Here is a 144,179-nt window from a genome sequence, read left to right as displayed (position 1 = left end):
AGAAAGCCAGGTTTAGAAGGGCTCTCAAAAGCTTTCCATTCTGTATTTTCATGAGGAGGGGGGAGACCAAGAAAACTAGTTTATCTGGAACTTTACACCTGAGATAAATTATGATTATTTTTAAATGTCCTTGAAAACTTTAAAGATTAAAATGGATGCCAGTGCAGTGGAGTAATAAGATCCTGGACTTAAGAGTCAAACAAGTTCTAAGTTTTAATCCTGGTTTGCTCATCTCCATGCTGGTCAATTTATCTTGTCTCCTCAGCCCAAGTTTTTAATGTATAAAATGCAGATATTAATATCTACATTTGTAGCATTGTTGTGAACATAAAATTCATTCATTTTTTTATTTGGTTACTTTTACTTAACTATTACATGCAAGCATTTTCTTATGATGGCTGATGACTATGTCTCAGTTATAGTCATCAAAGAGCTCATAGTTCAACTGAAGAAGTCAGATTTAAAACTGAAGGTCCCCTACCACCCATTCTGTAATAATTAAACCCATAATTTTCAACCTGTCATATGGGCTCCCAGAATACAAACTATATTTCCCAGCCTCCCTTGCAGCCAGGTTTGAACATATGACTAAGTTCTGGCCAATAGGATATTAGCAGAAGAGGTCTGAACAATTTTCTTGTTATGTATTTATAGAGAAAAGTCATGCCCCTCCCTTTCCTTCTTTCTTCCATCACACTTCTTGGAAGATAGTCATGGTATGGAGCCATGATGTGGATGAGGGACAACCTTAAGGATTATAAAGCAACAGGGTATGAGGAGCCTGGGTTTCTCAGTAACTTCAATGAGCAGAATCACCATACCAATGTTTGATGACCCATCCCCAAAACGGTATCTGAGAGGGAAATACACCTCTGTCTTGTTTAATCCAGTCATTTAGAGTCTCTGTTAAATGCAGCTGTAGTTTAGGAGTAGAGATTTCATCCAGAGGTCAGTGGGAGTCAATGATAGGTTTTTTATGAAAGTAATTTGGTCAGATTTCCATTTTTGAGTGTTTGCTTCTGGCGCAGTGTACAGAATTGATGATGGAGAATCACAAGATAGGAAGACAGGAGAAGATTTAGGATATATCTTCTTTAACTGGGGGGAGAGATTATGGTAGAAGTAGTGGATATGGAAAGAAGCAGGAAGACCTAAGAGATAATAGATCTCTAGAAATCTAAATCTAATTAGGTATAGAAGAAAGCATGAGTGACAACTCAGAGAAGAGACCCAGGGTTTTTGCTTATACAACTGGCATAGTGGTGGTATCATTCACTGATATAAAGAACACAGAATGTAAAGAATTAATTTATTTATTGCACTTGGTACATAATAGGTGATGAATAACTGTAGCTATAATTTGTGAATTTTCTATTTCTTCTTGCTACACTTTATGGATTTTATAGACAAAATGTTGACTCTATCATCCTAGGTATTTAAAATATCCAATAGGGTCATTCAAGACCACAACTGGAATTCTATCAGTGGTATACCATTGGTAACATATCATTGCCATGCCATACCATTGTAAAAACCAATGTCCCAGAAGTAGATAAGAACTTCTAGAGCCTATTTGCAGCATAGATTTTTAAGAACTGTGAAGGTTCTTGGATTTTCCCTACTTACAAATTAACAAGTTAGCCGGCCAGAGTTTCATGAATGCTGGCAAGACATGAGACACCAGAGTCAGAGACAAAGTCTTTGTAACTCTCAACAACAGCAGTAGCCAGAGTATCTCCATTTCCTTACATTAGTTTCCTGAGTCTCAATTCCCCCCAGGATGCTGTGCAGAGGCCAAGTCAGGCGCCACCTGCACATGCAGTGGGTTGCATTAGAGGACAAAAACTTTAAGCTTTAGAAACCTGAACCTTTTATAAGGGACCATAAGCAAGCATGCATTTTGCTCTAGAGAGAGGTATTTTATGTTTCCCATGGCTATATGTTTTCAATAGAAATATCCTTTAATATATAGATAAGAGTAAAAGGGGTCAGTGTTTCACTTGCAAGATTTGTAAAGATGCAAGAGGCCCATGGAAAATTGTCTCCTGATATTAAGAAGGTACTAAGACCTATCTTTGGATCCTACTCAATAAGATTACAAAATCTTACAATAGGATATATGTGCCTTTCCTTGAGTACTTTGCCCCATATTGCATTCCAAAAACTTACTGTTTATATTGAACAGTTTGGCATTTCATTAATTAAATTTGTCTAACATTTATTGAAAGCACTTTGGGCAAGACCTCATCCTCAGTATTTTCGTGTATACAATGATGAATAAGATATGGTTTGTACCCTCTATCTGCTCATAATCTAGTGGAGGACACAGGCATCTATGACCCAAAGACAGACTGTATAATGAAGGTAGAGAAAATTATGTGACAATAGAAGAGAGAAACAATTGATCTCAAATTAAAGAAGGCAGAACGTGAGATGGAAAAAGAATGGATATATCTTAAAGGGATGGATGGATGGATGGGTTGGTGTGGGACAGTAGGGAATGAAATATGGGTTTAAAGTTGATCACTCTGGCAACAATATAAGAGATAGTTTAGATAGGAGAAAACTAGAGACAATGAGGTATCTCTAACTCTTGTCCCAGGGAAAGTCCTAGCGACAATTTTGATTAATGCAGTTTCAGTGTCAGTAAAAGGAAAGGGATTGACTGAAGAGGTAGGAGAAAGAATTGTGCCTCACTGTGTTGTTGAAGATGACAAAAAGGAAACAAATGAAAATAATCTAGGTCAGATTAATTAAATTAAAATCTCCCTGGTTTGGCAGCTGCTTCTGTGTGAGTCCATGACCTAACTTGAGCATTCTATGTCTTCCTTCTTCCCTGGGCCCAGTGTTTGGTTTAGAGGTGAGTTTGTGATGCAAGTCAGTCTACTATTCTCAAATCAAGAACTTTGACTCAAACTGTTAGAAACAGAATTTCTCTTTGTGCCGGCCACGGAGATGTTAAGATGTAACACTGGGGCCCTGAGTGGTCCCACAAAGAGAAAGCAGGCAGGGAGGAAAGGCATCTGGAAAAAAACCCCAAGATTAAGAGGTGAAGAAAGATGGTAACATAACATGAGACCTGCAAGCTTACCCATGCTGCAAATGAGAAACTGCTGAAGTTCTCAGCCTTGAGATCCAATTCCCCTTGTTTGAGTCATGTTTCTTCCATTCGAAATTGAAAACACTTCAAGTGAATCAAGACTGCCTCGCTTGAAATGCACTGAATTTTAGTTTGTCCAACAGAGATGCTCTAGAAAGTGATGCTTCAGTGAGTACAAGGTTGGATTGTATTAAATCTGAAGTCCCTTCCAATTCCAAGTGTCTATGGTAGGCAGAATTTTCCAGGAACATGCAGGAAAGTGGGAATGCATTTCCATTAATACTACATCTATGGAACAGAGCTTTTGAAGCACCTTTGCATTCCCTACAGTATATTTAAATACAGCAAAAGCTATTCCATAGAATGTGTATAAATGCTTCTCTGCACTCTCTTAGTTATATAACAGAATGAAAGGATAATGTTTAAGAAAAAAAGCAACAATAATGATAAAACATCAACATAATGCAATGAGGAATGTCATCAGCCCCTTTTATATACACATCAATCGTGGCAGAACCAGAAATGGATATACAGCCTTGTTCAGAAGTGTCTCACAGAATTGCTTTAGAACACTGAGCCATAAAGCTCATAGCTTAACGAGTTGGTAACATTTTGCAGATTTGCTTACAACACATTGCTTTCCAGACTGTGTCAACAGACTCCAACAGTTCTTGCCAACACACTCATCCTAAACAATTACATTAAGATCCATAAGGCCGTGTTTACAGCTCTGAGAAGCAAATGCATTGTTAATGGGCCATAAACTATCCTCTGACTCAATGGTTTGGTTTTTTGAAATTTGTGTAATAGTCAACGGAAAATTTCCAACATCTACTTGGCACGGAAGTGGAATTAGCTTCAGGGATATAAAACTGAATGCTGAGAAGCATCCCTTCTACACATTTCTGATCTGATGTGCTTTTTATATAGAATAAAACAATTTACACAAAATTTTGAAGGAAGAGCATTGTCATAGTTTAGAATAGTTTTATATGTTACAACAAAAAGTAAATAATCATGACGAACCGTAAAAAAGTCCTATGTGTACAATATCCTTAATTTTCTTTCAAATAGCTTTTCAAATCTCTTGGGAAATAGCTGCATCAGTGCGTCCCAAATAGCCTGTGAACAGACATTCTCTGTAGCTTCATGCTTATCACGCCTCTTATTATCGGTTTTCTGGTTGCCAAAAACCCAGTTGTTTCAAACTACTGTTTTTATCTCCCTATAAAACTCTGTGACTGCCTCTCCTACCTGTGTTCCATCTTCTTATCTTCTTTGCCGCTTTCTATTCTCTCTATGTTTCTGCTTCATTCTCTCCTTGCTCCAGGCCTCCTTCTTGTTTAGGCTAATGTCTCTCAGTTCCTTCTTTCCAGATGGTTCCACTTTCTCTTGCTGATAATTTCCATTCATCTCAATGCATTTTTTAAATTAACCAAATCGTGCTTTGCAAGCTTTACTCCCTGTGTAATTTTGTTTTTTCAGTCCCAGGTTTCTTCTCGTCTTTGGAATCTTTCAATGATTCAATCATGTGACACTTGTATATTTGTATATTTATATATTACATTTATATATATTAATCTGCAACTTTGAGCAAGGAGTGATTCTAGGTACTGTACAAATACCAAGATATCTGGGTTCAGACATCCAGGAGTTTGTTCTCTCCAAGAGAAGCCATGTCACAAAAATATCCTTGGCATAATGTTGTTGGGTCTCTTAGCTGATGAGTGTGCAATGCAGGGGAAAAACTTTTGTCTCTCTCCCCTTAGGAGCCCATCAGAAGTTTAGGAGAAGGAAGGGAAAATAGTCTTTGATCTTTTTTATGCAGTGTGTTCTGAGTGTAAAATAGTGATGGAGATGACGTGGCATTGAAGGCTGTGAGACTGAGAAAGCAGCTTCAGTGCCAGCCTTCACAGCCTGGTCCTTGGCAAACTGCTTGTCCTAAGACTGATAAAAAGGGAATAATAGCAATAGTTAATATCTTTTCTCCATTTGCTACCTTTTAGGCACTATTCCAAGCATGCTGCCAGTATTACCTCATTTATACAACAACTTTTAAAGGTAAGACCGATTAATTTCCTCCACTTGATGGATTAGGACATCAAGGCATAAAAGGCTAAGTAACTTTTTCAGAGTGATGCAGTCTATAAGCAGTGGGTTCTGATTTCAAATCCAGCCAATCTGGTTCTAGAACTCACATTCTCACCCACAAAATCAAATGATAGGACACAGGGAATCCCTTGCATCCTCCATCCTCTCCTTTATCTTGCATCCTCTATCCTATCCTACCACAATGTCACCTTCTCAAGAAGCCTACATCAATTAACCCACTTAAAATTCCAGCAGTCCTGACCACCAAAATTTTTGATTCCCTACTCTGACCCTTTAGGATCCCGAATGAATCATTCACACTCTGGGCGCCTCAAGCCACAACCTTCTCATTGGAAGCTTCCTCTGGGCTGATCCTGAGTAGGTTACAGTCAATGTCTTTACAAGAGCCCCAGGTCTCCATGACACCTGGCTTGTAGAGTCTTGTGATACTTGTGATATTAGACTATAAACGTATTTTGTCTGTCTCTGTAGGAACCCTGTGAATCTGCTGCTGGCATTAGTTAGATCAGACTGTTGAACCAGTGGTTAATCTTTATGTGCAAATGACACAATGTAAGCTTCATAAAAGGGTGGGTGACCTATGATAAAAACTCAGCTGTCCTATTTTCATGTTCAGATATACAATCAATCTCTGTTCTGGGTTGATCTTTATAACTTTGTAATGAAAACATTACACCTGATCCCTCATATGGAAATAGCATTTACCTAAAAGCAAGAAATCCTGACCTTGGATGGGAAGATGCTAGTATTTTTATAGTATGTGTGCTATTTATAGAATTGTTATAGTAGGAAAATTACTGCACTGGGAGTCAATTCCCGAGTTCTATAATAACTTTAATGCCAAAGAATTCTGTGACCATGGACAAGTCATTTTTCTTATGTGAGGTTCAGACTTCTCTTCTATAAATTTGAGTAACTCGGCTAAATGATATCTAAGCTCCTTACCAATTCTCAAATTTTCTGATCCTCTGAAATGCTTAGAGAAACTAAAATTCAGAGGTCCTGATAATCATGTAGGGTTTGAATATTCATGCAACTGTGGGTGAATTATAAGTAAGGTGACTATACATTCTTCTCTGCCTCAGATAGTTCCAATTTGCAATATCTCTGCATAATTATTAACAGCACCCCCTATTTCAGATCTTATTATCATTATTGTTCTTCATTAACTTTTACCTCATGCTAATTTACATCTTTAAAGTTTGAAAGTTAATTTCTATTGTCGTTCTTTTTTTTTCCATTTGATTGAGAGAGAATTGACATACAGCTCTGTGTAAGTTTAAGGTGGTACAGCATAATGACTTGACATGCATATATTGTGAAATGATTACCACAATCAATTTAGTTAACATCCATCAGCTCATATCGTCACAAACATTTTTTCCTTGTGAGGAGAACTCTTAAGATCTACTGTCTTAGCAACTCTCAAATATACCATATAGCAGTGTTAACTATAGTCATCATGTTGTATATTACATCACCAGAACTTATTTGTCTTATAACTGGAAGCTTGTACCTTTTGATTACTTTCATCCAATTCACCCATCCCCTACCCTCCACCTCTGGCAATCACAAGTCTGACCTCTTTTTCTATGAGTTTGGTGGTTATGGTTTTTTTAGGTTCCATATGTAAGTGAGATCATACAGTATTTGTCTTTCTCTGTCTGACTTATTTCACTTTGCATAATGCCCTAATCTAATTTGCATAATGGAAATAATCTAAGGTTATTTGCATGTCTTGGCTATTGTGAATAATGCTACGGTAAACATAGGAGTGCAGATATCTCTTCAACATAGTGATTTCATTTCCTTCAGATATATGCCCAGGAGTAGAATTGCTGGATCATATGGTAGTTCTATTTTAAATTTTTTGAGAAGCTTCCAAACTGTTTTCCATAGTAGCTATACCAATTTACACTCCCACCAATGGTGCACAAGAATTCCTTTTTCTCCACATCTTCACCAGCATTTGTTATTTCTTGTCTTTTTGATGACAATCATTCTAACAGATGTGAGGTGATATCTCACTGAGGTTTTGTGTTGCATTTTCTAATTATTAATGAAGTTGATCCACCTTTCATGTACCTGTTGGCCATTTGAATATCTCCTTTGGAAAATTGTCTATTCAGATTCTTTGCCCACTTTTAAATTGGATTATTTGGTTTTTTGCTATTGAGTTGTATGGGTTCTTTATATATTTTGGATACTAATTTCTTATCAGATATATGATTTGCAATTGTTTTTTCCCATTCTGTAGGTTGCTTTTTCATTCTGTTGATTGTTTCTTCAGATGCATATTCACTTTCTAATCCATTAAAAGTAATATGGGTTGCATTTTCTTTGTTACATTTTCTCTTATTATTACTGCTCATATTCTTATATTTTGATACTGGTTTCATTTTTTATCCCCCTCCTCCTAATGGGATCATAATGTGCCTGTTAATTTTTTTCACTTAATGATACATCATGGACATCCCATCAAATCAATGACTATAGTTCTAATTTATTTGTGTGCATGTGTATTCACAGTCTTACATAGCATGTTTTTATTTTTATAGAATTGATCCCCAGATATAGATCAATGAGTCAAAGCATATGTAGGTTTTTAATTTTAATGTATATGTTATTATTTTACTTTCCCAAAAGTCATTAAAACTCACATTCTTATAAGCATTGTATGAGAGCTACAGTGCTTTTTGAAACTGGTCTTCTTTACTAACAGTAGTAATGAGTATCAGGCATAAACAATTGAAAGAGCCACTGGCGTCATCCTCAAATTCAGATTCAGGTGAACTCTTGTCTTCTAATGAAAGTGATCAGAAAACCTGCTTATAAATTCCCTTTTCTCAATACCTATGAACTCATGAGGGGGCTAAGACTCTCCTAGTTTTGGTGCCCTCTGTCTACTATAAGCCCAGGAGTACAGTCTCCTCGGGGGATTGGTTCCAGGACCCCCATGGATACCAATATCCATGGATGCTCAAACCCCTTAGTTGGCCCTCTGTATCCATGAAAGTGGAACTCATGGATATGTAATACAGACTTCTATAAGCTCTTCATTTCTGTCTTCACTCATATCTGCCTAGGAATGTGGCTTTAGCTCAATAACCAAGACAGAGAATCAAAGAGCACATGAATAAAACCTGTAAAACTGAGAATTTATATGACTCAGTCCTAAAATAGTACCCAATTTACACATTTCCTCTTCCTCTCCTGCAATAAATTTAAAAAGTAGCCCCATTCTTTATTCATGGCTTTCAGAGTATATTAAAGAGAACATAATTCATGATCAATCCTGGTAACATTTTATACCTCTTTTCTCTCTTTTATCTCCTTTCCTGCTCTGAGGAACCCCACGTTCTTCATATTTCATCATTCCCCAAAATGTTTCACCAAATTCTCCCTTTATCTTCAATCTTCCTCAGTTCCCATTCCCTCTGCTTCCTTTTCTTTCTCTCAGTTTTTAATTTTGAAGATTATGTTAACTTTTTTGCCAAGCTTTTCCCTTCTCCCTACCTATAATCATTACTTACCCTTATTTAATGTTTAGTATGTTTCAGAGCATATTCTACAAACTTTACTATATTAACCCATTTAATTCTAAAGCAACACTATAGGATAAATTCCATGATAATCCCTAGTTTAAAGGTATAGAGAGGTTAGGTAAATTACCTAAGTCCCCACAGCTAGCAAGCGATAGATCCAGACTCTAACCCAGGGAGTCTGACAGTAGAGCCCAAGCAATTAACCAATCTGTTCTGCTGCTTCCTTAGCCCAGTCCTTTTCTCTGAAGGTTCATCACAAAATAGAAGATTCACTTTGGTGATTCAGAAAAGAGGGGATGTTAATAAATGTGATCCTGTCACGGTCACATAAATAGCTTAAGTAGATGTGGATGAGATGTTATTTGGTTTCCAGTGGTAGCCAGATATAGATAACATTATATTTCTTTCAGCATGATTGACTATATTGCTAGCCTCGTATTCAAAATTCATTAAATTTGATCTCTACATTGAAAGAACCTAGGATTTCAAAGGACAAATTCTATGGTCCTAACACTCAAAGAAATTGCAGTGTAGGGGGTTAAAAGATTAATACCTTTGAAATAATTAAAGGACAATAAGATGTATTACATAAGCTTTTTCTAACTCTCCAATTATTCCTCAGTATAATTCATGAACTTTTTCTCTTCCAGGCTTATTATATCCCATAATTTGGTGATCTTAGCCATTCTTATATTTCCAACATTACTAAAATGTGATTACTGAGGAATTCACATTCTCCTTTCACTTACATTTAAGCTATTGACAAAAAATTTTAATTGCCACTTAAGATCTCCCTTGGGTGTCTGCAAGCATGTATAGAAAACATACCTTAAAAGGGCAATACATGCATATACCAGTAGTCCTGTAGATACATTCTCTTGTTTAAGAATATAACTCAAAAGAAAGAGATGAGAATTCTAATTATTAAACACTAGTTTTGTGTTTTTATTCATTTTTTCCCAAGTAAACCAACTCAGTGTTTGCGTTTCTTATTAATATAATAGTTATTTAACTTGAAACCTGACATATAAAAGAAGTTGGTAAGTATAGAAGCTAAATAGGTGTTAAGCATTGTTATACCATAAATAAAATGGAAAAGATAAGTTTTAAAAACTTCGGACAACCAGAAACCTCAAAAATATTACCACTGTGATATGAAACCAGAATAAGAATTTTCTGAAGCATCATACCTAAGTATCTGTTGGATGTGGTATGAAACTAAGATAAGAAGAAGAGAAGTGTTAGCATAGTTGCATCAAGAACAGAATGACAATGGGACAGTAGGAACAAACCAATGAGGATGGACAACAGACAAGTAGTATAAAGTAACACTGTTTGCACTGGCCATTCAAAGAGCCAAATGCAGGAACTGACATGCTGTGTTCCAGGGGCAATTTGAAGGAAAGGAGGCCTTTGAAAACAATACAAACAGAACATTACATATTCTGAAAATGAATTCTATATAGATTGTTACTTTGATCATTAATGGTCAAGCATGGTCATAGAAGGATTTAGGTGGATGATATAATGAGTCAATTTTCCTTATCTATTGTCCAGTCACTCTGTATGTGGAAGACAACAGGCAAGAGATACTCTAGGCCAAAAAAAAGTATCACTATTTATATGCTGTGGACTCTGAAAGAGTTGTACGATAAGTTTGGGAGAAGCAAACTTACACTTGCCAAAGCTATTTTTGGCAAGTATAATGTCAGTCCCCAGGCTAAGGTTTCACAAGTTTCTGTGAACAGTTTTTACCCACTTTAATGGATCCTTTAATTTGAGAAATGGGAGAGATAATTGAGAACAAGACATAATTTCTTCATTTTTTATAATTATATATGATTATTAAAAATTATAAAGATATCAATTATTTCTTATTATGATCAATTGGTACAATACACATAAAAACTATTAACAAATTGTTAATTTTTCAAAAATTTTTTTTGAGGAAGATTAGCCCTGAGCTAACATCCACCACCAATCCTCCTCTTTTTGCTGAGGAAGATTGGCTCTGAACTAATAACTGTGCCCATCTTCCTCTGTTTTATATGTGGGATGCCTGTCACAGCATGACTTGAGAAGAGGTGAGTATGTCCATGCCCAGGATCTGAACCAGGGAACCCTGGCCGCTGAAGCAGAGTGCATGAACTTAACTGCTATGCCACTGGGCTGCCCCCAAAATATTATTATCAAACAATTATTACTTCTCAGTCTCTCCCTCCAAGTATATTTCCCACCTCCTATTATGTACTGTATATTTCATTTCTATTTTTATTTTGTCTTTGTTATTGGCCATTTCATCTTCTTTTGATAAGAATTCCTTGAGTTTTCTATAAGTGGGATAATCCACCTTTCTTTTCGCCTCCAGGGTGAAAGAATGACCTAGATCTAACCCTGTCAATAAATTCCATGCCTCTGGCTACTATGATTGTTTGAGGATAGGCAATGTGACCAAAAGCAAAACTAATCAAAACAATGGAAGTTTGCCTTAAACTTTTGCTAGAGTGACTGGGAGAAGGATTCGTTAAATTTGAATCTGGGGAGATGAAGGGCTGAAGCTTCGGAAGTCACCATACTACCACCATCCAGGGACTGCATATTTTGGATGGAAGTCAACATAAATGAAGCAAAGCCAAAAGTAAAGAGAGAACCTAGGTGATAGTAGATATCTGAGGCCCCTGAATCAAGGTCCATTATTAGACTGTTCGGGCACATTAACTGATAACTTCCTTTTGTTTATGCCGGTTTTGACTATGTGTTTTCCTACTTGTGACTGAGGATCTCTCTCTCTCTTTCTTACTCATATAGTCTAGACAAGAGAACTCCCCTTTGTCCATCCTCTATAATTATGAGTCATTTAGTGACAGGATTTATAAGAATATGCAAACCAAAAATATAGAAAAATATCTTTTCTGGCATTTTTCCAAGTGGAAAGCTCTAGAAATTCTGATATTCCCATACAAATATTCAATATAGTAAGTGGTCCAGATATCAAAAGTGATTAGAAGAGAATATATTGGCTTTTTAAAGTTATTTATTGTCATATTCTTTGCTTCAATTGAAATGTTCAAACAGTTATGATTTACATGAATCAATGTCATTCAGTTATATTAAGAAGTAGGGCAAAAATTAACAATATAAAATTTTGAAATACTCTAGTATTAACTTCTGATGTACCTTTAAACTGTCAGATATATAAAGTTTACTCTGATAAAACAGAAATGTATTTGATATATTATTGGTATATTTGTGCATGGCTGTATAAACTGAGACCATTGTCAAGAACAAGTCAAATTCAAATTACTGCTGCGTTTTTAGCTTATTTCTTTTGGAATCCTAGCAGCAAACGGTAGGAGTAGATCACAGCTGGAGTTTGTTGGGAAAACAGGCATAACAGACTTGAATTGTGACAGATGGAAGATGAGGTGAGTTAAGGACAGGGAAAGAGGCTGAAGAGTGATAGCTAACTTTAGAAATGTTCAGAACCTCAAGGGCAAGATTCAAGGCAAGAGAGACATAAAATCGAGAGACTGAGGTTTCTGGTCCCCTGGAACAGACTGCTTCCTGCGGCAGCTCTTCAGTACTCTGGATAGCTCCCAAGGCTCATAAGTTCTTGAACTATAGCCAGGGCTTTTTTCCCTACACTCCAAGCAGCCCACGGGCTTTTTCCCTTCAAGCAAAATTTTCTGACTATTCAAGTGATGTTACTACTTTTGCTAAATTCAGTTTCTATGGTCTGGGGATAAATTTCCAAAACTTTCCAACTTGGCATCAAATCAAAGACTCATGTATTTGTGCCTTAGTCCTCTGTGTGTAGCATCAACAAGAATTATCCAGCAACTATTGTTTCACATACCTGAAAAGATAAGGATGTACAAGAATATTCATTGGAAGATTATTTGAAATGTCAAAATGCCAGAAACAAGTTGTATATTCATCTATAGGGGAATAAATCAATGAATTGTAGTATATCTATATAAAGAAACTGTATCTAGTAAAGAACACAACAGAGACACACCAACATAGGATAATTCTCAAGATATACTATTAAGATAATTTTTAAATATGGAAGACTTAAAGTAGAAGTATGTTGTATATTCTTGTGAGCACTATATTTACATCTATAGAAAAAGTAGATTAAATATGCTTGTATATACAAAAAATATTCCTAGAAGCTTACCAAAAACATTGGTAATAGACTCTAGGAAGAAGATCTATGGAATTGTTTGAATTTTTACCATGTGCATATGTATTTTTTCAATAAAAATGCTGTTTATAAGTTTATTTTATTTCTTTTTACTTTTTCTTTAAAGATTTTTTCCTTTTTATCCCCAAAGCCCCCCGATACACAGCTGTGTATTTTTAGTTGCAAGTCCATCTAGTTGTGGCATGTGGGATGCTGCCTCAGTGTGGCCTGATGGACAGTGCCATGTCCGCACCTAGGATTCGAACCAGGGGAACCCTGGGCCACTGAAGCAAGTGCACAAACTTAACCACTCGGCCACAGGGCAGGCCCCTATAAGTTTATTTTTTAAAGTAAATTTTTTTTTAAGGAAGATTAGCCCTGAGCTAACATCTGCCACCAATCCTCCTCTTTTTTGCTGAGGAAGACTAGCCTCCACTAACATCAGTAGATCTCTTCCTCTACTTTATATGTGGGATACCTGCCACAGCATGGCTTGACTAGCAGTGCATAGGTCCCACTCGGGATCCAAACTTGTGAACCCCAGGCCGCTGAAGCAGAACGTGCGAATTTAACCACTGTGCCACCAGGCCGGCCCCAAAAGTAAAATTAAAGGAATAAATAGCTATGGCCCTCACCATCATGCTCCTTCACATTTATGTAGATTTAAGCTACTCCCACTAATAGACCTAGCAGCTCCCATAAGCCTAACCCATAGAGCAAAGTTTCCTGTGGCATGCCACTATTTTTCAGTTCCTTTCTCTAAAACCTAAAACAGGTTGACTCACAGACAACAGAGCAAATATTCAATTATTGGGAAGTCCAATTCTGAACGTTCAAAATGCTGTTTGTGAGTCTTCAACGTGATTAAAGGAACAGTCTCTAGCTGTTCCCGTGAACTTTCAGAGAAGCAATAATGTGTGAACAAAAGTCACAGAAATTTGTTCCAGAACAGATCGCTCTCTGCTTAGCACGGTTAAGAACTTCCTTCCATAGAAAACAGCTGCCAACAATTTCTCAGAATTTCATCCCACTCCAGAGCACATAATGACTGCAGAGTAAATCAGTGTCTCAGAAACCTAAAACATTCTGAAAAAGTACGTCTCATCTGTGGCCTGAAGTGGAGAGGTGGAAGGGGCCTTAGATCATGTACCTATAACCAAGAAAAGTCATTTTATCTTTAAGCATCACTTATAATAAAGAGAGGCAATTCCTACCTAAGAGGCCTTTTAATTACAATAAGATACATGTGAGAAGTGCTCTTCAGATTTCCGTTTAAAAACAAGTTGTGAGCGGCAAAACCTCTTATTTACAGAAAATTCAAATTTAAAAGGGAGGAATTTACTGGTCTACTGTGAAAAGCAAGCAAAGATTTCTATTTCTGGTCATATATGTGGGGAAAATTACGATTTGCTCAATAGAGAAATACAAAGATAAATTTCCAGTTACTAAAGTCTGGGAGCGGAGATTCTAATGGAAGAATCTAGTCAAGAAGTGGAAGACAGACTCAGATAAAAGCCATATTAAAATATTAAAACCAGCCATGGAAAGACATACGGCAATATGCTAATAGTATTTATCTCTGGTGGGACCGTGTTTTAGCTATACTTCAGTAGATCATATATATACTTCTTTATATTTTCTAGGATTTCTACCATAATCATGCATTACATTTAGGAAAAAAAATTAAACGTCTCTTGTTAAAGGCTATGAGTGTCCAAAATGATTTATTTATATAATTTAGTCGTGAATAAAACAGAACTCATGAATATAATATGCACTAAAAATCATAATAAATATACCTGAGATTACTTTTTTCCCTTTGATTTTAAACAAGAGCACACATTTAAATTAAACTCTGTAATAGGTATCGCTACTTAGCTTTCAGGTTACAGAACAGCCACACTTTTCTATAAAGACTTGCCCCCAATGATCACTTACTCTCTCCTCTTAGTTCCCATAATTCTTGTTAGCTTTACCAACCATTTAGTATTTTACACTGGCTTTTATTATACCTGTTTGTGTGTGTGTGTGTGTATGTGTGTGTGTGTAGTCTTTCCAACTATACGACATGCTCCCTGAGGATAAGGATCAAACATTATAGGTCTATGTGGCACCTAAATGACCACCTAAGACTTTGATCATTGTAAAATGTTAATTAAATATTCACTGATTTATAACATAACCTAATTAATTGATAAATTATATAATATAGAGTTAACTGACCTAACAATATAAGGTTAATATGACATCGACAAGAACTTTTTGACTACTTTATTGAATAAAATAAATGTCACACCTCCCTTGTCCCTCTGAAGATGTTGTTGGAAAGCTGTATAAGCTGGAGGGCACACTAGGGCTTATTTCTCTGCACTAAAACACCAGACATTTAAATTCAACAGTGTAACAGGTGCACCCACTTAGCCCGAGGATCGTATGAAATTTCTTTCTCAACCTTCTCAGGTGGATGAATAGCAGCCTTTGGTGTGTCAGAATCGTCCGACTTTTCTATAACTTATTCCTTAGGTGTGTTAGTCACCTCTGTCTGTTTGTAGTGGTTCCTTGAGGAACTAATGATAGAATGATCTATATCCATCTTTCCTCCCTTCCTTTTGCGTTCAAAAATAAAAGTATCCAAATGTTATCAAAGACCAGATCCTCTCTATCTGGGCTTTCTATCCCAACCTTTTCAGAAACCAGTTCTTTTAAGTACCTCTTCTCTTTAATCATTCTGCCATTGCCTCCTTCTCTTTGAACTTCAAACATGCATAGATCTTCCCTTTTTTGAAAAATGATTTGACCTTGCTAATCAGGGCCCTAACTTGGTGCATTAATTCAAAACCTTTTTTTGCTTAAATTTCTTTACTCTCTGTTCTCCATTTCGATACCATTTACTCGTTATCTCCATTTTGTCTGCAAAGTCACTGAACACAGATGTACAGGCTGTAGTTTATACAATGGTACCCCAGAAATGTTCAGGGCACAACCAGCACAAATGCATGTGGTGGTCTTGTTGACCTCACTCCGCTTGCCTTTGTTTCCCCTTTACCTTCTCCCCACCCTTGGCACATTTCAAATTATACTGCGTGTAGTTCCCAGGTTAATTTTTCTAAAGTATCACTCAAAAATTTCTTGAGTAATCTACACATAATTCGAAATGTATTATGATGTACATCCGAAAATAAACAAATAAAAAAGAATTCTTGGATAGGATGAGGTCTAAATGCCTAACTCTGGTTTTCAGTGCTCACCAACTGTCTTTCCCACTTTCTTCCTGCTTTTACACAGAGAGCTTTCACTCCGGCCACATCCCATCTCCCCCACAGACTTTGCACATTCTCATCACCTCACCATTTAGCATATGCCATCCCCATGCTTAGAACATTCTACCCCCATCTCCACCTATGTAATTCCTATACATCCTTCATAGTCCAGTTTAAATCTTACGGCTCTATAAAGCTTTAATGACTACCTGAACTTACACGAATTTCTCCATCTCTGATTCCCATGCTATTTATTACTATTGACATGGATATATTGACTTTTCAGTATATTTATTTATGAATGTGTATATGCTCTCTCTTTCCATTTGCTTTAATCCCCTAGAAGTCAGAGACCAGATATTACAACTCTTTTTATATTCTAAATTATACAGGACAACATTTTACATATAGTGGTATACTAAGTAAAGGTTGATAACATGATATCATGATTTTCAGTAATCGGTAGGTTTTTATTAACTATGCCTACCATGTTACAATCTTATTTCGGCATTTTGTCATAAGGATAGATTCGTTTATTCCACAGGGTAGGTTTCTTGTCTTGTTCTCCGAGTGTATATGTGTGTGCGTTGGGGTGTGTGTGTGCTGAGACACACATGCTCATATTTCAAGTTACATAGTTACGCCAACATATCCAAAGCTGGTATTCAGGAGATGTTAGTAGCTGTGTTACTACTCTTATTACAACAATGATAAAAAATAAGTTGGAAATACGCTTCATGTAAATCCTTCTCCTGGAGAATTACACTGCACATCAAGTTTTCCTCAGTAAAGAAGCAGTTTGGGATCTATAAATTATATTAGTTAAATAAAATCACTGTGTTTCAAAGAACTCATTTCAGAAGTTCTTTCCTCAAATGTTAGTATTTTCCAAGGAAATTTCTTCAATAACTTATGAAGAAGTTGTAATTGAGTGGGAAAATAAGACATGCCACTATTCAAAAAGAGTAAGAGAGATATTTGTAATTATTTGGTGGAAAGAAAGGGAAATCCATGAATCCATATCTGTCAGCCTATAAGTTTTTCTTTCAAATGAAATTAAATTTTAAAAATACCATTCTAATTTAGTTAGAAAAATCATATAAACAGAATATTCTGTAAACTTCATAAACTGTTGCCCAAGAAATTGATAGATTGTGAATCCTGGAACTGTACTGGATTCATAAACCTGGGGCTAAAAAATCAAAGGCAAGAAGTTATTACCTTAATTTGACACCCAAATATCAGTTTCTTCTTTCAACAAAAAGGGGCAACAGAAAACTGCAGAACAAAATCCATTAAGTCAGATAAAGCTACTAAAGTCTTGCAAGTTTCAGAATGAAGATGCTGCTCTAGCCAACAGAGGGCAGAGTGAAGAGGTTTTGGCTACAGTGTAACTTCCTCAAGTGCTTGTTATTAAAACACATGGTGATAGGAGGATATATGTTTTGGGCTTAACTCATTATAACAATTTTTCAGCAGAATTTAAATTATCTTGTGCCAAGTAACTGCATTTTTGGAGAACTATAAAATGGTTTAGTGGAAAAATCACAAGATTTTTGAGTTAGACATTCTTGGATAGCTCTGCTACAAATCAGATATGTGACCTTGAGCAAGTTACCTCTTCTTTCTGAGTCTCAGTTCTCTCTTCTATAAAACTGAAGATAACACACTCTCTTTCAGCACACATAGGGTTACAAAAAAATAGTTTTTCTCTTTGCCCCTTTCTTTCTCTTTTTTCTTTCTTCCTCCTTTTCTATGGCCCAAAGGCACACCATGATACTGAAATGCTTTATGAGTTACCAAAGAAAAAATTAACAGATTTTGTATTTTTATATCCATCAAGTGCTTTTACTATATCCTAATTATTATAAATTAATTTTAGAAGGTTCTAGCTATGTTGACATCAATTAAAAAGGAATATTTATCTAATTAGATTACTTTCTTTTCTAGTCAACATAGAAAAATAAAGATTTATATTCACATTAAAATAGATTTCAAAGAAGTTTGAAACCAGGTAATAACATAGGCAAAGAGAAAAACACAATGCAATCAGAAAAGGTAACATAGAGATGAAAAACTTTGTGAACACAACTAATATATGGTCTTCACAGTTTAAAAAATATTTTATTTATTCAGTGAATGAAGTTTCTGAATGTCCACTATGTTTCAGTCTTTATGCCAGGTGCTAGAGATAAAAAGATAAATAATACCTGGGCCATTTACCTCAAGAATCTTATAGATTAATAAAGAATTGACATGCAAGTAAACAATTCCTTTTTAAAGTTCAACCTCAATAACTTAAAAATTTGCAAGGTACCACGGAATAAGCAGGATGATTAACTTTATCTGGGGATGAGAAGGCAGGTGCTGCACAGAAGCTTACTAAATACTGTCCACAATGATCCTTTAAAGCTGGTCGGGAAGTCCTGCATCATGCTCATTTCAGAAATGAGGAAACTACCAGAGTTCAATGACTTGGACAAAGCTTAATCCAGGCCTCAAAATCAAGCGTAACAACTCTTAAATCAGTGCTCTTTTCAGGATGATCAAATACTCAGTTGATCTATCTGAACTATACTCCTTCCATTTACAGTAGAGTTTTAAAATAATTTTCCATCCAACAATGTCAAGAGGCTGCAATAGCCTACTCTTGGATTTATTAAGGAGGAAGATGATAGAATTGTCACATATAATGCCAACAAAACATTATAAGTGAGTTCACCATCCTGGAATGAATGTTTGCCTTATCTCAACTTCATGTAGGAAGTTCTGCCAAAGAAATAGGATTATGGAATATTTAACTGCTATATTCTTTAGCAATGCAGTCTTGGTGAAGGCATAATGGCTAGGTAGAATATATGGTCTAGGGATGCCCCCTCAACAAAAGAGCAATTTAAAATACTTATGGTTTCAAATGTATTGAATTGAGTATTATTCTTGAGCCTGTAGTGAGCTTTTTCTTAATACAGAAGTCCTGTTATTCTCCTTTAACCGATAACTGGATATGAACGTTGGCCGTCCAAGTACAGCAATACCCCATGGAGTCTCACAAGCACTCCGTTTAAAGTAAAAACTTAATGTGAGTTTTTAGCAAACTAGTAGCATTTTTTCCCACCTCAGAAATACTGTTTGGTGAAACAAATTTAAAACCTAAGGTGCTATATAGTTTTTCCAATATTTAATAGAGGTGCTTCATTCCCCACGAATTTTTCTTTCTGTTATATGAACATCATTTCCATTCTCTTTCTATTTGAATTATTCTTACAAGAAGGCATGGGGAACAAAAATAAAATAAGAATGTGGTGCATTTATGACATTTCTTAGGATAGGATATTCTAACATCCCTACACTTGAAACAGAATTTTTGATTTTTTTCTAAATGTAAGTTATGATTATTAAAGTTGAATTTATGAGCCACAACAGTTTTCTAAAAAAAACAATATGGATGTTTGGATGGTGTTTCTTACTTTTTGCAGCTGCCCTAACATAGATGATGTATGCCTTCCTTCAGGTTATAGTTTATAACTCAACTTACAATTCGTCTTCATAGTCAAAGACAGAAAAGAGAGATCAGTATGGGGATACTTGCTTCCTTTGGCAATTCTCTTGAAATACAAAATTCTTATGTGGCCAATGTATAGGCTCAGAGGCCCATATGAGTACCATAATGAGATATGCAATTGCAAAGATTCCATTTATCAATTAGAATATGTTATATGTTCACATGAATCCCTTCTTTTCTTCTACCATTGACTTTTTCTCTTTTCATATAATAAAAATTCTTCAATAATTTATTACACTATTATGAGTTTATTCATATTCATATTTTATCCTCTTAAATATATGCCCCTATTTTTATCAAATATTTTAAACTTTGAGAACATAGATAATACTTTTATACCATGGGCATTTATGTTTACAATTAAAGGCAATACTGGAAAATACAATCATTGTCATAAGTATATATATATATCCCAATTAAGAAGAAAAGCAGAAGCACAGATTTTCATGACATTTACCATCTAAGTGTCTGTTTACAAAGCCAGCTTCAGGAAATGGTTACCATCCATATCAGTGTCCTTCTGCCTGCCTTGGGAAACGCGCACATAAAAGTGTTGACAGGAGTGATAACCTCTCCCCCACCCCAGCCCTTCCACATTGTCTCTTTCACTCTCCTTGGGACTTCAGGTGCTGGCAGCAGCAGCAACGCCACTTCTACATGTGGAATAGGAATAAACATTATTAATGGATGAAGCCTCAAATTCTCTTCTCTTCCTTCTTCTACTTTCTTAAGAGCAAAAGGTTCCTGTTTGCCAAGCTATTTCTAGAAGTCTCTTGGAGGAAAAAGGGAATATTCAGAGAAAATGCAAGAAGCCAGACAGGCTAAGTGGAAGCAGTTAATAAATAATTGAGTGAGATGTGAGGGAGAAGAGACACAAAAACCTATGACTGTCAGAGAAAGATTTTGTGGTTAGAAACAGACAGAGAAAGAGCATCAACTCTCGTCTTGTGAGAGATGTTGGTAGAAAGCAGTGATAGGAAGAGGTATTTTAAAGATTATGTGTTAACAATGCTCTTCTCCCTCTAGAGTTTCCTCTCAAGTAATGTTTATCAAACACATTGCTGATATTAGAACAGTTCTTCAATGTGCAGGACTGCCCCACACATTGCAGGATGTTTAGCATCTCTGGTCCCACTCACAAAATGCCAGAAATGCTCCTTTGTCATCACGATAACCCAAAACATTTCGGCAAATTTGCAAATGTCTCCAAAGAGACTCAGCTGCTAACGATTCAGAAATACAGCTCTGGAAATGGAGTGTGTGTGTGTTTGTGTATGTGTGTGTATACACACACACACACTATATATAAACATACATATATATTCTAATTACATTTGTGTAATATAACTCTCATATGTATTTTGGGCACCTGGATAGAAGACATATGGTTTTATATGAATAAGAGAGTAGACTTTAAAATAAAAAGAAGGAAAATGTGTTTCTAAGGGCAAATAAATGATGTTAAAGGAAAAACAGGAAAAATCAAGAAAGGAAGGCAACATTTCTTGATTGCCTGCAATGCAATATAATTTACCTAAAATTGTAAGATGGTTCAGTGTCAGGACCAGTATCTAAACCCAGGTTGGTATTATTCCAAAACCCATGATTTGTTGTGTGTTGATAGGAGGATGGTGAGGTGGTAAAATAAACAAAATTAAAGAATACTGTAGAAAATATAAGTACAAATTAAAAAATTTTTTTTTCTCCAGGTTCAAACAGCATCCAAACCTCATATGAATCATCCTCCCACTCCGAGTGTAGTAATGTCATGTATCATGCCCTCTATCAGTAGACATGGGGAGATTTTGAAGATAAAAGCCCAGAAATTAAACTTGAACGTTCTCAAAAAATCTCACTGTAAACTAATCGTATTATCAGCAAAAGAGACAGTTTAGAAAAGATGACCAGAAAAGACAAGTCTACATCCTAAGGAATAAGCTTGATTTCTTGACTTTCTTGGGCTAGGAACCAAAAGCATTAGCAGAAATGTGTTATTATTATAAATTCAACCAAAAATTTGCATATTATTCATTTTAGTATTGCTTAAGAAAGAGATGCTTATTGATATTAACTTCTGAGTATTAAGTGAAACCCATCACCTTGCTTAGAACAATCTTCAGATGAAAGAGTTCTGAGAGTGACTTGACTCCATTCTTTAACTTTCCCATCTGACAAGGAGAAAATCCAAGCCCTGGCAGGAACACCCAGAGCATGTCTCCTGCCAAGCCTCCAACATGGCACATTCATGCTTCCCAGCCTACTGGACTGAAGTGGCCAAAACAACAGAGGAAGCAGCCAGCCTGGTGGCGTAGTGGTTAAGTATACATGCTCTGCTTTGGCAGCCCTGGGCTCTCTGGTTTGGATCCCAGGGGCAGACCTGACCACCACTCATCAAGCCATGCTGTGGCAGTGTCCCATATACAAAGTTGAAGAATATTGGCACAGATGTTAGCTCAGTGACAATCTTCCTGAAGCAAAAAAGAGGAAGATTGGCAATAGATTTAGCTCAGGGCCACTTTTCCTCATACACTCAAAACATAACAGTGGCAACAGGCACTGTGGCTTCTATGAGCTCTTTAACATTACAAAGGAAATTTAAACGAATTCCTAAAGACTCAGGATAATTATCACAAAAAGACTTCATACATCAGGCTGACATAGATTCCCACTGGAGGTCTGGGCTATCACCAGTGCCTCATTCCTTCTCCTGGCATCTCCCTACAGTCGCAGAGTTTAAGGATAGACTTCACCAGGGACATTTCCATATGCAGTAGTTTTTAAGGGCAAGATGCAATTTTCTGACATCTCATTGATGCCAATATGACTAGCCTGGCTTTCTTTGGCTCAGCAATCTGGTATAAGTCTACTGAGTTAAATAAGATGCAGAGGATTCAGCTATATAAGATTGTTATCCTTTCCATTGTAAGCCTCACAGATTCAATGGACCAAAAAAGATGGAATCTTTCATTTAAGCATTATCTTGGAAATTCATTTCAATTACTAAGACTGAAGAAATACTCTGAAAACAAAGAATCAGGTGTGTCAAGAAAAGTCCTTTGTTTATTCTCTAAAAATTTCCAAATGGCAGATGATAGTGATGGAAGTAATAACACTGGCAAAATAGTCCTTTCTGTTAGTAAGAAACGACTTTGCTCTGTCTCAAAATCCCTTTATACCTTAATTATATATAAGTATGACTCTGTGTGTGTGTGTGAGATGTGTATGATAAAGCTTATTCCAATGGCTTTTGGCCCATCTTTTTATATTGCAAAAATGGTCTTTAGTTTTACAGACTTTAGTTTTAGAGACATGATTCACTTAAGTAACCAAAACAGGAAATGTATCTGATAGAATGTCAGATTTGCTCCCTTTAATTGATTATATTGATTATGTTAACCAGACAATAGATAAATCTTTTTTATGCCATATAATCACAGTTTCTGTGATAGCTACTGAGGAAAAACTGACTCACTTGTGAATAGTTCTTTCTCTAGGCATAATTTTTAAAGAAGCCTCAAGAGTTGGTTTTCCTTTGATTAGTAAACTCAACACTCAAACCTCCAAACAGTAGGTAGAGGTCAAAGGGCTAAGATGCAGGCAACAGCATCCTTTAGAGAACACTTGATGAGGTCAGAAGGATTTCAACAAAGAACCTGAGATTTTCACACCTTTTTATCACTTACCTTAGTCCACATAGAAGGCGCAAGATAAAAATAAAGTGGTTGTTAAGAGAGAAGTTTCTATTTTAAATGACTTTAGAAAGTTTCTGGCTTCGTATAGTGGGACTGTGAATAACAAAACAGCACAGTTCTCAAATATGCATCAGAGCACAGGCTCACGCCAAACAATTCATCAAGCCTTCCTTGGTTACGAAACCTGGCTTTTAGGCTCTTATTTAAGTATTTCATTTGGCTGATCAATGGTCTTTTTATTCTTTATTAAAGTGTCCCTTTGAAACAAAGATCATCTCGTCAAAATATATCCTAAATTACCCATGAAGACAACATCTTTTGTGGCAGTGACCAGATGAAAAATATTTCCCAAAGAACAGTTCACACTGTATAAATGATTCTTGAAATCCATCATGAAGTTAGAAGTCAATTTCTAGTCACTTGAGAAGCCCTGAAATAGGTCACTGCTGTAAGCTTCCTCACCTGTCATGTTATAGTAGCATAGAGCACATAGTCATGTTGTTAATGGTTTTAATAAGCAAAAGAAATGTCAGCAGCAATATTGCAATCAGCCTGGGACACCACAGATTAACATGGTCATGTTCATCATTTAATATTTATTAAGTATCTAATGAATACTTGGCTCTAAAATAAGCGCTATGGAGGTTTTAGAGAATACAAAATTAATATTATTATTGCTCTCTGGAAATTCTGCTACCTGAAAAGACCCAATACAAATAAACAGTATCCGATAAGATTATGTAGTGCACCCTTGATTCAGCCAAGATAGTAAAGTGATACAAATAATGAAAAATTGCAGTGACCTAATCATAAAGAGAAGAAGAAAGGACCTTAGAAATGATCTGGTTTAATTCCTCTCATTTTACAGATTAATAAACTGATGTTCAGAATGTTAATGACTCGCCTCATCATGCTCAATTGGAGGCTCATTCTTGATCGGGTTCTCATGATCTAAATGAGGTTCTGCAGATGAGGCATCTCGGGTTAGTTTTCTTGAGGATGACTCCTCTAAATCTTTGGTTATTGGTAGGTCTGTGAATTTGCTCCTACACACACACACAACATAAAATGCTGAAAGAGAGATGGAATAACCATGATAGACACTCCCATATAAAAAAAAGAAAGGAATGGTAGGCACAGAGCAGTCAGTGTTTCATTGCAATTCTGAACTCCTACTGGACAAGTATTGTCAGTTAGTTGATTACGGCATGAGCTGGCTCCCAAGAAATGATTCTCTGAAGCTTTTGGCTCCCCTCTCTGAATCATCCTTCCTTTTTCATAAGAAATTATTCTTTTTGTAGCTGGGTAGCTTTTCCAGCCTGTTTCCTGCCCATAGAAAATTGGGGCACTTGCAATAGAGGCTTACACTGTCAAAAGGGTCATCACTAATGATGAATTTTGACTATTAAAGCAAAGCTGTCAAGAAATGGAAAGACATCAGACAGGGTAGGACATTTAATGGGTGTGGAGCAAAAGAATTAAATTTGACCATTTCCGTTTAAAAAAGGAGCATAAACTTACAATAGTATGAGGACCATGGCCATGACTTCTTGGAATGTCATTCAAAGTAAATTAACTCGAAAGACAAAAATAATTCTTTTTTAAAACCTAATCTCTTTTCTCAAGAAAATTGAAGCTATTATGAAAAATGCTTTAGTTTTTTGTGTTTTTAACCATGGAAATCTATAATGAGTAGAGATAAATGTTCAACATATAATAATCATCTCTTTAAAACATAGAAAAAAATCACACTACCGATTTTTTCCTTCTAACTGCCTGTAAGATTTCATTACCAATATCCAATCAACAGAGAACTTAATAAGGACAAAAGCTAAATGAATACATGGTTAACATAAAGGTTTTCCTGGAGAAGCTAAACTCCTGCCTGACTTGGAGGGGGAAACTATTGAGGAAGACAAGGTGGCAATTTCTAGTAGATGGAATACAAAAGTAGATAGCACTAACAAATGCCCTCTCCCCTGAAGTTTTGTGGCCTTTTCACTTGTCCCTAGAGACTGAGGACACAAGAAGAATTAAAATGTCTTTGACACGATCTATGAATTTTCTATTTTTCCTTCCTTTTATATTCATAACCTAATGACTTTTATAATTAGTCTGTGAATGCCTTACTTACTAATAAATTTTAAACTTATGTGAAAGGATTCATTTGGGTGGTATATAATCTTTATTTTTAAGGAGCAATTTATCAACTTAAGCTAATTAAACTCATAGTTGTCATGCTTCCTATGCTTCTTGGAATTCAAATTAAGAATTTGATATCACATTTTTAATAGGTAACGAACGTTTTGTGACATTTGTTTCTTCTAATTAGTCTATTAAAAATTGTAAAAGAATTGCATGTTGATTGAAGAATTCTCTTTGCTCTAACAGAATTAATTAACTTTGACCATTATTTCAACTAGCCAATGATTTTTTAGCTCAAAAAGTCACATCAAAAATTATCTCTCAGGGCCAGTACAGTCATGTAGTGGTTAAGTTTGCATGCTCCATTTTAGAGACCCTGGGTTTGTGGGTTTGGATCCTGGGCACAGACCTACACACTGCTCAAAAAGCCATGCTGTGGTGGCATGCCACACAAAATAGAGAAAGATCGACACAGATGTTAACTCAGGGTCAATCTTCCTCATCAAAAAATAGCTATTCCATTCTCTTGTTACTTTTAATTTTTCATTGCTGGAGTCAAATCTTGATGTATTATCCATCTAGTAGCTAGACACAATTGAGACACACACACAAAAACACACGATATATATATCAAACTATGCTCTCAGGACAAGCTGTTGAACATATGCAATTGATAAAAATCTCTCACTGACATAATCACTTTTTAAGGATTTTAAGGTAAACGAAGGTAATCACAAAAAGTTTTATGAGACACTGCCCTTGAGAAATGGGTAGAAAATAGATGAGTGCAAAGGAGAAGGCAAACACTTAGTCATGAGTGCAAAACGGAAGGAAAATGTCTCTACCATATGAACAAGTTAAGTCCACATGCCAGTGACATAAAAGGAATGAGAGTGAGTAAATGGGAAAGATTTTCTCTTACTCTTGATATTTCTACCCTACACTTATGATAGCTCTTTTGGTCCTGAACATATTTTGACTTAAAGGATATCCTGAGCACAAAAATTTTAGCTATGATTATGAAAATATTGATGTCTCTTGAAAAAGTATTTTCCTGAGTGAACTTTTCTAAGCCAATTGAATTTTTTTATCAATATTCTTATAGCCGTTAAAATATTTTTTCTTTTTATTTTTTAAAATACTTTAATTGAGACCATTATTTTTTGTCTGTTTATTTGCAGGGAAGATTTGATCGATGAATTATTTCTTATCTATATGAAATTTTGTAGATTATGGCCTTACCATTGTGATTTTTGTCCATGGGTTAAATTAAAAATCATTTTCAATGATCAATTTGTGAGAGAGGCAGAGAAGAAAAGAAAAGGAACAAGGTAATGGAAAAAAAAAAAAAAGAGAGAGAGAAGGAGTGAGAAAATAAGACAGCAGGGAAGTTGCCCATGTGAAAATATTTTCTTTTTGCTTAATATGGCTTCAGCCAGCCCAGGGCGCTGAAGGTCGTTCAGAAGAAGTGCATGGATTTGTGTTCTTATCCAAAGAGTGGCCAAAGGAACCTGGGTGCAGAGAGGAGGGAGGATGCAGGAGAGCCGTGCCCCGGTGGGGGGCCATGCCCCGGGCGAGTGGGGGAGGCTGAAAGTCCGCACGGGGGCTGTCCCAGCAGAACAGCCTGGACCTCAGGACACATTGATGGGAACTGAGATCTTGTGCTGGCTCTGCTGGGGTGCTGTGCATCCTAGGGCAAAGGAAGGGTGTTTCCTAGAAGCGGGGGACATTCTATCTGGGAAGAAGGCGGATGTGATCTGAAGACGGGAAGTGAGAAAGGTGAGGGGTTGCTAGAGGAAGGATTGGGGGTGCATGGGCCTGGACACAGCAGAGGCTTTTCCCCTCCCCAGGAAGAAAGATGAGAGATGAGTGTCAGCGATCTTGTGTTATGGCCCATTAAGCCCAGAAATGTATGGCAAAGTAACAAAATGACAGGAATAATAAGGTCAAAGCAAGGGGGCTAAAATGTCCTTTTATATAGCTAAACAGAAAATTCATCTATGGGATATAATTTGAGAATATAGATTGTGAAAAATCTAAATATACCAGATAATGAATTTGTATTTTATGCTGTTCGCCAGTGTTTTGCCAAAGGATATTCCGCAGAGACTTAATCATCTATGAAAAAAGGTTTACACAAATAAGTTTAGGAAATGCTGCATATTTTATCTCCCTTTGAAAGCATTACAATACATATCAGCATATTAACATCTCCAAGGAATGTTACAAATAAAATAGACAAAATTTCCTGAGAAAATAATCTTAGTGAGAATTCATTAAATCATTGTTTACCAATCTTATTTAAAGACAGAATACTTTATTGTGTGTGTGTGTAAAACCCTATTTGCCTCCTGTAGAATATACTTTGGGAAAAAAGGCAATGGTGAGCCACAGCTGACTCTTCAGACTGGGAAAGACAAGAGAAGCATAGAGTTTGGGAAGATAAAAACTCAAGGTAATGTGCTAGATGATGAAGCAGACTAAGACTGAAAACAGGGAAGCCAATTAATACACTGTGGTAGTAATCAAGGGGAGAGATGGGTTGTGGATTGGTCTGGGGATAGTTGGAATATAAAGATATGGGTAAGTGTAAGAGAACTATACCAGAGATGTTGAACGTTGCCAGGCCCACAGCCCCTCCTAATGCAGACACCTTTTAAACTATGTTGCACTGCAACTTTATTGAACAAGGGGTGGAGTCTGATCCAAGGTGACGTGTCCACAGCTGGCCAGCAAATATAACTTCTATAGTCTGGTAAAGACACAAATTAGACCAGATTTCACTTTCAGGAGCTTGAAATTGTGAAAAGAGAGACTGAGAATTTTAGCAGATAGACACAGATGTGTGTGTGTGCGTGTGTGTGAGTGTATCTATATATATATATGGAGAGAGAGACTATACACAATGCTCACTTCTTATGTTCAATTTACATGCTGATTTAGATCCCAAATCCAGATTACGGCATGTCTGTGTATGACATATAAACAGCACCGATGTTACCATTTGCAGTGAGTTCTCTTGAAATATTATTCTTCATATATTTTTGGGTTTTCCCACTTCCTTGTATAGATCTTTCCACCAGTGAGTCAGAGGTACCCATATCGCCTCGAAGAGAAGTAGGATTTTTTACAGTAAGAACGAAAAGAGCAAGAAGTAATCAAAAAGTAGAAGGGAGGACTGAAGGAAGCCAAGCACAGAGTTTATGCTATAACAGTTGAATAGAATAAAGAATAGTGAAGAAACAGATCACCTCACATAGATACACACACCCAGAAGATACAGTTTTATTTGGGCTGGGGAGGGCGGTAGAGAGAGATGGGAAAGAGGAGCTGGGTGGGACATGCCCTTCTAGCAAGTGAGGGAGTGGGAGATGAGAGGAGCCAACCTGGAAGATGAATAACTACTTGGACAGAAGTGGTGTCTTCATGAAGAGACTGCCCATTGCCCTCATGAAGAGACTGGCCAGCAGCAGAGAGTCATGTGGAAGTCAAGTCAACATGTAGAGGCTACACATCAGTGGGACAGAGCAGGATGCCACTGGTAGTGGGGTGGGCTTTCCATTTACAGTTGCCTACCCATTGCCCATGGAACTTCTAGCTTAAAAGTCCTACCAGTTGCCCCAAAAATTTGGTGGGCCCTATCTGGAATGACATTCATAGGACTCTTGAATTGACAGATGAGGGTCTTCAACACCCAGAGAGGTAGTAATGGCGAGAAAGGAGAGCCCTAGCATTGATAATTGAGTAGAACTTGACAAGTATACCCTATCTCTGTTAAGTATTAAACATAACAGGTTTTCTATAAAAATTTTACTATAAAATTTCATTACTTTTATGAAGCTAAGTATAAAAGGTCAAATTGAACATAGTTTTGCTGTCTAGATGTACTTAAACTAATCAGAATGGAAATAAAATTGCATGAAAATAAAAACTCTCTAACTTTAATGACAGCACATTGCTTTGTTTATTCCAAAACCCTCTGGATCTGAGGACCACCTATGTGGAAGAAATTAAAAACCAAATGAAAATATTCTACAGTCAATGCCTAGCAATTTAGTTTTTAAGGCTTTATAACCCTAAAAATGCTCAATCATTATTTTTATATTTTAGCTTGGAATGAGTTTTCCAACAAGGATTCCCATAACAGTGAATCTGACGTTTATAGTCTCAATTTGTTTTTTGGTTCCTATGCTATCTTGACATGAGTTCTTGTTAACATTTCCTTCATCTGAGTTCTCTCTCTGTTCTTCTTGGTACCAATGTTTGCTGGGAGCTATATTTCTAGATCCTAGGGTGTAATTCTACCTTCCTAAAATTTACTTCTCTACTCAGATACGATATTTTCACTTTTTCTGTTTCATTTTTCACATGTTTACAGTTTTCTGTTGCTTCCACAGAGTTTTGTAAATTAAACATGGCAATCCTTCCCACTGTCTTCATCAAGGTGTTCTCCCTTCCTATAGCAGGCAGATATGTCTGCGTTCATTAGCAATCTGCCCCTATAGGTGCGGTGATCATGGTTTCTGAACTAAGAACCAGGATGCATAATTTAGCAAATAAAGGGTTTTGATAAATGGCATAAAGCCCACATTCTTTCTAGATGGAAGTCTCAAGTGCAATTAATCCATTTTTTTCATAAGCTAGAAGCACAACGTGGATGTTAAACTACTGTTTTTCATTTTTTTAACATTGAGTTGTGCTTAGTATAATTTCTCCCAAAAATTTAACTTTGAGTCCCTTCTAGGTCTCAATTAATCTCTGAATTGGGTACTTATTCATTCAATACATATTTAATAAGCAACTACAATACGTTAGGACCTGAACTTCACCCTGTAGGAACCACTAAGTCTCCAACCAAATCTTGGAATCGTCTCCTCATCCCAATCCCACTTTCGCTGAATGTACACTCCAAGAATACCCTCTTATCTCCCTTCTTCTCATTTCACTCCCCCTCATCACTTATTCCATAATAATATTTCTAGAGTGCAAAAATGATCATGCCATGTTATATCTACAAGCCCCTAAAGGTATCCAAAGAGACGATCTAAGGACCTCATTATGGCACAGGAGGTCCTTAGGGACTGACACACAGCTAGGATGACTTCTTCCAAGTCTCCAAGTGCTAAACTTCTTCATTTTCAAAAATATGCCATCAGCTTTCATAATGTTATTCCTTCCTACAGGCCATTCTCCCCAAAATTTTACTCAACATTTAAGGCTCAATTCAAATAGTCCCACCTGAGTGAAACCCCTGAGACTTCTAGACAGGGTCAGTCCCTCCTTGTTATACCATTGTCCCAATGATACACTCATAGTAAAGTATCCATCACAAGGCATTATGAGTTTAAAATGTCACTTGTTTTCATAATCTCAGTATATAGCAAAAGAACTGGAAAAAGAGCAGGTGTTGAATAAGTATTTACCAAATGTTGTTGAATAAAAGAATTCCTCTGCAGTGTCGGTGTGTATGCGGGCGTGGGGTGGGGGATGGTTTACAGTCTGCTTTGGAAAAATGGAAATTTCCTTTCTCCTCCTTTGGATGGAGAGTGAGGAACAGGGAAGAAGAGAGGAAATACTGAGCAGGATAATTTTTACAGAGGTGAAAAAGTAAAAATCTTAAATAGAACCTGCCTTATTTACTAAGGATGTGTCAAATAGAAGAAGGGGTTATTAATCATAGATTTGGAATTGGCCCTATCTGTTTTGATGGGTTTGAGATTGGATTTGTTTGTCAGTGACAGAAAATCATAATTGCCATGGTGTAAATAAGTTTGAAGTCTATTCCTTTCTCTTATAAAAATCCAGGCTGAACAGCACTTCACCAGTTGTCAGTGAATGTATCTCCTTCTGTCATGCTTTGTCACATGTAGCTTCAACTTCATGATCCAAAACAGCACATGTGGATTCCAAGAAGCAGGCAGGAAGAAGGAGCAAAGGAGCATTGCACAAAGGCTGCATGAGCATTGTCTCTTAAGAAGGCTCCCAGATGTCATGTAGCACTTCCACTTGCCTCCTACGCCTAATTGTGTGGCCAAAGGGAGGCTAGGAAATGTAGTCTTATATTCTGGTCTGCCATGTTTCCAGCTAAAAACTCTGTTGTTGTAGGAGGGAAGAATGGATATGGACTGATAACAATTTGGTTTTGCCTTTTCGTATTTCAGCCCTTATCCAAAATATTACATAAGATAATTAGCAAACTATACTCACTCAGCAAATATTTGTCATTATTATTATTCCTATCCATTGTGACATCATTTGCCAGTTCTCCCACCTCCAGGCAAACTGGATGCTTCTACACAAATGACTCTCTAGCTATATGTTGGAGTATTGGATATTACAGTCTCCATCAGGCCCTGAATACTCCCTGAACTGTAACCTGAAGCTGTTGGAATAATAATGACTAAATTCCTAATGGCCAACAGAGACTCTTAGAGTTGTCTAACATCACCAGAGAGTTACTGAGGTACTAGTTGATTTGATTAAATGTTATTTGGTATTATGGCCTCACTTTTCGCTTGAGAGAGATGAACTCGGTCATAACCTCTTAAACCTGAAGGTTTCATGGAGGAAACTTTCATCTCCTAGAAGCTTCTTGAACTTTACTCCCAAAAAGATTGACCACACCATTCTACATTACTGCATGCAAGCTGACATTAAGTTCTCATATTTCTAGTATGCTTTAAAGATTGTTATACTTTGTTGACTTGATAATGCTTGTGTTGTTTTACTTCGCCTGCCAGGAGCTAAAATTTATAGAGTGAGCTCTTGGTAGGTGAGTCATTTGGGAGAGCTATGGGGCACTTCATCTGTAAGACAGGACCCAGGGCTACTAGCAGACAAGATAACTTTCTTGGTTACTTGTTTGCCAGAAATCATCGTGTACACTCTCCTACCCAGATTACTGAGAGCAAGTTATATAAGTCCTAAGGAATCGCTTCCTTGTTCTCTTTAACCTTAACTGTAGTGATCACATTGTTAAATGTTATAAAGTAGTCCTGGAGTTTTATTAATGAACCCATCAGCTAAATTACAGTGATCATTAAAACTGCCAGTTAGAGTAAAAATGTTTTCACTATTAAATTCAGAGAGAGTAATCATCCTTTTAAACATGCTCTGTTGGCAACCTGATTTTTTTTTTCTGGTCCAAGATGTCATTTAGCAAAGTTTCTGTTTCTTCTATTTTGTGGGCTGGTAATTAAATGAAGGACAAGTGGTAGAGCCAGTCTTTTTGGGAAACTTTTTAAATAAGTTAATGATCCATTCGTTGCGCATTAGAAGCTGAAGGTGAGTCGCTAAAGCTAATGGCATCTGTAATCAGTATCTGCAAAGAGCACCAGGTAATCAGTTAGAGCAGCGGAACAGATGTGAAAACCGTTCAGACGGGGGACGTACATTTCAGAGGGTGAGAAGTTGTGCCATGAAATCATCAGTGACATCTTGTTCAAAAGAAAAGGGAATTTTCAAAATGTTACAAAGTGATAAAATCAGAAGATGTTTGACAACTTTAAGAAGGAAGAAAATATTGACTGAGAGAGCAGATTTTGTTATAAAATTGACAAGGACCTCAAGACGTGTTTGACAGTGATTGAACTGGGTTACAGAAAGTGACACATCTTGCTGCCTTACTTCTTTTTCTGATCAATATTGTATCATTTTTATTTGCTTCTGCCCCATCTCACACCACTGCCATAAAATCTGTGATGCTTGCTTTAATTTTTTGAAGCATTACCAAGATATATTTTTAAAATCTAAAGAATTGTATAAAGTGACTACTCCAGCACTTCCTAGAGGTATGAGAAGTACCATTTTCTTAAAGGAAAAAAAAAATCCTCTTCAATTTTTCAGCCGCAGAATCTAGCCCCCACTTAGGGAACTGATTTAGACAAAACAAGGACAATGTGTGTTATAGTTTTGCCTTTCTGATGTCAAAATCTGACTCAGATCCTAATTGTCAAAGTGACAGTGTCCTCTAATTGCCTCCTTCTGCCCACCTCCAATGAGACAAGTGATATATTTAAATAAAAATAATGGCTTTTTATCCATCTATGTTTATCATTTTAAAGAAATTTTAAGAGGGTCAGTGAACTTAGAACAAAAATATATGCTTAGCATTCAAAGTCTGAATTAATTACTGTAATTCATTTGCTTTGATTTTAGAAATCAGAAGATTAAAGACATAAATGGTTGGAAGACTTAGAGCTATTGACATTGGACAGAAAGGCAAAATTGGAGTTCTGATTCAGTACCCAGTATGGTCTCCCACAAGTGAGGTCAATGCAGGTTCTCCTTTCTGACACACTCCAGGTGTTCCCTGGAGAGTCTGCAATGTTTATTTCAGCAATTGCAGCTAAGCTCGCTGCATTTCCCACTTCCCAGGCACATCCTTCCATTCTTATCCTTTGGTTTTCGCCTTGGACTATCTCTAAGCAGGACAGGCAGGCCCTGTTAGAGGTAGTAATACATCCATCACGTGATATTCCTCTACTTTTTCTTCCTTCCTTCGGCTTCCAACTCCAAGTCTGAGCAATAAGAAGAGAATTCACATTTACCTAATGCATCCTATGAACTGGTATTGGGCTCCACACCTCCACTTGTAATTTCATTTAATTTTTTCCACAACAATGTATTATCCTTATTTTACAGATGAGAATATCTATAGACTCATAGAGGTTAAGTAATCTTCTCAAGGTCACAGAATGAGAAAATGGGAAAGTTGGGCAGCCAAATTCTTTCCACTTGGTACACCATGCTATGCCCATCTCACTTGGACCTAAGAGTTATTTGAGGTTTGAATTGGAGAAATAAGGGGCTAACAGTGATGCTAAAATGTATGAAGCATTACTGACTTACCAACATGTCAATACTCTGATATACAAGCAGAACAAACTTTCTATAATGGAAAGTTAAGTCTAATATTTATGACAAGAATTCAAATCTATATTTGGCATGAAGACATTTACATAGGTAGTAATTCTGTTACCGTTTGAAATCGACATATAAATCACTTGAAGTTTTTGTAGGCCAATTATAAACTTTATATTCCATTTTCAATATACTTGTGTATTTTAAAAGGCATTTGCAGAATATTTCTCTTCTTTAAAACATTCTGGTCAATATTCAAGCTAATTTTATAATCCTCATAAATATTTTGAAACCTTTCATATTAGCCCTTATCCTGTTGAGTTCTTCATTGGAATTCAGATATAAGCATTTCTTTGACTGAAAATTGTCATATACTACAGTTAATGATGCATAACAATACCTCAAGTCAATACTTTATATAATTACTCAGCACTTACAAACTACAACTATGCTGACTTAATTTTACTAGTTTTTTACTGCATTAGAAATACAACCTAATGTGATTGTGCATTCACTCATTCACGAAATTCATCTACTCAAGAGTTATTCATTCAGGAATTTATTCAACAATCATTTTGACACTAAAGAACACCCACTCTGTGTGAGGTTTGCCCACCTTGCAAGATAATATTTTAATGTTGTTTTTTGTTTATAATTATCTTCCCTTTTGTATCTAGAGGTTTCCATTTTTGTTTTCAATTTGTTGTTTTTCATTGTTAACTTGTACCCATGGTACAACAAGTGGCTTTTTGTTCCTCTTGTATATCCCATTTTGTTGAAGGAGGGGGTTTGGGGAAAGACTTCATAAAAGAAGTTTTACTGATGAGTAGGAGTTCATCAAGAAGAAATTATTGGAAATCTACCATTAAAATTCCAGACACCTGAGCTGAATCACAGGCACAAAGTTGTAAGACACAGCAAAGGTTTAGCCAATACCTTTTCTGTGGGTTGGGGAAAGTGAGTGGGTGCAGGTACTAGAGCTGAGGATATAAGGTCAAAGTCTATAGGGCCCTCAACATTCCTCAGCAGGCTGGTATTACTGGAGGCCTGAGCATCAGACAACTAAGATCTAGAGTGCAAGTTCTATAAGAGTGAAGAGAACAATTCCTGACACATAGCAGGCCCTCTATAAAAAATGATGCATAAATGTCCTGATAGTTTGGCACAAGAATTGTGAAGTGCTCAGAAGCTCTTCTACTTTGTTGTTGGGGCATCTAGATTCTTTCCTACCTGTCCTCTTATTTCATGTCCAATGAGGAAGGGAACTGAAATTGATGGGTAAGGGCTTAAGGGTGCTTATTGGGCCGATGAGCTAGAGCTGCCCCTCTAGTTAGACAATCTTTCTGTTTGACTCCTCTTTCCCTGAGGGTGCCTATATTTCTCTTCTTTCATGAGGCTGATGTGTCAATAGACCTTAGAAGAAGAGTCTCTACCTGGGCGGGTGATCCGAGAAGACTCTAGGCCTACGGAAAAAACTTTTTATCCTTCTGTCCTTGTTCTATTTGTCCTTGTACTGTGTGTCTTAAACGTCAGAGTATTTCTGTAAGAGATGAATCAAGAGGCAGAGTATAAAGAACTTCTAAATTAGCCTTATGGTACAGCCTTGCTTTCTAGAACACACAATTTGGAACCAAACTCTTTCTTTGCCTGGCCTTGTCTCTACATGGATGTTATGAGAGTGATGCTAATTGAGACCCTAGATTCAAATCAAACACCAATTCATGACCCCCCACGATAGACTTGGTGAGAACAAACTATAAGGGAGTGTTATATGGACCAGACTGAGGCAGGAAGGGTATTTACAATGACTAGGGTGAGAGACAAACATTACCAGAACTGCATCAAACTGAAGAAGTAAGGAGAGAAAAACAGAGAGTAAATTAATAATGAGAATGAGTGTGGTGAATAGGAAACCCATAGAACAGATAAAAGTGCAAAGTAAGTCTTAGAGCCCTAAGCCTGCAAGGATCCACCGCTTTATGAGAGGCCCATGCCTACTGCTTACATAGAGCTGGCTTCCAGGAGTTCAAAGATTTTCAGATGAACATTCCTAGTTCCTCCCTCATTCTTTAGTACTGAATTTGTGAGTCAACTCCCCACCATGCTCCCTTCCCCCCAACAAACACACATGTACAGAATACAGAAACTCTGAGTATTTTGTGCTAGTCAGTAAGTTCCTGAGGTAATGGGGAAAAGCAAACTTTCCAGGTTCTGGGCTACAAGGTAGCATAATATTGTTCTCTCTGCTTACATATTAACATGTATTTCAATGCTTCCATATCAAGTACTAATAAACATGTACTCTATTCATGCTTGTGTTTTATTTAAATTTCCTCACTGTGAAATTTATAGTCCAGAAATATCAAATTACTTGTAATCATTCCCAATACACACACACACACACACAGAGCTGTAAACTCCTCAAGATCAAAGATTGTGTGACTTACTCATTTGTATATTCCCAATGCCCAGCATAGTACTCAGTACATGTTAAATAAAAAAAAAATTAAGCTTGTAAAATGGGCAAAAGCAGAAGAACTGCATGAGCGGAGAAAGCTAGCTGAAAAAGGCATGTAACTATTACTTCCTGTTGATTAGTTCATAGAAAGTATAAACCATCAAGGCATGAAAATTTCACTTCCTGTGTCTCTACAAAGTTGACAGAAAATGGCCCCAGTAACAGGTATGAGAGAGCTTCCCCTCAGATTTTACAGTAAGAAAGCAAAGGGGTTTGGGAGTCATCTCCATTTTCTAAATACTCACTGTTTTGGTAAATAAATCTCATCTCAACCTTTCTTCCTGCCATCCAAATCATCACCATTTCTCTACTGTTCCCTCATTATCCATTTTCATCTCATTTATATTATTGCTTCTCAATTAAATGTTTTCTCTCAGCTTCCTTAATTTACAATTTTCAGCACTTCAGACCCACCCTGACTTCTCCCCAAGCTGACTAAAACAGAATTTCTGTTCATCCATGCATCACTCTTGTTTTTGCACACCTCTCATTTGTTCTTTAAATAAATTTGCATCACTAGTTACTCTATTTCTAGTTACCACGTCCTCTCTAGATACATTTAGACATACTTAGAAATTATTATATATTTGGAAATTATTTTTATTTAGAAATTATTTCTATGTATATTTAGAAATCATTTTATTCTTCTAACAGAATTAGCCCACATCTCTATTTTCAACTATGCCTTATTTGCATACTTTCTTTTTCGACTTGCCATTGTTTTCTGAATTCTGATATTGTTGTTCCTGTTGTTATCATCCTCCTGACCACTCACTCAAGCTGGTGCCAAAAGTACATTTAATAAGCACAATTTCCGTTTAACTACCCGAAGCGCTCACATCGTTATCAAATGACTCTAACGTGGCAAGATTGTGCATACTTCTTTTCAATATATTCTTCTCACATCCTACCTGAGGTCCAGCTGCTAATAGTGGTCAACATATTATTCCTTGTCAGATCCCCTTATAATGAATTCTAAATGGGTGTTCATTGTATTCAAATTTCATTGCACCAGATTCAATATTGCTCGTATGAAGGGGTCAAAAGTCCTGCTTTCTCACCATAATCAGGCAAATGTGATGGTTTTCTATCTATTAGGACTGAGTGGGCTAAACCATAACTAATCTTCTTTCTAAAGTTTAAGGACTCCGTCGACAGGTGGATTTGAGTTAGGGTTGTCGGATTCAGCAAATAAAAATACAGAATGCCAAGTAAAATTGGAATTTCAGATAAATGACAACTAATTTTTTCAGTATAAGTGTAACCCATATGATATGTAGAATAGGCATATACTATAGAAATTATTTGTTTATCTGCCATTCTAATTTAAGTGATGTTGACTATTTTTTAGTATATGTCCTAAATATTTCATGGATATTCTTATATTAAAAATTATTTGTTGTTTATCTGAAATTCAAATTTAGCTATGTGTCCTATATTTTTTCTGGCCACTTTAACTTGGGTGCATTCTCAGATTTGAGTTAGACAGGAAGTGATTGATACTGTCTGGAAAGCATAATGAGAACCACAAAGGAACCTCTGGGAAAGAAACAGAACCCTGAATTTTTTGAGAGCTTAAAAACAAGGATAGACATTCACTGATTTGGGGTGTTAGATGCAATTTTGCTTCTAGAAAAGCAAAAGACTGCGGAATTTCCGAAACTTGTTTTGGCCTGTTTAGATGTGCTTGTGTTTGTGCATGTGTGCATACCCCATCTTTAAATCATTGCTTAGTTCCCCAAACTACCTGTTATAATTATAGATCGGTTTCAGTTGGTATATGTTAAACATCTACAATTTTATTTTTATTTTTCTACAAAGGGACTATTCTAGGTTGTATACACAGGTTCTGGAGGCACAAGAATGTTGTGTACTAACTTTACAGAGTTAATCTCTTTGATGTTGCATGACACACTGTGACGTTTTTGGGTCAAGTAGAAGAATCTGTATTCATTCCCTGACAGATATTGCTTCATTCGCTGTTCCAGGAGAAACTTATCATTTAGAACTTCAACATGGCTTCCAAGAAAAGAGAGAAATGTAATTCAGCCAAAAAACTGGGAAAATGGGAGTAGTTCTACTTCTTCAAACTCTTCTGCTACACTCGAATCAACTGTACTGATTTGCATCAGAAACTGAAGAGCCAATTGCCAATTACTGGTCACAGTATCTGCTCTCTGACTAGGCTCAGATAACATATTCCAACATACGCTTATTACAGAAAAGTGCGTACACTTAAAAAAGGTATGCATGAGATGAAGTTAAGTTATCTCTAGAAATTCAAAGGGAGAGTCAAAGGATAGAGAAATTCACCTTTTCAAACTAACCCAGATACAATTCTCGGAACTTGTTTAGCAGAATTGGCTCTAGGGGAGAGATGCCACAGATCCTGCTGATGGAACAAATAATGTCAGGAACATTGATTCATAAAACTTACCTTGAGCTCAACGGGGTCAGGGCTGGGTAACTGGCAAATGCATCCACTTCACTGACGGAGTCCCTTCTGAGAAGCTTAGCTTAGTTCAGACGCTGGTAGAAATGGAGGGTTCACTGCGCCAGATCAGCAGACAGTCCACAATAACCTATACCTGCAAAAATGTCAAATTTCTTGCCTAAAGGGAAAAAAGAAAAAACTTTTTTGTGTGTAATTGCTGATATTTATTTATGATAGTTATGAATTCTGTACTTTCAAAATATAGTTACATTTACACACTTAAAGGTGACCATAATAAATAAATAAAAAGTGACCATATAATTTATCTTCCAAAGCATGAAACTTTTGTCCAGGACAAATGCTAAACCAGTTAGACTTCCTGACAATAGGCATGAACTGGGACCGTTCCAGGTAAACCTTAGGGCAATCACACTAAGATCTGTGTACATAATAAAAAATAAATACAAAAAATTATTTTAAATCCATATAATGGACAAAACCACACAGCAATCCGAATAATCATAATTGACATTTATTTGGTGGTTACTTTGTCCCAAATACTCATTTAATCTTGGCTTCAACTTTATGAGCTGAGAAGCTATTATACCAATTGGTAAATTATGACCCAGAGGGCCTAAGAAATTTCATTAAAGTCACAAAGTTATGTAGTATAGAATGAGGATTTGGATCCATGCAGTCTGCACACAGAACTCATCCTCTAAGTAACAACATATGCTAATCTAGAATTAACCAAACTAACTAACTGAAGTATAAAAATATATTCAATCACATAGCATAAGGAACTAAATAATAAGTATTCAGACTACTAGAAAGAAGAATAATAAGTATTCAAAATGTAAGCCAGACTCCTTTTTGAGGATAATGACTATAATATTGACTCATTACAAATGTAGCAACTCTGACCCCTGAGAACAAAGTCCTCAAATTGTAATTCACCCACTATCTGCACCAGATTCGCCTGAGTACTTACTGAAGCTAAGACTCTTGAGCCCCACCTCAGGCTTTACGAAGAATTCCACTTGATTCTTATGCATATAGTGTTTGAGAACATGTTTCCTACAAGACAGAAGCAAGAGTAAATTGTTGGCATTGGATTTATTTTGTTGTTTTGTTTTGCTTTTGTCTTTGCAACCTGTTAACAGAATTTATCATAACTAAAGCACTGACTAGAATGACTATCTTTAAGTATTCACAAACAACCACTAATTTAATCTTAGTTAATTAAAAATATTAACTTCTACCCACCAGCTAAATAAGGTTTTCTTATAAAAGTATTTGAAAATTTAATATGAACAATGTATAGTTTAAAATTTAGATACTTAGATAAATCATTGTTAGAAAATAACTACTATTGGCAACTAGAAGACATTGCTCTAATTATATATCTGCATTAAAAAAGCTAAAGTTGTAGAAAATTATTTTCTTAGCTGCATTTAGCAAATCCAATGTACCTATTAACACTGAGCATTATTCTATTAACAGCATTATTCATGAGGTTTTTTAAAAAATATTTATTAAACGCATTTTCCCTTCAATTGATTTGAGATTATCACAATTTAGTATACTAAAGCATAATGTCTTCATTCTTTTTTGCTTTCATAAACAACAGAAATTCATTTCTCACAGTTCTGGAGGCCAGACTTCCCAGATCAAGGGGCCAGCACTGATCACATTCTCAGGAGGGCCCTCTTTCTGTTTTCAAAGCTGTACCTTCTCACTGCATCCTCACATGGTGGAAGGAATGTTCATTCTCTTAAACAATATTTGCTAACTATGTGACAGGCACTAGTCTAGGTACTAATGACAAGTCAATGAACTTGTAAACAACAAAAAAATTACTGCCCCCCTAGAGCTTACTGTTTAGTGAATCTTGGGCTTCCTTGACCTTAAAACTCATGGCCACTTATCATGTGTGTGAAGAAATAGTATACCAGTAAAAGAAAGTGCTGCTGTCCATTTCCAGGGAAGCTATAAAAGAAAGTTAGGGTAAGAAAAGTGTAAACTGAACCACCAGAATAAGTTTCTGTAGGGTAAAGACCAAAGGTGAGCCTTCCTGTGTGGGCCAGGGGCCAGGTGGACTTAGATATCCTCAGGTTTGGAGGTCTACAGAAACATGAATCACCCCCCTAATTTGAAGGGGTGCCTAAGCTGACGATAGCTAGACTACTTTGTGCTGTTGTGATAGACTTTCCTAGCCTTCTTGCTTGGAAAGGGAGCTCCAAAGAGAATGGGGTGCATAAACTCTTTAACAGGAGTTAGTAAGAAGGAGGGAGAGCAGTGAGTTTACTGAATAAAAGCTCAAAGCAGAAAACCAATTGGACACCCAGTTACTTCAGCAACAATATGCCAGGACACACTAAATTAATTTTGGAAGCTCCTCTTAAACTTGGTCAATTCCCTGCATATTATTTCCATTCTGCACTGTCTGTTTCCCAATTGTTAACACACAGTAGTAAAACCCATGTAATGAAAGTTCCTGTTTGCTTTTCTTTAGAATACAAGGAAAACCCAAGAAAATCAATTGGTGGTAAGGCAGCTTTAGAGAAGAGAGGAAAACAAGTCTAGTCCTTCAAGCTCTGGTCATGCTGCAAAAAAAGAAAAGTGAACAGCAGCAGTTGGCTGAATCTGAGACAAGTGCCCAAGGCCTAGTAGAAGAGAGATCCCCAAGTGATGTGGGACACATAATTCATGTTTGGCATTAGAAAGGAAATAATGTTTAGCCATTCATGGAGGCAAAGAGATGGACAACTGCATTATAATAATAATGCAAATGCATTGCAATAATGCAACAGTATAGCTAATTTCCCTATCTTTATTACCTAATACACTGTAAGTCCTTCAAGGGCAGAGATTAAGTCTGATTCATTTTTCTCTTCCCATGGCCCAGCACGGTAGCTGACACAAATTAAATGCTCATAAAAGTTGATGAAAAATAAATGAATTAATTATTTAATTACTGGCTTGAATTCCTCTTACAATTTTAGAAAAATAAATCATTTATAGGGTTCTTGTTATGTAATATGTACCAGAAAAATATGAATCGGAGCCAGAGAGGAGCTGATGTTTGATCAGAGTCTTGATCGATATGATGTAAAAAATGGGGAAAGGGACATTTTAGGCAGAGACTAGATTTTGCAATTATGTAGTAGAGATGACAAGTCATTTGGAGTATTAAATGTAGGAGGAATTAAACGTAAGGCTGGAAAGGTATGTTAGGGCCAGATGATGAATAATCTTGAATGCCATGTTAGGAAGTTTGGATTTTAATCAGTGGATCAAGGGAAGCCAGAGGAAGTTTGTAAGAATGGAAATGTGATGTGGGATCTAATTTGTCTTTTGGAAAGTTAGATCTGGCACTAGTTTGAATGAAGGACTAATGAGAAGAAAAGAACCAGATTAAGAAGCTATTGGAACAGTTCAGGGAAAAAATAAAATAAAATCTGAATAAATAAATGGATAATAGGTATGAATGTGTAATGTGTTTAAACATAGAAAGCAAAAAATATATTTATAACATAATTTCTTAAAACGTATAAAACACGTTTGACTTACCAATGAATCTGACGTGGAGGACGTAGAAGAGAGAAGACTCAAGGATGAATCTTCATCCTTGGTTTCTGGCTGGGGAACTTGTAGTGGCTCTCAATATTGAGAAAAACAGAAGGAGAGGGAGGATTCAGCAAGTAAGGTCAGCTGTCAGGATGGGAACCTGCTGAGTTTGAGACCCCGCATTTTATGGAGATATTCCTCAGACAACGAGGCAATGAGATCTGTAGTTCTGGGAGTGGCTGGTACTAAGTATGGATTTGAGATCTATCAGCAAAGAATTAGAAAATGAGCCAAAGGGAAAGAAATTCAACCTGTGAAAATGGGTCAAGCTGGAGGAAAGAAGCCTGGAGTGAACTGCATGGATGTCAACATCCAAGAAGCAAGAGTTGAAGAGGAGACACAGAAGTATATTCAAGGGCCAGCAGGGGAGAGATGGGAGGACTTCTTACAGAAGCTAAAGAAAGTGAAATTTCAATGGGGGATTGAGTCAGGTGTCGAATAAGATGACTGGAACCAAAAAATACCATCCTACTGGACAGTTTTGAGGAATCTGGTCATATCATGCAGTGTCTTGAATTTGGAAAACAGGTGAGAATATGGGGGGAAAAATGAATGGTAAAAGGAAATTGGTACATCACTGGCACTTAACAGTGAAAAGAAAGTGCAAGATGAGGTTTGCAGCTTGAAAAGATGCCAAAATCAAGAAAATGCTCTCTCTCTGGGTAAGTTGGGCTTTCTGTCCCCTAGTCAGGAAGCAGAGGATCTAAATCTGTCCTTGATCCTTACTCCTTATCTTTTCCATTTTTCCTCTTTCTTGGCTGCCTTTCACTACCCAACCAAAGTGAGTCTGCTTCTTTGTGAGTTGTAATCAGAGCCTTCACCAGAAGTAGTTGTCACACAAAGTAAAGTTTATTTGCTGCACATAAGGAGCCCACGGGAAAATCCTTTCAAAGCTGTGGCTCCTCAAGCATGGTACAGCAGGGGCCTTTCATTTCAGATGGGGAATGAATATTCAAAAGGGTGAGGTGGGTATTCACTTGCACAGGATCAATTGGAAAACATGGTTCCACATACATCGCATGTTATGGTAATAAGGCCTAAGCTCTTCCTGGGGCAGAGATCTTAGCATTAAAATCAGACAAGGTCATCTCTTGAGCACTTTTCGGCCCATCTGTGCAGGCATCGCTCTTGCACGGTGGGTTTGAACTAGTTCAGAGTGGTTGGTGATTGCATCTCTTAACCTGACAAAAAAGAAAAAAATAATGGAGAAATAGTTAAATGCTTCCAAACTTCCCTTGAGTTCCTTGGGGCAATTAGTCAGTGACACTTTTACCTTTTCAGATTCAGCCCCTTCTTGTATCTGTTCCTTTACCTTCCCCTCTGGTCTGAGTCAGAAAGAACAAGATCCTCCCAGCACCCACACCCAGCAGTTAAGACGGGTTTGTGGATTTGGGACTGAAGGGACATAGACATACCAGCTGCTGCAAAAATATTTTTTTCCCCTTTTTACCCAAATAACAGCATCCTTCTTAAATACAAAAGAGACGCTAAACTTCAGAGTTCTTCACCCAAACACACAGCAAGCCTAAACTACTTTCATTTTTCTCATTTTGAGTTATTTTTGCCTCTGGACATCTTTCTTTATTTCCAAGTGGTTTGCTTGGCCTCTCTCCTTTTATTAGGTATTTCCTAAATGTTTTGAAAATCCCAAATGACACTCTAAAGTTTTTTATTGAGATGAGAAACTTTTTGTGGGTCTTGCCTCACCTGCCCCCATTTCCAAATGTATCTGCTTTTAAAGGAACAGGTGGTATAACTCTAGAGGCCACGAGGATTTTGAAGAAACCATAGGAATTATCCAGATGGGACAGGGTAGAATTTAAACACTTTAGTCCATACTCAGTCTTAGAGGTCTCATGTGTGGGGGACTGGAATTGGCCGCCCCAAGATATGTCTCTTTGGCATGAGGATTATTTTGGGCTGGTTACTTTTAAAAACTGCAGACAGGAAAGAAAGTCTGAAAGGCAGAGTTTACTTACCCTTTGTTAAGAAACATTTACACTGTAAAGGAAATCTCCATCTGCAAAGGTGCCTCCCTCTCTGTACAGGAAGAAGGGGGATGACCTTATCTCTAGAAACTCTTATCAATGCAGAAGGCGAGGACTTAAATCTGCACAATAACCTAACCCTTGTTTACCGTACTTGTCTGGCAATCTCCCATAACTGACTCCCCCCACCCCCAACATCCTCCTTTGTCTTTAGCTGAAGATGATATTTAAGGTGGTGGCTTCAGCCATTTTGGCGAGTTGCTCAGTTTGCCTCAGCCTCTCCCATGTATACATGTTATAAAACTCTGTTTAATTTTCTCCTGTTATTCTGTCTCATGTGAATTTAATTCATTCTCTGGTCAGAAGAACCCAGAGCAGGTAGAGGAAACATCTTCCTCCCCTACACGTGAAAGATATAAAGTTAATCTCACATATAGCTATAGTTTATGAAAAAAAATTTTAAATATGTATATTTTAATATATAGCTTATTCCATGTTTATTTTCAAATGGCTCAAAATAACTGAAAGTATTATGAGTTACCAAAGCAGACTGTTCTTTTTTTTTTTTTCCAGTGTCACTGCCACACTTTGTATGATTTAAACACTGGCTTTTATGTTAATATAAATCAGCCGATGCCTCTTTCACAAAAGATTCCATATTGCTCAGCCCAAAACCATTCTCTGCCAAACACATGGAGGTGCCTCGCCCACTGGAGAAACTGACAAACGTAAACTGGAGAAAACAGAAGGGCCTCTGTTCTCTGTTCCTGTGTTCCCAGTGCTCTGGCCGGTGAGCCTGCCCACGCATAGACTCACAGCAGGCACACGTCCAAGGAGGAAGCCTTCTGTGGGAGGGTCTTCCAGCCTTGCTGTTATTCCCCATTTTAGAAAACCACAAACTCATTTATTTGCAATATGTTTCAAAAATTAAATGGCCTAAGGAAATGAGGTAGATGGAGCAGTTAGTAATTTGTCCCTTTAAGTTCCTAGTGTTTGTTTCCTTAGGACTTAACAGTTTCAGTGTGCCTTTTCAGAGAGTTCACTTGCCAAGAGAAACATCCAGCGCTTCCAGCTCAGTGGTTTCTGATTTCTTGTTGAATAGCACCACCTCATGGTTATTCTGTTTCCTGAAGTATTGCAAGAGACGACAGAATATTTGATTTCCTATTCTAGTATATTTTATTTTCTAACTATGACTAAAACTGACATATACCAAAGTATAGTTTAATATAATAATTTCTCTGGTAGAGCTGTTTACATTTACCTGCACCTCATCATTTGCCCTTGAGGCTCATTTTTGTATCCCCTTGAGCATCTAGCATGTCACTTTCTTTATAATAGGTGCTGTATGCTTGTGGATAAGGGAATCTTCTTTGTCTGTCTCCTTATTCTAATGGCCACTTACATAATGATTTTTTTTGTGGGGGGGGCACATGAGGAAGATTCACCCTGAGCTAACATCTATTGCCAATCTTCCTCTTTTTTTGCTTGAGAATGATTAGCCCTGAATTAACATTTGTGCCAGTCCTCCTCTATTTTTTTTGTATGTGGGATGTCTCCACAGCGTGGCTGACAAGTGGAATACGTCCGTGCCTGGGATCCAAACCCACAAACCCAGGCCACCAATGCAGAGCACATGGAACTTTAACTACCCTGCCACAGGGTGGCCCCTAATGATGGGTTTTAATTTAATTTTCTTCTGAGCTCTTGTTAGAATTCAGTATGACTTATACAAGTATATGTATCTAAATGTCTAATCATTTCTTTAAAATATGATAAAAATAATTTCTTGTCTTTTCTTCTCGTAAAAATCTTCAGCATCATTACTTCTGAAACTCTGATTTAGATTCTTAAAGACAGTCTGATTCCTCATTCTTTTCTTTTCCTTCTTTCAAATAATAATACTGCTATTTCTTCTGATAGCATATCCTTCCTTCCACTTTCTTCTGTAGCTGAATCTCTGATCTTAATTTTTGTCAAAGCTATGCTGAGGTTACAGCTATGATATTAGCCATCTCTTCTCCAGCAGATCCTTCTCCCCTTTGTTTCAAAACACACGTGCTTTTCTCCTTGGATTCCACAATTAAAATTGAAGAAAACAATAAAAATTACTTTAAAACCATTGGCATCATAATTTTTTCCATCAAAGCTCTGCATACAAGGATAAATATTTGGGCATAAGAATTTTTTCAACATCAATTTATTTATAATAGTGTGAGACTGGAAAGAAAGTGACTGTCCAAACGACAGGGAGATAAATGACCCCATTAACAGAAATGGATAAATTATTGTACATTCATACAATGGCATAGTAAGCACCATTAAGAATAATGTTTTTGAAGAGCAATTAATATTAAATGAAAAGAATAGAATACAAAAATACGTAGTCAATACAATCCTATTTTTTGAAATATATGTGGTAAAAAATATCAGAAAGAAATGCACAAAATGTGCATAGGATATGTAGTTAATAAGGGTCTTTTTTTTATATTATCAAACCCTTTCTTATATTCTGATTTTTTAAAGGTTAAGTTACTTATATACTGACATTGTAAACAATTCTTACTCTTTGAATCAAATTAGCATTTAATTCTATGTTTAAACTATCAAGCAACATAAATTTCAATTTAAAATGTAAAACTTTTGATTTTTATTTAAAAAATTTCGTTTAATTGTAAATGCTTTGTTTCTTATCTCCAAAGGGACAGCTATATATGGGGCTAATATCCAAAACAAAGAAGTAATTCATACAACAAAAAAGCATAAAAACAAATAACTTAATTAAATAGTGGGCAAAGGACCTGAAATAGATATTTTTCCAAAGAAAACACACAAATGACCAATGGGTACATGAGAAGGTGCTCAACATCACTAGTCATTAGGGAAATGCCAATCCAAACCACAATGTGATCACCTCACACTTGTTAGGATGTCTATTATCAAAAAGACAAGAGAGAAATGCTGGCAAAGATGTGGAGAAAAGGAAACCCTTAAACACTGTTGGGGAAATGTAAACTGGTGCACCCACTATGGAAAAGAGTATGGAGGAAGATTCCTCAAGAAATTAAAAATAGAACTTCTATATGATCCAATAATCCCACAAAACCAATTTCTCAAAGAAGTAATCTGTACTCTCATGTTCATTGCAGTGTTATTCACAATAACCAAGGTACGGAAACAACCTACGTGTCCTTCATCAGATGAATGAATCAGGGAATTAGTAAATATGTATGATGGAATATTATCCAGCCTTAAAAAAGAAGGCAATCCTATCATTTGCAGCAACATGGATGGGCCTGGAGGGTATTATGCTAAATGAAATAAGTCAGACTGAGAAAGACAAATACTGCATGATATCACTTACATGTGGAAATTTTTTGATAAAAAGTAATTCATAGAAACAAAGTAGAGAAGTGGTTGCCATGGGCTGGGGAGCGAAGGGAAACAGGTACAAACTTTCAGTTGCAAGATAAATCAGTCTGAGGCTCTAATGTATAACATGGTGACTATAGTTGATAACTCTATGTTGTATAAATGAAGTCTTCTAAGAGAATAAAACTTAAATGCTCTCACACACACACGAAAGGGTAAATATGTAAAATAATGGATGTCTTAATTAACTCAGTGGGGGGAATCCTTTCACTACGTACACAGACATCAAATCATCACATTGCACACTTTAAGTATCTTACAATTTTATTTGCCAGTTACACCTCAATAAAGGTGGAAAAAAAATAAGCTGATGACCTTCTTGCCTCTCCAGCTAGCAACCATTTCTCAATCCAGAAGTTCCTGCCTTCCCACCGCCTCAGAGCCCAGCTCCCCTGACCCGGCAAGCCGGGACTAGAGAATGGAGCTGGAGAGAACTCCCTCGAGCTCTGGAGATAGATATTTTCTGGGATCCAAAATGTTAATGAATTTGATCAGGAATTCTAAGTGCAATATTTTTGCAAACTTTGGGGGTACGTTAACAAAACTGTCTCCCTATCTTTTGACCAGGAAGCATAACCACAGTGAAGCCTGTAAAAACACAGCAAGTAAATGCACTGATTTACGCTCCAATTTGAATCCAACTCTAAGCTTGAGAGGCGCCCTAATTTCTTAAGCTTGAAGAAGTCTCCGTATGGTCATTTTAAAATGGAAAGAGAGACTGCAAACAACTGTTTATCAAACTAAATCTATAAACTCTTCTATAAAACCAGTGTATCACACACGTTTACAATTAAAAACTAAGTGAGGCTATAAATTAGTCATAATATTAGCATATACTGTCACCCAGATAAACAAACCTCAAAGAAATTCAGCTCACACCTGCATTGAACTCTATAAATTTGGTAGAATTACAACAAAGTTCCCAATAATTCTTATAAATAGCCTCACGCTATCCTTTCACTACCTCGTAGCAAGATTTATTTTGATAGCTTAAAGCTGTTCACATCGCAAAATAAATAAAAGTGTTTTGACATTTCGACCTTTAAAAAAGGTAAAAATTGAAATAAAGTTATATTGGGTACTTCTTATTTAGAAGTCTTAAAGAGATTAAAGTGAAGCTATCCTATAGTGTATATGTTTGTCTGTTTTTCCCCATTAGACTGTAAGGAATTTGAGAAGAAAAGAATCATTATGTTTGTGTTATTCTAAGCACATAAAAACAGTAATTTACTCATTGTAAACGTTCAAATATCTTCAAAAGACTTATTTTCCCAGTGTAAATTTAGGACTACCACAATGAAAAATCTACCAAACACATAGAAGAATTCATCCACAAACCTTTCTTCTGAAAGTTCTTCAAACTTTTTTCATACATAATATTTTCTTAATGTAACAAGTGGAGATTTGCTGTTCATGAAAAAGTATTTGTAAGTTAACTGGCAGTATTCAAATGTCAGGTGATAGTGTTGGTGAGTATGCAAATGGCGATCCCTCTGTGTGTGGGTAGCTAAATAACTACTTAACTGTTTACCAATAAGGAAGAGCCTCTCTCCTAGCTTTGAGACAGACGATTGACAATCACTTGGCCGTAATTCTAAGAATACCCAGACATCTGATTAGCAGGGAAAGAAAAGAGAGGATTTTTACTGAGATCATGAAACAGACTATTGAATTAATCCAAGTCATAGATTTTGTAGAACAAGGATTAGAATAAAATTGGAACTTAGAATACAGATTTGTTTAGATGACAAGAGCAAGGAGCTTAGCAGGTAAAGGTTAGGCTCAAATAGCCTACAGACCCAGAGTCACAAAATATGTATGAAGTCAGTAGTAACTATAAGCCTGATACTAATAACATACAGAGTTCTTTCATGCAGTTACATATATAATCCTCAAAGTCTTGTGGGCCAGATATTATACTTCTGTCCATTTTACAGATGATGGAAGTGAATCTCAGAGGAATTAAATAACTTGCCCAAACCTCATGAACATGAACTAAACACACATCCATATAAAATCTATCCCTTCCTGATTCATTAGCACCTGCAGGAAAATTACTATGAAGAGGACATTTCAGTGCACAATAGTTACTACATTTCTCAACAACCCTCAACGAGTGGAACCAAAAATGGAGAACTTGAACAGATATTACCTAGCTAAAAATCTAATTTGGGGGCCATCCTGATGGCGTAGCAGTTAAGTTCCTGCACTCTGCTTCCACAGCCCAGGGTTTGCTGGTTTGGATCCCAGGTGCAGACATAGGAACCACTTATCAAGCCATGCTGTAGCAAGCATCTCACATATAAAGTAGAGGAAGATGGGGCACAGATGTTATCTCCGGGCCAATCATCCTCAGCAAAAAAGGGGAGGATTGGTGGCAGATGTTAGCTCAGGGCTAATCTTCCCCCCCCAAAAAAAATCTAATTTTACAATTTGCTTTAATATTAGAAATAGATGCCATCTTTCATGAGTGAATATTTGTCAGATGTGAAATTCCACATACACACTTAAAATCTGCAGATTCATAGGTATCCTTTGCAGTTTGTTTCCTTTGTCTTTCACCTCAAATTCACTTTAATAGAGACTTTTCTTCAATTTTATTAGGAAAATCTGCCATGCAAAATGCAGACAAAGAACTCTAAGTCCTAAAACCTAAAGTGACCAATGCGAATGAGTCAATAAACAGAGTAACTTGGCAGTGAATGAGGACAGTTTGGAATTTGGAAGGTAGGAATTTTATGTTAAAAGGGGACAAGTCCTCAGTAATGGGACACAGAGAAGACAATTTATTTAAGGTTATTTATTCATTCTTTCAACACATAGTAAATGAGTGTCTCCTATGTGCCAGAAACTACGCTAATAACTAATAGAAAGACGAAAAAGACAAGGTCCCTGCCCTCACGGAGCTCCTGCTCTGGAGGAGGAAACCAGGCCCTTTGGTAACTGACAGGTGCTCTGGGGCTCACAGGACAGGGGAGACCCAAATCAGCAACTGGTGGGGTTTGTGGGGAGGGTGTCGAGAACAGCTGTTCAGGAAAGCTAAACCCAAACCTCAGTCTTTTAGGACGAGTAGAAATTTTCTGTATCGAGGGACAACGGTAAAGTCATTGAAGGCCAAGAGTGAGGCAAATTATGCCAAAAAATGGGAAAATGTGATCGGCTCAAAAACAACAAATCATTCCAAACTGTGAGAGGTGAAGGTACATTTGGGAAATTAGAGAAAAATTGAAAAACTAGGGAGTGAAGAAGGGGAAATCGTGACCAGCCTAACATGCTCTACTAAAGAGTTGGGGACTTTCTGCTGAAGGCGGTGGGGAGCTAGTGTAGGATTTGAGAGACTGCAGCTCGTGAACATGTAATGTTCTAGAAATGCTACGCTAAAATGATATTTTGATGAGTTTATAAAACAACAAGAGGAATGCTTTGACATCATGTTAACTAAAATGGCAGGGTAAAATTATGTGCAGATATAACTTATAAATACGTTGTTTCTAACATTGTCAAAAAGAAAAGTCAAGACAAAAGGATTGAACAGAAGGGAAATATGCGTAAATGTCAGTGATGGTTGACTGTAGGTGCTAAGATTACGAGTGAATTAATTCAATAAACACATATTGTATATATTTAAATTTCATTTTTAAAAGATTTCCAACTTCATTACTGTCTTTGTAAAGAGCCGATAAGTAGGGTGTTACGTCTATTTTATTTTAGTGCCGTTGTGTGTTAAGATTTAATATTGCCATGTGAGATTAATCTGTCTTAAAAACTAGTTCTTGTTCCCTATAAATTCACAATGAATTCAGTGTTTCATTTGAAACTTGGAGTTCAGATTGCTAGTGTTCTCTTTCAAAGGATACAGGAATTGGACTGGAATCATACTTTCTGGAGAGAGACAGTATGGTTTATAGAACTAAAAGACCATGCTCAAGCTAGCATAGGTTTATTTCCAGATGTCTGTCCTCTGACAAATTGCTTAATATTCCCGGAAAAGGGCGATCAGAGTGATGACCCACAGATGTGTGGAGATTATAGTGGGTGTGGTAATGGCAACAGGGTGTAGGGCCAAATCTCAGCTGAATTCGTTTTAGTTAATTATATACTGTTAGTACTCACATTCGGAGAGGTGGTAGAAAATACAGTGGTCCTTCTTACAGATTTGGGAGATTTTTACCCCCTATAAGTATCGTTTAGATCATTTTTCCCCAAGAATGTTTCCTGGCATGTCAGGATTCAAGTGTCTCAGCTTCTTGTCTGCCCACTTGTGTGGACCTGTAAGAACTTCTTTCAGTGACTATTCCCCAATCTTTCCATTTCCCTGCCTGGAAATTGGTAGCTCGTCTGAAATTTTGGAAATAGTATTCCAAACTCAACTCTTTCAGATTACTTACGGATATAAGAAAGTAGGAAATTCTTATGGCCTATTCTTGATAATATCGCTGTTTGTTCCTGTGTCTGTCCAGATATGTGTACAACACTGGAGCAGGTCTTGCAAATTTGTAGAGTAGTCACTACTCTGATATTTCATTTTTAAACATGCATCACAAAGAAGGAAGAAGAGCATCTCCATTTGTATGGATTATTCTTCAGCCCCAAACTCGTCAATGGTGTCTTATCTCAGAGTAAAAGCCAAAGTGCACGTATCTGCAAGACACTCTCTAGTTTCTTGCTCCACTCTCTCTCTCTCTCTCTGACTTCAGCTTCTATGGCTCACCTCCGTCCTAGTCTGAGTCTAGCTTGACTTCCTATCTTGCTATTTCCTGTACATGCTAAGTCCTTGTATTTGCCATTCTCATCTTTCTGCAACACTTTCCCCAGATCTCTACATGGCTTACTCCCTCACCTCCTCTAAATTTCAGGTCAAATACTAACTTACAAGTCAGTTCTTCCCTGCCCATCTTACCTAAAATAGTAACTACTCTCACTTCCCACTGCCTCTGTCCCATTCTCGTGTTTTCCTATTCAGAAAGGAAATTTCTTTACAGAATTGATAACCATCTTTTTATTTTCTGTTTTCATCAACTAGAATGTAAACTCCATGAGAATTAGGATATGTGAGTTTTGCTTATTGCTGTCTATCCAGCAAGTAGAACTATATCTTCTCATAGTATGTGCTCAATAAATATTTACAGCATAAATACATTCATTAATCACATGAAGTTAGGGAAGCTATTTCAAAGAGAATTTAATTAGAAAAAATAAGAACTGGATCTATTTATAGCAAAATTTAATTGTAATATCTCAAAGTACATCAGATATTTCTCTCAATAAGAATAATTCATCAGTAGGAAAAAAGATAGGTAGGATTGGAAGCCAGCAGAAAATGCTTCATTGTGACAAAGCTAGCACAGATGTGGGCAGCAGAAGTTGTTGTCAGCAAAAATCTGCTCTCAGAATTTCATTATTCAAGGCTCCATAGAGTAGAGGCAGGTAGTATTTTCTCTTCCAGTTAGAGGACTATGGACCAATGACAATAAACACCACTATTTTGCTACCAATTTGGGGCAGATGAGCATAAAGAGGATGTATTTGACCTGGTCTGGTAAAAACCTGCAGTCTGTATGAAGCAAATCAAGGAAAAGCATCAGACTGTAGAGATGAATGCCACCTGAGATGAAGGAATTCTAATCAGTGTCTAATAATTTCCTCGGGTGGCCACCAGCCATCACAGAGGCACTGCAAAGCTCTGGGTGGTAATTATTTCCAAAGTTAAGACTCTATGAAATGGAAATGCCATCCTCTTGCTATGACTGTGAGAAGAATGTGCACCTAGCCGACACCAAGTACACCAAGAAGCCAGCTTTGATGATGTGAAAGCTAAGGCTTATCTGGGAAGGTTCTGGTAACAAACGAAATGGCAGGAAATGGAGGCAGAGAATTTCCAGAGGAATGGAACTTTCTAGATCCTGTGAGCACATAGGCTTGGTTTACTACAGGGGTTTCTCTCCTTCGGGTAGAGACTTGGGAAACAGGAAAATACTTAGGAGGAAGAGCTTTATGCCAACACAGGCAGAATATGACCCTAAAAGGCAGTTGGTAGAAAGTTCAACTTACTATTCTCTGGATTCCATGGTGGGGAACAGAAATGGGAAAAGGAGATTATTTTCATAAAAGGAGTCCAACCCTCTCAAAGGGACAAAAACGGGAATGGGAACTGACTCTTAAGGCTACAAACCAGAGGCTAAAGCCTCAGGATAGAGATTCAACTTGTCATTCTAGTCACACCCATTCCTTCATGATTGACAGACAGCTACTTATTCTCATACCCCAGTGAAATTACACAAAAACTTTAAGAGATTCCTTCTGGTTTTTGAAGATGTCTGCTGATAATCATTTCTCATGCTATGGCTGCAAGTCACAGAGATTGAGTAGCCTGTGACGTTTCCACCGGATACTAGATAGTATGCTTTTATCTTTTCCAGAATGCTACCTATGGAGAGAGTTTATGAGCAAGCTTTCTTTCCAGGTACTGCAAAGATTTTGCTGAAGAGAAGGTGTAAACAAAAGCAAATATTAATTTTTAAAACAAAAATTATTTGCAACTACCTAAGTCTTCGTAGGTGTAGGCATTTACCAAGGTAAATGGTTCCTTGGTCCTAGGAAAACAGTTTGATGGGCCACCTTGGACATTTTTTATTGTACATGACAGGGCTCCCAGGATAATTTAAATAGACAAGACTTCGAATCTCTCTGTGAAATAAAGTAACAAGGATTTTATAGTTATCTAATAATGCTTGGTAAATGGCAGTGAAAACCTTGGAAAAAGAAAGAAAATCAAGCTTCTAGAACTGTACTTTCCAACACGTTAACCACTAGCCTCCTATGCCCATGTAAATGTAAATTTAACCAAAATAAAAATTCGGTTCCTCAATCACACTAGCCACATTTCAAGTGCTCAACAGCCACATGTGGCTAGTGGCTATTGGATTGGACAGTGCAGAAAGTTTTGTTGGTCTAGACAGATGGTATTCTTGGGTACATGGTTTGGGGGAGGACATTCAATAGTAGAATTATTTCCTGACTGTGTGGGAATTACTGTCTTTTTTCCTCAAGTCTTCAGCAGAAATCTGTTTTACATAGAATCCCAGTTGGTTAACGTTAGTGGTACTTCAGGAAATGGATGAAAGGACACAAAGTTCCAAAGTTGTAGGTGGGACCCAGCCACAAAGTAATGGAAGCCCGAGGTTGGGTAAGGAGCCATGATTACGAGTCATGGAGCTGACAGCAGTGAACCAAACTTGAAACAACCCCCATTTTCTCCAAATACTTTAGAGGAAGTTGGCCCCTGAAAGGAGGGGCAAGTGGATAGAACCCAGCTAGTATTATTTTATAGAAAGAGTTCGAGCCATTTTATTTAAATGTTAGAATGAAAGATGGCCCCAGGAAGCTGGAGCCGTTGGTGAATTCCAAGAGGCAGACCTTTGTTTACCCCAATCCAAATGATCAAACACTTTGTGAAGTAAGATCTTAGAGTGTTGACTTCCTGGGTGTATCCCCAGAGACTTAAGTGCCTTATTTGGAGGAAATAAACACAGGGTGATATTTAACAACATCAGTTCGTCATAGATGAGAAGCATTTTTTTCAAGAGTAATCTAACATTTAATCTTTTCTAAGATAATTTCATATTAAAAACATGAACAGCCCCTCTCAGGCTTATCAAGGCTCTTTCTCTGTAAAAGATGAAAGGTGATGGTTATAAGACTTTTCCCTGAAAGTATTTAAAAAAAAAAAAAAAGAGCCCTGTATTGCCTCTCTGTTTAGACAAAAAAGAAAATAGAAGGGGATTTAATTATCTCCAACAAGAATGACACAAATTTGTGCTTTCTAGAACTGTGCTATTTGAGAAACAATGTTATACAGTATATCTCTTTTATTTCATTCACTAGATCCCAGGTTTCTTGAGGAGAGACAACTGATATCCCTACGATGCCTAGAAAAGTGCATTTATGTGGTAAATGATGACTAATATGTCCTACTTACATCCCCAGTTAGTGTGAAACTCTGGAGCTGCACTTTTACTGTTGAGCACTTGAAATATGACTAATCTACATTTACAGGTGTTTTAAGTACAAAATACACAACAAATTTTGAAGATTTGGTATGAAAAAAATATGAAATATCTCAACTTTGATATTGGTTACATGCTGAAATAATTTTTATATTGGGTAAATAAAATATATTATTAAAATTAAGTTCACCTAGGGACCGGCCTGGTGGCACAGCAGTTAAGTTCACACATTCTGCTTTGGTGGCCCTGGGTTTGCCAGTTCAGATCCCATGTGCAGACCTACACACCACTTGTCAAGCCATGCTGTGGCAGGCGTCCCACATACAAAGTAGACGAAGATGGGCATGGATGTTAGCTCAGGGCCAGTCTTCCTCAGCAAAAAAGAGGACGATTGGCCACAGATGTTAGCTCAGGGTTAATCTTCCTCAAAAAAAAAAAAAATTAAGTTCACCTATTTTTACATTTTCTAGTAAGGTACTAGAACATTTATTAACTACGTGTGGGGCTTGCCTTATATATCTATTGGACAGCATTGATTTAGAGAAACCATATAAGTGGAAGAATCTTGTAAACAAAAGAGATATTGACCAATAAGAACATAGACGCAGAACAGAAATGCAACACAAATAGAGATCAACGATTTTGAAGCATGGATGGAAGGGCACTAGAAGTAAAAACATTTCCTTTTAATACAATCGTTTAAAACTCTGCATTTAAACTCTGAACTTTGATTTACTACATGCAGAGTGAAATGAGACAAAACTAAGAGTAATAGTAGATGCTTGAGATAGGAAAAAATCTATGTGGAGCCAGTCGTAGCAGAGACAATTCTTTCAGCCACTCTGGGACAGTGGTCTCACCAACTAATGATGAGGAAGAATTGGAAGTTAATCTCTGAATCCCACTTATGTTATTTTTACTACGTGTTATTTGTAGTATTTTATTATATATTTTCATTTTTATTATTTAGTTGATTATAAAGTAGAAAATTTTTTAACCAACCTTCTTAAACCAACTTCTCAACCAACTCACGAGATTAACCTACACTCTCATTTCTTCTATACAGCACACTGATGATGCCCAAAGCCTGCTGAACGTGCCAGCAGCAAAGATCAGATTAAAATATTGCCGCCTCACCCAGGACTCTCATTGTAGATACTCTCAGGTTTACGACCATTATATTGAAGCAGGGAAGATAGAGCTTAGAGCCCAGTAAATAAAAGTCCAGACTTTCCAGGCTTGTAAACCACGTCCAGATATTTAACTGTGGTTACTCCTACACAGAAATGACCAGAAGGAAATACCAGAGACAACTAGGTTTTTTAGGAAAATAAGTGATGGCAGACTGCCTCTGTAATCTCTTTAGTAATAAAATTCCCATGATTTTTTGAGCCTGGAACCCCAACTCCTTGCACCAGCAACAAGGAGATCATAAGAGCTGTGTGACCCCCAACAAGAGCATATAATCCATCACCCAGTTCCTGAAAAATTGTTGATAAGCCAAAAGACTTAGGACCATGGAAGACCTTGGATAGGGTTATTCCCCCAGGGAATAAAACCTGGATTTCCAACTGGGCTGACCAAGAAACTTAGTCTGTTGCCCTGGCAATGTGCCTTCACAGCTGCCATGTGTTTTCCACTTTTCCTTTTTCTGAATAGAAGTTTCTATCGTGGTTATGCTGTTCCTACTTCGCCATTGTATAAGGTATGCAAGGGAAGAAATGTAACTTGCCTTTTAGTCTGTAGGTCACCAGACCACTGAGTTTGGACTCAGTGGAAAGGACAGAGGCTCACCCAGAGACCTTGGATGCAAGAGCTATATGGGACTCTGTGGATGTCTGCATTAGAGATGCAGATGTGTTACGTGTGGGAAGAAGGATTTTATGTGCAGAAACAAGTGGGTATTTGGATGGATAAAGACAGATACATGCATAATATTTGCAGAGACTGAAGCAGTAATACAAATGGAGACATCATACCTAGATTTCAAAAAAAACTTTAAATAAAGATGTTTGTGGTAGATTGTTTCTCACACGGACACAACAGTTCCTCCCATCCTGCATGCCATTTTGCAATATGACTGTCATCTTCCAATTAAGAGGTTGAATTTATCTGCCTCCCTTTGATCTGTGCTGGTCCCATGACTTGCTTTGGGCATTAGAATATGGTGGAAGTGTGATTTCTGGGTCTAGGCCTTAAGAGGCCTTCCAGCTTCCCATTTTCACCTTCTTGGAAGTCAGCTGCCACGTGAAGAAGCTCATAATAGACTCTTTGATGACAAGAAAATACATGAAAAGAGAGGTCATATGGAAAAGAAACAAGATGTACCAGCTAGCAGCCAGCACCAAAGCTCCAAACACATATGTGAAGCATCTTGGGTCCTCCAGCCCCAGCCTACACCTTGTGGAACTTGCTCACAGGAACCAGAAAATGACTATTGTTTTAAACCACAAAGTTTTGACATAGTTTGTTACATAGCCATAGATAACTGATGCCATCTTCCTACTTTGGCAAATACACCTACATAACGAGCTCAAAAGCTAGATTCAATTTTAGATTTTTCTAACTCCTCTGAGTTCTGCACTGGGATTATCCAGTGCCGGGCAAGCTGGCTCATACTCTCCCATTCTCTTCTGCGCTCCAGCTCTGTCTATTCAAGAGGCTTCGTACACATAGGAGATTCCCAGCCTGCTCGCCCACGCTACCTTCATACTCCTGAAGAGCGCGTAGCTCACTCGCGTGAGGCCCTAGAAGCAGGCCTGGGGCTGTTCAGACAGGGAAATCTGAAGTCTTGGGTAGCCAGGTTTAGATGGAGGACATGATTCTGGTTAGGGAAATCCTCTTGGCTCTGCGGGCTCCTCACCCCACATGGAGCAGCGTGACCAGAGGAGAGTCAGAGCAAAACCTACTAAAGCATTTGCCTGGTTTCAAAAGAATCACTGGCCAGTAGATCTGAATATTTCAGAGATGACTTTACGTCTCTCAGTATTTGTTCTACCCTTCTCTCATTCTTATACAACAATAGACTTTTTCATGACTACATGGTCACCCAGCCAAAGGCTACATTTCCTAGCCCCCTTTGCAGCTAGGTATGACAATGTGACTAAGTACGCTGAGGTGATGTGTGCAAATTATGGATTATGCCATCAAGGTGAAGGAGCACACACTTCCCTTCCTCCTTCCCCTTTTGCTGCTGGCTGGAACGTGAATGTAATGGCAGGAATGGGAGCAGTCATCTTGGACCACTAGTTGGATCACTAGAGTCACTAGTTAGAAGGCGACATTGTCCCTAATGATTTCTGAGCCACTCTATCAGCCTTAACATACCTGACTAGATTTTTCTATAAGAGAGATAAAAATTCTTTCTTTTTTAATCCAATGTTATTTTAGCTTAAATCTGTATCCTACTATGGAATCATCTTTGTAATTATACCACTTAATTAAATTCTGCATTAATTGAAAATATGAGTGTGAAAAGAAAGTCATTGTTATATGCAAATTAAGGTAAATGCTTTGGAAAGGCTCCATAAAGTCTAGGACAAAAAAGAAGAAAAAAGCCATTGAATTAGGTGAGAGTGAAATTTCTATAAAAAATGATGGGAGATTAGGGAATCATAAAAATAGAAGATGCTTCTGCACTCAGCCTCTCAAGACTCTGTAAATTTCTTCTAATTATTAAAGATACTGAAACTGGAAAATTTTAAAAGATGCATTATATGTATGGTCTATTCACAAAAGATGAGGCAGAACTGTAAGCACTGGACATATTCTCACAGAAAAATGCGTGAAAGCATTTTGTAAAATACTTTCATAATAAAGCTGATTTCTATTTGTTAAATGCCCAGGTGGTAAGTCCTAGCACTTTATTCACCTATTTTATCAGATAGCTCTAGTCTGATGTATTTATTGCCATTTAATATAACTTGGAACTTCCACTCTGTTTAAAAATTTGAAAGAGGAAATCTCTCATCTTCCACAATTAGGAACAAAGCTAATGTAATTCCTCCACTGTTTCCTTTTTCACTCTGACCGCGTATTTTTCTCATTTTATCTTTAACTATTCCCATTCAATTCTCTAACCCTTCCTGAATTTGATATATATAAATAATCTCTAATCGTTGCCTTTAGAGTATCAGGAGATAGACCCTCAATTCCCTTTTGCTTCTCCTAATTTCTGGCGGCATTTAACCAATAACATTTTATAGACACTATTCTCTATATCAGGGTATTAAAACTTTTAAAATCTTGTTTTTCTTCAAGACGCACAGAACCCTCAAGGATGTGACACAGGAATTCCTGAGCACATACCAGAAATATGAATAATCTAAGGTGGCATTTTCTGGAGAGAAAATAAAAACATTTTGAGTTGGAAAATAATTCCTTTCAAAAATAAAAGCTGTCTTTTCCTTAAGGCCAAAGAGGTCTTTCAAAAATGTGTTTTGAAATACTTTTCAGGTTTTTTTAGCAGGCAGTTTTTGCTATTTTAAAACAAAATCCCTTCCTATATTTGTAGCGAACACTCACAGTTGTCACCAGTTTCTTTTGTGAATTTGACTAACATCTGGTGGATTTATTTACTTTGATGAATTTACACGTGTTTTGATCCCCGTTATAGAGATTCACCCACAAATATTGCCTGCTTCTGCTCCTGATCCCTGGTCTCATGCAGAGTAAGTCTGATTTACTCCCTTTCTGGTGTGTTCCGAAATCCAGGGACAAATACATTCCTGCTCAAAACTCTGAAATACTAAGTTACATCCCCAAAGCTATTTCTTATTTTGGGGTAGAGCAGAAGGAGAATCACAGAAAATAACCAGGTAAAAGAATTGAGAATGTATTGATTTAAATCCCTAAGATAACCTTCCTGCAACTACATTTCTTCAGTCCTTCCCGACATCCAGTTCTTATTTCTTTCACATACATTTTTATTTGTGACAAGCGGTTCAACATATTGATTAAGGGCATAAGTTCTAGGGTCAGACCATCTGGTTATAAATCCTCGATCCATCATTTGCTACCTGTGAGATGTTGAGTGCATTACTTAATTGTTCCAATCCTGAGTAAATGGCATGATAATAACCACCTCTCACCTATTTTGTATAAATTAGAAAATATGTGTAAGAAGTTTCCCTTGGCACCTAAAATGCAGTAAGTGTTCAGTGAATGCCAGCTTTTTTATATTATGGAGAAAAAAAGATAATTCAGAAGCTCTTAATTAATCCTAAAGGTTATTCAGAAAAAAGTGATTGTAACAAAATGGCATATAAAAGGTGATTATAATAATGCCAATTCAGAGGCATATATAAATGTTTGGAGAGAGGGAGAAAAAACAATAGTTACTATGATGAGGCCACAAGTAAATTAATTTTTTTAATGATAATGTTTTAAAGTTCATTTTATCATACCAAACAAGTGTTTGGAACCCAATTTTCCACTGTATGACTCAATAACATGTTTACTTATTAAATTATCTGACTCATTTTTCTTGGTACAACACCACAAATAAGCGAAAGAAGAGATAAGTGGGAAAATCTAATGAGAAATCTCATTCCCAGGGTTTATTTAGATCCTACCATTGGTCTGTGCTTGGTGTCCGTTTAGAAAAAATACCATATTATTTAGAAAAATACGACATTAGGCAATAAATGAGTGTTTAGAAAGAAAAAACATGCAAATAAAGACGTGGTGACTAAGAACAGAACAGAGAAAAGGAAAGAGAGCTCTTCATCCTGATGTGTTTAACATCCCCCCAGGGGTTGGCATAGATCCCGAAAAACATTAATCTAAGCTTTTTCAAGACAGGGGCTGTCACACCCTCTTCCGATCTCCCTCCCTACTTCACAGAAACCTGCCTGGGTGTTCCTGAGGAGAATCACGCTCCTAGAAGGCTGAGGAAGTTCTCCGCTCACTTGGGGAGTAGTAAGGTTGTATTTTAAAGGACAATATGTTAACTTTTCTTCCATAAGCACTCAAAAAAGTGGAATATTATTAAATGATCCTACATGAAGAACTAGGTTAATAAGAACGGTAGACTAGGAAAGCCTTACATATTAAGAATACTAAACTTCAGAATCTAATAATTTCAACGGAACTAAGTTCCAAGATATATTATTTTAAAGTTTTAACATTGGTTTCACATTTTTAAATGAGTCCACTTGATAAATTAATAGTTCAAACAGAGTTACAGAACGTTGATAGTATTTAAAGAAATACACACTTTCAGTCACCTCCTATATATTAAAAAGCATCATTATAAATGTAAAACAATGAAGAACATCCTTGAAAATCACATTTAGTTATAAATGAAAGTCTCTGTAAGACTCAAGACTTTAACTACAATTATAGTGAACCTGTAACTTTGAGAAAAGACAAGCAAAGACTTAAAAAAATAAGTTCATATTTTAGGATTGTGAATAAATAAAATAAATGGAATATATCTAGGCATTAGTATATATTTAATCTAAATATCTACACCCACTTCTATTGCTAACATAGAGTGCTTACCACAAATGGACTAATGCATTTTGCTTTTAGTGAGAGTAGGAACCAGAAAGATTTGGAAATAAGACTTCAGTTAAATAGAAAAATATAACTAATCAGAATGCCTCAATTGCCAGTCTTCTTCTGAAGGCTCAATTTATCTAATGGTGTATGATCACCATGGAAACAGAATTCCTTTTTATATTTTCCCCTATTAATTTGGAAGTGTCTGAAAACATTTAAGCCATTTACAGAGACATGAGGCTCTCAGCTGATGAAAACTAAAATGCTGCTGTAAGGAAAATAAAGCCCAAAGCCCAAAACCTTTGATGGTTAGCTAACAGAACCTAAAACAATATCAGAGAAACAAATAATTACCTATAGAGCTAGGAAGTCATTATTGAATTATTATTGAGTTAATATTCCATTAATATTAACATTATTGAAGTAATTATTCAAAACATGTAAAGCAATGAAAGAAAGGACTAGTAAATAAAACAGCAAGAAGACTGAGATCAGGGGCTTAGCTTTGTTGTTAAAGTCATCCACTTGATTCCTCAGGTCCAGTTTACATCAGATTGTTATTATTCTATTCGCTGTAGTTACTTGCCAAGGAGTGAGGTTTACCGAATGATTCCTAAACGCACATTTAAAGTGCAGTGGTTTTCTCCTGCTTCCTCCAAAAGAAGGATGATTTCTGACACATCCTTCTTTCTTTGAATATCTTCCATTAAACTTAAAGTGCTTGCCTTCTCCTCTGTTCATCAAAATTTTCTGACAAATATACCGTCTTTGTCACACATTCCAATTAATTCAGTCACCGTGCCTAGAAAAGTAGGTTACTGAGCCACCTAATCTCACGAGACAGACTTCACTATATACTTTTCTCCTGCACATTAATAAGGTCACTCTTCTAAACAAATTCTTTTCTTATTTTCTACTTCGTGATATCCATATAGACATGTCTTTGATTATGGGGTTACTTTTGCTTTTGAGCATTAAAAATTTCAAGAAAAGGTGCTAAGAGAAAAGTAATTCTGCATTCAATACTCTAAAATAGGCTTGGCGGAATTCATCATTAAAAAGAAACTTTAATTGATGATTTAAATATTAAAATGATTTCCTACCCATAATTAACAATGAAGCTTTAATATTTTACAGAAGTTGTAGAAATTCTAAAGAACAGACTAAAAGCATAGATATTACATGTCCAGAATATAAATTACCAAAAGGAGGAATCGTGTCTTCCTGAGTAGTTCACAGCCCAACTAGACAAATGCTAGTTGTGCCTTAGATTTAGCTGTTTAGTATCTCTGTTGATTAATTGAAATTAATACTATTTAGCTTAAATTAAAGGGAGGGGTGAATTATGATAAAATGAAATAGTCATGGGTGTACTTCACCTTAATATCTATAGATGGTGCCAATATGACATTTAAAATCTCCTAGAAGTAACCTAAAATTCTAATGAATGTGTTTAAATTTCTTCATCTTCACTGGTTTGAAAAATTCAGGCTATAATCAACTAAATACGATTTTCGTTCTTTATCACTGAGTCACGCTTATTTATTCTATTAGATTTCATGAGCTTCAGTCACCTTCTGTATTAAGAACCCACAAATGGATTCTTACAAGGCTCAGCAAAAGAACTCCAAAGACTAGCAAACCCCCCCAAAATTAATTAATCACAATTTTACCCATTTATTATGTCTTTCCCCACACACGAACCAAAGTAAAAAAATCTTACATCCTATTTTTATACAGCCCAATAAGAATAGAGCCTAAATGCTGAGGTATCTTTGAAGATTAACTCTTTTTCTTGATAAGGACACTGAATCCCAAGGTGGTTATAATGTTCCCATCGTCTCTCAGCTGATTTACAGCAGAAACAGAATTAAAACTCACATTCCTTAATCCCAACCCACCGTCCATGCAGCATCCTAAGTAGTCTTATTTGAGTATCTTTCTCTCTCTCTCTCTTTTTTTTTTAATAACAACCTTTGGAAATCTTCCTTAATTCTTCCCTCTTTAAAAACACCATAGTTGTAACTTCCTGGCTTGGACAATCCTAGCCAATACCTGAATTGTTTTAGGAAACAACTTCAAAAAGTCAAAAGCTAATCCGTTCCCAAATGGCTTATATAATTATTTTCTTAAAAGAAATATCTCTAAATCCCATGGTGCTAGTGTAGAGAAGCCTACTCTGTTCTTTGTTAACCTAGATAAAACTAATATAATGAGGGAAAGAAAGTGACCACACAGCAACCATGTATATTAGAGTCTTGCTTTAAATGTGCTAACATTCCCAACAAGCATACAGAATAGCTCAAATGTTATTGTCTATATTAAACAATCTATCAGTTGACACCTCATTTTCCATAATTAGAGCACATGGTAAAAAAAAGAAAAAAGCATCATGTGTTCTGCACACAAATTTACAACCTTTCATCCGCCGTTACAAACAGTCTCACAAAGAGCAAAGACCCGAGTATTGATTCTTGTAGCCGTATAATCTCATGCTGTTATTTCTTAGTCTCTCACAAATGTAGCTCAGACTTAGTTCCCCTCTCATAAATTCAACGATTTTTAACTATAGCCTGCTTCTTTGAGGACTTTCTACTCCATTATTTCATTCAGGAATTTTTTATCCACTTTTCCCCAAAAACCATATAAATAATTCCTTCACACATGAAGAGAGAGAGAGAGGAAGAGGGAGACGCTCCTTCCATTAGGGGAATGAAATACAATAGAATGCCATCAATTATTAACACTATATTAAAGGAAGATAGTGGTCACGGTTTTCAAAATATTCCCTGAAAGATAGAGAGTTCTGTTCCAAACTGATCAATCTGACTGATTCTTAGATATTTTCAGATACGTCCTTGTGATCCAAACACCCCTTATACAACACTTATTTGTTGTTACTTACCTAAGTGAAGACTATTATGACAAAAATAAAATATACAGTTATGTTTGAACAGTGTACCTTACACATCTTGTCAAAAAAGTCTTTATGAGCTTGAAACTTAAATTGTTTTGAAGGTGATTTGTATTACACATTTAATAACTGACATTAGATCAAAGTCAATAAAACAATTTTCAGCATAAATAGTTTTTATCTCGGAAACTGGACAGTTTCACTTGAAAAAAAAATTGTCCACTTAACCGATAGTCTTCATTTTCACTCATCTTCTCATTTGGGGAGATGGTTACAGCAGCTTTCTTTTTCAGCCTCTATCAGCTTTCTTTTTACTATATAAGCAGACAGAAAAAAGAAAACTTCAATAGTAAAACTAATGGCACGACAGAAACCCTAGAAATCAGGAAATAGAGCAAAGCTTGTCATCTATGTTGCCAGCCGCCTTGAAGTAGGATAGCCCCTTATTAGCTGTAATGTCTGGGTCCAACAGAATGAAACTAAAATTCTATCCTGCTTTCTTTAGAAGTGATTAGTGGACGTTTTGTTAATAAGTGCTGTACGTAGACCACTTTGGAAACATTTACTAGATACTTCAAGGAATCCTTAAATAAAATATAAGTTCTTTATCTGTATGGAAGTTAAATGACTTTATTCCACTGTGACTATGAAGAACTAGTAAGTACTTTTAATGAAAATTTCATTGATAAGAGGGCATGGAAAAGAATATTCCTTTTTTGCTTCTGTCATCTATTTTGAATTGTTGGTTCACAAAAAAAGTTGAAGAAAGTGGATTGCCATTCAGACAGCAAGAGAGTAATTTGCCCTTCTGTCTACAGAACAGCAGTGGGTATGAGCTGCAGCCATTTTCTCTGTTTTAAAACCTTATTACATTTTCTGGTAAGGGATACAAATTTTTTTTTTGTTTTCCTGAAAAGACTGGTCAAAAGTAAATTGTGTGAATTGTAAACTGCTACGAGACTACTAGGTAACTATTTTATCTAAATCTCCAATAATCTCAGTTTTTCACTTGCTAAATTTTAGCTACTATATATAGCTTAGAAAAATTAGATGCTGAAAAGTTTGGAGAAAGTGTTTTGGAACAGTAGCATGGCACTAGTATGTGCTATAATAATATATTTTTCCTCTTTAGAAAATAGAGAATATATGGATATTAGAATAATGTTTCTCAAACTTTAATGAATATAAGAATCATCTGGGATGCTGGTTAAAAAAACAAATTTATACTCAGATGCAGTGAATCAGTCTTGGGAGGCAGGAAATAAACCTGGTACAGATGATCCAAAACAACTTTTTATTTTATTTAATTTTATTTATTTAATTTTGGTGAGGAAGATTGGCCCTGAGCTAACATCTGTTACCAATCTTCCTCTTTTTGCTTGAGGAAAATTGTTGCTGAGCTAACATATGTGCTAATCTTCCTCTATTTTGTATGTGGGACACTGCCACGGCATGGCTTGGTGAGCAGAGTTTAGGTCCACACCCGGGAGACAAATCCACAAATCGTGGGCCACTGGAGCAGAGCACGCAAACCCAACCACTACGCCACCAGGCTGGCCCCCAATGACTTTTTAAATTCTAATCCCTAACCTTTCTGCTGTCAAGAAGCTACAGAGATAGGCTAATAATATCTTTTTTTTTCTGCTTTTCTTCTCCCCAAATCCCTCCAGTATATAGTTGTATAGTTTAGTTGTGGGTCCTTCCAGGTGTGGCATGTGGGACGCCGCCTCACCGTGGCCTGATGAGCCATGCCATGTCCGCACCCAGGATTTGAACCAGCGACAACCTGGGCCACTGCAGCAGAGCACGAGAACTTAACCACTCGGCCACAGGGCTGGCCCCTGCTAATAATATCTTTAGCAGCCACGTTCAGTGGTTCCACAACCCTGATGCCCTGTTAATGTACCAGGGACTCTTGGAGACCACTGTCCAGTCCAACTGAATCAGGCTACCCAGAGATGAATCCGATGCACAGCCTGTTCTATGTGTCCCCAGCTCAGAGGAGACTGCTGAGGACTGAGAAGAGTAACAGAGATCTTGATGCCATGTTCTCCTGAAATGCTGAATGTGAAATCCCAGAAATATCTACCAGTAAAATAGGGTAAGAAACAATCTACAGTGCAGGGATAAGACTAAAGATAGGCAAAAGAGAATTGACATCACCTAAAAATGTTAAAGTGGTACTAAAATATACCTATGGGTTTTCTTCTTAAAAAGGTGAAAGCTGTCATTTCTTATTTGTATTGACATAAACAGGCATATAGGTGAGTGGACTTCAGCATATCTCAGTGCATTGGCGTAAAGTGTGCTCATCTGTGTAACCACCTTCCACACCAAAACCAGACAGTCATCGATGACCCTCATCATTCTCCCTTCTTGTCAGTTTACCATCAAGGGAAACAATTATCCTGACTTTAAAAAAAAAAATTCTGGTTTTCATGCTTATGTAAATGGAATCATACAATATGCACTCTATTACAAGCTTCTTTCCTTCAACATTATGTTCATGAAATTCAACTATGTTGTTGCTGAAGATGTAGATCACTCATTCGCATTTCTATTTAGTTCTCGCTCTGTGTCTATTCACCTATTCTATTATTGATTGACATTTTGGTTATGCACAGTTTTTTATTGCTATGAAGTTTCACTATGAACATTCTAGTATATGCATTTTGAAAAATATAATATGCACAATTTTTATTAAATAAACCTAAGGATTGACTTACTTATTGCTAAAATTCTCGTAGGTTCCAAAGTTGTACCAATTCACAGTTCCACCAGCAGTGTATGAGTTCCAGTTTCTCCAGGGCTTCTCAAACATTTCTTTTTTATTTCAGTCATGTTAGTAGTTGTGAAATATTATCATATCATATCCTGGATTAATTTATCTTTCTCTTATAGCTAATAAATTTAAATATCTATTTATAAGTTTACTGGCCATTGGGATCTCCTTATTCACGAAGTCTGTTTAACTCTTGCCCATTTTTTATTGGGTCATCTGTCTTTTTCTTGTTGGTTTATAGGGGTTCTTTATATATTGTTAACAAAAGTCTTTTTGTCATCTATATGGATTGTGAATATTTTCTCCCAGTCCATAGCTTGCCTCTTCGCTTCATTTATGGTGTCTTTTGATGAACAGAAATTCTTATATTTAACATAACATGGCTTTTCAATTCTCTTCTTTCATGCTTAATCCTTTTTATGTTCTATTTAAGATTTCTTCACCTACTCCAAAGTTATAAGAACGTAATTTTATGTTGTGCTCTAAAATTCTTCTTGTTTTATTTTGCATTTATTTTATTTTTTTAATTTATTTGCATTTTGTATTATTTCAGCAATCCACTTAAAATTGTGCTTGACTTTTGTACGTGGGGTGAAGTAGAAGCCAAGGTGCTTTTTTCTCTGTAGAGCTATCTATTAAACCCAGCACCATTTATTTAAAAGATAAAGCATTCTTTCCCACACATGCAGTGTTTCTTTTTTCCCCGTAAACTCGGTGAACCTGCATATAATGGTTTGTTTCTGAACTCTTTATTCTGTTCTCTTCTCAGTTTCTCTATCCCAGAACCAAACACACGGTTTTAGTTATGTATTATTGTGTAAGTACACTCATAAGCATCTTTTTCATGGTTATGATGCTAGTGTATTTAAATAAATTCTATGGTGGATGAGAGCATGTGGAGTGTGTGTGTTTGTGCCCAAGTGTGTGTGTTTGTTTCACATATGTACATGGCTTTATTTTTTAATTATGGACTACTAGTTTAATTATGGACTCATCAGGGTGCCAAATCATACAGTTTTAATTTTTTTAAGTGTATTTAAGGAGAAAGTAACTTTTGAGTACTGGACTTCCACATGCAAACATCTGATGTAATAGATAAATAATAGTGAGGCTAGCTATGGTAAGTTTTTCCCGACACAATGCTTATATTCTTTGCAAGGCAGACTTCTTCTTAGCCACTTAATTGATGGAGGGTGAGTGATTTGTCCCTTACAATGAATCTAGTCATAATTCTATCAAATAAAAACAAGTGGTCACACAATTGATTATACAGCTAACACTGATGGAAAAGATTTTAACTTGAAACAATGTATAAAATATTGCAATCCATTAATGATTCCGTGTTCTACCAAGTGGTCTGTCAATTCTTGTAATAAAATAAGGTAAAATTTATGAGATTATTAAGTAAAAAGACATCCAGTCTGAAGAAGCATTCTTCTGAGGGTTAGAATTTAGAAAATTAAATCAATTTTTTGAATAAATCAAGAAAGAAATCTTCTTTTAGTCAAAAAAAGAAACGGAGTGAGGAGCTGAATTAACTGTTTTGACTGCTTGCTATAATTACATTTAGTAAATAAATTGTCAATTGCTCACTTTAGTTTTTTGGGTAGACCTAGCTATAACATACTCTGGCATTTAAATGTTGACCTGGTCAGGTTCTGGAAAAAACAGACTCCGAATCAGAGAACTGAGTGCAAGGGCTTTGGGGGGAGTACTCTTGGGAGCAATACCTTCGATGCAGTGTGAGAAGCAGGTGTAGGCAAAGGGAGCACTTATCCTTGCTCAAAGGTCTTGGTCACTCCCATAGGGAGCTCTGAAGCTAAGATGGCACTTCAGAGCTGTCCTCAATCAATAGAAGGGCCTGGGCTTTTGTCCCTGTGCATAGACCAGTGACTGGATATGGAATGCCCCTAGAAAGGGGGTGTAACCATGGCCAAGGCAGTTTCTTTAGTTGAGGGCAATTTCACAGGAGGGATTCAGCTCAGCCATCAGCAGGCAACACTCCCAGCAGGTAGGGAGATGAAAGCCTCATCCCAGGTGCACTCTGGGTAGTGAACTCCAGCACCCACTACAGTTCAGCATTGTACCTTTTGGATCCACGTGCTTTATATAAGTTTGCTCCAGATACAGTTCCTCCAAGATTCTGATTGGTCTCATTTCCTGAAGAATCTTATAAGAAAAAGGATAGTGGGACAAACTACAGTCCCCATGGCTGCAACTAGTCTCAGGGCTGATTAACAATCATCCTTTCCCTCCTGTACTATCAACTCCAGGTTAACCACACCTTCAAGCAAGTACCTCTGCTGATCTGGCTGGCTTATCTGGTGGGATGATTGAGACTTTCAGCCTTTTAGGCGTCTGAATTCCTAGAAAACGTGTTCTCTCAGGTCATGGCTGCTGAACATGTCCACTTACTGTCAAAATTTGACAGGGGACAACCAATAGGCACCCCAGTGGATCACCTGGATCCAAATTATATTCTCTCCTGACTCCATTGTGGAACAACCACCATACCTCTTCCTGACTATCAAGTCAATTTCCCCTACCAATCTAGTTAAAAGGACACCTAAAGTGATTGGGTACCAACCTTAGCTAAAAGTGTAATGAGACTCTTGCTGTGCGCCCTGGGAAAGCTTTCCCCCTCTGGGAACCAAAATCTCTAGAACCACATAATCTAGAGGTGCAGTGACAGAAAGCACAAATTTCCCAAGTGGATCACTGAGATGGTGGTGAGAGGGTCCAATCCTGCTTCCGCCAACTGGTTCCAAGATCCATGTATCCTACCCAGTGGGGACATGTGGCCATTCATTTAGAGTATATCTTGCATCTAAGAGGATGGCACCTTATCTTTCCAAGGTATCGTCTCTAAGCTGATGCAAAAACTATGCCTTCAAAAGCCATTTCTAGGGGTGGGAATGGACAGTGACTGTGAGTATTAGATTTCTTTTTGGGGTCATAAAAATACTCTAAATTAGATTGTGGTCAGGTTGTACAATCTGTAAATATGCTAAAATACATTGAACTGTACACTTAAAATGAGTGAATTTAATAGTATGTAAATTATATCTCAATATAACTTTTTTAAGGCAGTTTTTTTTTGTTTGAGGAAGGTTAACCCTGAACTAACATCTGCTGCCAATCCTCCTCTTTTTTGCTGAGGAAGACTGGCCCTGGGCTAATATCCATGCCCATCTTACTCTACTTTATATGTGGGATGCCTGCTACATGCCCATCTTCTTCTACTTTATATGTGGGACGCCTGCCACAGCATGGCTTGATGAGCAGTGGGTAGGTCCGCACCTAGGATCCAAACTGGCGAACCCAGGGCCACCAAAGCAGAACATGCGAACTTAACCACTGAGCCACTGGGCTGGCCCCATTTAAGGCAGTTTTTATCACTCTACCCGGCCATCTGCTTCTCTGTGGCACAGTATATGATAGAGCCAGTGAATTCCACATTCATATTTCCACTGCCACACTTCCTTAGCCGTAAAGTGCATCCATTGGATATTATGCTAGATCTTGTGTTTTGAATCAAGCACTCTGTCCATTCCCAGATAGCAATCCCAGCTTAAGCCCTGCACACAGGAAAGACAGAGCACAATTGTCTATTTCTGTCACAGTGATTCTCTCCCCTTCCAGGATAAACAGGTCCAATGTATTTAGTTGCTACCAAGTAGTTAGTAGGTGTTCCAGAAGATGGTGCCATATCAGGGGCTCACTATCGTTCTCTGTTTCTAGCAGGTTGTACAATCAACAGTAGCAGGGGCTAGATTAGTAAGTGGGAGGCCATGCTGTTGAGCCCCTGCATAGCTTCTATCCCTGCTGCCATGGTTATGCTGCTAAGGTATTACATTGTGTTAGCACTTCTTTGTCTACGGCAGAAGCTGACCAATTCGCCTACTTGATTGTTCAGTCCTTCTTCCATGATGGACAATGGATGTCAATGTTTGATACAAAGATCTTCACAATTTATGCCTATAGACCTGTGAGGTCCTTTAGGTCCATCCACATGCTTTCAGCTCAAATCTCATCCAATCTTTCTTCTTCGATGCCCCTGACCAACCAGTCAAGACATCCCCATTGTCCGTGAATCCATATATATTTTTATCTCAGGCCTTAGATTTCCTCGGCCTCTGTCTACTGGATTTCCTACTCCCCCACTGTTTCTCAGGGTCCCCCCAAGTGGGTTTGTAATGCAATAGTAATACATTACCAGCTTGCATAACATGAGTCAACCCATCCATGAACCAAGTTTCACCTTTTTCCTCCTTTGTAAGCGGTCATAAACCCTTTACCCTCCATAGCAGCTATGGTAGTTAAGTGAGGGAGAGGCACTCATGGGACAGCAGTGGATTTCATGGAAGGAGAAGCTTGCACCACCTGTTCATGTAGCTTACTTGTATTTTCTTGCCCTGCTCATGACTGATCCAAGATGTACCATTTCCATCTTATGATGAACTTATCTGATCTGGTGGTTGTGACAGAAGCTAGCTCATGATGAGAAGTTCTGACCACAGGGCCACTTGGTCTCCCCTTGTCAGAAGCTCTGTCTCTACTAGGGTCCAGTGACACAATAGGAACTATTTCTTGGATTTTTATATAGCATGGCCTTGCTCCAGAAACCCTGGGGGTCTACATTGCAATTATAATACTGTTTCTAGCCCGTCAACTTCACACAGCATCTTTTCCTACCACAGATGCCTCTGATGACGCAGGATCTGGCAGGTCATATGGCCCAGGTAACAAGGCTTCTTATACTTCTACCTGGACCTACTACCAAATCCTTCTGTACTCTAGGCCCCACTCAAATCTGGTAGTGTTTGTGTCACTCAGTAAAGCCATCAGAAGAATACTCCCAAGTGTGAAATATACTGCCTCCAGAGAAACATATAACCTTTTTTAAAATTCCATTGGTGTACATTTATATGTACCTGGAGTATATTGAGCCGAAAAGGCACCTCTCTTCCATCACTTTCCATCCAGATGCTAAGCCATCCACAACAAGAGACTGAGCTGCAGAAGAGAGAGGTGTGTGTGCACATACCCCAGCTTGTGTGTGTCTGAGTGTATGACCTATCAAGAACAGCCACTGAATTTGGATTTAGCCAGGATCTTAAAGGCAAATTTGGTCAAACACCTCATTCTGAAGATGATGAATTACATTAAAAGAACTTCAGATATCTACTCCCAAGTCACCTGATTAGCTTGTGGCTGAGCTGAAACAGAATTTAGATTCTTAGGGGCTGGCCCCATGGCCTAGTGGTTAAGTTGGTGCGCTCCGCTGCGGCGGCCCAGTGTTTCGTTGGTTCAAATCCTGGGTGCGGACATGGCACTGCTCATCAAACCACACTGAGGCAGCATCCCACATACCACAATTAGAAGGACCCGCAATGAAGAATATACACCTATGTACTAGGAGGCTTTGGGGAGAAAAAAGAAAAAAATAAACTCTTTAACAACAAAAAAAAAGAATTTAGGTTCTTAGGCGCCAGGGAACTCTCAGAACTTCTGCAGATTTCAGTCTGCCCAGTAAGGGAGCTCCCCAAATAACACAGTAGGAAAAATATTCCTACTTTTCTTGAATTGATATTTGGCCTTAAGACTATATATTTCCTTGTTTCTTCTTTAACATACCCCTCCCCCAAGCCTCCAGCCTGTTTGTTGAACCCAGTATCAGTGCCCCCATTTATCCCTTTTCTAGGTGAGCCCTGTTCAACAACCACCTGCTAAGTTGCCTCTACCAGGTCTTTAATCCCCTCCACAGCAGCAGTGTCTGCCAACTCTCCCCTTCCTGTCCAAACCCTATGCCGGCCTCTGATGCAGGAACTTTGTATTCACGATGGGCTACACTGGCAGAGCAGTAAGCTCTAGGAGGCGGTCATTGATGTGCTCTTTTCTCCCCCATTTATTTTTCTGGTGACCCTCAACCTATCTGGGCAGGTAGACAAGAGGGCACCCATTGTTTGAGAACTGTGAGTGAGCAAACTGGAAAACAAAATATCCAAAGTCTTGGTTTTTAAAATCAAAACCTGAGTTCTCAAGGAAATTCTGGAAAGATGATGACCTGAACAAGACTCTTTTTATTTCTGGCACCAGCTCCAAGTTATCTGCCCAATTACAAAAACTGGTTGAGTCCCCGGGAATCTGGGAGGAAATGAAGCTGTAGGCTCTGAGGAACTCCCTAAGGAGAAAATTGGAGTAGTGGTCCCCTCTGCAGCAGCCCTCTGATGACTCAGTGAACACCTCAAGCAAAGTTCTGAAACCTCAAGGTGAGGATCACAAAGAAACAGACCCCTGAATCAGCTTACCTCACAGAGACTTGCGGGTGGGTTCATTCAGCAGTGGGTGGGCCGATCCTTTGCTTCTCCTAAGGCTAAGAAGGTACGCGAAGATTGGGCAACGGGGCAACTCCTCAGCAGACCCCATGCCACTGGTGCATGGCAGAAGGTCATTTCACCTCTCACTTCCTGTAGGACCTTCACCACTTACAGTTTGACAACCAAAGAGCCAACAAATTAAAAATAACAATCCAATAAATGAGCTAGCAGTCAGAGTGTGCTAGAGTCAGAATAAACAGAACACATGGCCAGCGTACTCAACTGCCAAGGGAGACAGGTGGCAACTTTAACAGAAAAATTATAAAAGCACTTAAAGAGTTCAAGTACAACATCCCTAGAGAAGCCATCAATCACAAGTTGGACCTGTTAGAACACGGCCCAGAATTTCACTGAAAGGGCAGGACCCTCAGCAATCCCTTTGCTGCATTTTCGGGTCTTGGACAACTTTTCCTAAGAAAAGAAAGAAATCTAAATTAGGATGGAAGGAATAAAATAAAGTATATCAGTCATTACACTAAATAGATTGAATCACTCATTGAAATCAGACTATCAAAGAGTATCAAATATCTCATGCTAGGCATAGTTGTACACCCAAAAAAGGCACCTAATACAAGGTCTTTTAAAAATGATTGAAAACAGAAAGTCAGGCAAATACTTACCAGGCAAACGAAAAGAGAAGGAAAGCAGGCATGGTAATATGAATACCAAATATGGTATCATTTAAACTGCTAAAAATCTTTTCAGAAAATTTAGATAGGAGTATATGTCAGTTTTATTTCAAGCTTCCTGCAAGGAAGGAAACTAAAACAGGCCAATTAAAACATTTCTTACTTGGTACAGACATTACTTCAAGAGTAAGAGGGATGGGCAGTTAGTTAGATAAAATAGAAAAGAAACTGTGAAAAGAAAAGAATACGGTTGAGGATTATTAGACTCCTGATGGACAGTCAGCTGCACCGATGAGTAATTAGTTTTCAAGAAGGGCTCTTAATCCTATTAAAATATGTCAGAAAATTGTGTAAGCATTTTGTCAGGAATGTGAATTTCTTTCCAGAAAGATAGTTTGAATTATCTTACATGGACTACATTTGGTACAATTTTCCTCTTGCAAAGATTAAAAGCAGTAATCAGGAAAAAGAGAAACATGAGGTAATAATAACAAATACAATTGGTTTTAAATTTGTAAGGACCATAAAACAGAGAATCTAAATATATTGTTTTAAGTAAGAAAATAAATGTATAGTGATCAACTTCAATATACTCTTTTCAGAACTGAACAAATCTAGCAGAAAATAAAAACAAGTAATGTCATGTAGAATGTAATAATTCTATCAATAAACTTGACTTAATATAGAGAATTTTTCATCCTTTGAACAGAGAATATGCATTTTTCATATATCCACGGAATATTTATGAAAACAAACATGTACGTCCATAAAGATGAAAGGCTTTAATCGAAGTGTAATACAGAAAAATTGGAAAGGATATTTATCAGACAGTACTATTTTATTCTGCCTTCCACAACAATCCCCCCTCTAGCAGATTAAGATCCCAAGAGCTAAAGAGAAAGAAGAACCTTAGGGAAAAAACAAAGACTTAAGAATTTTGTTTCTGTACTCTGCAGACTACCACCAGCTAAACAAGACGTGAGACCAGGAAGGGGTACTGATCAGTAATGGATGTGGCCTGTCCCAGAGAAGAGCTCACCTGCCTCGCCCGTTCATCTGGAAATTCAGAGTTGACAGCCTCACAGTGTCATTAGTTCCCTGCGGCATGAAAGTCAGAGAAGGGAGACAGGTGCAAGGGGTGTCAGTAGGAGAATGAATGGCCCCTGAACAGCTTGGACCTTCCTCCCAGTAATCTCAGATATTTGCGGGAGAGGGCCCTGTAACTATGGGAAAGAATTTGAAATCTGGCTGAGAAAGAAAAAAAATCAGGCATGTCTGCAGGGATCTCTCTGACAGGAGAAAAATATTTGCATCCTTCTGAGACAAACGATGAGGAGTGGACCACCTAGATAGGAACTATTTGATTTCATGGCATGGAGGAGAACACTATTGAGGAACAGTGAAATTAGTTACTGCTCAAAGGATGCCAGCACAGAACCAACACAGATCAAGGCTGATAAGTGGGTGGCTCCTCCCAGAGAACACCTTACCAATTTTGTGTAAGACTGCCTCCCAGCACAGGCACCGCCAACAAATCATTACAACCCTAGGGAGAGAATGGATAAAAGAGAAACTGTCCTAAATTTCACTTTTTCAACATGATACAATGAAAAAAATCAACTGAATTTACAAATGTGTATTTAGATTAGTTTTTCCACATCAGGTGGAATGGGGTTTCAGAATCAGAAATACAACAGAAAAAAAAATTTAAGTTACATTTTACATACCTGTATTTATGACTTGTGAAATTCTACCTGCTATACCATATTTTTATATTTTCCACCCTGTAGCCAGATGTTCATGGGCTTTATTATGTCCTGCAATTTTGCCTGTATTCTACAGAGAGATATATTTAAATCCAATTGCATTCATTTCACCAGTTTCTGAAAAAAACCTCACCTCTTTACCAAAGATATTTATTAGGCATCATTAAGCATATGCCAGTATACTAGGCTTTAAAATCTAGTTTCTCAGAAAAGAGGAAAAGTGAAATAAATATCACAAGTATAATGAGCTCCTATTATATTAAAAACTGAAAATCGCTTTTAAAGATAATCTGTTGTCCATAAGTAGCAGAGATTTTAGTAACCTGTGACTTTCTAATGTGACTTATTAAGTCTGTTAGTTTCATTCACTTCTTTTTGTTACACTTTGGATAACTGATATGAAAACCTGAATTTTAGGACACTTAACCCTACAGACATCAGAACTCCCCAAGGATGAGAAGTGACTAAATTTACAGGGAGGGGGATGGGGGGAGAATGCTGTTGCCTCGGGTGGGGGTGAGGGGGAGTCTGTAACAGTGGGGGTGCCCACCCGCCTCTCTCTTTTTCTTTTTAAATAAGACACTCATATCTCAGTGGAAACTTCTTTATTTTTACCAATTAGTGTTGATTAATTAATATTAATATCCATGTAAATTGCCTTAATGCATTTTGTAGGAAGGCCATATTAATTTCAACTGTTTCATTTTCTAAAACCTAGAAAAGATGCAAATAAGAATAATATAATAAAGTATCAGTTTTTCCCGTAAGAGAAAAATTCACAGTTTATCACCAATATTTGTACTAGAGGAGTTGTAGCATTATGCTTAAATAGCAGGAACACGAGCGTACACTTATGTGTAACAAACTTAATGAGCACTTAAAAAAACAAATATTTTGAGGAGTAATATATGATTAATTTCTTCACACCGGAAAATGTTGCAGTATAATAAAGCTTCAAACACTTTTAGAGCACCTGTTTCTGTGTTTTGAGGGAAGTTTCCTCCTCAAAATTTGTTGCCTTTGAAGCTCCTTCAGATCCCGAAAGAGCAGATGATAATTAATCCAGTCCAGGTCAGGGTTCCAGGAGGCCTTATTCTCAGACAAAGCAGGTAACTTCTTAGTGGTATAAAGTCATGAATGCTAGGACCCCCAAGGTCCTCACAATTCCTCTCCCACACACCCCTGCCTACATCCTGCCCCGAAGACAGCTAGCAGTCAAGTAGCACTTGCCATGTGCCAGGCAGTCTGCTAAAAGCTTGACCCATAAATTCATTCAAGCCTCTCATCAGGTAGATAGTATCTTACACAGGAGGAAACTGAGGCACAAAGTACACAATTTGCCTAAAATCACACAGCTAGCAGCGGCAGAGTTGGATTTTCAGTCCAGAAAGTTGGAGTCTGTGCTCTTCAGCAGGAGGTCTCACTGCCTCACAGAAGAATTTCATTCCTTTTGTTTTGGGAACTCCTACCCGTTAGGATGCTAATAGTTTTGAAGAGGCTGCCTTGGGACCAGTCATTTATAACCCAGAAGGGAGAAGAACGTGGGTGCCAGTTGGAGGTGACGGAAGAGAGCAGGAGGTCAACAGAGTCCTAAGTGAGGAGGAAGGAAACCTGGACGGGACGGGAGAGCAGGGTGAAGTGTGTGCCTTCTTCCTGCCTACCACCCGCAGGCCAGAGACCGGAGAGCTGTAATTCGTTGTCTCCACTCGCTTGCAAAAAGCTTTCATGTGTCCAACCCAATGAGATGGGGTTCATTATTGAGAGGATTTTTATCAAATAAAAAATATAGTAAAAGCAAACAGCAAACAGGAAGCTACCCAAACAGACTGCAACTGAAACAGAGTAAGAGAATGCAGGCAAATGATCAAAGTTAACTCAGTCAATACATTTCCATTAGTCAATTCCAAGTTTCATTCAGCATTTATCGTTGGCATCATTGCAATGATACTCAGGTCAGGGCACCAAAATCCTCAATCTCCAGCCAGAAGGCACAATTCAGGTTATATTAATATTAATGTTCAAAATTCACTGGCTCTTCATCCTTGCTCATGACCTTGTATTGTTCTCTATTTCTTTGTGGGAAAATATATCTTCCAAATAATTGTATTCTTCTTGTAAAGTAACTTCATAAAGGATATGGTCACTACATCTCTACTTTGTTTATAGTAGTCATTGAATACAATTCCAGCTAACTTCTACTCCACATGATTTTAAAATTTTACAATGAACTTTCATTTTCTGTTTGTTGAAGACCCAGAAATTAGAATTATAACTGTCGAAATGAATTGTTTATTGATTCTTCCAGATCTTATTTCAATGTCATGCTATCTTTCACTATATTCCTTAACAAAAAAGCTTTTTGATTTGGTACTTTGCTTGAAGTTCAAAGATTTATTTGCTCAGTTCATTCGAAATATTTATTGATGACCTGCTTCACGTCAGACACTCAGTGGGCGTGTGGTTATATCAGCGAACCCAGCAGAGGAAGCTCCCTGACCTGGTGGGGTTTATGTACTGGCCACCGGGAAATTGGGCTCTAATTCTTTGACAGGGGAATCATTTCATGCTATTTGCAGAAATTCCTTTTCTATAGAGTTAATATACATCTAGCTCCTCATAACTGTCTTTGCAGATGAATTCAATGCATAAATGATATAAATGTAGATGAGCACTAGTTGCATCATTATCTTATGGACCAAGGACCATAAAATCCAGCGGCAACTTAGTCACAGCTTTGTGTCAGAGAGATGAATAGGCTACCCTACACAAAGCAACATGGAGAATGAAGAAAATTTCTCCAAATATACGTATATTTTAAGGTCTCATTGACATCATTTAAACAGGATAGAAAATATTCAATGATGAATTTTGGCAAGAAAAGGGGGTGTGACAGTAAGGAAAAGAGGAGGGAGGTGCTGCTATATTAGCATTTCCTCAAACGGGTTCTTCAGCTCTCAGTGACCACCTGTGGCTGTAAGTCCACTATATTCATGCTTAAATGCTTTGGCTTCTCATTTTAAAACACTCCACCATTTTCAACCAACCACTGTTACGTGTATTGAAAATACACATTGGTGAAAATTCTAACCTCTAGGCAATATTTATTATTCACTTTATTCTGGTGCTTTTCATCTGTAAGCAAATGAACAATGTACAAATCAGCAAACCAAATTCAACAACATTTTCTAAGTTTTTTCATTACTCATGAAAGGCACTGTGTACACAAATCAATTTGTAGAATTAAAAGCATTCACTAGGCTGGCCCTCTGGCCGAGTGGTTAAGTTGACGCACTCTGCTCCGGCGGCCCAGGGTTTCACGAGTTCGGATCCTGGGTGCGGACACGGCACCGCTCATCAGGCCACGCTGAGGTGGCGTCCCACATAGTACAACCAAAAGTACCCACAATTAAAATATACAACTATATACTGGGGAGATTTGGGGAGCAAAAGCAGAAAAAGAAAAAGAAGATTGGCAATAGTTGTTAGCCCAGGTGCCAATCTTTACCAAAAAAAAAAGCATTCACCATTTCCACCCTTAAGAATCCAGTATTCATTTCTAAGAGTTGAAATAGATGACCAATTTGACGGACACAAAAGGATCCAGCAGATTGTAAAGGATGGTAATGCATGTGAGGATGCCAAACTTTAACAATTTTTTAGTAAACAGTGCCACCATGTGGTGTTTCACAAATTTTAGGATTCGTTATATAACTGAACACTGCATTTAATAATAGATAATAACAAAAATATTTTTCTTAGAATGTTATGTTGCAAAAGCCTCTTGGGAAATATTTACTAGAATGCATAAATATTTACTAAATGAGTTTTATATAAATAAATGCTTTATTTTTGTTCACTAAAATTTTTGTGTTTGTAAAATTTTTATGTTTATAAATTTTATGTATACAGATTTTACAATGGCTTTACCAATTTTCATGTAAAAGAATCCCCCTTTAAACCTAAACATGTCACTGACAAACAAAACTAGAAAAATTGAAAACATAATGTTCAGAAACATAAGCTAGTCTTTTTGTGTTGGTTTCAATTTGGTGTATAAAGACTGTAAAAGGGCTTTTAAATGTGCTTTAAAATATAATTACGTTTTTTGCTCAACTATTGTATTGTGCTTTAGAAACACATTTAACGTTAATTATACTTTTTCCTTCTTTATTTTTCCAGGTTCACTATTGATTTTAAATTACAATGAAATTAACAGGCAAACTAGAAGGAAACCTGGAAGCATATGTAATGTTTGTTCTCATCTTCAAAAAAAAACAAACAAGTTTTAAAACCGCCGGAAAAGATAAAGCAAATTTACCATTTTTATTTTGAAAATCCCTATTCGTAGACATTCTTTCTTATACTCTATCCAGCTCTGTCATTTGACCGTTTAGAGACGTTTTCTCTGAATTTGCCCTCATTGGAAACTGAAAAGTGGTTCCCTAAGTTCTGTGAGTTCTTCCTCATCGTATTCTTCCTCACTCAGTGAAGATTACTATATCGCACCGAAATACAACAACACAAATATTATCTGTTCATGGACATGACATAACTTTTTGAAGGATGTAAAAAAATGTGGTAAGAAGTTTGAATAACAAATTAACATTTTATTTTAATATAAATAAAAATATTACTTTATATATTATGTAAAAATGCAAAATCATTTTCTTCCAATTTAAAATACCAATTTTAGGGGCTGGCCCCGTGGCCGAGTGGTTAAGTTCGCGCGCTCTGCTGCAGGCGGCCCAGTGTTTCATTGGTTCGAATCCTGGGTGTTGACATGGCATTGCACATCAAACCACGCTGAGGGTGCGTCCCACATGCCACAACTAGAAGGATCCACAACGAAGAATATACAACTATGTACCGGGAGGCTTTGGGGAGAAAAAGGAAAAAATAAAATCTTTAAAAAAAAAAAATACCAATTTTATCTTGCTAAAATGTAATGATCAAGCCCTTTAACTCTTCAAAGAAAGGTTTCTTGGATGGTAGCATGCTTAATCAAATATGCAGTCTTTTAAGAGAGACCCATCTGGCATGTAGGAGAAAAAGGTATAAAAGGCTTAAACTAATGAAAGTCTTTAAAAAACAAAAAAAAGGAAAATCAAGCATCAAAAATAAACTAAAACTTATTCAAACAGTTTTAAAACCTAGTCTAAAGAGAATTTTTCCTGTAAGAAAACTACCCAAAGAAAGCGAAGAAACATACTGAAGTCCTATTAATTACTGTGTGTACTTTCTCTCTGCATGTTTTGTTGTTGTTGACCTTATCTTCAGACGTCTCATGCAACATCAGCCAGTTCTTCTGTCTCAAACAGATTAGGTCTCAGGTGATAAATTAACTCAGTAGTTACTGAAATGAGGAGGGAGAAAGATGTCGTAACAACTGAGTCTCAAGCGTTAAAAATAGCACTGTGACTAAACTTAGCATTATTTTCTCCTGCCTATTCAATAATCTTTAATATCCAATCTTATCCCTTGACTGATTGTAAGCACATATTACACACGGCAACATATCAGTGACTATTCCAAAACAAGCTAAAATACTTTCACTTGTGCACTGAAATACTTGTATTTCAGACTAAAAAAAAAGTCATTAGAGGTGAGGAAAAAGTTTTATTTTTCTTTTCTTGAAACTTACGACACCAAAATCTCTATGTCAATGGATGCAGATCAATCCATGAACAAAGTTCTACAGGAAAATGTCCCTGTAAGGTTTAGGTGGCACAACGCGGGGTCTCTCTCCTGGACGGTGATTGAATAAAGGGGCCGAAAAAGCTAGAAAAGTCAGTAAGGCTGCGCTGAGTAGAGCAGAGGAAGAAATCCTGCCCCTCCCCCTGTTTTTCGTCACAAAAATAGAACAGAAAGGGGAAGATTACTCCAAGGAATTAAAATAGATTTGTAATAACTTAAGTTACTAAATCAGAAGTTGTTTTCTCTAGTTTACAGAGTAAGTTCACTAGAGGAAATTTTTCGAAATTTCTGGTCAGACATACATATCACAGAACACAGTATTGGTCAATACTATCTAGATGATTTGCTTAAGAAATGTTACTAAGATAAATATGGGGACAAGTATAAAGCTATCTTTTGGGCAAAACTGAGTTTTCTAAAACTTTTCACCAAGTTTTGAAAAGAATCTCACCTCTTTACCAAAGATATTTCTTAGGCATCATTAAGCATATGCCAGTATACTAGGTTTTAAAATCTAGTTTCTCAGAAAAAAGGAAAAGTGAAATAAATATCACAATTATAGTGAGCTTCTACTATATTAAAAATTAAAAGTCACTTTTAAAAATAATCTGTTGTCTATAGGTAGCAAAGATTTTAGTTACCTGTGACTTTCTAATGTTACTTATTAACTCTGTTTCATTCAGTTCTTTTCCTTACACTTTGGATAACTGATATAGAAACCTGAATTTTAGGACATTTAACCCTACAGACATCAGGACCCCCCAAGGATGAGAACTGACTTTTTCCTTCTATTTCAATAGCAGTTCAACTTCCTAAATTCAAAGTGTCACCAATGAGTCAGACACAAATCAGTATAGTCAGTATTTTTAAAGCAGAAGTTCCAGTTTTTGTTTTGTTGAAGGATTGTCTGTTATGTGTGAGCAAGTATATTCCACTTTGCTTCACTGTCAAAAAAATAGTTTCAAAAAGCTTGAAGAACATGAAAGTTTTAGATTTTAAATCTTGCAAATAACACCTATCTTTTTTAAAAAGTTGCTGAAGCACTTTCTTTGGTTTCGGTTTTGTTGTTCTTATTAATTCTGCTTTCGTTTGTGTCCTCATAGATTCTCAGAGTAACACAAACAAAGAGGAAGTAGAAAATATTAGAAGTTTTACACATGAGATACAAATTCAGTAAATGGAAAACAATTATTGACCATAAATAAAAGGTGACTATCAAGAGAATAAAATGCAAATGAAATAATTTTTAAGATTTTTTTGGTAGATGCTGTTTTCTGCCAAAGGCATTGGTCCTGATTCTGCTTTTCATTGTAAAAAGAGAGAGTAGAGGTGTGCAAATTTAGGGAGGCATTAAAGATGTGACAGTACAAATTCAGACTTTCTCCTTGACCTGATTGTCAGGGGATCAGAAGAGAATTGCACAAAGGAATGACTTCCTTGGTTTGAAGTTCGTTTGTGTAATGACTAAAATCATCCAGGGAACAACCAGGAGACATGACCCACACTCTGAGAAACAGTCTGGGGAGCATCCTTCTTCTGAACCTCTACGAGTGTGTCGTCACATGTCTTTCCCATGTATTCCGCACACAAAACGTACCTTTGGTGTTATTCTTTGTTCAGTCTGGTCTTTGTAAATAAGCTTGAAGACTGTTTCAGAGCAAAGACTACATAATTTTTAGGATTCCAAACTACTGATCAGAGTATATTACATATAAAATATTCCTCATTAGTATTTGCTCATCAAGTGGTTGTACACCTGCCTTGCTAGCACGCATAGATGGCATATAAACATATTAATAGTATGCTTGAAGCAGCCCCATAGTATGGTCTATATCATAAGCAGATTTATTTTTCAGGAGAGTGTAAGTTCCAAAAGACCCAAAAATATATATATTTTCTCAAATAAAGCTGACAAAAGATTTGGGAAATTTAAGACATGAGTGTGTATATATACATATATGCACTCCACAGAAGTACAGCATGCATCCAGTCCAAATCCCTAATTTTATTCGGGGTTGGATGTGGTTTATCCTGTGTCTTGCTTCTATTGACCGTCTTTCATGGCATTTGATTTCTCTGTGTTCTTTACCACATTTTTCTGTGAATAAATCTTCTGTGGTAATTATGTTTTCAAAATTTTCATAATCAGCACTATTGAGATATAATTTACATACAGTAAAAAGTACCACACATTTCATATATAGAACATTCTCACTTGCCCAAAAAGTTCCCCCTTGACCACTATCAGTCAATTATCCCATTTCCAACCCTATGAAACTACTGATATACTTTCCATCATTATAGACTAGCTTTGTCTTTTCCTAGAATTTCAGATGAGTAGAACTATACAGTATATACTTTTTTGTTTGTGGCTTCTTTTACATAGCATAATGCTTTTGAGATTTATCCATGTCTTATGTGTATCATTAGTTCACTCATTTCATTACCGAGTAATATTCCATTGTGTGGATATAATACATTTTATTTATCCATTCACCAGTTGATAGCTATTTGGTTCGTTGCTTGGGGCTTTTTTTCACTTTTTATCTTCTATGACATCCATGTTTGTCTTTCTACATGTTCATGGACATTTCTTTTTATTTCTCTTGAATAAATGCCTACGAGTGAAATTTCTGGGTAATGTAACAAATATCTCTTTAACTTTGCAAGACAATGCCAAACTCTTCTCCATGGTGGTTGTGCCATTTGACATTCCCACCAGCAGTGTACGAGGGTTTCATTTGTGCCACTTCACCACCTCCTAGCCCACACCTGACATGGTCGTTCTTTTTAATTTTAGCATTGTGATGAGTATAGTGGTATCTCATTGTGGTTTTAATCTGCATTTCTCTGATGACCAATAATATGGTGTACCTATTTATGTCATTTTTATACCATTTTTTGGACAGTCTCCTGAAAATTTTTGCCCATATTTTAATTGCATTGTTTCTCTTCTTACTGTTGAGTTGTAAACTTTGTATGTGGTTGGACACAAGTCTTCTGACAGGTATATATTTGGTGAATATTTTCTCCTATTTTCTTAAAGGAGTCTTTGACAGAGCAAAAGGTTTTAAATTTGATGACGTCCAATTTGTTGATTCTTTTTCTCTTGCAGGTCATGCTTTTTGTATCCTATCTAAGAATCTTTGCCTGACACAAGGTCACGATGATTCTGCTGGCAATGAATTTTCTAAACTTTGTTTCTGTCTAAAAAATCTTTCTGTCTTCATTTATGAAAAACATTTTCACTGGATGTCTTGGTCTACTCGGGCTGCTCTAACAAAATATCACAGAGCAGCTCGCTTATAAACAATAGAAATTTATTTCTCACAGTTTTGGAGGCTGGAAATCCAAAATCAGAGTGTCAGCATGGTAAGATTCTGGTGAAAGTCTCCTTCCAGGCTGCAGACTGCCAACTTCTCACTAGGTCTACACAAGGTAGAAGAAGTGAAGGATCTCTCTGGGGCCTCTTTATACAGGCACTAATCTGATTCCTAAGAGCTCTGCCTTCATAATCGAATCACTCCCAACGGTTCCACCTCCTAATACCACCATACTGGTCATTAGGTTTTCAATATATGAATTTTGAGGGACACAAACATTCAATTTATAGCACTGGATATAGAATTCTTTACCCTCCCTTTTAGCGCTTGTATGTCATTTCAGTGTATCTCGGTCTGATTAGTTTCTGATGAGAATAAAGCAGTTATTTTCCCCTTAATTCCTCTGTGTACAATGTCTTTATTTTTTCTTATGATTATCTATAATATTTTCTTTCTATCGCTAATTTACAACAGTTTCTAATGTGCCTTGGTGTAGTTTTCTTTGTGTTTATCCTGCTTGTATTTCTTTGAGCATCTTAGATGTGAGGATACCTGGCTTTCACCAATTTTGAAAATATTTTGGCCACTGTTTCTTTACCTATTTTTCTATTCCCCTCTTCTTTGGAGCTCCAATTGTGTATGTGTGTGTGTGTGCGTGTGCCTTAGGCTGCTTTAGGTCACCGAAACTGTTTGTTTTTATTTTCAGTCTTTTTTCTTTGCATTTCATTTAGAGTATTTATATTTCTCTATCTTCAAAAGCATTAATTTTTTCTTCTGCAGTGTCTATTTTGTAGGTTATTCCATTCTATAGAAGTTTTATTTTCAGAAGTGCCATTTGGTTCATTTTTTATGTTTCTTTCTCTATGTTCATGTTTTCCTTTAAATTAATTAATTTAATTTAATACAAAAATACATGAACACATTAAATACATTTAGTGTGTATGCATGTATAAAAATTGTTTTAAGGTCTTGTATGCTGATTCCATAATCATTGCTATTTCCGTGTCTGTTTTTGTTGACAGATGTTTCTTCTAGTTAAGGATCACATTTTCCTGCTCTCTTTGAATATCTAGTAGTTCTTTGGATACCAGACATTTTATATTGTTGAGTACTGAATTTCATTGTATACCTTTAAAGAATGTTGGCCTTTGTTCTGGGAGGCATTTAAATTACTAGAAGATCAGCATGATATTTTTCACGCTTGTTTTTAAACTTTTTCAGAGTGGGTCTAGTATCACTTTTACTCTGAGGCCAGCTCAGCCCACACTAACACACAACCCTTCTGAGATTTCTCCTGAATGCTCCATGCACTCAATGAGGTATGTCTACTCCAGCTGGTAGAAATTCAAATAATTCCTTGCCCTGTGTAAGTTCTGAGAGTTGTTCATCTTATGGTTCTCCACCAATTTTTCATTCTCTGACAGTTTTTCCAACTTTACATGCACAGGTTTGTGTTCATCCAAAGTCTCAAAGGGACCCATATACAATTTCTGCAGGACTTTCGATGCATGGCAACCTCCTCTCTGCCCAGTAAATTCTAGCCATCTTGGCTTCCTGATCTCTGGTATTGGTCTCTTCAACTCATTAAGAATGCATTAGGACACTCCCCTCACTGCAATCTAGAAATTGCCTCTAGAAAGAAAGCTGAGCACAACCATAGGGCTCGCTTCATTTGCTTCCATCGTGTCAGGAATCATAGTCCTGTACTTCCTGTTAACCAATATCTGAAAACATTTTTTTCACATTATTGTCTAGTTTTTTTTCAAAAGGGTAAGTCCTATAGTTGTTTTTCATTCACAAACAGAAGAGAAGTCCCTGTTGTAATCTAATTGTCTTTTTGTAAGGATACTACATGTACCTTTTATTAAGAAGCAATTTTCCTGGGGACAATTGTTTTGTTGCTTCTGTTGAAAGATACAGTATTCACTGGTTTCAGAGTGGATTTCGATTAGTTTTTGGGCTCAGAGTTTCCACAAGGATCATAAAAGTTTAAGGCTTCTTGACAGTATTTCCACACACAGTCCAGGATAAGTGACTATGATCCACACCCATTTCTAGGGTATGAAGAAAGAGTGTTTCCAATGGGACTGCATATTTGCAGCTCCTGGTTTTTATGCAAAAAGCTGATGACCAGCCTCTCCTGTACATGGTCTGCAATCTTGAACCCTGCTGTTGCGTTGTCATGAAAGCTCCAGGCTCAAAAGTATTTACCCTTGGGGGCCACACATCTCGAAGGCCTACCTGCTATTGCTTGTTCCTGCTTAGTTTCCGGCATCTGGAGATTTAACTTTCTTCTTTTGAAACTCAGTTATGTAATTTTACAACAGCTATGAAATGTTAATAGTTTTTCTGTAATTCCATGCATATGTAATAAAGGAGTGTGTTTTCCAACATCAGCTCAGCCTGCCATCTTGACTATAAGTGTTCCAAAATTATTACATGATAAAACTTCAAGTAAAGAGATTACATGATTTAAAGAGAGTAGGAACTAATTACTAGGAGAGTAGAAAAGTGATACTTTATAAATCAAGAAATATTTTTTTTGAGCTTCGATTAATCTTGATTTGAAATTTTTCGTTCACTGCCTCCCAGCAGAAAGTAAATCTCCTTAAGTGCTGCAAGCATATAGCATATAGTATTTAGCATGTGATAAATGTTCATAAATGTTTTTGGATGATTATAAACAGCAGAAGTACACTGAAAGATCACTTTTTCAAATAAATATTGGAAGCAAGTAGCAGAAGTTTAAAATACAATTGAGAAATTTAATACTATTGCTTTCAAGTGTGTAGAGGGTTAAGTTTGAGACTTATAGAAATCCAGCCGTGGCCTTTTAATTACTAGATTTTTTAAAATTTATAATTGGTATATTCATTTTTTTACATTGAAAGTGATTTGCTAGTATATTTGCTCTATAAAGATATATACCCTCTCCCTCCTTCCGGTCAAGTTTAAGACAGATTATTTTGTTAAAGAATTTCTGAGTAAAACTTTAGTTTATATCCAAGTTTTGATTGCTATAGCTTTAACTACTGGTGAAATTGCCAAGTTTTATAATGCTTGTTTCTTCATTTTTCAAGAAAACATTCATTTTTAAAGAATGTTTGCAATAATAAAATTGAATGTCCTTGACAAAGATAGGGGATTTACGAAGTATTTCTTTTTTGATTTTTGGTAAATAGATGAGCTAATTATTTTCATAGCGAGGACGATGTCAATTAATGTCAATTGCGTTTTCTCCTTTCCTTAGTCAAACACTGCTCCAATATAATCCAACTCCTTCAAACATTTGGGATCATTTCTGCCACATCTGTTTCCACATTCTAGACCAAATACAGAAATAAATGGATGTTAGAAGTATAGTTAGCAAATTTGCATACACAGATGTCCAGTCGAATTGTATCAGTCCAGATATGTCTCCCTTAATTTAAGCCTAAGTGCTTTGAATTGATACAATTAGAAAAGGGAAAAGACAAAACAGCATTATTTACAGGCACTGAATCAACCTACAAAAGATCAAGACCAACAACTTAAATTTTGATTAAATGACCAATTGAAAACAAAGAGAAGCTACAGGCTCAATCATAGAGAAGCCATGGCACTTGGGAAGAGAAGCATAGCTAATTTATACAAATAATAAAAAGTTATTAATAGAATGAAGTCTGCTAAATTATGAACTGCTGCTGGATAATTTTGTAGTGTGTATAAATGTACATCTGCCACATTCATCCAACTTGAATACACGTCATACAGGGAAATAAAATACGAAGACTTGCTTAAAATTCAAAAATTGTAGGCTAAGCACTACCAAACTACTTAGCACTCTACATTTTCATTCTTGAAATTCCAATTTCTCTTTGAGTTTTTCTTTCTCCTCTACTAGCGGCATTCACATGACTTCTTTATCTAGAAAACTTGTGAAATAAATCATTAAAAATAAAAACATGGCTTTCAAATAGATTCATTCAAAAAACATTAAGCCACTCTCAACATGACTTTTTAAGGAACGAAATCCTGGAAATGTTTTTCTAACATTATTCTTTGATAAATAATGGTTGATAAGGAATAAACATCTTGAGTTTATGATTTCAGAAAGACTTTTAGTAAAATTGAAACAAACATGCTCACCAACAAAGTGGAAATAGAAATGTGTCGGAAGAGCAGTCTTGCAGGAAAAATCATCTTTTTAAAAGCCCTTTTGTCTTAAATTTTTCCTGAGACAGGGACTTATCCTTTTATGACACTCAGCCATTTTTAGTGTCTTGAAAATTAAAAGCATTAGCCTCAAAATGCTCTGATGTGCATTGGGTTGTGGTGACAATAATTTAGAGACAGCCTGATTATCATCAGAAGGAAGCTTGTGTATCCACAATATAGAATATCAAGCAGCTATTTAAAAAGTAAGTTACATCTGTTTTAAGGTCCTTGTGGAATGTATATGACACCCATTTTTTAAAAAAACAAAAAATATAAAATATATATTATATATATACATACATATACACACACACATACCTGATTATATAAAATAATAAATACTTGTTCGTAAGACCACAAAAAACTGTTTGTCATGATACACATCAACGTGGTATGATTGGCCATCTCAAGAAGGGTAGAGGATTACCACTTTTTTCTTTATTCACCTCGGGGGCTTGTTTGGTTTTTTGATCTGTGCTAGCAACCATTCATTATATTTATAATTTATAAAAACTAATAAACCATATTAGGAGGGAGGCCATGCAAGTAACTACAAGGGGGACTGAGGCAAAATTAAAAGTGGACTAAGCATAAGTCTACTGGAATAAACTGAGAGAGTCTACTTTTTTCCAGCAGTGTGCAATCATAATCTTCAGGCCATATCTACTTCCACACCATCACCCCCCCTCCCCAAAGCAGTGCATCAGTCAGACCAGTTCATGAATGGGCATTGTGCCGTTTCATACGTTCTTTTAATACTTCTCCATTTTTTATGGGGTTGGCTAAAAAAGTAACACGTAAACAAGTGTATCCGCAGACTAGTCAGTATTTGGTCACTTTGCTGGGCGAGGGGACACTATCTGTGGGTGAGTGAAAGAAGCGCTTCATCTTCTCCAAAGGCCACCAGAGCAGATTTGGAACAAGACATAGATGACGGGAGAAAGCAAGTTGGGAATTAAATTAAATTAGAGAAGAGGTGAAAACACTGAGAGCTAGATGCATGACAGAGGCTAGCTGCTGAAAAGCAGAGCAAATCGCACAGCTCCTGTGAAGCAGCAGATGACAAGGAAGCATAGTCAGCCCTCACTTTGTCATCTGCAGGAGAGAAGGACAAGCTCAACCAAACAGTTTCTCCTCACAAATTCCCCTGTGACCAGACTTCCAAAAAAATTCTACTCGTAAGGCAACCATTTTTGGTTATGCCACCTGTGCCAATTATCAATTTATTGCTTCTTTGCCCCGAATTTGCCCTTTACTGCCTGCTCTGTGAAAACTGATCTGGGCCTTTTAATTACTTTTCCTTTTCCAGCTGACAGGACATTAAGCTTTTTCAGTAGAGATTGTTAGAGAGACATCGAAGAAGGAAAGGCTTTTCCTTCCTGGTTCTGGTGGCTTACTTGCCACGTTCCTGCAATGCAGGCAGCTTCCTCAGGGCCCTGCTTCTGTGGTGCTGGCAGCTTACCCAGGCTGGACACCTGCAGCTCATCCTACCCCTCCAGCATTTGACTCCTGCAGCTTTCCTTGGCACCCTCCGTGGGTGATTGTGTAGCTGAGTGCTCCTGGTGAGACACCTCCCCATGCACAGCTGTCCCCGGCACCCTATAGGGCAGGTTTCAGTAAATTCCCAAGGACTGATTTGCAGCAAGTCCCACTGGCATGGCACCATGTGACTCCTCTGCCATTCAATGAGCTGCAGCTGAGCCCTCTCCAACAGTGTCTGGATCTCAGCCCTATGGACCTCTTCCTTGAACACTCTGGTGCTCTGTCTTAGCCTTGTGGGTAGTGGTTCCTCCTTATACCTGCTGTTCCTGTATTTCTTAAAGCTATCTTTATTTCTTCTTAATCAGTCTTTCATTGCTCCAATCCACTGTTAGAGTTAACCACTCTTTATATTAAACTTCCCTGTTCAACTTACTATGTGGTTTCTTCCTCCTGATTGGGCCCAGATTGATATAATACTAAAGCCCTAAGATAAAAATTTACTTTCCTTTGCCCTTAGAGGAGCTTCCAGGGAAAGGACTGAAAAGTATTTAAAGAAGAGTTTTCTCTCAAATATTTTTAGTCACAATCCAAATACGCAGCTATTTTTTTAATGCACTTGATTTTCTTAAGCAGCTTTAGATTCACAGCAAAATTGAATAGAAAGTGCAGAGTTCCTGTACACCCGCTGCCCCACACATATATGTGTACTATTTTAAACAGGCTTCTAAGAATAATGGTTACTTGTCTACTTGTGTATCCAATAATATTTGTTGACAAATTTTATATTTAAAAATGAGAAGCAACTCCCAATGTCTTCAAACCTTCTAAAATTTTATTCTCATACCCAAACAATGATTTTCTTTGGCTGTTCATAAAAAATATGAACAGTAAGGCATTCAATTTTAAAATTGATTGTTAAAAGAAATATGAACCCTACTACTTATTTGGCAGCTAAAATGATCATGGATAAGAATGCCGACTTAGACTGATGTGGGGTTTGAATTCTAGACTTGCCACTGTCCCTATGACTTCAGATAAATCACTTAACTTATCTGTGTTTCAATTTTTTCTCAAATGTAAAATGTAGATAATCACATTACTTGTTTTATAGGATTTTAGTGATGTTTAAATGAGATAATCCATCTAAAGTTCTAAGTTAGCACAGTTTGGCAAACATAAGTAACAAAGACACTGTCTGTTATCATTGCTAGAACTGATACAGATCATTTAAAACTTTAGTAAAAATTTGGAGTTTAGAATAATAAAAATTAAAGCAAAATAATTTAGAAGCAAATCATTAGGGCAAGAAAATCCAGAAAAACTATTACTATGAATAACTTTGAGTGATGGCATGTTTGGAGACTCAGTTTTCTAACCAAAACTTGTATTATAAATATAAAATATGGTCAGTGTATCAAAATGAACTCTACTTGGCTTTTACTAATTGCTATGTAATCATCAGGGCTGAAATGTGATTTGTGATTAAATTGATGTCATCAGTTCTGTTTCTTAAAAGTAAATTTAAGCATGTTGCCCATTAGGCAGATTCTGATTGTCATGTGGTTGATTTCTTTTTAAAGAACATTCATTCAAATGTGAGCAAAATTACTATCCATATCCTGAAACTTTTCAAATTTGGAACAGCAATTTAATGGTTAATCTTCCTGTAAAATGGCTGATATATATTCTAAGAAGACATCATTACGATCAGTGATGGTGAACCCTTAGACTATTTGGAGAAACATGCGCACAGAGGAACATCCTAAAGTTGGATGATTTTGGAATCCCATTCAGAACAGTAGTCAGCAAGCTAGGCAGCAAATGTGGGAGGCAAAAATAAATAGGCCTGACTTTTAGGATTTTTTCAATACTTTTCAACTGTACATGAATTAAATGGACCACAAAACTGCTAACAAAACATCTAGGTTGTCATCTTCAGCTTAAGTAACATAGATCATAATTTTAAAAATTGGTAGGCAAAGATCAAGCATCTCCAAATAAGTAACAGGCTAGTTTGTTCTGGTCCCTTTCCCAACTCTCCACAACCTCCAACCTCTACTTCATACTGACCTTTGCTGGCTACAATTTCAAAAAGGGTCCAGATTTTATGCATATTTCTTTTCTTATTTGGTGGAATCACTCCCTATTTTGACAATTCAAGGAGTAAACGATAATGTAGCCCATTTCCCTGAAATCAAGGCCTTCATTTTGCATAACACAATGAAGTTTTTAAACAGGAAAAGGAAAAGGAAGAATTTAATTAGGGGGGAAGTTTGAAAATATACCTTAAAGAACATCCAGGAAAGGAATAAGGGCAGTTGACATCCTCTAGAGATCTCTTCTATATAACTAAAGCTTATGAGAAAAGCAGATGTTACCAATGGAAAGTGCAAAGCAGAAATGCCCCACAATTACCCACCGAAACCACAGAGAACAGTTGACAAGGGTCAGGATATTCTTCTGTCAGGAGAGGTCTCTGGAAATCTAAATAAGTGTAGATAATCCTTCAGTACAAAGATCATGATAGTAAGTCTAGGAATACACGTTTAGGGAATTGGTTTCTCTGAAGGAGAGGCGAGGATGATGTTAAGATCCTGGTATAAGCCCAAGTCAATATTAGAGTGAACCCAGATTTATTTTCAATAATTGAATCTCTCCAATTTGCATTAGATTCTATAGTCTTGAAATGACCAGGACCCAAGTGATCCAAGATTTTTCAAGACCACTTCAAACCTGATAGTCTGACACTATACTAGCCTCTTGTCAGACAAAAGAATATTGGTGTCATCATTATTTCCTTGTCAGAGCTCAATTATCAACATGGAGAGAAAAGAACATACATGACTACAGCACAATAATACTTTCCAGACTTTACTTCCACACAAGTTGTTTCCAAAGGCAAAGGGTGAAAGGCAGAAAATAATGTCCAAAATGTCAAAACTGAGTATCTGAGAAGTATGGAGAAGCGAACTCTTAACATATATGAAAAAGTTGTCGTTGACTTTAATGATGATAAGGTTTTTTATAAGTTGTGGAAAACACTAAAGAAAGTAAAATGAATTTAGTAAGCTTACTTATACTTCTTTTCTTCTCATCTAAATAAGTGGAAGATAAAGAATTATTAGAACTATTTTCTTTACATAAAAATTTTAAAACAAGTTTAAATGAAATTTAAAACCAACAGCTTCTTTCTCTAACGTCAAAAGCAGTCTTCTTGCTCACACCCCGAAGAACTGCCTTTTTAACGTGTGAAACAATTATGAATATTTACTCAAACTGTTTCAATATGAATAATTATGAACAGTCATCATTCTATGGAATTGTTTATTGGCCAACATTCCATAATGCTTTCAAAATAGTCTTGGAAATAGCCAGGTGGACTGAGACTAGTCCTTACTAGAAGAGAAACAAATAAGCTAATGTTTATATCAATCACGCCTGTTTGCATGGCTGTAACGGTGACTGTTAAACGTCTACCTCTATCACACGTTGTTATAGGTACTTATATATTGTTAGAAGTTTAATCTTGTTTGCTATTCAAAACCAGGACATCGAAGAACTTGTCAGAAATTACACAGCTAGTGTGTCACAGAGCCCAGATTCAAACCCAGATCCAGCTGACGATAAGGCCCATACCCTTTCTCCTAAATTATACTGTCATCTGAGGCAACTTGTTTAACCTATGCTGAAAGAATTAGCTCCTTTTCTGTATACATGTTTATCACATCTTATAAATAATGAGAACCTCTAGTGTTTTGTATGTAATAGTCAAAAAATATTTCCTGGATGAATGAATGGTCAGCTAACTCATCTGCAGAATCATGTCTCAACCTGCCTAGATAGATAATGTATTTTAAACATCCTCAGAGAAGCATGATCCACAGTCTCACTTGGTAACCAACTTATGCTAATTTAACAATTATTTTCAGCATCTTCAAAAAATGAATAGCTAAGTACTTTACACAGTAGAATTCCAAAACAACAAGTGAAGCCTGTCAGTTCAGCATGGAAAAAAATAGTGACACCATTTTTTTGGAATCATAAAATAAAACAAAAAAAGTTGTATATGTGAAAATATTTCTTAGAAATACGAAATTTAACATTCGATTCTTTTTCTAATTAAAATTGTTTGCATTTTTATTTTTCTTAAAGACAACTATCTCCTTAAAGATTGTGAAATAAACTACTTTCTGAATATGTTCAGCCCTGCAGATAATACAGAACTCTGATAATCTGTAACGAGTAAAAGGAGAAATTTTGAATCTGCGTCCCACAGAATGACCCACTAATAAAAGCAAGATGTTGCAGAGCAAACTGTAAGTGTTTCGGTCGTATGCTGAGCCACCTAATGTCAGTGTTTTTAATTCCACAGAATTCCTCACTTTCTTTTTAAAAAAATTCATCACCCAGAGTAGACGATCACAAATAGAATCAGCTGAATTGTTGCTAAATCTAAAAAAAGAAAAATATTTTCCAATGATTCACTTTTAAGTCAGCGACTTGAAAAACACTTCATACATTTCAGCCATTGCATGTGGTCAATGTCGATCTCGTGACAAATAACTCTCTAGTCCAAACATGATAGTTTGCTAGTAAAGAGAAATACTCTTGATTTTCACCTAGGGCTTTCTTCAAAGGTGTGCTGTGTCATGATATGAAGCCCTCTGCACGGGCTCACCGTTGAAAGTGTGCTCAAATGTTCTCTCGTGAGGGATTCTCCCTGACGACCCCTAACCTCCCCACCAAGCAGAGCCTTCTGGATTGGGGAGGTGGGGAATGGGAAAAGGAGGCCGAGGGAAGACAGGCTTTGCAGACCACACATATTTAGGTGTTTATTTATTCTTAATTTTTGAAAGATGATTTTATTACCTCTTGAATGGATAACATTTTAAAAATCCATTTGTTTTAAAATAATTGAAATTAATAATATTAATTTACTTTAAAAAATAGAAACCAGGGCCGGCCCCGTGGCGCAGCGGTTAAGTTGGCAAATTCCACATTGGCGGCCCGGGGTTCACCAGTTCGGATCCTGGGTGTGGGCATGGCACCGCTTGGCAAGCCATGCTGTGGTAGGCATCCCACGTATAAAGTGAAGGAAGATGGGCACGGATGTTAGCTCAGGGCCAGTCTTCCTCAGCAAAAAGAGGAGGATTGGCAGCAGATGTTAGCTCAGGGCTAATCTTCCTCAAAAAAAAATAAATTAAATAAACTCTCTTTAAAAAAAAAATATCAAACAATAAAGATGATGCCTTTGGCTATCTTTCTACCTGTCTCAGAGTTAGAAAAGTCGCACTTTCAGAGATGTGGCAGGAGGTGTTGCCCCTGAATAAAGTTCTAGTATGCCACTGTTTTTGTGTGTCAAAACAAATGAAGTTCCCTGAGACATTTCAGGGCAAGAATCATAAATTTAAAAATGTCTTTTTCTAAGGGAGACTATAAAGGGATGAAATGATTTAAGATGAGCCGAAGCACTGAACAAATTTCATGCAGTGCAAAATTGTCAACTTCAAAATTAATCTGACTATCACATATAAAGAAAAAATCAAGTTTACCATTAAATGATCAACAAATGACAACTTGAAGCAGAATATACTGAAATGTATAACATTTTATTATCATATGTATTTCCTGCAATTCAGAAAATCCATAAAGAATATCGTCTAAATCTGTAATTTAATGCGTAACGCCGTAACACATTTTTAAAGTAAGTTTTAAAATGAGTCTGCCTTGTGAGTCTGAGTGACATTTTGTCACTGATTTAAAGGAAAATGCTGTTTCTGTTAAGATCTTATAATATATATAATAAAGGGAAACAGTATAAGTTTAGACAAATTTGAGAATTTTATCACCTTAACGTCAGGGTGTTAATGCATATGTAACCACAAATATTTGAGCTACTCTTTTCATTATACCAGATGACAAGAAAGGTGCCTGAAAATCATCCTCCTTGTTCTGGTAAATTAAATAACGTCAGATCTAGGAGTGATGTCCTTATCATTATAGGATCTAGATGTTCAGAGTATTATGGGCTAAAACAACATTTGTAATGGTGTGAAAATGATATATTTCAACATTGATGTTTTCCTTGAAAAGACTTATTTTCATGGTTACTCTTTTTCTGTTGGACTAGTTGGACCACGGGTCTTATCTACAGAAAAAGAACCTGAAAAGCAAGTGTTACTTTAATTAAGTACAGCAAAAATAAAGAAACAAAGGGAGCATTAGAAATGGACAGATAGTGGAGGACGGATGTTACTTGGAAACTATCTTGTGTTAACTCACCTGCAATTTTGAGGGCTCAATCTTGAATGTTCTCACAGAAGAGCATAGCCAGTGCACACGAACGAACGACCACAGGATGGGGCCAAAGGCGAGGACAGTTGAAACTGAATGAGCTGCAAGAGCATAAAATAAAGGAAGAAAGAAAAAAGGGAGATTCTCAAGACATTTCATTAGAGGGCTTATGGAAATAATTTTAGTCTTCATTGACTCTTCCATAAACTTTGGCATTCTTACATATTTTTTTAAAGCTACTTAATTTCAAGAGGGGAGGGGAGAGCAGGAATGCCCAGTCCTGGGTATCCCCATCAGCACAAGTCCTGCTCCATAAAAGTTCTTGGCCATGAAGGTTCTGTGGCTCCACCCAGGGCCGCGAGGATGGATGTCAACTTGAACAGAAGGAGAGAAGCAAGCCCAGGAGTGGGAAGGGTTACGGCTGATAACCCTGCTATCTTACAGCCAGACTTTTTTTATTTGTCCAGAGAAACTAAAAATCTTATGTTGAAAAAAGTTGTAAACAGCCTGGAGGAAACTAGCTTGCAACCTGCATGCCTTAATAATAATGACAGCTCACCCTTACACAAAATTTCCTATGTGCCAGGGATACGGTCTAAGCACTTCATAATCTCATTTCATCCTCCTAACAACCACTTGAGCTAAGTCCTATTTTGCCCCCATTTTTAAGATGAGTAAACTGAAGCACAGACATGTCTGTAACTTGCCCGGGGTCACTCAGCTAGCAAATGGCCGAGGCAAGACTTGAACCTGTGAAGTTTGTTTCGGAATTCACACCCTCAAACACTGAGTTATTCTTACAAGAAAATTTCTCCTTCAGAATGCTGGGTCTCATTAAATGTAGAACTGAATTAACGATTCCTGGCTCTATCCTGATGTATTTCCATTTTTTACTAAAGTCATTTTTTAAAATTTGGAGAAATTCATCAGCCACCACTATTTCTAAAGGGCCCAATTTAGAAGAGGAGGTATTTTGGAAAACTTAAGGTTATTGTTTTTTGAAGATTTTCTAAGAGTAAAACCTCAGTTGGGAAAAAAATATATTTTTTCTGTTTCAGCTACCACATCTAACTGTGCTTTTCATTAACTTTTTCATTTTGAAGTACCGAACTGATGCTAGAAGCAAGCCTAAATAATGACTTCTAAGTTCTGTTAGGAGATTAAATTCATAATCTTTTAAAAACAGTTTTTTCAAAAATTAGCTCACCTCAAGATTGCACTCTTCAGAATTTTACACTTTTTGTCTTAGTCTATATTCATACAAGGATTTATAACCATAAGTTAACTAAAACTTGAAAAAGCAAGGAGTTAATGCTTACGCCTTGCATAGGAAACGTAGCAATTTTTGGTATGCACATGCGTACCTCAGAATGCAAGGAAGGACTTTCAGCTAATTTCAGTTTCACCCGCCACTTTGAAAAATGAAATCGTCAGATCATTCTTTGGGGAGAGTATAACGTCAGGTGGTCTTAAAATCTAGATTCAACCTAACATCCCAAACCACTCTCCAAACCAGTCTCCCAAAATTTTCAGAATGTCTGTCAATATCTCCATTTCTGGACATCTTCCTCTCATTTCAAATTGGTTAAAATATAGAGTATCATCTCAGAAGTGTTTATCGTGGATTTTTGATAATGTAGTAAAATACTACATAGTGATGTATATATATTTTTATATACATTTATACATGATTATATGTGATTTATATATATAAAATACTCCATAATAGTGGTATGTATGTGTGTCTGCATGTGTGTGTGATGACAGAGGAAAAACAAATAAGCAGCACTATCTGATGGTGACCTCAGTCAAAGCACCCAGACTCACTTCAGCTTTTTCTTTCCAGCTTTATTGAGATGTAACGGCGTACGACATTGTGTAGGCTTCAGGCGTACAGTGCGCTGATTTGACACACATGCATATTGTGAAATGTTTGCCACGATGCAGTTAGTTAATACATCCTTTACCTCACATAATTACCAGCTTCTTGTTGTTTTTATGGTGAGCATGTTAAAGCTCTACTCTCATCGCAACTTTCAAATATACACTACGATATCGTTAACTGCCGTCACCGTGCAGCACAGTACGTCCCCCGCACATATTCATCTGATGACTGAAAGTTTGTGCTCTTTGACCAACATCTCCCCATTTTCCCCACCCCTCAGCCCCCAGCAACCACCATTCTACTCTCTGTTTCTACGGGGTCACTATTTTTAGATTCCACATGTGAGTGAGATCACACAGTATTTGTCTTTCTCTTTCTGACGTTTGACTCAGCATAATGCCCTCAGGGTCCTTCCATGGTGTTGCAAATGGCAGAATTTCCTTCTTTTTTATGGCTGAATAATATGCCGTTGTGTGTGTATATTCATATATATGTGTGTGTGTATACATATCTATATATGACAGATATATGATATATGTCTCCCACATTTTCTCTTATTCTTTCACCTGTCAACAGATACTAAGTTATTTTCATGTCTTGACTGGTGCGAATAATGCTGCAGTTAACATGGGAGTGCAGAGATCTCTTTGAGATAGTGATTTCATCTTCTTCGGGTATATACTTAGAAGTAGGATTCCTGGATCATATTGTAGTTCTATTTTTCTTTTTTCTTTTTTTTTTTTTTTTGAGGAAGTTTAGCCCTGAGCTAACATCCACTGCCAATCTTCCTCTTTTTTGTTCCGAGGAAGATTGGTCCTAAGCTAATGTCTGTGCCCATCTTCCTTTACTTTATATGTGGGACGCCTGCCACAGCATGGCCCAACAAGTGGTGCGCAGGTCCGCACCTGGGATCAGAACCAGCGAACCCCGAGCCACCAAAGCGGAAAATGCGAACTTAACCGCTGTGCCACTGGGCTGGCCCTATTTTAAACTTTTTGAGGAATCTCCATACTGTTTTCCACAGTGGCTGCACCAATTTACATGTCAATCAATACAGACTCTCTTAAACTTTAAGAGAATTCACAGACATGGGTTACTCGCAAATAGTTTTTGCTTGCCCTTGCGTTGTGTGTGCTATTTTCAGAAGGTTGAATATTCACTCTGCAATGGTATAAGCCTGTTCCAGCATATCTACAGGCCTCACTCATGTCTCCTGAAGGTGTGTCCACACATTTCAGAGATGCAGTTGTAAGGAAGACACCCACAAAGTCCCTCCTGATAGAATGATCCTCCAGCAAGTCCAACTCTTTCTAAGGAAACCTTTCTGGTTCCTACTTGAGTTCATACTTGGTTGGAAAACAAACAGCTATATTCAGTGTACACAGGAAGCAGGCCCTCCATATCTTCTCTAGGAAGGCTATTCCTTTTTCACTGTTAAAGCCCCATCTATTTCTAATACTGACGAGGGGCTCACTGCTATCCTTTCCAAACCCCGACTTCTGGCTCACTCCTTAGCATGAGTGGGAGTGAGTCCCTAAAGCGCCACCACGAAAGGATGTCCAACTCTTAATGTTCCTCGCTAACACAAGGTACAGGGGGGTATTACTAAACCCAAGCACATACACACAATAGAAAACAGTGCTCTGCCCTAGAATTTCCACTCCCTCCCCTACCGCATGCAGTTTCAGCCAGCAGAAAGCTGGATATTTTTATTGTGCTAAAATCTAAATATTTGAGTCACTGATACTACCTTCTCTGACCTGGCTGTTGCCAGCACTAAAGGGTAAGTGAGGAGAAGTTTGAGGAAGTCATTAAAAACGTGTAGATTTTCAGACCCTCAGTTGATTTTCTTCCAGCTGAGCCGGGACCATGGAGACACAGTGAACAGCACTGGACAGGAAGCCAGGCTTAGCTAGGTAGCACAGAGGTCTTAGGGAAAGCAAACAAACCAGGGCTTTGTGAGGTGAGAAAAAGGAAATGAGCAAAGTCACACCCTAAGCCCATCAACCAGGCAGTCTAGGGAGAGGAAACGCAGCGGCGAGGCCGATGGCTCCCACTGGTGAGAAGGTACTGTGCAGGTAGGTGATCTGGAGGGAGCTGAAGTCCGAGTGTCCTCTTAGCCGCTTTGATGTTTTCTAACTGCCTAGAGCGGTGCTCTAAGAAAATAGAGGAGGGACTCCTTACTTTTGAACTTACGGTGACCATAGCGCATGACTTGCTGAAGCTCTTTTTTAAAATAACATGAATCTGATCTTGCAAAGTATTTTCTGACATGAACAGAAAAATGTTTAAGTTGCTGCTAATAGTACTGTTTATTTTAGAAGCAGAAAAAAATGAAAGACAATTTAAAGATTTAATATTCTGCCCAGAATCTTTTTGTCACTTAGCAAGGATAAACCCAGGCCCTTGGAAGTTGACCACCTTTTCCTGTTCTCAAAATGCAGAAGGCCTTTGTTGGTAATGAGGACTGTGACAGAATTTTGAACCAGAATGCTGCTTGAACACGTAATAATACCTAAACAATAAACAAATCCATCTAATCTAAACATTAAGGACATTACACTCTAAATGTTGAGTAAAACAAAGAAACAGAATAATTTACAAACAATTAAAAGTTAAGTTACAGAATATGTATTTTTCCCATGGACATTTGGGATACCTGTATTTTTTAATAGGATTAAATGTCTAGCTAATGTTTCATGAAGTACACAGGCAGATCTAATTGGAGTTTAAGCAAAGGATAGTAGCCTAGACATCCTCCGCCTCCAGGAACAACTTAAAGAAGAGAGACAGGAATGAATATAGTGTGTATGGAGAGATAATAAATGAGATCCGTCAGCCAAAGTCAATTGCATGTATTAGGAAGCAATGAAAAATAAATCTTTATAGATCAGGTGGTCCCGGACTTGTGTATATGGCTAAAGAACTTGAAATTGATAGGTCAAGAGGACATTATAGTTTCTGTACCTAGGGGTGACACATTGGAAGGGATGTCTTACTGAGCTATGCAGGTTGGGTTTGGGGAAAGATGAGCTAATTTATGCTTATTAGCCATAAAGCTAAGTCTATAATTCAGGCACATTGTCATAAGGATCTGACCAACAGTGAGACACTTGAAAAGGAAAAGAAAAGGTGAATTTTAGAAACATTGAAAAAGGAGGAAGCCCAAGTTCCTGACAGAAATGATATTGAAAACTAAGACAAACATATCAAATAAAACTCCAGCAATCCTTTACAAATAGAAAGCCCAATAGACTACTGTTAGAAAACTACAGCGAGTAATGGAGAGGTTGAGAGATGGGGCCTTGGGGGAAGGGTGCATTTTGATTTATTTTTCATATTTACTATAATGCAAAGCAGTAACTACTGGCACTTAACACTGTCTTTAGTTGGCATTAAAGGAAGAAATAATTCTAGTTCTGAGGGGCTTTTAATGTGATTGGGCAAAAATGCAACATAGGCTGTTGTATGAAATAAACACAAATAAAACAATGTAAAAATCGTGATAATGAATAAATGGTATTTTTATCACTGATAGAACTGAAAATAAAGGAATACTACAGGAAGTGGGGGCAGTGGATTAAAATGTCACAACTGGAAAGCAGGATGCTGAATCTTGAGTTACGTGTTGAGAGAAGAGAAAGAGAAGGAGGAACTGAGGAGGAGCCAGCCAAGGCGGGGGTCTGCTGAGCTGGCGGAATGTGGCAGGGCTGGGACGCTACAGAAGTAAAAGTGATACTAAGTGACAAGAACAAGCAGTTGGAAAAAGTCTGTCTTAAAAGGAGGTTTGCAACATACAAGCTTACAATTACTAACTGGTGAGTTAAATAGAGGTAGCCTGATGGCACAGTTTCTCCTACTCTCCTACGTAAGCATCATTGCGCACTCCTAACACGTTTGCTCTGGTCCTGTTCTCCGTGGGGACTGACACCTAGTCAGCATCTTCTGTTCTACTAAGCAAAACACAAAAAACAAAAAAACCCTTATAGTTGTAATAAACACTTCTCCTTGGGAAAAAAACACTGGTTTGAGTTGCTATAGAAAGTTTTACATTTGGGAAAATTGTTAAATGAACTATAAGCAGGTAAAATTCTGCTTTTTAATCTATACAGTTCTCCAGGAGAGAGAAAGAGGGAGGGTAAGAAGGTGGCGGAGAATAAAGTAGTAAAAACAAAAATTAAGCTACCATACAAACGAGCACAGAAATGAGGTTCTGTTAAAAAGTAAAGGGAATGAGCCCATGTTCAGTCAGGGCAATGCTGAGCCCTGTCCGGCCTGGTCTGGAGCTTCAGGGCTAGCATCTCCAAGTGGACAACGGCTACTAACCATGTGCCGTCTACCAGAACATATAAACTCCATTGTAAGTGTCATAGGGTGTATCACAATGTTTAGGCTAGAAAGTGCCTGGGCTCATATCCTGGCTTCTCCATTTACTACATCAAAGACAATGAAGTTATTTAATTGCCCTATGTTCGAATTGCCTCATCTGTGAAATGGAGGTAATGTTATTATCTACCTCATCCCGTGTTTAGGATTGATTAAGATGCTACCTGTAAGTCACTCGGTGCACTGACTGGCCCATAACAGGTGCATACTAAGTGTTACAAAATTACTATTAGGAGAATTTCTTCCTACTGCTTAAAAAAGGACTATTGGCAAACACCTTTCTTCCCAATGAATAATATTTCTGAAATGGAGATGAGACGTGTGGTCATGAGCCCTTTGGTTCTCTTTGGATGACCTTTGAGAAAGGATTGTCAGTCACTGACATTTTTAGTTTCTTTCCAATTTCCATTTTTATTCTCTTGAAAATACATTTTTAGACCTAATAGATATTTACTATTTCCTTATAGATAATTAATATTTTCTTCGCGCTCTGAGTTGTTTGGCTACAGTATATTCCACAACACTAACTGAGCGCCTGCTGTGTTCCGGGGACTGAGACGGTGGTGTAGTGTCACATATGATTTCTCTACATAGCATCAAAACTGCTGATTCCTTGGGAAGAAACAAAAAGTCAACTCAAAATTCAAATGGTTTTAAGAATGCAAGTAAGATGCCTACCCCTGTGGCTGAGTGGTTAAGCTTGTGTGCTCCCCTTTGGCAGCCCAGTGTTCACCAGTTCAGATCCTGGCTGTGGACCTACACACCGCTCATCAAGCCATGCTGTGGCAGCATCCCACATGGAAGAACTAGAATGACCTACAACTAGGATATACAAATGTGGACTGGGACTTTGGGGAGGAAAAATAAAAAAGAGGAAGATCGGCAACAGATGTTATCTCAGGGCCAATCTTCCTCATCAAAAAGCATACCTTTAAAGAAATAAAAGAACATAATTAAAAACTATGAAATTAACTTTGTATTAGATTACTAGTATCTCTTTCATTATAAAAGCACCAATTAACCTATCTAGATTTTTTATAACATGCATGAAATTTCAAGTTATTATATCATAGTACCAACAAATAGATTATCATGTGTCCTAAACAAGCACTAATATTGTATTGTGTCAACGAATTTTGCATATGTGGAAATACAAGCCATATAGATTCATAATTTAAGAAAGATCAAGACATTTGTCAGTGCCCACTTTCACCACTGTAACGCTGTGATACTGTTTGCATGTAAAATTACTACCCACTAACACTTGGGGGGAAAGCCCTGTGAGTTACTTCCAAGGAAGTATTCAATTGGAGAAGGAATGCGAAGGATTTTCAGTGTTTATTGAATAGTAGGTTGTAGGAACAAGAAAGGGAATGTATGCACTGTGTTATATTTCCGTATTAATTCCTGTCACTCAGATTACCCAAGAATTCTCTCAAACTTAATCACAAAACATCCTGACCTTTAACAGCTAGCAGAGCTGAAATGTTAACCTTCAACATTTTGCAAAATTCTTCTTTAAACACTTCCTCTGGAAAACACACAGCTCAAAGTGCTAAAATTGTCTCCTGTAATAACCACAGCAGGATCGGAGCAAACCCGCTTTCAAAAACCAAATAAAGCCTTCCGTGGGGGTGGTTCACCACTTCCCCTTTTTTAACATGCAGGAACTAATTTAGCTGAGAAGATAAAAGCTAGAGCTGCCTACAGATATACGAGGAAACGCAATCCTAGAACATAAGATACCTCAGTGGCGGGTGGTCTGGGCATTTTCTGTAAGAAGAGCCTTCTCTGACTTAGAATGTCATGAATGGAACGCAAGGAGCCTGAGATCTCTATATATTTGTATTGAAGTAGACAGAAGAGGAAGGAAAGGCACATCAAATTAGTTTCAGTGATAACTATTTTTGTATTTTCAAATCAAGTAATTCTATACCCATTTCCAATTTAATGCCAATGTAAAGATATCAAGAATTCAAAATAAACTTATTGTGATAATCATTTCAAAATATACACGTATATTAGATCATTATGTTGTACACGTTAAACTTACACATAGTTATAGGTCGATTGCATCTTAATATTACTGGAAAAAATGTTTATGCTAATAAAAATAGTAAAATGAAAGGCTACTTTCAAACTACCAACAATTTCAGGAGAGTAAAGAGCGTAGATGTTCTGTCAGAAGATCACACTCTCTCCTTTCTTTCAGAGAAAGAAATAGTGAAATACCATCTCTTCTATAAACCTTTCCCTCTTCCAGAAAGATGGTCATTTGATCCCATCCCAGGTGGTCCAAACACAGAGATAGGATGTGAGTTTCTCACTGAAAACCCCATAAAATGCATTTAGTTCATTACTCTTGTATAACTTCCCTACTTCATTTGTTCAATTTTCTGTTTATCTGGTTGATTATACATCTGTGGGATATATTATGTGGACTCCAGTAGATTAGAAACCTCAAGAATATTGGTCACAAACCTTAGCTCAATGTATTCATTTTCTAAGAGTGTCCTCGTATATAAATGTTCTGTGGTTTTTAATATAATGACAAGAGTGGAGGGAAATACAAATGCATATGGTACAGATTCTGGTCATCCTTCCAAGGCTCTTACTGAGAAGTTTTATTGGAGTATTTGTCAATAACAGGATGTCACATCAATTTTTCTATAGATTTTTCCTTTTTTAAAAAAAAAGATATGTGAGAGATGAATGCAGTAAATTCTATGCTCTAAATAAAGGAAAAAACATGGTCAAAATGTGTCATTTCGTTAGTGAAGCTTGTATATTTGGATGCAATTTGGCAACACTTTTTGCTCTATTATCATCACAAATTATTTTTGAAAGGTGAGACTTAAATAACAAATTAGGAGAAAATGTGCATGCAGGATTTCATTACACGAGAGCACATGTGCAAGGCAGAATATAAAGTAAATGATGCACATTTTCAGTATCTTCCCTTTTCGAAACTTCCGTACGTCCCCAGTACCCCTGTGCTACTTCCTGACTTCTTAGAGCACACCAGTGTTATAGATCATATTTTTCTTCCATCTCCTTCATAAAATTTTTTCTCCACTGGATTCCATTGTATCAAAGGTTTGTTTTCTGCCTATGTATTTTATTTTTCCAATCCTCACTCTCTAGAAATACATTTGCCTTTTAAAAGGTGTTTTAGGAGCTAACTTCTTAACCCAAGGGTTTTGGAATCTTTCAAGTCGTGTCAACTTTCTGCATTACTGATGCATCTGTTTGGCTAAAGATCTATGGCTTGTCTAGACTGTTTTAAACAAGTTAAAAGTTGGGCCATCAGCAACAACAATAATCAAGTGGTTGTTTTACATAGCTAAATAGTAACTTCAACTCTCCTCTACGCTCCCCACACAGTTTACTCCATGACAAAATCAGACTATTTTATTTGGTCTTACATTTTTACTGTCTCTGGAGTTGGCTCTATTAATACCAGTGGCAGTGGGAAAAATCGGGTAACTCTTCTCTTTCCCCCAACCTCATCCCTTCCTCATGGTTGGAGGAAGACTTGTGGGGAAGTAAAGAACTGTCAACTTGAACTCCTCCTTAAGCTAGAGGGGCCAGCCATTGTAGTGTAATGTCATTCCTTTCTTATTCTCATAGGCTCAAAGCAGAAAAAACAAGTTTATACTGCACACAAAAATAGGTCTTATGGATTTTTTAAATGGAACATAAATTCCTTCCCTCCCCACGTCCACAGATTTGCCACTTAACTTCGTAGATCCTCCCATCAATAGGTGGAACATATTTCTCTATCCCTTGAATCTGGATCGGTCATGTGACTTGCATTGGTCAATGGTACTTTAGCAAACGTGACACAAGCAGAGGGACAAAAGTGCTTTGCACTTTGGGACTTGCCTTCTTGTTGCCCTGGAAACCCTTCATCTGCCACATGAATGAGCTCCACTAAATAAGTCTGTTGGATGATGTGAGCAGGTGTATGGATGATGTGAGCAGATGTCCTAAATGATGAAACACATAGCCCAGGCAGTCCTGTCACCCCAGCTAACAATGGAACAACCTTCTGACATATGAATGAGGCCATCATGAACTGTGCCCAAGTTGAGTTACTAACTGACAACAGATACAAGAGTGAGATGCAATCAGCTACGATCAGGAGCAAAATGATCACATAGTCCCAGTCTGAATCACCAACGCACAGAACCATAAGCCGAATAAACGGTTGCCATTTTAAGCCACTAGGTTTTTGTGTGATTCATAACTCAGAAAAAGCTTATTGGTAAAGTAAAAGAAAGAAAATAGGACTTGTTTATTAAGGAAACATTTCACTCCTCAGTATGGGTTTGGATTTTGCTGTTCCTGACATTGGGAGAGGTGCATAAGTTCGCCCTTAGCATGTTACAGTGTAATAAATGTGTTTGCCGTTCACGTTGGTTCAGTTGCCCAAAGAGGAAGAAAACTAGAGACAACAATAAGGGCGTAGGTTTCAACTATGTCTCTGACTGCCCTAAGAACCCTAGAAGCTCTCCTCCAGATGAAGACCTCAGACTGGACAAACGTAGGGAGAAGGAACCGGACACGAAATGGGGGCATTCCTGCCAATGGGGTGATAATTAATGAGAGAAGTGGTTGAAGATTATCATAGAGAACTAAAGAAGATGCTAGAAAGAGGGCAATAATCTCAGGGAAGCAGAATCAACTAGGACTTGGGAAGTTCTCAAGGGATCATCTTGGGAAGGGCCTAAATTACTTAGGTATTTTTTCTCTGGTCCTCTGGGGAAAGTCCTGTTATTCAAGTTTTTAATTCTTTCCTATCCTGCCTTATAATTCTCTTTTGAAGTGGTTCTCTGTGTACAATAAAACAAATTTTGTAGATCTTCCCAGTCTGGTGTGGTAACTCCGAAAAGACTGTTGGGAGCAGCTGGGGAAAAAATGCAGGACCCTAAAGAGGACTGGGAGAGTCAGCCAGACTGAGCTGTCTTCTCCACCCCTCCTCCACGGTACAGGAGAGGAAGCTAACTTCTGAAAGAAGGCAGGAAGATATCTGGGTTTCAATACCTAGAAATAGATAAAGGTGCTTGAGGTCCAGAATTATTCAGAAAACGGTAGATAAACAAAATCTCTTTTAAGTGGGTTCCAATTGTACATCTTTTTCTCCTGAAATAATCAATTTGAAATGATCCCTCGTTGCAAGATGGAGAGGTTAATGGAAATGAAATACTAAGCCAGTATGTAGCTAATTTCATCTTCCTTTGAACTAGTTTAAGTAATGGTCCCCTCTTCTTTTGAAACACTATTTTCTTTCTTGTATTATAGTTATTTCTGAACACATATTACACCTTCCCATGTAATGCAAGCTATTCAAAAGGAAGGGTCATGAGCTAGCCATTAACGAATACTCCAAACACCCAGAACTACACATTATTAGAGTTCAATATTCTTTTGATTTATTTTAATGAATAGATGAGTGGATAAATTCTGAATATTTACACAATCCAAAAATACCTAAATGAATGAATTAGGTTAACGAGTAAAATGATTTTACTTCAAGAGTGAAGAGAGCTGGTGAGGGGTTGTGGGTATAGAGAGTAAAACCTGGAAAAACTGAGGTTGGAAGTGACTTGTTAAAACAGGTCTCAAAGAATCCTTGGTCAGGGGCCGTTAGTTCAGAAGAAAATCACACAGACGTCTAGCTTAATAGCTTCTGGCTTATGAACTTTATTCACTTTAGTAAGGAAAAAAAATCCACCTTTAAAAATAATAATGTTTAAATATATCTCCAATGTTAATTTAAGGGAATTCATGTATATTTAATTTTCTACACTAAATGTAGTATTTCCAAGCCAAAAAGGAACCAAGAGGCACTACATTGTAAAACAGAGACAATGCTAGGCTATTTTAAAAGGATAATAAGGACTAGTTTCTGCATAGGTGTCAATTCAATTTACTTGATGGAAATGTGCTACTTTAATTCTCACCTTTCCTCCTCCTTGGACATTCTTGATCCATCCTTCTTCATGCTTTGGGAAAAATTCAAGCACATCACAAGATTATTAGGAAGGGTTCTGAAAATTCACACCTCTGAACGAGATGGGGAGAGAATCTGTCACAGTCTCAATATATAAGAATCTGAATTAAGTCATTTAAAAATACATACATAGCAGTCATTTCAAGTTCTCTAGAACGATAGCATAAGCTAAATTATCTCTTTCTGACAATCTGTAAACAAGATACAGGAATTGGTTGGTGGTTACGTATTTCCCTGCCTCTCTCAAATTGCAACCTCCAAACCTTCTGATTTTGTCCCGGCAAGATTAATTCAACAACCTCATCTCTTGCCTTTGGCATTAATTTGAGAAATGACTCAGACACCTTCTCAAACGTATAGACCTTTCTAAAATGGCACAGGCAGATTTAAATGGGTACAATTTCAAAGCCGAGCAAAAAAGATTAAATGTTCATACTACAGATTGAACATCTAAAGAGATTTTAGGGTAAGTTCCCTTTGAAATTCTGCCCTTGAGAGATAATTCACTTTTCATCACACATTTAGATTTTCATTTCATTTTTGCTACTTTCACAGAGCATTCTGAAACTATTTCTCCTCTTGTGGTTGAACTTTAACACTAGATCTAATAGCAGAAACCACTTTTTTCCCCCCTTATCTTAAACATGAGCATGATCTGAATAAGTTAATTTTATTTCCCTCCTGTTATGGAAGCTCAGTCCAAATGTCTATAAACAGATTTCCAAGTTATCTCTCCCATATTTAGATTTGAAGAGTTCATCCTTCACAAATACAGATTTGAAAATTATTCTCACAAATCCTGTAAAGAAGGCTATTACATTTCATTTTGAATGACCGCAACTTGTTGGAATAGCAAGCAATAAAACTCCACATATTTGCGTATACACTGAAAAATTACATAATCTGAAAATCCTATTTTACTGGCAATTTAGTAACACATTATACCACATTGCTCCTGCTGGAACTACCAAATGTAGCCTTTCTAAAATGATGAATTTTTTTAAATAATGTTTTTAGGTAATAGCTTTAACATTTTGAATAACACTAGCCATAGTCTAACACCTAGCCCTTTGCTATCTAAGTAAAGACCACAATTTCTCCCAAACAGCCTTTAATGAAATGAGCTACAGTTGCAGCAAAAGAAAGAAAAGGAAAGAAAAAATAAGAAAGTAAGGAAAGAAGATAAGAAAATGAAAGAACAGAACGGTAAAAGAGAGAAATAAAGAATTCTCTCCTGGCTTAATGCTGTAAGAACTGTACTGAATTTCTAACTGAGGCTTTCCTGGAAGTTAACATAGAACAAAAAAACAAAAATCTTTTCTATATACAGCCATAAAAAATGACAAAATTGTCCCATTTGCAACAACGTGGATGGACCTTGAGGGTATGACATTAAGCAAAATAAGCCAAACAGAGAAAGACCAACACTGTATGATCTCACTCATACGTGGAAGATAAACAAACACATGGACAAAGAGAACAGTTTAGTGGTTACCGGGGGACGGGAGGGTGTGGGGTGGGCACAAAGGGTGAAGGGGCTCACCTATATGGTGACTGACAAACAATAATGTTCAATTGAAATTTCACAATGTTGTAAACTATCATAACCTCAATTTCTAAAAAAGTCACATTGTACAACCTAGATATACAAAATTTTTATTTGTCAAGCATATTTCAATAAAGTTGGAAAAAAGAAAAAACAAAAATAAATATTTTCTATACAAACATCTCTCAAAAACATCTCTCTTTTTTTTTTAAGATTTTATTTTTTTCCTTTTTCTCCCCAAAGCCCCCCGGTACACAGTTGTATATTCTTAGTTGTGGGTCCTTCTAGTTGTGGCATGTGGGACGCTGCCTCAGCGTGGTTTGATGAGTAGTGTCATGTCCGAGCCCAGGATTCGAACCAACGAAACACTGGGCCGCCTGCAGCAGAGTGCACGAACTTAACCACTCAGCCACGGGGCCAGCCCCCCCCCCAAAAAAAACATCTCTTAAGTGAAAACTAGAGATGACATAAGGAGAAACTGTAACCAATCGCAGAATCACAGGCTGCCTCACCTATATTAAAAGCATTGACTGAGCACACTATAGACGTGGAACTGTCTTAAAAGATATCTATGAAAGAGGGTATTATTTCAGGACGATTTGTGATGAACAAAGTCCAGTTAGCTGATGAGTTATTTTCACAGGAAAATCCTATAGAAAAGCTATAGATATTAAAAGTCAATGGTGTATCATCTACAACAAAGATGCTCTGAAAAGTCAGATCTTAAAATAAGATTTATGTTCCTCTACTTTATGAGGTGGGAAAGAAAGGATTTGAATTAAAAAAAAATTTTTTTGATTAAAAAAATGTCCAACAGTTTGAAACTCAACTGAGAGATCTAGAATTTACAGACAGTTCCCCGAAGGGTCCTTAGTTGATCCATTGCTTTCCATACGTGGCCTTCAGACTTATTTTTAGCCATGGAACCACTTGTTCAAATGAAAAAGAAAAAGATTCACTCTGATCCCTAGAGCTCCCTAGTATCTGATAATCTTCCAGTTTCGATTCACGTGCATCCTTAAAATAAAATCCGTAATTTAAGTCTCACCAGAACAGAGGGAGAAAAGGAAAGGACAAGGGAAAAAGAAAGAGGCGCTGGCAATCTTGACTGTCGTTATCCTGAGGGACATTATACGTCTCTGGGGAAAATCTAACCCAAATCCCAATCCTTGCCCCACTCCTCCACTCCAGTCCAGCTCATCACCTGAGCAGCCACACCCAAGTCTTTGAAATCTTTATTCCTATTTTCCTCTCTAGCCACAGCAGCCTTTCCTGACAGCTCTGTCATTCCGCTCACTCTTGTGTTTCTCCCTTATGGAAACAACTATTTCTTCTAAGTCAAAGCTGCCTGGAGGCATCGATGCCATCTCTAACGGCATAGATCTCATAAATCACCTAAACCAGTGCTTCCCAACCATTTGCAGAACATAATAGAAAAAGATAACTTTTTTATTTTAATTAAAGTTAGCATTTTATTTTAATATTTTAAATGCCCCAAGCTACTTATGCCACTGGAGAGATAACAAGACTGGGAGGTCTGGCGATTCTGGCCATGGTCAGCCCTTAGGGACAAAGAAGTGCTGTGTGTCTGCACACCAGCATGCTGGAACTACAGAAGATGGTGCGAGTTTTTGAGGAGGGAAAATCTAGGAGGCCTTGAATTAAACCATGTTTTGCTAATATTCTCAATCCCTTATCCCTTTATTCTCCCAACCAAACTGCCCTCAGCCCTAGAACAAGGTATTTAACTATGGCCTTCCTCATTGCCTGAACCTAAAGTCTTAGGTACTCTGGAGAAAAATCACACAGTAATGGGAACTGGTACCAAGAAAAATACCATGGTCTCAGCTTCAGATTGGATCTCGAGAGGTTCTGGCAATCCTTTGATGGGCTTTTAAGCAACTCTCTCTCCAAGTCCTCATGACAGAGTTTTAAACTTTCATCATTCTCTTGAAGATCTCCATCTTAAGTCCTCAAAGACTCTCAGGCCCCCTTCACAGAGGAATATAGGCCACAGGGTTGGTACTCTCTCAACTTTCCTAGACACACTTGCACTCAAGTCCTGGAACTCTGTGTTTTCTCAGGTCTCAGTGGAAGAGAAACCCAACTGCAGGCTAAATTCCTCCCACCCTCTCTCTAGATCCCACTTTCTCCAAAATCCTTTAGGATGTTGTTCCTTATGTTATCTACACCCTTTCCTACATTTAAACATATCCTGTCAATTGGCTTTTTCTTAACCTAGTGTTTATTCAAAGGACTTTCTTAATTCTACATTCCCCTATTTCTCTCCTTCCCGCCACAGCCAAGCTTCAGGAAAGGAGTAGGAGACATTTATTCTCTCCTCCTTGCCTCGCATTTACTCCCCAAAGTGAAAGCTTTCTGCCTCCGCTCAATTCCCCAAATCTCCTCCTGTCAAGATCAGCAATAACCTCCTAATTCCTCCACCCAGTGCGTACCTTCAGTCCTGAGCTTCCTGGCTCTCACGTTAGCCTTCGAGACCCTTGGCTCCCTTTATCAAACTCTCACTTCTCTTGATTTCTCTGACACCACTCTTTTCTGGTTTCCTTTTTACCTCTCCAGATGCTCCTTTTCAATTTCTGTTTTGAGTCTCTCTTCTCCCACCACCATCTCCTTTAAAAGTTAGTAGGCTTCACATTTCCTGATGAGTCATCTCTTCTCACTTGACAGACTGTCTGTGCAGTTTGGAAGTAATCTAACTTCCTGGTTTGAAATGCCACCTCTAGGTACTTTAAATCCTTTACCTCTCTGTCTCCTTGATTATAATGCAAACATGTTGAGGGGAGGGACTTCTTCTTATTCATCATTGTATTTCCAACATCTAGCATTATGCGATCCATAAATATTTGTGGAACGAATAAAGGAATTCTCATCTATACTTTTATCCCAGACTTTACTTTTATGCTTCAAGATTATTTACCACACTGCCTACTCTCCCTTTCCATTCAGATGTTCCCCAGATGTCTCAAGCACATATTTCACCTGAAACTCATCACTTCTACATGTTCCTTATGGTGTTCAGATAACAGCCACTCAGCTGGTGAGTGAGTCAAGATGATCACCAGCATTTGTATCTTGGTTCAGCTTTGTGGTTTTCTGCTCTAGGAGTTAACAGTTTTGAAAAGGAAATTATATTGCAAGAATAACATTTCAGAACTTAGTGATTCATACAAGTATACAAATGTAACTCTTGAAAATATATCCAGGGCTTACCGAGCTTGTAGTATACCGTAAACCCACACCTTCCTGTATTTGAGCATCTGCTTTTTAATCTTCTTGGAACTACTGTCACGCTCCCTCAACTCCTTCTCACCTTTAAAAAAAAAAAAAAAAACAAGTGAGCTGTCAGTTCTTTCAGGGAGGTCTTCTCGGTTTCTGTCCTCCCCTGCCCAACTGAGTGGATCCATATGCTGCCTGTCCAGAGATCTTAAGGCTTGCCCTGCTCAGAGAATGTATCACTTACCATAATAATTGCCTGTTGATTTGTTTTCTCTACTAAGTAATGAGCTTCTAGAGGCAAAGAAGTTTGTCCTGTTCTCTTACATTCTTTTTTTTTTTTTTTTTTGGCGAGGAAGATTGGCCCTGAGCTAACATCTGTTGCCAATCTTCCTCTTTTTTTTTTTTTCTCACCAAAGCCCCAGTACCTAGTTGTATATCCTAGTTATAAGTCCTTCTAGTTCCTCTACGTGGGATGCCGCTACAGCATGACTTGATGGGTGGTATGTAGGTCTGTGCCCAGGATCTGAACTGGCAAACCCTGGGCTGCTGAAGCAGAGTGCATGAATTTAACCACTTGGCCACTAGGCCAGCCCCATGTTCTCTTATAGTCTCCTACATTCTCTATCCCCAGGAAAAGCACAGTGCCTGACACAGAGTAACTACTTAATAAATTTGAGTAAATAATTCTGTCAAGTTGAGGGTTTTGTTGATGAGATTGAGTGGAAAGAATAAAATTATGCACAGTTAAATAGATCAATAGGTTAAACCATAAGTTTTCATCTGGAACACAATTTATATGCTTCTGTTAACTGATCTTCCAAGGACATCAATAAGTTCATCATCCTTAAACTTCATAAGGGGAAGAATAATGAAGCATTGTTGTTTAACTAAGTATCATAGTCACTTCAGATTTGGCAGTGGTTCCACACAGTTCCCTAAAGTGACATGATAAATCTTCACCTACATTTTCCTTTGACATTCTCCTTCTTTCTGCCTTTCCACATTTTCTCCTGCTTCCCCCTTGAATGTGATCCTGATGGCTAGAATTCTGGCAGCCATTTTGGGTCCTTCAGAAAAAGGCTAAGAGGATTACAGAAAACTCTGTCCTGATGTTTTGGAGCCACTCTACCAGCAACTCCCTACCTCCAGACTTCTCATTACAAGAGAAAAATAAGCCCTAATGTCTTTAAGCCACTATGACTAATAGTCATATTAATTATATTAGTCATGTTCCTAACTGATAGAATAGCCAACTGCCTGATATTATTCAAAGCACTTGAGACATCCCTATGGCCTACATTCCTGCCTCCCCGAATTCCTACTGACCCCTTAACACACACTGACACTGCACAGAACACATATGCATACCTCATTCGTCAGTTGGCCTAAATCTGAAATTCCACAACTTGAGACTCATTTCCTTAATTTATGCCCCTAGAACTAGTAACACTTAAACTTTAGACATTCATCCTTTCAACAAACTTTTATAGCTTGTTTATTATGACCTTTTCTAGGGATCCAAAAGTAAATAAGACACAATCACTGCCTCAAGGAACTTACACGCCAGTGATAGAGTCATTCCTGAAAACTGACATTAAAAATAGAGTCTAGGTGAATCTCATTTATTTTTTTGTTTTTGCATATTCTATAAGAAGACAGTCTTCAAATAAAATTTCTCATGGTATTTTCAAAATCTTTCAGCTCACTGTAATTGAGAACACTTTCTGATGGCATATCAGAAGTTTATAAATAGTATATGGCCAGATGGATGACATGAAATCCCATAATAGGGACTTAGATATGCCTGCATGGGGTTAAACATAAGTGATCAATTTCAGAAGATTCTTCTGAAACATAACAAGTATGCTGGTGCCAGTGCTATTTCATCATGTTCTCACTTCTCTCCCTTACCCCACCAAGTCTGAATTTCCAGTCGTTAGTCACCATGGAATGTGGGATTCTCTCAAATGAGGTTTCAACCTGACACCACCACAATTTCACCTTTCCATAGTTGAAATAATTTGAGGCATCCGTATAATAACCAACACTAGAGATGTGTAAACAATCTGCCACAGGCCCTCAGTGATTAGGATTGTTTGTCTAAAAATGTCCTTAGGTCAGCTAGCAGGATGCTGTTCTTCTAACCTCTTCCCATTCTGGTTTTGGTTTGTTTTGTTTTTTCCATTTGCTGACTTCTCACAGGATGTGAATTTGACTGCAATGTCACAGAACCATAAAGAACGTTTGAGAATTAATCAAGACCATACAGCATAGTCCATATGTCAGTTGTCCTTAATTCTCAAATGCAGTCTGGATGATGTTTACAAAAATGTCTACATGGCTATTAATCATCCCTTCTTCCTCAAAAGATGACTTCTAAGTCATAGAAACATATCTTAGTTTTTTTACTTAATCTTCCCTCAAAGTAGCACTATTCATAAGAAAAGAACAGCTAGTTTATCCCAAGAAGAATGGGGAAATCCTCGACTCTCTAAATTTGCTATTCTCCTGAAATATCAAATACCTGAAACTGCTTCAGTTGATCCTCGTCCATCACAGTCATGCAGACAAAAATCACTGACACTGAAAATTAAAATCCTACACTATTGTATAATGCATATTTTGTTCACCAGACTGATAATGAGATCTTTTTAAAGGTATCACTGATTCAGCCACCAGTCATTGCCTGTCAAGAAACGGCACATTGCTCTTCTGATAAAGTGACATGGCATGAAATACATCATTGAACATAGGCTGCTATTTAAATTGCGAAGCTCGCACCTAAGGAAGCAATGGCAATAATTGGAAAACGTCTTAACAAAGATCACAATGTGTTGTAACAATGAAGTATCCAGTTATGTGTTTTGGACGAAAAGAATAAAAGAAAATAAGGCTAATTTTCTATTCAGTCCATACAAACCATTAAGTACATTTTTAATGTGGAGAAATAATTTTTAGAATTTTTATTCAGGTATAATTGACACAAAACACTGTGTCAGTTAGTTTCAGGTGTACAACATAATGATTTGATATTTGTATATATTGTGAAGTAATCACCATGATGTCTAGTTAACATCTATCACCATACATAATTATAATTTTTTCTCGTGATGATGACTTTTATTTGTTCTCTTAGCATCTTTCAAATATGCAATACAGTATTATTAACTATAGTCTCCAAGCTGTAAGTTTCATCGCCATGACTTATTTATTTTATAATTGGAAGTTTCTACTTTTGACTCCCTTCACCTATGAGCGTGTCTTTTTTTAGATTCCATGGGATTGTTTTTGTTTTTTGGCTTTTTTTCTGGTCTGGCTGTAGCAGAAGTGCTGCCCCTCTGAAGCTTTCTCCATTTTAGTAAGTTCCCTCTTTTATAAAGTGCTCTTACTTCATTTCTAACATTATTGCATTCTTTTTTTAAATTTTTTTTTAAACATTGGCACCTGCACTAACATCTGTTGCCAATCTTCTTTTTTTTTTTTCTTCTCCCCAAAGCCCCCAGTACACAGTTGTATATTCTAGTTGTGAGTGCCTCTGGTTGTGCTACATGGGACGCCGGCCCAGCATGGCCTGATGAGCGGTGCCATGCCCACGCCCAGGATCCGAACCGGCGAAACCCTGGGCTGCCCCAGCAGAGCTCGCAAACTTAAGCACTCAGCCATGGGGCCTGCCCCCATTATTGTATTCTTGCATTGAATTACTTAAAGATAATACTTATCACTCTTCCAAAAATGGCTTGAGGCCTGCACTGCTCTGAAGGAGAATGAGGGTTTGATTTCCTTTTGGCGGGAAAGGGCTAGGCTTCTCTCCAGTGGGGCTCCCCAACCCGCATGTCCTGTATGCTACACAGCCTCCTGATGTAAAAATCTAGATTCAGACTCATTTTCCAGATTACTTGTTTGGGTTTTTCACCAGTCCCAAAAGAGGAACACTTGGCATTTCATCCTGAGAGTCAAATTTAAGTTGAAGCAGAGACAAATGAGGAGGGTGGGAACCCTCACTTCCCGGGCCGGGTCAGTTGAATCCTCCCTAGAAATCAATGAAAAGTTAATGTTGTAGCCAGACCACCTCACATCTTCCCATTCAGTCATCTCCAAAGCAGCGTGTTAGGACTCAGCAACTCTAATTTGAAATCAGCCTTGTTCTCTTGCCAAACAAAGCTGGATCTGTACAGGTATCTAACTGGAAAATCAATTTTGGTAAGAATGGCTAAATAGCACATTGTTTATATGTGTATCACAGTGACAATAACACTAAAACCCCACATCGACAGGTTGAAATAAAGACATTCCCCGTAAAAGAAAAAACTACCGGTATTAAATGTGTTCTACTTACAGCAGTCTCCATGTTTTGACATTTTAAATCAATCTTCCTTAATTTGATAATAGAATCCCCTAGTCCTTTATAAAGACAAAGATTTTCCATGTGATGCCCTCCCAATGTTTTCCTAAGGGATCAAAAACGAATATGCGCAGAGCTGACGCTCACTGAGCTTCACCTTGTGGTGAAGACTCGGCCAGCAGCAAACCCTGCTTCTCCCCTCGCCTCATCGCAGGGCCCTGGGATCCATCAAGGCCTCAGTCCAAAGTTTCCAGTTCAAGACAAAAGAGAACTTAGAACACTTGCTCAGAACCAAGATGAATTTACCAAGTTAGATTTTTGCTAAGTGGGCAGCTCCCTTTCAGCGCATGCAGTGTTTGTAGACAAGGTCCTGTGTCAGATCCTGTAGAGGAGAGAAAAAGGAAAATGCACATTGGAACTTTGATCTAGCGGGGGAATACCCAAGTATGCAAGTAACTGCAATAAAAAGATATTCAACCTTCAGCTGTCAGCTTAAATGTGACTTCAGAAAGGCTCTCCCACTCCCCTCTCCCTACTTGTTAGCCTTTCTCCTTGCACGCTTTTGTTTTCCTTCATAACACTTGCCATAATATACAATTATCTATTCACTTCATATTAATTTGCTTTATATTTGTTTCCCCCATTTGTGAGTTCAAAGAAGGCAGGAATGGCTTTTTCTGTTTTTTTTTTCCTTTTTCTTACTGTTACTCAGAATTTGGCACAAATGTTTAGCACTGGGGGCGGAGGGGGTGCGGGGATGCATGCAAAACTTGATTCAATAACCAAAAGTAAAGTATGAATAAAGTGCAATGAACTGTTCTGGGGAGACTTGGGAAGATTCCAGAAAGGAAGGGAAATTTAGATAACTAGGATTTCAATACTTGAAAGGGGAGGGAAAGAATGCATCCCCAGTGGCTGAGGGAATTAAAATGTGAGCAAACGGGAAAAGTGAGGAAAGTGCAAGGCATGTTTCTGGAGTAGTGGGTTTGATTACGGTGTATCATTTCCGAGGGAGGAAGTGAAAAACAAGTCTGCAGGGAGGGGAGAGACTACTTGCAGAGGTTCTGGTTAATATACTAAAAGTTTGGGCGCTTGATTTTATAACACTTAGTCATAAAGTGTTTTGGTCTTGTGTATAGCTGTTTCCTCGTCTCAGAAATAGAAATAGCAGTGCTTAATACACCAACTTTGACATTTTAACTTGGACAATAGTATCTATGAAGAATTTTTCTATTTAAAATGCAACCAAAGGGCCAGCCCTGTGGCCGAGTGGTTAAGTTTGCACGCTCCGCTGCAGCAGCCCAGGGTTTCACTGGTTGGTATCCTGGGCGCCGACATGGCACCGCTCATGGTGCCATGCTGAGGCGGCCTCCCACATGCCACAACTAGAAGGAGCGACAACTAAGAATATATACAACTATGTACCGGGGGCTTTGGGGAGAAAAAGGAAAAAATAAAATCTTTAAAAAAAAAGTACAATCAAAATTCTTGATATTGTTCACGTTGACTACAAAATGAACCTAATATTTAAATTTAAAATGACGAGTGATAGAAGACAGTGATTGATTTGTGCTGTTTCTTCTTGGCCATTGGTTTCTTCATCTTCCTTTGATGAGATTTGCGGTAGCATTCTTTGTCCCACTGGGTCTTGTGCTCTTATTTTCATTTAAAGAGCATCACTCCCCACAGCGGGTGAAGTGCTGGGACAGGCTCCTGTGCCAGGAGGAAGCAAATGAAAAATTCCTGAATTAAACACGACAGTGCATCAATTCGAGCCTTTTCCATTCCGAGTAATAAGAATGCGTTACCCTGTCCACCTGGTTCTGCTGCCTTCTGGACCCATGGTTTCTTGAACTTAAGTTTGGATTTGTCCTTCACAATTTTTTATTTTTGGTTCCCAATCTGGTATTTTACTTCTTGCCTGTCCTGACCTGCAAATTCTATATGTGCATTAAACTGTTTGCTTTCTTAATTACTTCTTTGACTTGATAAAAATCATAAGTACAGTAAAGGCCAACCTTACGGGGTACTTGCTGTCTGTCAGCTGCTATACACACATTATTGCATTCTTGAAATAATCCTTCAATGTGTGTATCATTATTCCTATTTTATAGATAAGGAAATGGAATCTCTAAAATGATAAATAACTTGTCAAGGTCACACAACTGGTAGATGGCAGAGATAGAGTTTATACGAGGTCTGTCTGATTCAACATCCATTTCTTTCGCACACTAACACTCAAAATCCTGCTATTTAACTCCTACACAACTAAGCCCTTCATTTCCTACCAGTTTGCTGACTCACAGCCTGGGCTACACCTATATTCTGCCTTTCTCCAACTGTCACTGATTTATGGAACTGGGAAAATAAAACCAGGGTGCATCTTTCACCTAGTTTGTTAGAAAACACTGACTATGGCATCAGATCATTGATTAGAATCTGAAGTCTCGCATTTCATATACACTGCAAGCCTTTGGGGAAGCTATTTATCTATTCTGAACCCAGATGCCTCACCTATCAAATTAGAGGACTTCACTAGATGATATGTACCAAAACTCTCCGGCTTTCTCTCGGGGGCACGGCCTCAGCCATCTGTGCCAGCACAGTGACAGGCTCTATCTATCCACTTCTGCCGCCATATTTGGAACAATGCCTCACATTTCCCTTGTGCTTTCTTGACCAGGCACTGTTTGTCACTCTTCTTTATCAGGATACACATTGTCTCGTTTATGAGAACCCACTGAAAAATCCTTTCAAAAGGAAGCTAAAGGTTTAGCTTCTCCTGAGTAATTTTTTGTATTTTACCCCATAGACACTATGAACTTAGAAATCATCAGATTCCTTTTTTGTTTTGCTTGCTAGAAAACTCAGAACTAACTACTGGCCTACCTCCAGGAACTGTTAAGAATCTTATGGCATACTTTTTGTATACTAAATTTATATCCCATTTCCCCCTACTATTCATTATTACTTCTGTTCTAATTTTAACAACTATTCGTTTGTTCTCATTTCCTATGTATGATCCCGTATATGATTGAAGAATGGACGAGAAATGTTTAGTACTGAATGTATACTAATGAATGGATAGGTGGATATATAGATTCATAAGTAAACCAATAAATAAATATAGAATGCTCTTCTACAGCTACTGACAAAACAGTGAATTTTAGTTTTAATATATTTGGGTCTTGATTATTCCACAAAAGCTTACACAAGTGTCCAAAAGCAGCATCATCTTTAGCAAACTGAAAACATCATCTACAGTAGAATCATTAAAAATGATGCCACCAACAGAATAAAACCTGTCTGCTATTAAAACATTGTTTAGGACAAAAAGTGATATGTCAATTTTGTCTGCAAAGTGAGAAGTGCCCTGTGGTTTTTTTGATGCCAGCCAAACTAAAAGGAATCACGGCATTGTTAAATCAAGCAAATAATTGGCCTTATTAGGATTATATTTCAAAAGTACATACACACCCATATATAAAAGACCACTTTGTTAAGAATGGGGACACCATAGCTTTATAGGAATAATCCATTTGGATTTATAAAAGTCTTGATCCAGCTTAGAACTCTGAGTCTCATAGAATCAGACTTCTTAAATGCTTTTTCTCACTCTTCTCTAAATTAAATTAAAACACCCCTATTTCCATTTGAATTAGAAAAAAAATAATGGTCTTTTTATTAGGTTTGGTGTTTAAAGAACTAATTAGTATGAGAACAATGTGTGTGCCATTCCTGGAACTGTATTTGAAACCTGCAGAAATTCAACAAGACTTTTATTTTACTCAGAAAGTGTTTATTGAACAACTACCTTGTGCCAGGCACTGTGCTAGATGCTGAGAAAACAGCGATAAATAAGACAAAGCGTCTGTCTCTGTCCTCTTGGACCTTACATTGTACTAAAGTAAGACAGTAACAACACAGCGCAGTACAGCCAGCACAGATAGGAACAAAAACAACTGCAGGTACTGACAAGCATTTTAAAAGAAAATAAAGCAAAGTAACAAGACTGTATTAGTCAGTATACAATCAAGGAAATACACTAAAACAAAAGTAATAAATTAGTGAAAGAACTGAAGAGTCAAATAGGTTAGTGAGACTTTCCAGAGATTAGCAAGAGCAGAACATCATTAGCACTCCTAGGTCATAGGGACAAAGGAAAGAGGTCATGTTAACCAGATTCTAAGGACTGGGGTCATCTGGAAGAAGCTGGAACCACAGTGCACCTGAAGGAGTAAGCAGGAGCCACAGAGAAAAATAATAGGCACTGTTGGAGACATCACTCCAGACAGAGAGAGGGGAATATTCCTTTCATCTGCATCAATGCCTCTCATTGGTCAAATGCAAGATGAATCCAGCTGACACGCCAGGCTGGAAAATACAGCCTGCAGTAGTTAGCTCCCACTGTCCAACAGTCCAGTGGGAGATGGGCAAGGATGGGATCTGAGGTCAAACAAGCCCAGGTTTGCACAAGAATAGAAAGTGACCAGGGAGCAGAAGAGCTATTTTAAATAGTAGTCAGGGATGGTTATGCTAGGTGGTGACGTTTGAGCAGGGACCTGAAGATAAGGAGAAAGCCCTGGGGAGATCTGAGGAGAGCATTCCAGGCAAAGAAACAGCAAGACCTGAGGGCGGAAAAGACTTTGTCAAGCTTGAGCAATGGCATGAAGGCTACGTGTAAAGGAGAGAGTGATAGAAGATGTAATCAGACAGTTGGCTGGAAACAAGCTCACTGTAGGCGCTTGAGGGTCATGATTAGGAATTTAGATTTTATTATTGTATCAAGTGATGAAATTTTGACTTGTCCTCTCTATTTGCAAAATAGGTACTGTGGAAATGAGCATGATACTGCTTAAAACTCGCCTGCCAATCTTAGGGAAAAATGGTTCAACTCTGGTCTTGTAAGGTCGGTAATACAGAGCTAGAGCAGACTTCTCCGAGTACGTCCCTTGGCTACACCTCCACATCCTTGCCTACGTGTCCCCAACCTCAGCAGTGTGCACACGCTCACACCAACTTGGAGGAGGATTTGTGAGCAAGCACCCAAACAAACAGAACTCGTGCTTCCCTGTCACCTTTCCTCCAGTCTAAAGTTAGTGCAGAAAGTTCCACTAATTTCGAGTCACCAGCACAGCTGCTGATCCAAGCCCTGGCATCTCATTTTCTCCTGATACTTACTAAGCACCACAGATAAGAAATCTCTGTCCTTGGTTCCGTTACTTTATTGTTCTTTATAAGAAAATGGCTAGCAGTAAAAGAAATGGCAAGAAAAAAGTAAGTTATTAATGAGAAGTTTGAACTGTCTGGAAAATGATCTTTTATGACTTATAATATTGCCATTAGGTTGTTAATGACTTTAGGAACTATAAATTTTATATGATATAGACTCATTTTCTTCTACTTATTTTCTAAAATTTATTTAAATCAATTAATAATTATGGAAAACATTTTTATAAAAAATTTATGGAGACCACAATATAAGTGACAAGGAGCAGCAACAAAAGTTTTTTAAATAAAAAACTTATGCAGAGCATTAAGTGACAAATTGGATTAAGTTATGTGAGGTACTTATTTGTTCAGGAAATAGTTCATAAGTACCTACCACACACCAAGCATCATGATGAGCACTGAGGACACAACTGGGATGTGGTCCTAGACATGGTCCTTGGCCTTCTAGAGATTTATGATTAATGACTACATCTTGTATTTCCTGTGGCAGCTACAACAATGCCTTTGCACATAGTAGGTGCTAAATAATTACAGGTCAAGTGAATGAACAAGTGATTCCACTTCACCGACTAATTTCATGAAAATGAATCAATTTTTGTAACAGTTAACTTCCAATGGCCAGAAGAGTACATGTTAGAATATCAAGCAAGCAGGTCTAAACAGAACACTAACTTTACGCAGTTAAAATACAATTGTTAAAGTCAAGAGCTGAAATGGTACGTGAAAAATGGTATATCACTGAGAAAAAGATATAGAAACATTTAAAGAGTAAACCTTTGAGTAAAGTTTTGGAAAAGAAAAAAAAACGAAAAGAAAAGCCTAAACTGACTTTCTCAGTAATAGGAAAGTGTTACCAATGACTAGGGGTAAATAGTATAACTGCTCATCCAATAATCCAGTACTTGCTAAAACCCCATATAAAATAGCACTCTTTTAAATTGTGTGATTTAATGCGGAAGCAAATTAGCATAGCATATAGAACAAAAAAGATAACGTCAGTTATTTCTAACATTTCTCTGGAAAATTATACCCAAATTTCACTTAATGGAAACATATAAGGTGTGTGAATATATCAAAGATCAAGTGTTTGCTATATAATACTATTTTTCCTCATTTACCCCAATCTTAATAGCCTTTCATACCTGTAAAAATTGTCTAGCATCATATATGGTCAGAGATAAAGTGAAAATCTCTTATTACTATCTACTGCATGACCAGTAAGCGAATTAACCTAACAGTAATGCTTACTATAAAAATCCCTGAATGTCTTTAAACCTGAAATTCTCTGTGTTTGGTGATATAAATATTAAAAAATTACATTTTTAAAGAACCAAGCCAGGATCAATGAAAGAATAGTGAAATCAATGGGACTATACGTCAACCCTGTGTTAGACTCTAGAGAACCTTATACAGAAATAATACCAAAAGAAAAAGTGATGAAGAATTCAATTTCCATCATTTCACATAATTAAAAGATAGGCTGAAATAATTCTGTTAACTTGCAAGAGGGAAACATTCCACCAAATCTGGCCAAAGATCTGCTTTTCTAAGGAAATAAAAGAAGTTCATTGTATCCAGATTTAGGATAAATCTGTTCCTGTGAGCAGAGGCATCTGTTGTTACTAGCATTTTTTGGGTGTGTGAATATGAATTGAATATGAATTTTACTTTCATAAGCTTCTTTTTTCATCTAATTTCCAAAGTCAAAAGTTCTGGAGAGATTTTAAAGGAAAGTAGTCCTCCCAAACTCTAAAGAACATGGGATATTTTTAACTAGAAGGAAGAATAAGTGTGAATGCTGAGAAACAATGTGCTTCCATGCTTGTGTAGCCCTGGAACTCAGAGTTTTAATAAGGTAATATCTTAGGCTTGTATTTGTGATAAACCAAAGACCACTACAGCTCTCTGACAGCAGGAGTGTACCAAGTACATCTGCAGGCCTAGCAGGATGGAATGGGGCCAGGAATCAGAAGAGCAGGGGATGTATTTCTTCTCTTAAAATTAAATGAATATATAGCCAAGGAAAATGGCTGCTGTGATGGTTGATTAACACAGTTGAAGTTTAAGCTTCTAACCCGGGAGTAGCTTCCCTTGTGTCAGTATGTGAATTTGCACACACACCACTAGGTTCCATCTCTACAGCTAAAGCTTTGGCAGAGTAGTTAGGAATGCTTATTCTGGAAGCCATAAGAACTGGGCTCCAGGCCCAGCTCCGCCCCTTCCCAGCTGTGTGACCCTGGGTAAGCGGTTTACCTTCGCAAATCTCATCAACTTCATGGGATGGTGAGGACTGTGCGAGATAAGGCTTATCTCCCCACTACTGAGTTTTTTCCAGGTCCGGAGACCTGCACTGGTCTCTCTCCATGTTCTGTTTGCTCTACTCTGCCTCCGGGGAAAGACTTCTCTGGTTAGTAAATTTGGAATGAATAACTGTTCATACTCAGCTCCAAGGAGCAAGCATGGCCACCAAAATCATAGAGAACAAAGATATATTCTGCTTCTCCATGCCTTTCACTTACTAGGAGGCCTGTCTCAGTTCAGCATAGTCATGATTGGTCAGTAAGGCCTTAGTGCCACGTCTCCCAACATGGTCTCTGTTACCAGTCAAGGTGATACTTACCCCTCCATTTCTCTCATTTATCTTATTTCTCAAGGAGTTTAGGAGCCTGATGGGGAACAGGAATGCTATTTACTAGGTGTCCCCTTGGAGATCCCAATATTTACTGTTATTATTACTATTAATTATCATTGGTCATTGACTGATTTGTGAAAGGGGACAGGGTTGAAAATATTAAGTACTCTCCACTACAATTCCTCAGAAATTCATTAACATCTATTGAATAAATTATAAAATAGTGGAACTATAGGGACCCTTTAGGACCATCTAAACCAATGCCATCTTTATACAAATAGGAACCTTAGTTCTTAAATTTATCCCTTCCTATAGATAACTAGGAGCAGAATCAAGACACAACCCAAGTTTCCAGACTCCTGTCTCTCCAGACTTCCAATCTAATGTTTGTCTTACCACGCCCTCCTGCACCCTTACAGCTACTCCACATCAGCAATTCATTCTCAGTTTTTCTCTCACACTTTTTTTTTAACTAATAAATTTCTCTTTCATTCTCAATTCAGAGTTGGGGTTTTGGAGAGCCCTTCAGAAATAAGGAGGGCAGCAGGGTGAACTAAGAAGCAGCTTAGATCACTCAATTTGACTCAGGATAGGAAGTGCCATATTCTTATTAAACAGTTTATTATAGTTTTTCAAGACAAGCCACAGATTTGCCAGCAGTCTCCAGTTCAACAGCATCCAGAAACTTGTTAGAAAGGCAACTTCTTGAGCCCACTGCCAACAAACTGTCTTAGTTTGCTCGGGCTGCCATAACAAAATACCCCAGACTGGGTGGCTTGAACGACGGGAATTTGTTGTCTCACAGTTCTGGAGGCCAGAAGTCTAAGATCAGGGTGTCTACAGATTTCATTTCTCCTGGGGTGTCTCTCCCTCTGCCTTGCAAATGGCTGCCTTCCTGCCATGTCTTCACATGGCCTTTCCTCTGTGTCTGAGCATCCTTGGAGCCTCTCCCTCTTCTTATAAGGAAAATCAGTCCTGTTGGATTGGGGCCCCACACTATGACCTCATGTAACCTTAATTACCTGTGTAAAGGTCCTATCTTCAAATACAACCACATTTTAAGGTACTAAGGTTATGGCTTCAACATACAAATTTTGGGAAGATACAATTCAGTCCATAACACCCATTGAGTAAGAAACTCGGAGGTTGGAGTCCAGCGGTCTGTGCTTTAATAAATTCTCCAGGTGATTTTCATGCAAGTTAAAGTTTGAAAGCTATTGTGTTAACCGGTGAGGACACCCACTCACCATATGGAAAGGGTAGTTTGGGCTGAAGCAATAAGCTTATCCTGAGGATCTTCGAATTTCTGAGGACTGATTCCGGCACACATGCCCACTCACGAAGATTAATCTAGTAGACCTCAGGACCAGTGGTGTTGTGGCAAAAAATGCGGGTGTGAAATAAAGGGAGCCCTAAGCAGGGAGCCTAACTGTGGAGCCCGGGCTCAGGCAAGGACCTAGGCAGCAAGGGCGTTAGGGCAGCCTCCATCAAACACCGTGTGTGCTGGAAGCACACGCAGTGGCGGCCACAACAGACTCTCTACTACGCTCCCCAGCTGGCCTTGGGAAGTGGACTGCACCAGGTGGACTGAGTTAAGCACCCCACTTGGATTCTTAGGTAATTCCTGAGGTGGTGGGATCTCAAACAAGAACTGAGGCTCTATTTTAACACATGGAAGCCTACCTCAAAATGCAAATATAAGGCAGAAGAGGCAATACATTAATTACGTCACTACTGAGATTAATTAATCTCAAAGGGAAGATTACTCTGCTTCCTGCATGAGGCAGGAAGGAGTGAAAGAGATGGAGACGTTTTAGGATTTTAAATCCTGGCTGGCTGTCAGAATCATGGAGGAGATTGTCAGAAAATGGGTTTCACAGACCTGCCCCGTCTGACTGAAGGAGACTCTCCAAAGATAGGGCTCAAACCTTACCGCTATCTGGTCTTCCAGGGAGGTGGGAAGTAGGAACAACAAACAAGACTAACTGAAGTAGTGGTTCATCGTTATTAAGCAGCACAGGTATAAAAATAGGACTCATACTTTTTATCACATATTTTATAAGCAGTGGAAAAAGAAAAGAAGAGAGAAAAGCATTTCACAAAATAACTCCAGGTTGGAATTTAGATATTGCGAAATGACAACACTGATATGGGAAATGGAATCCAAATTTCTTCCCCTCTCTCTCTTCTCCCTTACCCTACCGCGGCTCTCTGCACGAAGTTATCTGACACTTTGACCCATTCGCCACATGTGGTGTGCCGCTTACCGATGTTGCATTAAGATTCCACCACTTCAGCACTGGTGGTATGACACCACGCCCATTTTTAAAACATACTCATTCTCCTTTGCCATTTAATGTTAGAATAGCTGCTCAAGAATATAGATATCACTTTTGTCAAAATTCAGATTGAACTTTAAAAATACATCTCTTCATGGAGTAATGATCTAAATAATCAGCTATGATAGTTATAAAAGAGAGTCTAAAAATTAACACAAGCCCTCACCCCCTAAAAAATCTGAAACAAATTTGGCTAGTTTCAAAACAAATTAGGTAAAATAATTTCCTTTGGAAATCTTGGGATGGTTATGCTGTCTTCTTGTCATGCATCTGTGTTTCTAAAAATTCCCTTTCCTCTCAGACCAAATTTAGTTTACTTTTATATAAATGTCATACTTCTGTTATTCATTTGGTAGAAGCTGCCCCCTTGTTTTTTAAAAATTAGCCTCTGAATGTATGCAAAATGGGATCGTGTGTATCATCTTCCTAACATCAACAGAGACGAATAGAAACTCTGTTACATGGCTCCTAATGCTACCTCTAATACAGACCTGAAAAATCAATTGCCCACGAATCAGGACAGGTTTATACGATATAAGGAATAAGTCAACAAGATCTTTGCTGGGGTTTTCATTAAATCACGGAACTAAAAATTACATTGCTTTAATTTCAAACAGCCTCTTCTATATCATCAAAGTTTTTTGTTTGTTTTTATTTTTTCTTTTTGCAGCCTTTTCAGCAATTTCTCACCATCTTTGACTATTTGAACTATAAATTATAAAAGGTCACCAGTAACAAGACATTGGTATAATTTTCACATTCGTCTGTGGACTCAACTGTGTGGTGGTTGGCAATCTCAACCCACTTGATATAGTTCCATAATATCACAAAAAGATGGCCTGTAAATAACTCTCTTCCATCTGCCTTGGATACCAATGGTGAAGAGGCTCAAATTAACTTTGATAGTTGTAGCTAAGAATGTTAATGAACTTGTTTGTATCATATTTGTCTCCCCAAAATGAATGTGAAAACAATCTAGAGACTAATTACTCTTTAGAATCTACCCCTGTGTCTCCATAGAAATTTTGCAGCTGTCCCAGATCTTCCTTTGGAGCTTTATGATCTGTGAGCAACATTATACAGCTACCTCTGTTGGAATTAGAGAACCAGTGGGACCATTGCATGTGATTCCTGTGGTTTGTCTGAACACAGTTCCTCTCTTCTTGAAAGCACTGAGACAAAACAGGTATATAAGACAAAATGTAGCATCTGCACACCACTCCCAGGGGGTTATGGAACAAGCATTTATTGAGCTCTTCTGCAGACTAAAGAACATATTGGCTTCTGGGGATTATGAATGAGATATTCTCTTCGGACCTCACAGGGCTTACAGCACAAAGTGAAAAAGTAGAGAGTTACATCACGATTTGTTCCCTTGAGCACCAATTTTAAGCGAGACGTTATACAGGAAATGGGCGAAATGATCATGGAAACTGTCTTCTAGAAATTCGCAGTCAAACAGGAGAGAGGAAGCAAAAAGGTGAAGAAAGCTGAAAATGAGAAGTAGCATCAGTGAAGCGTGGACAAAGTGCACTAGGAATGGAGGGGAGGATAGCAACGGGACCTGGCATGCTCGGAGCAGGGCCTCCGCTATTTTAATAAGCTATAATTATAAAAGGTTATCAGTGAAACTTTTTTGTGAGAATGATTCATGTAGAAAAAAATCATGAAATGGATATTAAAATTATTTTCCAACATGTATCAAAATAACAGGATACAGTGTACTTGATGGCGTATGCTCAATAGAAACACATTTGCATAGCATCTGATCTGCAGTTTTTCACAGTGCTTTTGTTGGAAGTTGACAGAAGCCTTCCAGGTGTCAGTATTTTCCCCGGAAAGACATTTTCCATTCCCACATCTCCACACACAGTGAGCGTGACATTATATGCTAAAAGGACATTGTCAAATTTGGGTCTAAAAAGGATCCGTATGAATCTGCCAAACATTTTTTGACTCCAGATATAACTTCCGTCAGCAAATGTAACATGAAAAATAAATATGCAACTGGCTTTTAAGGCCCATGTGTTGAACATTTGGGAAAATTAATCTTCTACAGGGTGCCATATTAATGCTCTTCTGTGGCCAAACCAGGGGCAGTGTATATTCAGTGTGTTACCTTTCTGAAGGACAGAGTTTAGCTAATAAGTAAATCACAATATTAAAAAGGGAGAGGTATTACATGGTAAGACCAAATACTCTAATGCAATTCATGTTTCGTACCTTGCATTTTTTGTCTTATACATTTCTAGATTTTTTCTCAGCGTTTTACTTTATCTAACAAGGCTTCAAATCCCTTAAAGTTTAGTGTAGGATTGTCTTTGCCTTCTCTCCTCAAAGAAGGTCTTCTTCCCGCTCTGTTCACCCATCCATCATTTGTGTTCACTGAACACAAATGAAACCCAAAGCAATACAGGCCCAATGCTAAGTATTTTACAAGCAAAAGATGGATGCAGACTATGGTCCAAAGAACAGGCTTGTATATGAAAAGCTGCCAGTCATTCTCAAGATCCCAAAAGCCTGTCAAACAAGGAAGTTCAAAGGCTGTCATGCTGGGAGGTATCCAAAATTGGAAGCAGGAAATACACACAGGTATCCAGAGACAAGGACAAGGGTTCAGACCCAGGACAGCTCAACACGATCTGCCAAACGCTTGCACCTCACCCAGCACCGTTTCCTGAGGGCCACCAGAAGGTTCAGCTGCTTTCACGCCACAGCATCACAAACATGTCATTTCACTGTGGACGCACCTCATCCACTAAGGCCTTGCTCAGTACTCTCCTCCATCCTGATTCTTCACCTTAAATTCCCAGTAATTTTTCTCTTGCAACTTCCTGTACCATCTTCAAGTCTATTCTGCACAATGAAATGAGTGTCTGACCGCTTGTATTGTTAAATAAACTTGAAACAAAACAGTTTATGAAAAGAAGAGGAAAACCAGTCTCAGAAAACCTGAGGCAAGGCTGGGGCAGAAAATATAGTTTAGGCACATGAGTGGGTCAGCCCTGGTGGAAATTCAGATGCAGGTGATGACAAGGTGGAGGCTGGAACTAACGAAGCATTCTACAAAGGAAACATTTTCTAAATACCTGTGCCAAAAGCTAGGGTCAAAGTGCCAGCTCAGAACCACATATTAGACAAGTCAGGAGGGAGGGAAAGTACTGAATATTAGAGCAGGCAACAGGCCTTGGAATCCAGAGAGATTCTAAGCTAATTTTTAGGTGTGTTGTGAAGGATAAATGACACAGTGTATTTAAAGAAGATCCCCATTCTTTTCCCAGCAGCCCTACTCCTTCCAATCTCTCCTGAGAATCTTGGTCATATGACCTCCCATGGAATCTTTCTTATCTGAATTCTGTTTAGAGCAAGACATATCTGATTCGAGGACATATATAGAAGGTCTCACAACCTTGCCATACCTGTAATGGGGAAGTATGCCCCCAAAAGCAAGGATCATAGTAGAGAACTTTGATTTTTTTGCTCTTTATTCCCAAACCCAATCCAGAAAAAATAAATAAATATGGAAAAACATATAATTTTGCACATATTCAAAGTCAGGTTATTTTTAATGTACTATTAAGGTATTATTTGACACCCTGTTTATAAAAGAATGAATAGCTCCAGTTTTTTTCAACTCTGGGTTCTTGTGTCCTTCCTATGCTTTGCCATGTCTATTGCCTTTACTGTGCTCGATGAGTGCCTGCCCTACCATGACCCCCTGCAGAGTTATCACACAACTATTTTTGCAGAATTAAATAAATTATAAAAGTATGTCCCATATTCCACACTTATCCCCCACCTGCAGCCACTAGCTGGCATTTCTTTCTGCTTTGAAATAGCAATTTCTGATCCCTGGAGGCTTATCAGAGTGAAACACACTTTCCTTGCTGGTGTATCCAGAGGGCTCAATCAGAAATAACTGGCCTTTTTTTTTTCTTAGAAAGTTGTTGACACCCCTCCAATACCTAATAAAACTATTAATAGTCGTATACAAGTAAAATGACATTTAATTTTAATTTTTTATTGCTTTTTAAGGAATTAGAAATACAAAATGCTCACCCATAAAAACAACAAATAATGCACATAGCAAAATTAGTGAGTGAATTAAAATTGTAAACAAATAAATGAATAAAACCCAGAACTAAGTCAATACTAGGGGGAGAGGAGACCCAAACCATGTTAATCCTTCAGGAGGTGGTGCTCACTACAAATTCTTCTAATGGGACCCTGAAACCACAAGGTAATTGCTCCTCCTCCATTCTTTTCGGGATAGAATGCCAAAAGTTATTTAACTGGGGATGTGCTCTCAAAGCTAGAGAGTATCTTAACCAGCCTCCCTTGCAGCTACATAGGGTCAAATAACTGCAATTTGGCCAATGGGATATGACTGTCAGTAGCATGTGACAAATTCAGCTTTTGGCCTTAAACCTTTGGTGCCCTTTTTCTGTTCCGACAGGTTGGAACATGGCCATAGTACTGGTCACCATGTAAACGGAGACAACTGAAACAACAGACCTTGGGTAGAACTCATCTATTACTGTGACTGTAAAAAAACAGATAAACTTTAATCTTATTTAAGTTATTGTATTTGAAACATCCCTTCAACAGTATAACCTTTGCCCTAAACATCACATCCATAAATCTATATCTAGGCCTCACTAAAAACTGTATCCTTCTGCCTTACCTTAGCTCCAATCCAACTATATGAAGAGGGCCCAAAACTACCCCCTACTGAAAATGGAAAACTACTTCCATCTGTATGAACTGGGGTGAAGAAACAGATCTAGTTCTTGCTGTATCTATGACTAAGAGCTTATGTTCCTGGGACAACAAGAGAACATCAATTTTCAACAACAGATCAGATATTGTTCTAATCAGAACACTTTTCATTGCAAAAAAGCAGTGACTCGCTTGTAGGACATAAAGCAAGGGAGCTTCGAATCAGGCTGTAGAGTCACAGAATCCGTGGCAAAGTACCCACAGGATTTGTGGGAACCAAAGTTAAGGAACTGAGACAACTCACTTCATCTCTCAAGATTCACATGGTTTCTCGTTTCTGCTTTTCTTTGCACAATTTCTCTGTCCTCTTCCTTCTCTTTGCAGACCAGCTTTCTGGTAGAGTGGTCACCAGTTACTTGGGGCTGTCTATTACCAGTACTACATAGGGAATAGGGTCTCAGAGAAAGAGATTATGGACAGACGTGCTCAAAAAAATGTCCACCAAAGATAGTAAGTTCTTAAACCTCTTCTCTTTGTCCTTACCAGGACTCTCCCTTCATACCCTCCCTCCACCACTATGAAAATCCATTCTCCTATGGGGAGGTCTTCTTTCTAGGTCTTCTGGTTCTTTGCGTCCCTGATTCTGTGAAATCCCAAAGCAGTCAAGCTCTGTGTGCAGGTCCTGAGCTAGTACAAGCACCATTTCCCAAAACTATCTCAGCCTTCCCTAGAATTCTCCCCCTGTATCTTTTCATCCTCCTGTGATGTCCCTCGTTTTTCATCCAACCAATGTTTTTGTTACTGATTTTATCTGCACCTGACACCACTGCACACACACAGGATGCATCGTGGGGGGCCAAAGAGTCACTCATCTTGGGTCTCACTCAATAAGGCCTCAAAATAAACTTCTAATAATCTCTCTGAATTGTTTTATACGTGTAGTCTCCGGTATATCAAAAAACTTTAATAGCCCATTAGTAGATACCCATAGAATACAGAATTAACTTTAAAATAAAATCCTTAATAATTTTTATAAATAGTATAATTAGTACCTTGTAATACATGTATTAAAACTATTATTTCTTACATGATAATATTAAAACCTTGTTTTAGCTTTGTAAAAATACTTTTTTAAGGAGAGGAAAGAAGGGCCCTTCTTGACCTCTGAAAGGCCCTGACCTGGCTTCAACTCTCAGCTGCTCACTCAGATTTTGTCCCCCACATATTGACACATGTCCTAATGAAGTCTGTGGATGCAGAGAAGGGAGGAAGAAATAACAAGTAAGTGGAGAAGACTGGGAGGAAAGCTACAGAGGAGGGAGATTTCTTTCGACCGGGAAGGTCAGAGGAGGACATGGCATTTAAGTTGGCTTCTGGATATATTATACTTTGTGTAAAGTGAATGATATGAACATGAGAGAAAGGAACTAAAGTGGAAAAGCAGGGGGAAGGCAGGGAAGACAAGAAGAAAGTCATTTTACAGCTTAGGTTCAGTAAACAAAACATGGCACTTTGTAAACAGAAACAATGGCTTCTCCACGGCCCTCCGTTTTCTCATACATTCCACAAATTACAACATTCGACTTGTAGAGACTCCTTTTGGGGAACTAAGCAAGCCTCAATAGGGTAATATCTTAGGTCTGTGTCGGTTGTGAGAAACTTTTTATCAGTTGCCTTATGTGACTGAGAAGGGAGGGAATAAGATGCAGAATGAGCAGGTGAAGGGCAGTGGGGCAAGGTGGGGAGCAGTGCACGGAAGGCCCATAGTAGGGTTTCTGCCCAGGAGGACTGCCTTGGTAGTGCAAGGATGGGCTTGAGATGGGACACACAGACACTGGCTGTGACACACACAAGGGAAAGAATATGAAAAAACGCTAATTTTTTGACTATATTATTATTTTGCCCAGAGCCATCCTGGAAAGAAAGAAAAAGATTAGAAAGGAAATTGAGGTTATGGAGTACCAAAATAGAAGATCTATAAAGGCACAAACTTTGGCTAAGAGGTCTCCGCTTTACCCCAGAGCCTAGAACAGTGACTGGCGCTCAAATATTTTGAGGGTGTATGAACAAATGCCTAACCTATGACAGGCCCTGTGCTTGGTACTCTACCTACATGAGCTCATTTAAGTCTCACATATAAACAGAGAGGAGGAAATTGAGGTACAGAGACAATAAACATCTTGCCTAAGGTCTTCTAGCCAATGAATGGCAGTGCCAGAATTCAAATCCTGGTCTAATTGACTAAAGCCAATGCTATTAACCACCCTGAAACGCTTCTTCACCAGACAGGAAACCAGACTATGACTACAGCACACAGTAATCTCGGTTTGGCACAACTCACTCTGATGATAGCATCATTCAGATAGAAACTGGAGTAACCAGTTTTAAGGAAGAGTGAGGGGGCGCAGAATATTAAGTGAGGCTGAGCCATCAGGCTGACTGTACTTTACGGTCTCAAATGTGGATCACCTGAAGTTTAATTAGGACCAGGATTAGCTTAAAGTACAAATGAAAAGTTATTTTTACCTCTGATTCTCTCTTTGGTTTAGAATTCTATAGAAGACGAACAGAAGCTATTTCTTCATTAAGCAGTGACATCAAAATCTATCACATCAGTATTGAAAAGCACCAGGTAATTTCTTAGTTCCAGAAACCTCAATTTGCTGCTAATGAAATTCCAAGAAGGCTGCAATGACCAATTACTCAGAAATATTTTGGTGATTCTTTGGCAGACTTAAACTGAATTATTTCTATATCTAACCATTTCTATTAATCATCACAAGCTCAAAGACATTTATTTTATTCTGGTACTCTACAAAATAATAAATGATAGAAGAAGGAAAAGATAGAATGCATAAGTGGGAGGAAATATAGATTAAATAGTACCATTCATTTTGTCTTCATTACTAATGGACTTTGGCAGGTGACATTGTGCATTCAGGCTCCTAAGGCTGCTTCTGAATGTTTCTACTGAATACCAGAGAAGTGTGATGCAGCAGAGACCAAGCTGACCGCCAGCCTTGTACCAGCTCATAAAGACGGAAATGAGTCATCCATTTTTCACCCACACTCTTGAAACTAAACCTGAAAGGGAAAAAGTTTAATGCAACAGACAACTCCATCTTGTTTATTGCCCTGTCCACATCTGTTAGAGCAGTGCCTGGTATGAATGTTTAGGGCATAGATGCTTAATAAATATTTGCTGAATGAGTGAATAAGGGAATTTTTTCTATTGTTGCCTCAATCTAGGAACGTGCAGGACAGCAGGAACAAGAGAACAATGCTGATCACCCACAGAGTTCTTGAGTTAGCTAAGACTGCAGGTAGACTCATAGTCAAGATCCGCTTGGACACCTAATAGGCCTCTTAAATTTAACATATCTGAAATAGAATTTACCACTTCCTCCCTTGTAAGTTGGTCTCCCCCAATCTTCCCTCAGTAAATGTGCTTCCATCCAGCCAGCTGCTCAGGGAAAAACCCTAGAAGCGATATTTGATTCCTCTCTTCCCCTCACTCCCTATATCCAAACCCTCAGCAAGTAGACCCTGCTGCCAAAGTCTATCCTGAATCTAATCACTTTACCATCTCCACAACTGCCACCCCAATCCCATCACCACTGGCAAACATCGGGACTACTACAACCACCTCTAACTGGTCTCCCCACTTCCAAGCTTACCTGTCTGCAACTTCATCTTCATCCAGTTCTGCACTAGGTAGTTTCCTAGTTTCAGAAAGTGTGATCATTTTAATCGTAAATATTATTTTATTCCTCTGCTTCTAACTCTCCAAAGGCTTCCTGTGATACTTAGAACAAAGTCTAATCTGCATGACTTCCAGGCCATGTGTAGTCGGGTCTCCTTGCTGTCTCTCTGACCTCATCTTCACCTCCACTGCCCCTTCTGCCCTCGCCATGCTGGCCTGCTTTCTTCTGTTTGAACATTCCCATTGCAGGGATTTTGCAAATGCTGTTTCTCTGCATAGACTGCCCTTCCTCCAAATCTTCATTTGACCAATTCCTTCTCATCATTCAAGCTTTAGCACAAATGTCTCCTTTCCTAGAATGCCTTCCCTGAGTAACGGTGACCCTCCCCACAACACCCACACACCAGGTGTATTCGATCACATCACTCTGTTTTAGATTCTCTGTAGAACTTGATACTATCTGAAATTACATTATGAACATATATGCTTACTTGATTATTGTATATCTCCCAACTAGGATATAATTTTGATAAAAGTAGGGATCTTATTAGTCTTCTTCTTCATCTTTTCTCCTAGACCTTAGAAAACGTTTATTGAGTGCATGAATGTTTTCTGGAAGTCTTTGAGCAGTGCTTGTGCTCGTTTTTGGTACTTTGGTTGAGTGTTAATTGATCATTATTTTATGGGGTCTCTGCAAGCAGGACAGAAAATGTGATTGAGACCGAGTCCTTTTATATTGGCTTTAGAGCAGAACCTGATAGCCTTCTCTTCAGGAAACACTCTTAAATTGTCAGTGTATCACAGAGCCAATTCTGACACATCTGTATCAAAAATGAATTTCCTCAATTCTGTGTGTATAGCATTCAAGTTTTTTTCTACATATTCCCCACATCCGGCATGGCCATTACAGCTAAATGATTCTTTTAACCACACATTTCCCACTGCTTCTCTGCCTCCCCCTCCCCCATTTTTACTTATATTGATAATTTCCTAAATTATCAAGTAAATTTCCCGAAGGTTTTAAATGCTGGCAGAAGAAAGCAATTACTCTGCAGCGGCAGAGAGAGTGCTTCTCAGGAGCTTCTTCAGTAGCTAAGTTCTCATTAGAACGCTCACTTTGCAGAGGGGTTCAGAGAGAATGATTTCACTTTACTGTACCCGAGTGTCGTATCGTGACACCCTGAGGCTACTTGCCATGGAGAGTCACAAAATGGTCTTCTGTCCCAATCACCACTAAATAACATGAACCCCTAAGTCTGATCTTCAAAGTGAAATACAGCCTGCATCTCCACAAGGCGAGGTCTGATTTTCTTTAAAGTCATTTTAAATGGTTTTTAGTTTATTGCCATAACCGAAACTTCATATTTAAATTAGTTACATTAGTTGTCATTGCAAATAAAGCTGCATTTATATTTTTAGGTTCATTTCACAATACCCATTGTTTGCCCATCTGTCCATCTACTTGTACTCAAATTACAACACAATTCGATTAGGAGATGTTTTTAAAATTTTTGTGTTGGAGAGAAGGATAGCAACACAACCTGAAAAGACAAATAAATAAATAAATCCTAAGGAAGAAAAATTAATCTATATCTGTAAGCAGTATAGATAACCAAAAATTAATAAAGTAAAAACAACAAAAGCTATTCAAATAAGTCTTTTTTTACAGAAACTTTTTATTGAAAACTGCACTGAATGCTAAATTTCAACATTCACATTAAAAAAATACAATAATGGTAACTCACTCTAAAACAGAACACTAAAACCAAATTTTTTTTTTTTTTTTGGTGAGGAAGATTGGCCATGAGGTAACATCTGTTGCCTGTCTTCCACTTTTTTTTTTTTGCTTGAGGAAGATTGTCCCTGAGCTAACATCTGTGCCATTCTTCCTTATTTTGTATGTGGGACACCGCCACAGCATGGCTTGATAAGCAATGTGTAGGTCCCCACCTGGGTTCTGAACCAGTGAACCCAAGGCTGCCAAAGTGGAGTACACTAACTTAACCACCACACCACCGGGCCGGCCCCCAAACATATTTCTGACAGTCATTAAGTTTGTTTGGTTTGGGTCACAAAAATAGGAATGTACCTATACAAAGTTTCAAAATAGGCCATCTTTTTAAACAAAAAGGCAATGATTCACAAAAGACTGTGAATACACATCTAACTAGTTGATACAAATCTAATAGGATTTGTTAAACTGTCACATCTATAACACATCTGAAGTGTTCTTGTATAAAATGTCAGATGAAGAAAAGAAGACTTTATCAATGTCTAAAAAAGTGAGTCTGTTCATACGCAATCTAAGTTACCATAAGAAATGTTTCCGGAGACATAAGGAAATGCAACGTTATTCTTCTTGACCCTTTCAATTCAAGAATTTCCACTCAATAAAATAGCTGAGGATCTGAAACTGAGAAAATATATTTGAGTAGAAACAACTTGAAAAACTTAATACTTTTCTTTTTCTCTTCCTTTTTGCATCATCCAGTGGTATTACTGAACGTGCAACCAACTTGCCCGCTCAGTGTACAGTTCAGATGGGAGAGACACTTCTCTCTGCAGGAGCCTGTACTGTCCTCAGGGCTGTGCTTACAGTTGTCGAACACAGGCAGACAGGTCTGTTGTAGTAATTTAATCTTCCTATCAGCAAAAGAGGCAACCAGCCCCCACGGACCACAGGATGGGGATTTCCTCTTAATATTTTTATTCTGAAGTTTGGAAATCCTAATGCAACATTCTAGAGCAAGGTGCTCAGGACCTGCTGTGCTCAAGAGATTAAAAAAGGAAAAATATCTATTTATTCTTTTTGATTTGATTCACAGATACAGTCTTCAAAAACAGAATTAATAAACTAATACTAAAAAAGCAACATTGAATGTAATATCATGTAAAACATGACTATTTGCACTATTTATTCATTTTCCAATTCTGTTTGAATACAGAGTTTTGCAATAACTTACTAATATGAGGAGTAAATGGACATTAAAGCAACACTGAGGGGGCTGGACCTGTGGCTGAGTGGTTAAGTTCACATGGTCCACTTTGGCAGCAAAGGGTTTCCCCAGTTCGGATCCTGGGCATGGACATGGCACCACTCATCAAGCCATGCTGAGGCGGAGTCCAACATAGCACACCCAGAAGGACCCACAACAAGAATATACAACTATGTCCTGGGGGACTTTGGGAAGAAGGAAAAAAAAAAAAGAGTGGCAACAGATGTTAGCTCAGGTGCCAATCTTAAAAAAAAAACAAACAGAGATTATACATTTAATTTGATAAGTATCAAAGTCAAATATTTCAAGTTACTAGTTAGAGGATTTTTAAATGAGACTTACTCCAAGGTATGCCTTATACCAAAACATGGAGGATGTTAGAGAAGCCTTCAAGGACTTTTAAGTCTATTTTGGAAAAACAAAATAAATAACTGTAAAGTCACCTAGGATAAGTGAAAAGTGACTAGCGTAGACACTAAGTTTTGAGAGAGCCAACATAATAAACTATAAATTACTTTTCCAATTTAAAATTTACTTGATTAAAAACTCTACACAAAGGGAATTTGATTGAAAACTATCAAACTTAATTAATATTTATAAAAATTAAAAACAGCCATACTGCATTTAGGGATTTATTCTATTGAAATACGTCCACTGGATACAAAGATGTATGCAAAAAATATTGATTGCAGCCAATGTTTATTGCTGAAAAGCATGGAAACAAATGTCTCACAATAGGGTACTCAATACACAAAATAAATTATATCCAATAATGTAATACTATATAGTTATTCTAAAAAGTGAGTTAGAATTGTAATTTATTGTTATGAAATAATGTCTGAGTAATATTAAGTGAATAAGTAAGTCGCCAAACTGTGTGCTTAAGAAGCTAATCCAAGGATATATAAAGATAAATAGTTGTTTATACATAACAGATTATGAAATTTTGCTTATAGTATTGTGAATGCATAGATATGTCTGGAAGACACATATGAAATCAACATCAGTTCCCTCTGGGGAGGAAGCTATGAAATGAAGAGACAGTTAATTTCATTGTATATATTTTTTTAATAATTTAAATTTTTGATCAGGTACATTCATTTGTTTATCAAAAAATACTTGTAAAATATAAAGAATAGAAAAACGTTAAATATTATCTACATTTTCCTCATTCAATTAGAACGCCAACTTCAAAATGACCCAAACTGGGTAATGTGACAACTTTGCATTAAAGAATGAAAATGTTTTTAATGGCTCCTTAAAATTTACTGAGCTTTAAAAAAGGCAATTATCATAAAACATCTCCCTAACCAATATCTCTATCTAAGCATGCTCAGTTTGTTTTATTGATTGTATACAAAGATATTATGATCTCATGGGTTTTCTTTTTTTTTCTAAACAGTTAAGTTCTTTTATTATTTTTTTTTGCAGGGGAAGATTCACCCTGAGCTAACATCTGTTGCCAATCTTCCTCTTTTTTTTTTTCTCTCCCCAAAGCCCCAGTGCATGGTTGTATATTCTAGTTGTAACTTGTTCTAGTTCTTCTATGTGAGCTGCCACCACAGCATGGCAACTGACAGACGGGCGGTATGGTTCCTTGACCATGAAGCAAACCCGGGCCACCGAAGCAGTGAGCAAATGAACTGTAACCACTAGACCGTCAGGGCTGGCTTTCACAGGATTTCTTTCACTTCGAAAGAAACAAATTTTGAGACAAGGTAATGGTTGACAATGTCTTAGCATTAATTGGGTTTTTTTCTTATAGTTTCTAACCACATCCTCTACCAAAGCATTTTACTGTACTTTCTATATCTTGTAAGTTTCTTTGTAAGTAGCAATGATTTTGAAACACTCAAATATTATTTTTAGCGATCTAATAGTTATAAGTTAAGTACAAGTATTAGAACGAAGTACAAGTACAAGAAGTACTAGTAATTATTATTACACATTGAAGAATATTCATGTTTCTATGGCTGAGTTCTGATTTTAAGAGCACAGACACAACTGCTTTTCTCAGATGCTCTGTATAAACACACTCCACAAATAATATCTATTGTTAATGAGTGTACTATCTCCTTTTGACATTAATATCACAAAGGTTTATGTGCTAATAAGAAATAGTCATTATAATAAACCTATAAAAAGATTGAAAACAATAATTTTTCATCAATTTAAGATTCAAGTTGAGAAATCATGACCGTTTAGTTTTTAAAAATATGAGAAATTTAAATTTAAATATTTAAATATAAAATATTTAATGGAATTAAATCGAAAAATATTTAAACAAAAGGTATCTACTAAAAATGTAGTGATTATATATTAGATTCAGAATTCAGTGAATGAAGTGGTTAAAAGGAAAAATAATTGAGAAATATTCTATTTTATTGACACTGACAAATAGTAAATACTATATTTATTTCCAAGGATAAAATAAAAGCTAAAGTGAAATAATATAAAATTTGAACTACCTTAGGCAACTGATTTCCAGAAGAATATGTAAGAATATTTTTAATAACTTTTCCCAAGGCTATACCTAATTAAAATACATTCAAAATATTAACCACGTGATTCAAGTATTTTTAAAATCTCATTTTTTTGAATAGTCAGTGAATAAAATGGTAGGTGTTTGAGCTTGATAACAAGATCTATTCCATATTTTAGATGTCTAAACGGAGACAAAGAAAAAGCAGGCAGCAGTAAAATGCTCAG

The 144,179-nt window shown here is 37.4% G+C and overlaps 1 long non-coding RNA gene across 2 annotated transcripts; it reads right to left on the bottom strand.

Annotated features, from left to right (window-relative positions):
- Window positions 1-78,000: 78,000 nt before the first annotated feature.
- LOC123289785 (uncharacterized) lies at window positions 78,001-115,376 on the bottom strand. 2 transcript variants are annotated; one of them, XR_006533950.2, is made up of 5 exons: window positions 114,727-115,376; window positions 110,675-110,716; window positions 98,426-98,538; window positions 82,657-89,787; window positions 78,001-82,321 (listed from the first exon to the last, which is right to left on the bottom strand). It is a non-coding gene; the product is annotated as an uncharacterized lncRNA (long non-coding RNA). The 2 variants fall into 2 exon arrangements; XR_011505973.1 differs by having other exon boundaries at window positions 114,843-115,376.
- Between the last annotated feature and the right edge of the window lie 28,803 nt (window positions 115,377-144,179).

Source organism: Equus asinus, chromosome 9 (assembly GCF_041296235.1).
Source record: "Equus asinus isolate D_3611 breed Donkey chromosome 9, EquAss-T2T_v2, whole genome shotgun sequence".
In the NCBI taxonomy this organism is placed as follows: Eukaryota; Metazoa; Chordata; class Mammalia; order Perissodactyla; family Equidae; genus Equus; species Equus asinus.
Note: the sequence above shows the minus strand (reverse complement) of the source record. Positions and strands in the feature narration are given on the sequence as shown.